General features: G+C 41.9%; 1 protein-coding gene and 1 non-coding gene across 2 annotated transcripts; one reads left to right on the top strand and one right to left on the bottom strand.

Moving 5' to 3' along the window:
• Positions 1–11951: 11951 nt before the first annotated feature.
• On the bottom strand, positions 11952–12024 carry TRNAR-UCG (transfer RNA arginine (anticodon UCG)). Its single transcript has one exon. It is a non-coding gene; the product is annotated as a tRNA-Arg (tRNA).
• A 30842-nt stretch (positions 12025–42866) lies between these two features.
• LOC144718848 (uncharacterized) lies at positions 42867–131686 on the top strand. Its single transcript, XM_078594419.1, has 5 exons — positions 42867–43306; positions 117075–117183; positions 120843–121792; positions 122965–123139; positions 130626–131686. Exons 1-5 carry the CDS (start codon positions 43220–43222, stop codon positions 130787–130789), a joined length of 1485 nt encoding a protein of 494 aa, XP_078450545.1. The 5' UTR covers positions 42867–43219; the 3' UTR covers positions 130790–131686.
• The last annotated feature ends 12493 nt before the right edge of the window (positions 131687–144179 follow it).

Below are 144179 nucleotides of genomic sequence, written 5' to 3'. Positions count from 1 at the left end.
TGTTTACTGTACTGAGTCGGCGTGCTGTCAGGTAATGCAATGTGGGTGTCAGTAAACCAATACAACCCAAAGCAGTGACAATTACTTAATTACATAACCATATATGGGCTCACAATGCTATATTAATACGGTACAATACTGCCATGGCCATTTTGTTTGAGAGTGCAATATTATATGGACAAGTGTTGATTACCTGCTTCTCTTAATTAAAACGCATCACATATTAAATTACAGTAGGGTTTTTCATGACGATGCAAAATCCAAAGACTGGCAAGTCAACACATCAGGCCGCAGTGACTTTTGCACGGTTGGCGTGGGCCTTGGTGCAGGGAATAAAATGTGGCCCTCTGTCCAATTCCCCTCCCCCCCCATTTTCTTGTAGCCGAGACCCACACAACCTTTCCAGCCTGCGATACCAATCGCAGTTGCTTCATCGTCTGCACACCTAATGGCGATGCCGCTGCCAGGACACCGTGTTTGCTGAAGCTTGCAGTTAAAATGTCAGGAACATGCGGGCATTTTCATCTTTCACTGGATTATAAAAAGGATGATGGTCATTAAAGTCGTTCTCAGTCCTGATCTTCAAGCTTGTTTGTGAACAGATATTACAATCCCTCAGAGGTTACGTAATGCGGCGATCAATCTACAGAAGGTCCTGCACACGAGCGAGTCAATCCCATCACTCCATCCCGTTGGTCGACATTCTCTTGAGCGTGTTAACAACATTCGGATAACATTAAGAGGCTTAAAAGGGGTGATTTAACAAAAAAAATAATGGGCTAAATATAAATACACCAGAACGTAATATGATACACAGTTTTTTCATAAGCAATGTGATTCATAATTATTTTTTTGGGGTTAGAATAATCCAACCCAAAAATACTAATTATTAATGACACCAACCTTTCCCTTCAAGGAAATTGAGTGTAAGGATTTCAATGGCACAATAACTAAGTCCATTATCTCATACTTAACCAGTCTCTTGAAGATTGCAGACAGACATTTACACTTTAGCACAGTGACATATGGTCACATAACCCCCACGGTAAAGGGGGGGGGGGGAGTCATCTTGCAGTGGATTGCACATATGTACGAATTTGACGTTGATGTAATTTTGGTTGTGCATCATTGTCCTCTGTCCACCTCATTGGGAGAGGCGATAGAATAATTTTGTGACGCAGTCGACAGGGTGCTGCATATTACGTATTGCTCATTGTGGAACCCTCAAACAAGCCTCTTGTTTTTGAAGTGATGTTGATAAAAAAAACAGAATCCAGAAAGAGACAACTGCAGTACAATACTGACATGAATGGCACTCTTCAGTTCCCCAGAGCTAACAGAAACATACACTGTCTCTGATGATTTATTGATTGATTCATCACGTTTTGTACAGCATGTACTGGCGTGATGTATATTTTTTTATCAATACATTTAAAATCGTACATTTCTAGGAAAACCTGTCAAGAATAGGATTAATAATGCCAATTTTGGATGACGATGCGATGGCAGTGGTGATGACACATTTTTCATAATTCTTTTTCAGACATTACCTAAGATCACTTTCAGCTAAAGCAATTTAAAAACTGCAATGATCATATTTTGCAACAACAATGCCTGCCTCCAGGCATGTAATGATGCATACATTCATCAATTAAAATTGGCTCTTATGCTCACTATACATGCATTGAATTAGGCGGATTTGAGAAACTTCCCAAGGGGAGGGCGGTAATGAAATTTCAAGCTTGTCAAATACTGTAGGGCCCTCATTTAATACAAAACAAATGGCAATATATTTTCTATAAAATTTCAATGACATACGTTACAATTTTTTGGTGTCTCAAGGTGGGGGGTTATTGCTCCCATCGCCCTCATAGATCCATCAATACATTAAATTGAACATGTAAGAATAAATTTTTATCACCTTATTATTGTACATTATTATCGTGCATGTTATGTGTCCTGCAATATTATGTTAAACCACTGCAGCTGCTGGAGGCTCTATGCATGTATGTTGAGCTTTATTTTCACCGTACGTAGCCATGACATACACGACAATGGCAAAGAAAAATAATTAATTTGCTCATCGAATTATGACCCCGAATCGAATGAGGACAGGGAGAATTGGAAGACACACCTTATAGTGTCGACACATTTTCAGATTTCAGGAAATGTGGAATACTGCATACAAGCCATCGGTAATTCCTAATATTTTAACACAATGACATCTAATTTAAAAAAATGTTCATGACATAGTCTTTGTCAAACAATATTGAAATGTGCACCTGTAAAGATAATTTGTTGTGGCAGTATAAATGGTAAAAATGCAATAACACATTCGAATATACAGATAAAAAAAAATCTATTATGAATGTGTAGTTAAATGGGCTCAAAATATTTAAACAGAAGCATCTTCAGAAATCATAAAATGTTAAGTGAAAATACTTAATAACACATCACATATAATGCCAACTACTGACAACTCAATAAGGTACAAAAAAAGCCACATCTCTCTGGGGCTAACATTACTGGAAATCACAATTACAGTCTTAGCTCTTCTTGTATGGCAGACAGCCCAAAATATCTTATAAAATGGAAAACAGTTCAAATCCCTATAATTAAACTGAATTAATTGAATGTAACTGTCGAAATGCATGCTCTATAGTTGACACTTTATGTGATTCCTCTTTATATCATTGTCCATTAATCTTTTAGCAAATGGGAAAACGAGGAATGCATCTGAAGCTCGCTGGTTTAATGCTCCAGTATTTCATGGCAGCACTGCTTGTTGGTACATCTTTGATATTTCAGTGCATCATTATTATCACTATGCTTGTTTATCCGGGAAAATCTGACTTGAGTCTGGGGTTACGCAAAGTTTTCTTAGTAGCGTTGATATGTAATTCTAATTTAGTAAATTTGCGCGTATTTTTTTAGCATTGAGATAGTAGCCCAATACCAGTGACATTTTATGTTTTCTGTATGCAGATGTAAAATAAAATGTAATGCACATTCTCCACACGACAATAATCCTACACTGATTGATGTAAATAGTAGAGGCTGATGAGCGCCAATGGTGGAGACGCTTTTGTCAAAAAGTTCCTTTAGCACCAGCCATATGTCAGGCTGACGGATGCACTCCGGCACAAAACAACCGGCCATTGCCTTCACAAAGCTGAATGTGTTCCAAAGCTCAGTGCCCTCATGCCAAGTCACCGGCAGCACCCTTTGCCTAAGGGACATGTTTGTCAATAACTGTTTAATTAACTTTGAGCTTACCACATAGAGGCCAGTGTAAAAAAAAATGTCCTGAAGCCAAAATTACAGGGTGCCTTAAAGCTGGATTTCATGGTGTTATTCATTATTTTGTTTTCAACAGGTTACAAATTCCTCTTTAATAATTTGTGTGGCTCTTGTCACAAGTGTGAGGACTTATTTGACAATAAGCTCGTTTAAGTATGATACATATCAAAATGATTAAAAGCCAATGTGTCTCCCTACTCAAAGAATTGTGGGGAAGTACTAATTTCCTTGAGCAAATGTTCAGTTGGTTGTAAAAAGTCCACATGAAAATTGCAGGGGCCAGTCTTAAAAAATAAAAGACATTACTGTATTCAAAATTTTAAGAACAGTAAGTATGCTTGGGCAAGACATGCAGCTCTCAGAGATGATGGCCAGTGGTCGAGACTAACGGTGGATTGGAAGCCAACGGAGGAAATTTGAATACTCCACAATTTAACAATGGTAATGTAATACGTTTGTATATTTTAACACATACGTACAAATATAGCAAAGGGAAGGAGTTCACATTTTCTTTTCAATATTTAAGGCCATAGAGTGTAAGGCTTGCCCTGGCTTGTCAGATTAGATTGCGTTACTCTGGGAGATATTATATGATGAATGAATACACGCCTGTTACTCTGTATTTTTTTGTTGTCAAGGTGATGTAATAACCATAACATAGTTCTGTACTTATAGACAAGGAAAACCATAGGATGAGAACATTCCTTCGTGATGAAGTATGCTACAGTACAGCTTTCGTGAATGGACAAAAAAACCACACAGGCACGGTCAAAGGCACTTATATCAAACCAAACACTTGTATTCAAGACATTTACAAAGCCTTCATTGACTGTATAGGGAGAGCATGAACTAGTTAAGCTTATGAAAAAAAATACTACTGTCAAAACAGGCAAGGTCTGGCAATTCACAATGGAATGTCATGATAACAGTCACCACAACATGCATTTAATGTGGGCAAATAATTTTAATTGGAAAGTGGAATGGAGTATTCCAGTCCCGATGGGTATAATAATAATACAAAAAGCAAAAGCCCTTGGTCGCTCGTGCCTGTTTTGATAAAGCCGATAAAGTGTGTTGGAAAAAAAAATCTAGCTTAAATTATTTTAATTTAAGAGTGGCACGATTTCTGGAGGTAGTGTAGTGTCCTCCAAAACAACCAATACAAAGGTGAAGTTGAATAAACATCACACATTTGCGGCAGACATGCATTGATACCAAACCTTAGTGGTAATTATAATACGCTAAGTAGTATGCTTTGGGAAAGTATAACTGGGTGTCCAGTGTGGCTCTTCGTTATTGAAAACAGAGTAGCTGCATGTCTTTTATTTGCAAAAAGCACCAGATGCAGTGCTTAATTAACGATGGCCAGGTGTGGTTTTCATTATGGATCCTATGAAAATTAGCATCCTGCTAATTACAACAATTATTGTAGAGCCTGAAATGCTTCTCGGCTCATCGCCAAGTGATTAATAGCACAGTACACGCAACCCCACGATATGCTGTCAACATTGGCGAGTGACAAGATATTATTGTAATGCTAGCAGACATAATTAAAATGGATAAACATACAAACACCATATTTTCAATTACACTTGTTTTTCAAACAATCCCGACCAATTTCAGGTTTCATGATGGAGGGTACTTACCAATAACTGTCACTCCTAACAGACATGTAGGACATAGCACAGCATAAGCAAATCACAATTTTCCTTCATACATTATGTGCACGTGGAAATCCTGTCCTCACACACACACACACATGCATTTCAAGAGCAGTAGTGAGCCCAGTAATAGAAAATCATACAATTGAAATGTGGGAAAATGACATCTAAGTATCTCCCTGCTCAATTTACATTCCCTCAGTGGGAACAGTTTCTCTATATGACACCCACGAGGCCATGGAGTACGAGACATGGACTGAAAATGTATGGTAAATGTTACGTTGCCATACTGCACCATGTTGGTCTGTGCTAGTTAACGGTGGAGAGCATACACGTTGGTATACAATCCAGTGCAATTAAATTTTGGTTCACTGTCATCTGCTAACATTGCCCTTCAGTAGTCTACCAACACCTTTTTTATGCTTCACAGCCACCCATCCTGGCACTATCTAAGCTGAATGCTGCTTAGCTTCTGAGATCTGATGAGAACAGGCATATTCCAATTTGGTACTAGAGAACCCAATGGTACTGTGATTATAAAAGATGAAATACTGCACCGTGTAACGATCCGAATGAGTGGCAACAACTTTATAAAAAAATGTGTTTGTGCCATGTATATGTAATACATATACTAACCATCATCTATCCTTTATATTAAAATAAAACAATTGCATTCCTAAAAGTAGTTATAGCTGTAGTAGGTGTGTTGGCTGGATAGACTAGTGTGCACGTGACCTTTGGTCACCATGCCAGTTTGCTTGGAATGAACACATTGATTGCTGCCACTGCCAAATGTCTTCAGGAATTAACCAACGTTTTCAAACCGTTGTAGTGGGTAAGTTAAAGACACTGTGAAATCCTTTGACAGTGTAAATCCCTTGTGTGATCGTGTCTTATTTTACACGAGAACATTGACCAAAAGTGAAATAGTAAGTAATGTACTGGAACAGCACGTTGCCTGTTAAATTTGACAAACTACGTCAATACGACACTTCCCGCAGAGTTTAATTTAGGACTGCCTTGTGTGTCAATTAACTTCACACATACGAAGAAACATATAACAGTGTTGTTCTTGTGATCATAGTTGCTATACATCCATTGTTAAATCCAGGGTATGTATGAATACATGTACAATGTACTTTTTTGTTGTTAAAACTTGTTTCCTGCATTTACCACTGTTCCACATACTATATCAACATTTGGGCAATGCATTTGGTGTATATATTTTATTGTCATTTACATGTTTGCAATAAATACGTATATACATGCATTACATGAAATGTGGACACTGTAGTTTTGTACATTTATAATATGTACGGTACTATACATTTAAAAAAAATATTCCCAATCATGTTTGTGTCGACCTTAAAATGTCCCAAACTCTTTTTGACTAGCTTGTTTGTCCGTCTAATTGTATCTTGTGTAAATTTAATGGCAGTGAATCTGGCACAAAAACAAAGACATAAAACACTTCACTGCAGTTCACTGTAGCACTGTATTAATGGCAGTGATTCTTGCACAAAACGAAGTCATAAAACACCTCACTTCATGTCACTATAGCGCTGTACATAACTGACCTTCAATTTGTTCATATTCACTGCTCTGATACTTTATTCTCTTCTGCTTTCGATCGATGGGGTTGAAATAAATTTCAATTTGATACAATATCTGGAAAATCACCGATAAATGTCTATTTTACCATAATGTAGACGCATAAAATAGACTTACCTTTTGTCTCAAGTGCTGAAGAAATAAATAAAGACACCAAATCCACTTTGTTGCTGCGTAGAATTATTTATTAGATTCACTTTCAATTATAAAACGTCAAACTTAAAGTGAATTTGCGAAAAAAAATGTCTTTTCGCTCAACCTTCTGCGTGAGTGTAAAAATCCACCCGCTCATGAATATTAATGATGGGGGGGGGGGGGTATACGGAGTGACGTCACGCACGTTACACACAGACAGATATTCTTGGCTCATTAAAGTAGTCATTATAGTTATAATTTTGCCTCATTACGGTCATTATAATATCCTAGTCAGTTTAATTACATAGCCATATTCAGTTTTAGAGACTTGTAAAATAACCATGTGATAATTAGGACAAGATAATCACTGTACGTCGGAATATACTAATCTGCACACAATCTTAGTAGTGGTATTTTGGACATGTGCAACAGAATGCATAATTTACTGAAGTGATATTATTTATGGTTATTATTTATGGTGTTGACCTAGTTTTATGAGGGTACTTAATGCAAGTGTGTTACAACATAATACTGGAGCTGCAAACATTTTATTTCACCTATTTATGATTAAAACTCAATTATTTATGTCAGTCTATGTTTTGCTGTGTTTTTATGATGAGGTATTCTGCATTCGGCATAGACATGGGGCTGACTCGTTTATTTAATTACCGTGTTGCTATATGGGCATACATGTATGTATGTTGAACTTCTTTCGCACCGTATGTAGCCAACCACGCTAATCAAAGGTTTCGGGGAAGGACAACTCAACACAAAAAGTGGTTCTAAAGCAATTTGTTTTTTTAATATAGATTTAAAAGTGCATAGCTCATAATATTGGAAGGACGAGCGTTCCAGACAGGGGCAGAAGCGCATCTGAAAGTGCACGATGCAGTCACCGTCATTGTTCAATGGCTAACCAAAAGCCACTGCGAAGATGACCGGAATTCACGTGATGATTCAAGCTCCTTGACGAGATCTGCAAGGTATTGTGGTTCACTTTTGGCAAGCACTTTGTGTGTAACGAGTGCTACTTTATAATGTATTCATTCGTCAACCAGAAGCCAATGCAGCTCGGCGAGCACTGGACGCATATGGTCAGGACACCTGCCAAATAATGTTGTACACGCTGCAGCTTGGTAATGTTTTTGTCAGACGTCCCATATATTTATAAGTTGCGATAATTGAGCCTTGACGATACTATGCTATATGCCACCGTGTTGGCGATGTCACGACCCAATAGTGGCCGAATGTGTCGTAAAGCTTTGATATTAAAATTGTAGGACCTGAAAATATTTTACACGTGGTGATCAAATTACATATTCTGGTCAAGTATGGTGTGGAGGCTCTTTAGATGAGTAGAAAACTAAATTATGAAGTCTGCGACCACCACACCCGATCCACCCACAAGTTTATTTGCCTGAGCTCGAGTGCCAACCAGCAGAACCTCCGATTTTTCTGGATTAAGCAGCATTTGGTCTCGTGAAAACCACGTGTGCACCGCTCGCGTGCAATCTTTGAGGTTACCGAGGCTCTCCATATCTAATCCATACAGGGCATTAATATCCAGTGATGTGGCAGACATACATCACGGATCCTATTATCCACAATGTTATATGCAAATTATACCACACTTGTGCCTTTTTTTGAACGAAAATCATAGTTAATAGGATGACTATGCCACATGACTCCTCTTACAAAATAACAATTTATGTTGCTAATTGTGGATGATAGAACAAGGCCACAGAAAATAGGAATGTTTAAATGCAGCTTATGTAAAAAATGAGTCATGGGTAATAAAATCACACAAGAGGAGTTCTACTTTAAATTACACAACGAACGTGTTGCAACAATGACACCTGACTTAATTGAACTATTTTATCCTCATTTTTGAATGGTAACAATTTGTGGTGTTATACATTTCATGGCTTTGCATATTTGGTTTCACATTTTTTCTTTGGGTTCCAGTCTTAATGTGAATTGTACATAGATTTGCGAGCAAGTATTGTATGCCAATGCCGACCCCACTTGAACACCCAATTGTTCTACTATACTTTGGGCATTAAAACACAACATTTCTGGATAATATGTGAACACTATCTCTAGCTTGATAAGTACAATACAGTACTGATATGATAGGATGTACTATCAATGGTACCACATATTTAAGTTCCTTTCAAAAGAGCGTAAATGTAATTGTGGGGAAGAGATATATGCCAGGCCATTATGTTTCCCTTTTGTGCTGCCCTGGGTTAATGATCAAGCAGGCACAAGGGATGGTGTGGTGGTGAGCTCACAACTTCTCTGTTTAGCTTTCATGTTGAACACCAAGTTTCATTGGCCACTTGAGCTTAATTTTTAAATAGATCACCCAAAATGTGGCTGCAAATAAGCCAAATATAGATTCCAATTAAGCTCTTGTGTCCAATCAAAGGCGAAAGACGCAATTTGGACCCCAGAGAACTTGTTAATCGGCTCCCTCTCCATTTTTTATTGCTCTTATTTTTAATTAGACTACCCCATTGGACGCACATCCTCTGCCTAGGGATTACAACATGCATACCCAGATTATTACTGGCAATATACAGTAGAACTCCATTTGACTACAGACCTATGACCCAAGACTTATTCACCAGAGGCTGTAGGGTCCAACAAAACTCCTGCTTTCGATGTATTTATTCCATTATCTACAATTATCCCGCATGTGAAATGGCTTGCTAATAGGCACCATAAATTTGTGGATAGGTGAAGTTAATCGGAAAAGTCATGCTATTATCTGTGATTATCTGCATTTTTTTCGAAGGATAGGTGGAGTCAATTCTTGCATAATCCCGTAGATAACAGGGTCCGTGATGTTTGTGCTCGAGATCACCGGATAAGGGTTCTACTGTATATAAAGCAAAGTGATGTGTTTACATTCATGCATAGATCAAAAGTATATATTGTATTGCATGCAAAGTACTGTGAGGGACAATACAAATCTAAAGTACGTGATACTAAAAGTTATGTTAATTGTCCCCCAGGGTCACATTTAAGCACAACCCGACATGGAGGTCATAGTTGACAGCTCATCTTTTGCCATACACCTCATCCTTACATCGAAATGAATGACAGCATTGTTCATGCCATGAAAACATTGGTATAACTATAATTATCGCACATAAGCAGGTTTGAATACGTTAGTGCAATTTGGAGTGTTTAACATCTCACATTAAATCCCAACATTGAGCCATGGCCAAAAAACAATCAATGTTAAACTACTGTCAATTTCAAGGTGATAAAGTGCTTAAAGGTAAATTTGGTTTCTATAGTTTGTGTAAAGTGTTAAAAGCCACACTGTTATAATGTATATTTACCATTATATTTACAGGGACATGAATCTTCTGATTACATCTGTTTTTCTGTGGTATTCCAAGGCCACAAGATATTTTTTTTTATCAACCAAAGCGAATCATGTCATGTGCAGTACAAAACAGTGTTCTCTTTGTCCACAATCATTTTTAGAATTATAGGCTTGATTAATTGAAGGCCAAGGCATAACAGATCACTTTGTCCATGACATAATTTATCCATGACTAAAGGATCACATTAAGCATAATGTGCATATGCGGTGGGTCTTGTAAACCACGTGCATTATGTAATACTTTATTAATACAATCACCAATTGAAAACATCCCATTTACTTGGCATTTAATAACCTACGGTCCATAAAAATCCATGTAATGCTGTATAACTGCCAACAGGAGGCAGAATAACACGCTTGTCAGGAACTCATCAATTTATGCCACAATTTATATATTGTCAATGTGGAATCGACACACTACAGTATTGATATGTATGGACCCATTGTTTATTTAACATTACCATGCTCATTTACACGGAGTGGTGTTTTCAATTTAACTCTTATGCTTTCTAAAAATTTAAACTCACCAAAGACATATAAAATAACGTTCTGTACCGGAAATTAAACATTTCATTGGTAACCATTTTCCAGTTAGTTGCATTTCATTATTGCACAATTTCAGTGTACCACAGCATGTATTAGAGTACTTACTGTACTCCAATACCTCACATCATAGCTTTTCAGTCTGTGTCGCTGTGTCAGTGATATTGAGACTGACAATGACAGATGGAAGGCAGCGCCATGGAATTAAAGTATCACCAGTGGCTATGATTTTCCTCTAAACTGTTGGACAGAGTGGTGGATGCCACACTAATATGGCTTTCTCGCCTGCCTTAGCCTGCTTTTTATTATTCAGTCCACCAAACTGCAGGGATATCGTTTTCATAATACTGTAGCATTGACTGCCGTAGTATTAGAAACGTACTGTGGTATAGTATAAAATAGTGGATTTGCCAGTACGCTTGCCAGTAAACTGGGCTTACAATTCTATACATACCTATCTCATTTCTTATCTGCAGCAATTCAATAATGTTACATTAAAGCACTTTAAAAACGCCACATTATCACACAGACCAGCTTCACGTTTTCCATAATTTTTGAGTTGTGCTGAATTTTATCAACTCCCTTATTTCATTACAGTACGCCTCTGGTACAATTCATAACGTGTTTCCATTTAACTGTGCTTAATCGGACGGGATATTTAAAGTGTCACAGACTGCCAGATCCAGAAAACAGGGGTTTGTTTGTTGTTTATTTTATTACAAGTGTCTTTCTTTCTAATATACCATACTGAAGGAGAGTCCAGTGCATGCCAAATACAATTACGCACGCCGTTCAATACACTGCATTTAAATTTTCACGTGAAACTACTTAGAATAATTAACTTTTTTATAAATAGGAAGCCACATCGAGTCGTAAATATATATTTTTAGGAGGATCCCGCTACATTGCCTTTTTTTATTTCAAGACATTTTAAAATCTATTTAAATTAGTGCGTTTTATTATACAATTGCGGAAACCGTAGCACCTAGAAAACCCCCACGCGAGCGAGGGGGGCAATATCCGTACAGATGGAAACAGATGGCGATTGGTATACTTGCTGCACTGCCTTCTCCTGGCGAGCCAGCGTATTGCAAACTCCTCGACGCTCTAGGCAAGGGGAGCTTCACCTGTGGGGTGATCTACCAATTCTCACTGCCGCCTCCAGTTGCTGATCACAGTTCGCGTGTTGTAAAAATTTCAAACGAAACAAATATTTATTTATATTTGGTATACTATACAGCGAGCATGTGGGCGAATATTTGCGCATAAATACGACAAAAAAGATTTTAAAAAATAAAAACCGACCACGGCAGGATTCGAACCTGCAATCTTCTGATCCGAAGTCAGACGCCTTATCCATTAGGCCACGCGGCCACTCTCTGCGCAGGCGCGTTTCTCCCTAGATATCATCAACGTGTGTGGGTGTGTGTGGGTGTGTGTGCTCCATCCGTTTACACCACTGCATTTGTGTATTCCCAATTTTGAACAAACACCAGTCGAATGCCAACAAAAGGCACACGACTTCCCCTGTCTTGAATGCAAAGCCACGGCGGCCATGGGGACATGACTCGGCGAGGATACGGACCCCCAAACCCTTGCTCGTAACAGAACAGGAATATTTATATTTTTTATATACTGGAGGGATCCGATGAGCTCTAAAGCTCTTTCACAAAACCATGCAGCAGCAATCGTGGCCCCTGTGATAGAATCCCGCCTCTCTGAGCCATGGCCCATCAACGTCGTCGTCGTCGTCATCGATGATTCAATCACTAAACGGCACTTCGCGTACAAACCCCTCCATCAATCCACTGCTGGTTGGGGTGGTTATCTGACCACACCTCAACCACGTTGGTCAACACGGAGCGTTTGAAGGTGGGGAGCATAGAAAGTACGTACAACTTGTTTCTGGGTTTTTTTTCCTGCCGCACTGCCCTCTGCTGCCCAACCACGTAGCCCCACAGCCACAGGCCACAACTACTCAACAAACTTTTGCCAGCTTCCTCTCCGCTTTAACTTCCCACACCCGACGTTATCAACACTATGTCCATTAAGTTACCGTGGTTGTTAATGGTCACCATTAACATTAACCACGTGGTTGTCGTTAACCACGTGGTTGTCGTTAACCACGTGGTTGTCGTTAACCACGTGGTTGTCGTTAACCACGTGGTTGTCGTTAACCACGTGGTTGTCGTTAACCACGTGGTTGTTAATGGTCACCATTAACAACCACGTGGTCGTTAATGGTTGTTAATGGTCAGCCGAGGCGGCAGTTGAAATAACGGGGGCCACGTTTTTTTTTAATTATCCCCTCCGCTTCCTTTTCCCACACCACACACTAGGCGATCTAATGATCATTTATATGATTATACAATAAACCCCACCCCCTCCCTCTAGCCTGAGCACCCGATATGCTGACAGCGATGAACTGCGATTAACCCATCTGGAAAAATGTACCGCGTTATTTCAGACGAACACCATCCGTCGTGATGTATGTGATGGCATTAAACCGCCCGCCGGTCATTGCATCTGACAAGGTGACAGTGATGGCATCGTCCTGCTCGATTTAAAAAGATTTCCTTGACAATCCTGTGAAATCGCACGACGAAGCTGGTTGCCATCGCCTGCGAAACGTCGTTCTCAATTGCACACGTTGTGGGGTTTACTTGCCATCACGCCGATGTTGCTGAAGTAGCAACTAATTGGCACGTGTTTGTTCAGGTGACAAACCTTACGAATTGGCTGTGTCGGGTGGTGGTGGCTTCACGACACATTGTTTACGCGATCTAACCCAAAACACACTTTCAAAGAGGCCCGATCAACGTCAAAGAGTAGGCCAAAGACCCTCAAGGGGAGAGTTCTGACGAGCCTGTCCGTCCAGTGGAGGCTCTTCTGCCAGCAGTTACTTGAGCGAGGGTTGACAGGGCTGCTCCCAATCCACCTAAGGGGCCGTCCATAAATGACGTCACGCGATTTTGGACGATTTTTGCCCCCCCCACCTCGTCACACGGCGTCACAAAAAGTCAGACCCCCCCCCCTCAAATATGACGTCACAAAGCTCTGCCCCCCCCCCCCCCCAAAACCATATTTCCATTTTGAAAATTAAAGATGCTTCAAATCGCTTTAAACTATTGTCATTGTAGTGCGTATTTAATGTGGCGCTGCACTCTGATGTTGTAGTAGAAAACATTTATAAAAAAAAGTCTATTTAATTAAATAGAACGTGTTGTCTATATTTATTTAAAGTTGCGCATTTTGATGTGACGTCACATTTCTCAAACAACCCCCCCCCCTCGTCACACATCGTCACAAATGTTTGACCCCCCCCCCCCCCAGGTGCGTGACGTCGTTTATGGACGGCCCATAATCCTGAAACATCAGTGTCTCCCTTGCTTTATCGAATGCGGAGCGTCAATATTCCACGTTATCAGGAGCTATGCTCTTCGTGAGTATTCCACGTTATCAGGGGCCGATCTCGTAATGGTTGATTTCCCACAAAGTAGTGCTTATTTATCTACCTTCCTCGGAGTGATGATGGGCTGAGGCGCTCCAAATGGGAGTTCAACCTTCAAATGGAAGTCGATCATCATGCGGCCATATATAAATTTTATCCAAATAGACATTCTTAGGCTTAGTTAAGTATTATTGATTTCATTACATGCCAATTACTGTAGAAATGATTATTCAATACTATAGTTGAAAATATAATTAACAATTAGTAATCATATACAGTTCCTGCTTCATCACTTAGCATTGTCAGACATTTTAATAATCATACATCGGCAACATTAATCAAATCACTAGGGGTAATTAAATATCAATTAAAATAATGCTTTATATCCGTCATGGTAATAGTAACATCAGAATCGCTAATCATCATCATTATCAATGGCATTAACCATCTGGACTATTTAGAGTATGTGGCTGATATCAATGTCCACATGATTAGCCATATAGCTTTACCTGGTCAAATAAAAAAAAAAGTTTATAGTTACGGGATTCATAAATGATCATAATGAACATTTGATTCTTAATCACTTAAGCTACTTATTAACACGGTAATGTAATCGCGAATCGCAAAACATCAAAGATGTGGCATCACGTCCCACAAGTTGAAACACTGCTTGTCTGTTGTCTTATCAGAATCTTTATGCCGGAGGAATCCGATGAGCTATTAAGCTCTTTTTCACCGACGTCTTGTGGGTAACCTCGTGTGGCTAATTAATGTAACCGAAGAACATGAGTTGTGTACGGTTTTCACATGGATTAGATGAACATCGTCTGACAACGGCAATAAAGCATTCTGGACGCACCAGCATCTCGCCACACGGGACGTGTGTGCCCTGCTACGAATCATTATCAGCCATTCTCAATCTCATCATATAAAGCCGTGCTCATTTCCATTTCATTTTCAGCCCCTTTGGCAATCCGCTGCAGGATGAAGGCTTCCCCACACGATGTATCATTGTACATTGAGATTGCTTGACCATACTTCACCAACCTGATCAGGGTGGGTTGGTAAAGGGTCGGGGACGTTTTAGATTTCACTCGCCATCGATATTAGCCGCGACAGGAAATCAAACTCAGTTCGCTCTGTGCATATGACAATGCTGGTACAACTGCTAACCATTGCCGGATACTGTTCCCCATTTTGCCTGCTCTATCTTCAGTCTAAATAGCTATGATTATACCGTATTTAATTGCATCCCTTCCCCTCCACTGTGGTAATCTTCCTATGCATCGTATCTCCTTCGCAGACATGCCAATAAATAACGTTTGCTTGTTGGTGGTGAATATGATGACTGCAAGTCCTGTATTAACCTTCTGAATAATGTGCGTAATCAATTATGTACACGTATTTCAGGAAAATATTATTCAGTAATGTGAACAGTAAATCGGGTGCATGTACAGGATTGTGTATGTGTGTGTGTCAACATATACAATATAATATATCAACTGGACTGCAAATGAAAAGTTTTTTTTTGATTCATAAGTCTTTTGCAGATATTGGGAATATAACAAAAAGTGAATCCACTTTTAAAAAATAGATATATAACGTTTGTGGATATTTTCATAAGCGTATAAGCTAACAGTGCAGCAAAATAGATTACTGTTTATATTGCATTTTCAAAAAAGCAATTTCCACCGAATAGGGAAACGTTTCAGTCAACAGGCCTTTAACATCGCTCTCCTTCAATTACCTCATATATATTCTCTTGCATGGTCGCATAGCAACATATTTGACATGAATTGACGTTTTCATTAAATTATACCGCAGGGATTTCCCCCCCCCCACCCAAACACGTTTTAAAGTGAAACATGTAAAAAAATATCATTAAAAAAAACCCCACAATGCATAATAGTCCACATTCTGAAATTAATATTATGAGATGTAAAATTTGCAAGAGACAATCCACTGCATATAGAAATCTCCAATTAGCACGATTGTCTATGTACGGTGTAAACAAAGGTGAAGAATACATACATCATTGCATATATATTTATATTGGTTGGGTGAAATTTGTTAGCAGCCTAAAGTATCTTACTATATGTATATGCCATGTCATGGTGCTATTTTCTGCATTTCTGGGAATGATAGCAAAGATATAGTTGGCGAACAAAGCCATGTCCTTTTTAAATTGGAAGACATCAATTTTCTGTAGCCTAATGTCGTATTTTGTGCTCTTAGGAAATCAAAAGAAAAGTTTTTTTTTGCGAATCTTTGTAGCCTGGGGAAAACTTAAATCAGGGTGAAATGTTTAAGCAATCTATAGGAGTATCTTTCTGGTAATAGATATTAACTTGACAAGGTCAATAGGTCGGTGAAGATCTCAGCACTCTAATTTAGTTCATTAGCATCATTATCATCGTATGATCTATCTACTGCTAAATGATGGTCTTGTGATGCCATTATCTATCCTGCGCTTACACATGAGCTAATCTCATTATTCTTTGGTTCTTTCGGTTAAGTCACGTCTAAAAATAAAATAATAAATTAAAATAATAGCGACGTTTCGATTGCAACACAAGCAATCATCATCAGGCATAAAAGAAATAGCAATAAAAATCTAACTAGAAAACTATAGACAGACATACAAGCAGACAGAGATCACAAGGACACACAGAGAGAGGACACATATCGGCACAGAGAGAGGGGTCGTTTCTGTGACGGTCCCTTAAATATAGAGAGGGGGGGCGGGGACGGAGAGAGGGAGGGGGCAGAGAAAATTAGCATATCAATGAGTGGACGGCAACGTGTTGCTGCTGCGCAAATAAGATGACGACGTGGCACGGCACACAAGCTTGAAAATTAGGAGAAAGGCACACTAAAATTAAATAACCTCGCAAAATATCGAAATGTGATGTAATGCGACACAGATAGTCGGTCAACACACAATTAACGCATAGCCTGGTTGATTACGTATTTCAAAGATTGCTAAGTTAGAATTTAAGTGTGAAAATTCCAAAAGAGAGGACACAGGCAGAGAGAACAAATAGCCAGAGATATACTAATTTTCTCTGCCCCCTCCCTCTCTCCGTCCCCGCCCCCCTCTCTATATTTAAGGGACCGTCACAGAAACGACCCCTCTCTCTGTGCCGATATGTGTCCTCTCTCTGTGTGTCCTTGTGATGTCTGTCTGCTTGTATGTCTGTCTATAGTTTTCTAGTTAGATTTTTATTGCTATTTCTTTTATGCCTGATGATGATTGCTTGTGTTGCAATCGAAACGTCGCTATTATTTTAATTTATTATTTTATTTTTAGACGTGACTTAACCGAAAGAACCAAAGAATAATTCCTGCAGTCACGAAAGCTCCAAAATTAAGATTGAACCACTTCTACGGGGAAGTTTTAAGCTTATCTTTTTTCTCTCTCTGGCTATTTGTTCTCTCTGCCTGTGTCCTCTCTTTTGGAATTTTCACACTTAAATTCTAACTTAGCAATCTTTGAAATACGTAATCAACCAGGCTATGCGTTAATTGTGTGTTGACCGACTCTCTGTGTTGCATTACATCACATTTCGATATTTTGCGAGGTTATTTAATTTTAGTGTGCCTTTCTCCTAATTTTCAAGCTTGTGTGCCGTGCCACGTCGTCATCTTACTTGCGCAGCAGCAACACGTTGCCGTCCACTCATTGATATGCTAATTTTCTCTGCCCCCTCCCTCTCTCCGTCCCCGCCCCCCCCCCCTCTCTATATTTAAGGGACCGTCACAAAAACGACCCCTCTCTCTGTGCCGATATGTGTCCTCTCTCTGTGTGTCCTTGTGATGTCTGTCTGCTTGTATGTCTGTCTATAGTTTTCTAGTTAGATTGTTATTGCTATTTCTTTTATGCCTGATGATGATTGCTTGTGTTGCAATCGAAACGTCGCTATTATTTTAATTTATTATTTTATTTTTAGACGTGACTTAACCGAAAGAACCAAAGAATAATTCCTGCAGTCACGAAAGCTCCAAAATTAAGATTAATCTCATTATTATAGGTGTGTTTCTTCCCGTGTCTGCCATGCAACCACTCGTCTGGTTCCTCAGTATACCTTTTGGCGATGTAACCTGTCCAAGAATACTTACATTTGTTGCTCTTATAGTAGTTCCCAGCATGCACTTCTCAATGCTTCTTGGTGTGATTTTCAGTTTTTTCTTTGGAAGTATCCATGTTTCCAGTCCGTATGTTACAGCAGGTAATATGCACTGAATGAAACCATTCTTTTTGGGCAATTTGATTGTTGCTCTCCATTATATAATTTCATATTCCAAAAGCACTCTTCCCATAATTACTCTTCTGCCATGCTCAAATCCCTGCACTGACTTTCCTGCAAATGTCCGTATTCAGTACAAGATTGCAATCCAATGCCATCTTGTTCTCATCCACGGCCTTCTGCATTACCTGTCAACACGGACAGAGCTTGGCAATCAACTTGCTTGCAGCCTCCAGAACCAGGACCATCCCAGCTCAGCAGCCTTTCTCCATGGCCACACCTGTCACCTTGCAACTCAATCCCACTGCACATAGGAAGCAACCACTGAAGGCAGTATTATCATTCGCAGATCATTGTTAAAGTGTGCTGACATATTGGCCCACAGTAGTTCAAATTATGCCAACCAGATTGCGACTTAAATAATTTACTTTTGTCTTTGTTAGTGACACATAATATTGTAAATTTTGAAAAGAGATTGTTTTAACTTGTAAAATGCTCTTTTCAAATAAACAATTCCACATTATGAGTTGGTTGAAGCCAAAAACAAATGTATGACCAAGCACTTCAAGATAAATATTTATTTATATTGACCAGATCCTGCAAACTATCCGCACATGTGTTCTGAGCTGGGGGCATTACTGATACGCATGTATTTGGTAGAACATTGCTTCAAGGTAACTCCTATTAGAAGGATGTATCATTGGCATTGCACAGATTAAAACGTTCATGCTGTATGGTATACTGGAGACTACAAGCACATACTGTACATGTAGTCAAGCCACTGCTGGATGAGTGTCTCCCCACGTGTGGTGGGCAGGCTATTTGACCATACTTCACCACGCTTCTCAGCGCAGGTTGGTGAAGGTGAGGACCATCGACGTTTTAACATATAAATGCAATGCAGCAAAGCATTTTTGCTGCAGAGCCCACTGCTGCTCATAATATAACCCCGCAGATGTCTATGGAAACCTATTGTGCAAGGTGGTTGCGTCTATAATCACCATCCATGGCCATCCCTGTTTTGCTTCTGAGATCTGATGAGATCAAGTACATTCACTATATGTGTAATGTAAAAGTACTGAATTATACTTTTTGATGAATCGAGAAAAATAATAAATTATTTGGATTTCATCTACAAATAAAAATATTCTACAGCTAGAGACATATAAATCTAAATGATACTCACAGGTGTTACCACAATATATCACTTGCAATGATTAATTCAGGAGATTATTAATTTATAATCGTAATTTGCTCATTGATTTACAACATAAAAATAATACTTTTCACGTGTGTTCGTGTGTGTGTATTTCTTTTTATAACATCTATTCAACTGTATGTATTTGTTTCCAATAGAAGTAATAATGCCCAGCATTACAATGCACACGTTGTAATACTGAGGTTTGCACATTTGTTATCGTTAAACATTAAAGTGTAAAATTGCTGCTTCAACAAAGCAATGGCTGGTACAAACAAGTACAATAACATCATTGCAACGATACATGCAAATATCAAATACAGCACGTATTTTTGTAAAACAAGAAGTGTACACACTTCAATTAAGTGTAATTGGTGAGGAAATGCAAAATGCAATAAGGCGTGCTTGCAGCATTATTCGAGATTAGAATTTGCATTGTTTAATATGTGCATGGAGCAACATACATTGTAGCAGTCAAGGAGGGAGGCCAGCAAGCAGACGGAAAGCCATCGCCCCATTCGATAACGTGTACATGTTAGTAGGCGGCCGACCATTCATTGATGTTGAATAATCACTAAGTTAAGAGCACCTTCATGTAAAATGTCATATGCAAGTGCAAAAAATAACACCCTGTTTATCTTGTGCACAATATTTGGGTGTTGGTGCTCGCGCGTGTCACCTATCAACCATAAATACCACTCTAATAAGTATTTGTTATGATCACCAGTGGTAACTGGTTATTTTAAGGGCCAATGCTGACATATGACAATTACTGGTCACCCTCTCCCTACCCCTTCCTCCATTATACGAAGAAAGAGATTAAGGCTATATTTTAGCAAAGAAAGGCAACTTTAGAAATTAATTGCCCATCTGAGTCGATCACCAGCATGCTACCATGTCCATACGGCATTCCTCTCAAGCTATGTCTGCAATTTAAATTTGTTTGTTCTCAAAGACAAGTACAAATTGTAAAACACACTTAATGAAAGCCACCTCCATCTCGCAAAGCAATTTGTTCATGCTTAATGCTACATGACGCGCAGAATCCAACACATTTCCTCACGTGATTTTAATTTTCATTGTGTGAAAATGCACCGTGTACTTCGTGCTTATTATATAGCATGCAGTTTTTACTGAGCCTCAATGAGCAGAACATCTACGATACACTTAACGCTAAGGTTCCATTTACATTTAAGGTTGCTACATAGTTAACCGTACTGTATATGCCTGCATCAATTTAACTATCAATACAAATAAGTGCTGCACGAGGCAAATCATTTGGGGGAGTGGTGACATACACTGCAGTATGAAGCTGGTGACCTGAGTTTGACTCCATTGCAGTGTTTAAGTTTGCGTATGTTTCAAGAGTTTTACAAATTTAATTCCAGAAACCCTCAGGGACAGAATAATAAAAGCAATTGGCTCTGGAACCTGCACATTTTCCCAATAACTCTGTCAAGAACGTGTTTTGCATCGACAAAGAGCGAAGTCTTTAGCTGCAGTGACAAGTGTCTACATTATTTTTTTTTCTCTGATGGTTGTGTTTTATAAATCCTCATGGTCGGCACGAGTAATGCAAATAGTGATCTACAGTGAGCGTTTTGGTGCACTAAATGGCTGGGCAAATGCCATCAAACTGCATAGGAATATTTTCTACTATCAAGGTTAAGTCTCGACTTAAAGTTAGCATGAGCCAGGCATGGGGGCATATGCGTGTCATATTTTACTATGGGGGTAAGGTCAGGTGGATCACATCAGTTGTTGAATCACAAACACATTTCTGCGGAGGGAGCTGGTAGGAAGGTTGGGTTGCTCGGTCAATGGCCAGGGTCAACGGCGGCGTGGTGTATTCCGCAAATATGGCCGACTGTGAGGGCGGGCACAAGCCGGCGTGAGTAGGTTAAACGTTGAGTTTTATAAGGGCACCACGGGGGTGACCAGCCCCTCCCCACCCAGCCCCACCCTTCCCACCCTCCACCCAGCCCCACCCTCCCCACCCAGCCCCTCCCCACCCTCCCCTCCCCAAACAGCCCCTCCCCACCCTCTCCTCTCCACCCAGCCCCACCCCTCCCATTTTTGGATGCACGACGGACGGACGAACACAATAATCCCCTGTGGACTGGTGTAACCAGGAGGTTCCTACCAGTAAAACCTGCTAGGTTGTTAGGTGACCAGAAGATGGCAGTACAGCAAATGGGCTTGTGAACTCAGTTGTGAAGACCTTGAGTGGGTTTTCTCTCGATACTCTGGAATCTTCCGACATGCAAACACACCTTAAGAAGGAATTAACCTCAACGTAAAATTATAGGAACCCCCTGAAAAAAGTCATGAGATGCGGGGCTTTTTTTGATAGTCAGTGAGGCGATGTCTCATTATCCTCAGAGCAGTAAGTAACCTTGGTAAGCCATTCTCACACTTCAAAAAAGAAATCTAAATTCATATAAAACATAATTTACCCATAAGTAAATAACTTACACGTGACCAACTATGAATATAATGCACAATAAAAAATCATGCAAATCTTACCATGCAATATTTAGAACAAAGCTAACAAGTTATAAATAGGGAGTATATGATGAATGTTGCCTTCGATCATTGCAATGCAATTAAAATTGTATTCAACGTAATAATCTAGAGTCAATCAAGGCAACACAACACAAAACATTATGGCAGTATAGAAAGTGGATTTAATCAACATATACAGAGCTCTGAATATTACCCCTTTGCATATGTGGGTTTTCTCGAGGTACTCTGGCTTCTTCACCCAACATCCCAGTGCAAGACCCTCCTGATAAAGTCTTCACTCAGTGAGGCTTGCCTGGATAAATATAGGGCATAATAATAATTAGTATTCTTATTACAAACTGCAAATTTCGTATCTTTCCTTCATACAGAACAGCCTTGATTGTCTACCATTCAAAAACCTCAATAGAAAGTGTAGAGAAGAGCACAATTCTAGAGTTTGCGAATTGAGGTGTACCGCAATCAGTTCATATTACTTGCCGTGCCATGTGGACTAAAAACCTGAGCTTTGACAAAAAAGTGAACAAATAATAATCACGGGTTAAAAACCGGCTATGGATTATGCTGAAAAAAAAAGTAACATGGTAAAAAAAGAACGATTGAAAATTCGAGACTTGTTGACTTATGAAAAGTAAGTGTGCATTGTGTGACATTAACACTATGAGTTACAAAACACATACAAAAATAACGTACCTACTTATTGAGCACAGAGCATTTGACAGACTACACCGATATATTTAATTCAATAATTTGTCAAAGTGAACTACAGCCATGCCTTGGGGAAAATGCTCTCATATATTCAGTCATGTTTACATCCTGCTTTTTGGGCACAGCATCAAAAGCTTTCCAATTCCTCAGAGGCAATATTAAGCGCTGTCTCTTTTAGCATTAAAATATAAAATATATCTCATGATTGCCATTCCTTTGTATTTCAAGTTGGTCATATTCAGTGCTCCTCTAGTAAAACGTATCCAGTGCCATTATTCGTCACGAATTGTGATGTAATAAAAAGTACAATCAAGTTAAATCAGTATATGTGAGTGTTTTTTTTTCTTCTGGGAAATAATAGCATTGAACTGTCTCTCATGACACAATTACAGAGCTATAATGCCTCCATTGCGGTACCCACGAGACAACAAATATGCAGCTGTAATGACCCAAGGGCAATTATAATCATGAATGTGGCATTTCATCTGCATGACAATTACAACAAAATTACAACAGTCCTCCAATTTCTGAGTGGCCTATTATACTGCTGGATTTGATGAATGTAGATGTTGGTGTTTTTTAATGATGCTGAAAGTATACCTTCAGATACTGTTGCCTTTACAAGTTAATTTTAGCCAACCTTGAAATATTTGTTAGAGGTTGATTAAAACATGTTTGCTAAGCAATTGGGTGATGACCCATAAACAGGCCATGCAACACTTTTATGTTACATGCATGGCTAGCAATAATTACAGTAATTATGATTTTTTTTATATGGGTTCTGAGTAGGGTTGCCACCTCTTAGATACAAAAAACGGGACATAGTATGAAAATAAGAATATATTACAATATTGGATGCAGGGAGAACTACATATGCATTCAATTCAACGTCTCAAGTGGTGTAATATTGAGTAACTGACAGAAAGGGGGGCTTTTAATGTCTCGGGAACACTTACAGCTTTCTCAGGATAGCGACCTTAAAGAGGGGATAATCTTGGGAAAACCAGAACAGGTGGCCACCGTATTACTGCATTGTGTTAATGAAAGCATACTGAAAAAATCCTCATTCTTATGCAAAGACAAATATCCCTCCCGTATGGCCTTAATATATAACGGACATTAGGTAGTGCACGCACCCAATGCTATCACTCACATGGTCGTAAATGAAGTACACACAGCGGCTTTCTCTGGGCAGGTGTGGTGGCACAATTCTGATCTCCTCGTGGTGGCAGACTCCCGTACTCCTCCAACGCTTTGGAGAAAAGGGTTGGTGGACCACACGCAGATTACACTATGTAACACAATTTTTGTTCCTAATTGCTTATGCTTAAAAAGTATAGAAAATGGCTATTATTCCCCACAAACTTTGCTTTTGTGACCAGGACAGTGATATTTTGAAATTTACTTATTTTCAATGAGAAAATGGGCGAATTTGTGTCTTTTCGTTCACATAAAGTCAGAAAAAACAACATATGAATCAAAATTAACATGTATTTATATTAAAGTAATACAAAAATGACGACAACAAATTTAGAAGTGAGTAGTTTTTCGAGATTTACGATTATACTGTAAATTACTTTCACGAATCAGCCGCCAAATGTCGTCTACCATCATGTTCTCGTTATATTGTCTCACACATCTTACCAGATGCTTCCACATAGTACTTTTTCGCTCTTGTCTTGATAAATTGGCCGCAGACATAGCAAAACGCCTGATGTTTGCAGCCTCTTGATGCCATCTCAGAAAAATGCAGATATGTATCCACTTAGGCAGCTGGAACTAAACTGAACTGGTGGGCTTAAGGCCCCCGTATTTATACTACTATTTATATTACTGGAAAGTTATAGAATGTTCTATAAGTTACTCCAAGTTTACTCAGCACTGAATCTATCTGGAATGTTCTGGAAAATACGTACATTTCTAAATATCACTGTCCTGGTCGTAAAAGCAAAGTTTATGGGGAATAATAGCCATTTTCTGTACTTTTGAGGCATAAGCAATTAAGAAATAACACTTACTACCCAGGAACAAAAAAAAAATACACAGTGTTATTTAGTGAGACTCCTGTACCTGCCGAGTAGATGGCAGTACAGCAAATGAGCGTGTGAGTCCGGTTGTGTGCACCAATGAGTGCAAACCACTCCTTGATATGAAATAGTAACACAATAATAAATAGACATGGAATGTGGCAAATACTGTATGCGAAAATATGATCCTCCTGAAAATAATTTTTTGAGACTCAGGAATGCTTTCCTGGATAAATAATGCCTGAAATACCTACCTCGGTCGTATCCAAACTTATGGTGTCATGTGTTCACAAGGGAATTTAGCATCATAACAACCGCCATTCGTCACTCAGTGGCAGTAACGTCACCACGGCGTTTGTGCCAGGTTATGTGCATGTTAAGGCCATGTGAAGTGTCGAACGCCCGCTGACAGGTCACGGGACAGACCCAGGTGCCATGGGTCGACTGAGATAACTGGCCGATGCACCACCTATGCCCTCTACTGTGCCAACTTGCTATGTTTTAGCCACCCGGCGCTCCGCACGTTGTTGTGAGCGTCGCTCCTTTGCCATTCATTCTTGCTGGAGGGCGACTGCCTCCAACTGCCCAGGAGCATCCTTCACGTCTTCCTCCACAGAGGCCGATCTTGATACCACTGGTACCAGTCATCGGCAAGTCCACTCAGCTCCACAGCCGCGTGTACCACATTACTCTGTCTCTTCTCTCGCCAGTGCCGCACCCATTTAGCCCCCTCTATGGGAATGCAGATACATGACCCAGCCAACGCAGCCTTTGCCTGCTGGAGGAGCTCACCGATGGGATTTTGTCCAGATCTTTCAAGGATTTGTCAGTTTCTTACACAATCCAGCCTGGTTAAACCCAGGATGGATCGCAGGCAGGCTTGCCTAACTGTTTCTAACCGGCAAAGATGTTCCATTAGGGGGGTGGGCACGTTTTGCAAGCATCATATACAGGAACACACATGCACGACTAGTCAAGACACACCTGAATACTGTTGTCGTCAAACCGCCCACTAAGTCCTGCCTAGTTTTGATGTTGAGTTGCTTATGAGTTATTTTGGGCAGCCACAGAGTGGGCGGGCTGTCACGTATGGCTTGCTCTAGCCGTTTTCTTAGTTTCATAATAATATGAACGAATAAGTTCAATTATCCAAAATGTTAATCTTTTTCAGCATTTCATGCAGCTGTGGAATCTTTTTTTTTACACCGACAAAAAAGATGAACAGTAGAGAATTCATCTAAATGGGTTCACACTCCATTATAAATTAGGTTCATATGAATGTTTGTGCAAGAAATCCATTTCACTCTGAAATATATAGTCAGTGAAGCAATTTTATCAAGGCAGCTGATAAGTAATGACTCGGTCTAATCACAAACCCTACCACTTGCATAACATTGCATGGTTAAACGTATGCAAAATATAACCGTTCAGGCCAACATGACAATTTACCTTTTCTTCACTTTATTCGGTATTGTAATTTTTTTATGTTGCATTGAAATAATTGTTCGCTGCATTGTTATATAATACATATCTATATGTGTTGGTATTTTAACCAACCATATACCACATGGCCAAAATGGATTTTTGGATCAGATAAACCCGCGTAGGTTCTGCACTAAAGGACATGTCCCTCATTATGGGTGACAGCTGAAGATAAACACATCTCTTGAGGAGGGAAGCAGAATGGGGAAAAGATAATAGCGTGCCCACAATAATCATGATTCTAAACAGCGCAACATTAACGTGTCATCTCGCCGAACTCGAACTCAGTCAGCAATCAATTTTTTTTTCTGGAAATTAGAGATACTTAGTACCTGCTGCAAGGGAGATCTCACTTCAATCCAAGGTACACGTTGTAAATACATCCGAGTTATAAAAAAAAACGTGGAATGCCCTCTTTGACCAAATCAGATGGAATTAGTCCAATGACATCAGATCTTGGAAACTAAGCAGGGCCGACTGGATATACAGGGTGCTTCAAAACAAATGTTAACACTTCTGAGATTTTGCAACAATACCACAAGAAATGTGCCTCTGGGCTTTGGAGACCACCTGGAGAAGATTCCAGGCATGTGTTGAGAATGATGGCGAACAAGTGGAGACTCTTTGACTTTTTGAAGCTATTAACATACATTTGTTATCATGTTATATTATCCGTTCTTTTTCCATTAAAAACAATAGTCCCATATGAGTGTTAACATTTTTTTAAGCACCCTGTAGTTTGGATGGTTGACCACCATGCTTATACATACAGGTCCATTAGGCGTTGTGGGCAGTAGAGGGCAGAGCAGCAAATCCCTTGTTCTACACTCTTCATCCCACCAAACCCCTCCTTACACACCTCAGCAACCCGCACCAATCCAGCGTTTGTGAAGAATGGTTAAATGTCCGTCACAGCCTGCAAAGCATGGGGATGTCCTCATTTTGCAGTGGACTCACAAAACGGGCAGTAGGCCTCCATGTATGAGTAATGCCATGTACAGTATATTTGACTGGAGTAGTTCTCGTGGAATATTGAACATGCCAACTCCAGTTCGGGATCAACTCAGCCAACACAATGGAAATATGTTTTATGGCAACAAACATATATAGTGCCTGAAATAATGGTAACTTCTTAAATTTAGAAGGTTAGGTAATTTGTAAGATGGACCAGCAGGTGGCGTGAGACTAACTGACGGTGGCGTGAGACCAGTGATGTTGGTGCGGGAAGCACAGACAACGGATGGAACACTTAAGCACCAGGCGTGCTGATGACACCCTGAAGAACGAAACCAACATCAAAACGGTTTGCCTACTGAAAATGTTATTTTAAACACTACTCCGAATGACTCATAGGCCGATTAAGGTGCATCTGTGGCAAGATGTTAACTACCTCGCCTGGTTTCCAGGAGGTCGTGGGTTCAATCCCGACCCTGACGCCTGCTGTGTATTCGGAGTTTGCATGTTCTCCCCGTGGTCGCATGGAGTTTTATCTGTGTCCTCTGGCTTTTCCCTCCAGATTTAGAAACATACGTTTAGAGTATTTGGTTGCTATAAATTTCCACATGATAAGCCATTTTGTTGAGCTATCATTTGTGGCCAGGTCGCTTCTGAAAAAGAGAAATATAGCTCGGTGGGCCTTACCTCGTAAAATAAAAATGGTTAATAATTGTTTTTATAGCAGAACAAATATATTACGTTGTGAGATCGATTGCCTCTGTTCGTTATTTATTAGTTCCCCAGTAAACACGCAAGGTTTGGGTCAACGTCATGTGGCTGGAACTGTTGGACCATATTTGACCCACGTTAGGCCAATTGATTGATTAAACAGTAGTATCGCGATTTACGCCCCCCAGTTTTATGTACCTTCGCTATAACACTACTCAACTTATCGATTACCCAATCCCGTTTTACGCACTGCGGTACCTAGCCATAACGTGCTCGAGATTTACGAACTTTTTGCCACTAAGGTCCAACAACTTTGTTTACGATGCACGGCGACATAGAGGCGCCAAATGGCACCCAAGCGTGAGCGTTCCTGACTAGTCGTCTCTGTCATGTGTACACGTACTTTATTCATATAGTTTCCCCCCCCCCCCCCACCGTGGCCATGACGACTATTTTTGTGTGATATAAATATAAACTAATTTTTTATATGATAAACAACTAATACTAATTCATACAGTATAACAAGACAAGGTTAAAACATCTTAATATAGCAATAATGTGCGACAATCCTTTGCCAATCAGGGGGGGCAGGGTTACGTTCCTGAAAACTGCCGTGGTTGGCAAAACCACGGTCGGCAATATTAAGGCGTTAAGGGAAATATGGCATTAGGGCAAACATGATCGAAATAATTTACCTTTAATAGCGAGGATTGAAGTCCATGGTGATGACGATGAGTTAATGAAAGAGGGGCTTTGTCCACCCTCTTGGTTGGATGCCCTGGGGATCATGATTAAGGACAAAATTAATGCATGTAAATAAGAATTAAAGGTCAAGAAACGCAGAATAATGCATAGCAATACGACAACGTCCACACTATGCGAGAGAGAGAGAGCGTTAGCGGTGGGAATAGAGCGGTGGTGGGACCTGGGAGGTGGCACACAGATGCGGGTGATTTGAAATGACAAGTGCCGGTAGCCGTGCGAAACCACGGTACACAAAACTCCGTACCACGGTTAGCAAACTGGTATGTCTAAGGAAAACCGTGGATACATAAATACTGTGGATGCAAAAAAACGTGGTTTGGTTCAGGATTTATGTACTTGCTTTTCACACCGATTGTTGTGCAGTACAGATGTAGGTTCTGTACCACGTTATGATCCACCATCCCATCTTTTTAGCTTCGATTTACGTACTTTAGATCTGGTTTTCAGGAACACATTCTGGGCGTAAAGACGTGGGTATTCCTGTATATGCGTCCAAATCCGAGCTGATAAATCTATTATTTTGTCTGTATTGGTCCAATTACCATGGGCAAGTAGCAGTGGGAAAGTTAAATCAGTAGGGCTGTTTAACGACAGGAGGCGTTGATAACTCCGCACATATCGATTCTTAAACTCATAAAGTCACAACACACGCATCAAAAATTGTTCGTGTAAGAATCCAATGTGTTATACAAGTTGTATAAGTAGTATGCTTACTCTAACGGGTCCACGTGACCTATACAACCACCAGAGGCCGCTACATTCACCAAAAGTGGAACAACAAATTCTAGAAAGCAAATCACGACCACGACGAATTGTGGCGATTCGTTTAATCAGCCCTAGAAAGTAAAGTATATTGTGGTGGGTTCTGCAACAGAAACCTCTGTTCCGACCACGTTTTCTATGCACAGGCTGCCCGCTCTGGTCCACACTTTAGACAACTCTAAAGTGTTGAGTTTGTTATTGATGTATGGCAATGTGGACGTATTCCATAAAGAGAACTAACTGACGAAAAATATGCCCTTTTTAAGGGCCAGAAACTGATCGATCAGATGAGATCTTCGGGTGTATCAACTAAATATTGCTTCCGAAGCCATATCGTGGTTAGCAGACCTCAACATTGCCATTTAGTGCCTAAACATTTTTACATACGCAAGAATATAATAGTTTAACATGTAGGCTTTCGCGACCAATATCACCCATAATAGAGGGTTTTTGGGTTAGCTTGACGAAGCTAGTTTAAATTATTGGCGAAACGTCGTACTCAGATTGTAAATGTTGTGGCTTGGCTCTCCAACACACCGGTGGTGCTGTACTATTGACGAATTGGCACGTTCTGTTTATGTAACAACCCTTACTAGATGGCTGTGTCGGGTGGTAGCGGGTTTTAACGACACATTTTTATATATTTACGCGATCTAACCCAACAAACTTCTATCATGAAGAATAGAATAATATGAACTCTGGATTAATCCGTCCTACATGAAGGTAAATACCATGTTGTAGAAGTCAATGTACACTCGGTAATGACGTGTATTCCTGGCTAAGTAAGTTAACAAATATCGATAAAATGCCACATTATATTTTCTCATTCGTGCCGCATTTCATTTAGTAAATGTCTTTTTTCCTGGGTCTTCATAGCTTCGACTCTATTTGTTTAAACGTTCAAGACATCGTGTGTCTCGGCGTGTTTATTTAACACGGGGATGTTGTGCAACATGCTGAGAGCGCATCAAAGATTATTATACATTCTATGCTATAAAGAAGGTCTATTGACCGAAATGTCGCCGAATATATCAATATATGTCCTCTTAAGATTACAGTGTTATTGACGAATGTGTTGTGTTTTTTGCGTTATTTGTACCTAAAGTTATTTGTACCTGTGTACAACTTCCCACAGAGTCACATCACCAAATAATTTGCCCTGGAAATCAGCGTGTTCAACTTCAGTGAGGGAGGGTTCACTTATAAAAGCAGTGTCTGTATGTAATTGTTCAAGAAGTAACATGTATTATGCGTTGTATTATGCACTCCTTCCACTCTTGTTTTTCCATTCCATCAAAACAAGTTATGAACATTTATACAATAGGATTGTTCAGACAAATTAATTAAATGCTTACAGTTGCTATTAATCATGTTTGTAGTTTTTGAACATGACCTCTAGTTAACGTGTTTAAGGCGATGCAAAATCCATTTAATTTCAAAATGTGTTCTTAGACCGAACAGATGCCTCGTGCTGAAGTAATATATTTTAAATGATGTATTTTGTGTACAATACAACCCTTTGACGATCCACTGCTGGATAAAGGCCTCCCCACGCTGGGTTGATCATTGAAATGTTACCATACTTCACGATAGTCTGTGTAGTTATCTGAAGGGACGGGTTGGTGGGCAGAACGAGCTTTAACTTTTGCATTTAGCATTTTAATAAAATCTTATATCTGTGAGAGTGGGATTGTTTTAACGGTAGTGTAGCAGATTCCCGCTCACGGCCGACACCGGTGATGATTATCTGAACCGGTCCTGGGCCTCCTTTATATCAACTCAGCCTCAAATGAGTACCTGGTGCGGTGTGTAAACTTTGCCACTTGGGCGACAAAGGCGGCCGGCCGTGGTGCCGGCCTCGTGTGCCATGCCGTGCCGGCCTTCATAGGTGCTCACTAGGAGCACTTGCTCCTACAGTCTGTTACAGGCTACATGGGGGATCTTCGTGTTTATTTTATCATCACAAGCGACCCGGCATACTTTATTTAGATAACAGTTTAATTGGCCGATGGTCAAGCATAGTGACGGAGTGGCAGCCAAGTCATAGAACTCCGCAGATTGGGCGTCCACCGAGGAAATCAACTCACGGGCAGTCGTTAAGTGGATGGCTGTTGCATCGCACAAACGTGGGAGATAGAGACGGATTGAGGAGGATGTATCCAGCAGTGAACTGATGGTTCTAGATTTGAAGTTTTCGTGACTGCAAGGATCCATACTCTTTGGTTCTTTCGGTAAAGTCACGTAGGTGAAAATAATTTAATAATTGCAATTAACCAAAAAGTAGTGGACTGATGGTTGTCTGATGAAACATTGTACTGAATAAAGCCTTTAGACGATTCATCATTTTACCGCCTTTTTTTGTGTGCGTATATGAAAATGTAAGAAAAAACCCACAAGGGGCTGGCCAGGTGATTCATGATCCTTTTATGTAAAATCTGTGAAAAGAGCTTCATAGCTCACCGGATTCCTCCAGAATAACTAAATCTTCTGATTCTGATTTCCGGTGACTTGAGAAGCACAGTTTGTGATGATGAACTGTCGTCTGCCTGTGTGTATTATTACGTGGGTATTGGACTGTGAGTGAAGGTCGTTTAGTATTGCGCCGAGTGCAGAAAAAAATACCTAAATCAAAACAATTAAGTCGGATCATTTACAATTCTCTGAGGCGCATGGTTTTGAAATGTATGAAAATAGTAATTATGCTCTAGTTTTCCATTGCGTTTACATATATAAAGTGTCAAAGCATATTACAGTAGTTTACATGGGAAATATAACATGTTGGCAACGCATTTCCTTTAATTCTTCAGATGTTTAAAACCGACAACCTTCATTAAATATTAGACAGGACATAACAGAACGAAGCTCAAGTCCATGGATGATCTGGTTTTCGCTTCTGTGGCACCTAAATTGTGGAACTCTCTGCTGAAAGCTGTCACTGAGTCCTGTTCGTTTCGGATCTTCAATGTGCCACTGAAATATTTTTTTTCTTCAGAAGGATGTTTCGATATTAACTTATCCATTTCTTACCTCTCCCCCCTCCCCCCATTAATGCCTTAATATTTTACGAAAGGCGCTGTATAATCTGTAATTCATATAATTACAAAACCGATCAAGACGTCAACATAGCCAAAGCTGTTGATGCCACCACACCTCATTGCCAACGTTCTCTACTACCCTCGGCCAATTTCTGCAGCTGCTACACAGTAAACAAACACATACGGCCTCAAAGATCTGCTCGGACAGCCTCCCACCATTTGTTCTTAGGATTTCCGCTTGATCGTCAGACTTGCAAGCCCATTCCAGTGTTTGTCTCAGCAATTGGCACTCTCATCCTATACACGTCCCATTCAGCGGAGCAGTTTTCCTAATCATATCTACACCATTTATCTGTCATGTTCCCTTCCAGACCTCTGCATTGGTTATCCTGTCTTTTCACGAAATTACTTGCATCCCTGTCACGGACACCTGTGTTCAAATGCCAGTCTCTTATTTCCCTGCTGCTTACTTAGGGTCGAGCTCTCTGATCCACACAATAGTAGAGACATCACTCCCTCCTCGAGTACCCTTTCTTTACACTCAAACATATCTGTCTTCTCTTACAAAGTGGTTTCCTTAGACCAAAAGTATTCGAGGCAATCATAGCTGAGATGTGGCGAACACCTGGCACTCTCGATCTTGATACGATGTGTGTTGCCAACGTTGATTTAAAGGGACAATGCTCATAATGATAACATTTTCACGCAACGGATTTTGTACGTGTATCTTTTTATCAACATCGGCAAACATGATCTATCCACTGCTACATGAAGGCCTCACCAAATCATCGCCATTCCACAATATCTCGTGATAGAGCAATCCATCTCGCTCCTGCACATAAGGTCGCACTCATTACGCACACAGTTCTTGCCGAAAATGAAACATAACACCTTGCTGATCTCGTCAAGGAGCATAAACCATCATGCAAACTCCGGTCATCCTCGCAGCAGCTTTTGGCTAGCCATCGAACAAAGATGGTCATTGTATCGCTCGCTTTCAGATGCGATTCTGTGGCCATCTGGAATACCCTTCCTTCTGATATTAGGAAGCCACGGAAGCTACGCACTTTTAAATCTAAATTGAAAACGAATTTCTTTAGAACTGCTTTTTGTGTTTAGTTTGTTAACCTTCTCCTGCACCTCTGATTAGCACGATTGGATACGTACGGTGCGAAAGAAGTTAAACGTACATGCAGGAGCCGATCTCATCAATCGATCTCAGTGGTCCTATAAGGTGTATTCCTTTCTTTGGCTGCCACTCCATTTTCAGTCTCGACCATTGGAAATTACCCCGTCGAACGAACTCATGTATATGTTTTCCTTTTTCAGTCTGATTTTAATCCTAAGAATGAATCTCTCCATTTTACATTTTACTTATTATTCTTCTAACACGTACACAAATATGTACACTGTCAAAGATAACTGTAATAATTATCTCTGGTAATATCACATAAAATGAAAACAAAGGCTGTAAAGAAGGGCAATTGAGATTTTTTTTTATTGCAGATATCATTGTTAGTGTGTATGTGGCCAATAGAAAAAACCTTTCCTAAATCCAGCCTGCTCACCTGCTTGGTTAGCCTCTAAATCTCCTATTCTGTTGCAATGATCTTTGTGAACAATTTATATCCTGTATGTATAATGGGAGGCACATAGGGCCATCATTTGTGTCTCATTATTTGAATAAAATATTTCCGTTTATTTGTTTCAGGCTACTCAGGGTCCAGCTCTATGATTCACACAGTGGTAGAGATGTCACTCCCTCCTCAAATATCCTTTCTTTACACTCGAGCTTATCTGTTTTTACTCATGAAGTGACTTCCAAAGGCCAGAAGCAAAAACATTCAGTACATCACTTCTGCGTTGACAATTATAAAGAATAGCATATAAATATTAAATACACGTAAGGCTGTAAAACGATAGGGAAGAGAATTGGAATTACAAAAAGGCGTCATAGCAAGAATGGGAACATGCAAGCAGCCAAATGGGATATAGGACTTCGGGAAAACAATGAAATCATGGAATGACACAGACAGAATCTTAAACCGACTGGAAGAGAATAATCGCATGCAGATCCCAATAGAAAAAAAAACATGCCAGGAATTTAACATTGTTTCATATGAAGTGGAGAATGTACCAGAGGTCACATTTGATGAAGTTTGAAAAAAGTTAATAGTCCACGTGGAAAAACCGGACATGATCAAATAAATGGAACCAACTGTTAGAACAAAATTATTTCCTACATTTTTACGTAAAAATGAAATCCCTCAATCATTGACTGATACTGTTCAATTGCACATCTTTAATAACGGACGATACCTTTTTTTCGAAACCCTGCACTTCTTTCGGAATTTTGTACTACAACCTGCAGGGGACGACCAAGAGGTGGCTACTGCAGCAGTAACCGGTGGCTCAGCATGATCCTGCCTCTCGTGCCTGGAAATATGCTTATGGAAGTTGCACCCCACACGGTCCATCAGATGTTGCACACAAGCACAATCCGACTCGGCGCGCACCACCTCCCTCCCCACCCATCTCGGCCGTTCAACCTCATCGCAAGTAGCGTTTGATGTCTTCTCTCTCGTGCATAATCATTCATAGGCTCTCAGCAAGCAGTGGACGGCTCCACTTTACCTCTTTGAAGGGAAACGAGAGAACAATATCCCCCGCTGATCAGTTATTCATACTCTCAGACTCGGATATTCGGACTCTGCACACACCTACACAAGCACACGGACTCAACATATAAACACAAACGTCCTTGTTTCATATGAAAAAAAAACATTGTTAGCACGTCAAGCTGCGGGTCTTCCGGACAAATATTAGCGAGCATTATTTCTTTAAGCAAGCTATTCTGAACTGGATTTAACCTGCTGGGCCTCATCAGCAATCATGCTTTTTTTGCAGAAGTTGCTGGTGTTTAAAATCTTATTGGCAAAATCCATCCACCATTACCGATGGTGGATGGCTTTTGTTGGATGGTCCTTCAGTGCATAGAAGCCCCTATATTATATACGTTATGTAAAAATGTATTGTATGGTGCTGTGAAACGTTGTGTAAACCTCTATCTATCCACATACTGGATATGTTAGCCCGGCCCACTTATAGACTAATCTTCGCTCGCGTTACCTGGCGACACCTTGTCCAACATTTACCAGGGCTCTTAAGTGAGGCTTTCATCTTCTGTGCACCCACGCTTACAACAATACTCTTTTGAAAAAGGGCCACACTCGAGAAGACATCACTTTGAAAGCACGGCTTCTGACGCTGCTGATTGTCTCTCTGCCATAATTGCAGACGAGGATTGTCTGAGAAAACCCAAAAACTCTGCTCGTGCGCACACACACACCCTTACCTGCACACTAAACAATGCATACAGAGGATCCATTGTCAGAGAAAAGTCAGCATACTTGAAGATCATGCTGCTCAGAGACAGTGATCCGGAACTTTTGATTTCCTGGGTTCGAATCCCCATTTCAGATACCCGCCATTGAAAAAGGTTACTAAGTGTAGAAGTCAATGGTCTTTATCCAGTTACAATGGCTGCCCAAAAAACAATTACTGTAGGTTACGTTTGGTTATCTTAGCTCTGTGGGACCAACATAAATTTGATTTGATTACCATGATGAAAAATCTGAACAATTTGGCTTCTATTCTGTATATTCTTATAAATATAAATGGATGCTTTACTTTATCAGCCAATTGGCCTTCTCGACTGATTTTAGTTAACCTGCAGCTTTTGTTTAAGTCATTTATGGACTGGTTTTGGCCTTTTGGGTCTCAATAAATCTAGAAGGTCAATAGACTGATAAAATTAAACAGTGCAATTTTTGTGGAGACATAACTGAGGGTGTTTTATGTTATTTAAATGTAAGCTTCGTATTCGACAACATTGCATAATACTACTAATGTTAAGAAAATAAATTAATATATTCACAACTGAAGGTCGCTGCAAGTTGCCGAACAGTCAGCTAGGCCATGTTATGATTCTTGCAATTCAGTATGAATGCCAAAGGCTTCAACAGCCAAACTATCAAAAGATCCTATAATCAGTGGGAGAATTGTCCCAAGCCATACCACGTTGTTGCCTTGTTTTATAGCTATCAGGGTTCCTGGGAAGGTGCACCACCTCATGTGGATAAAAGACAATCGATAGGACCCCAGATGTCATCTTCAACTATGATGCCATTTTGCAAAAGCCATTCTGAAACTTGGGGGTGATGCAATGCTTTCAGCGACATTTCCCAAATGATGTTATGTTCATTGCACAACATGACGCCTTCTCTGTTGTGCGAGAAGGCAGATGCGAGGGTCAAGGGTTGCGGTCGTGGAGTGGACAAACCCGTCTTTGTGTTTGGAGCGCAGGAACAAGGCTCCAGCACATTTCTGTAATGTGTATGTGGTAGCACCTAGCCTGGCACCAAGCGCTGTGGTGATGTCACCATCTCTAAGTAATGCATGGTGGTAGTTATGGGAGGAATGCAACGATTCACCCCAAGGTGATTTGATGAAATGTTACAATTTTGGGTAGCAATTCGAATTCATAATCCGTTATTTTCTTCTCTTAAACCATGTCAGTTGTATTTTATTTTTGTTCACGTTTTGTTTGCACAGTTTTGGTTTTCTGCATGTGCATAAACTTAACAATATATCATTTGCTTACATTGAAAATATTGATCCTTACATAGGTGATTTGATGCATGTGCCTGAGCCTTGGATTCAATATGAAACGATACATCGTCAGAATATATAGCCTGTGTTTGTGTAGTGTGCTAATTCAGAGACACTAGTAGGAGGTACTCTCTCTCATTTATTCCGGCCTTCATAGCCATAGTGGATAACTACAGACTGGGTCAGGACAGCCAACATCCTTCCTGACCCACAGCTCGAAGAGTCGAAGACCATGATGACGGCAGCACGACGAGTTCCACTCCAGATTACAACAGACCCGACTGTGAGTCGGAGCTCGCCTTTTATCCTCACCAGGGGACATGTCCAGGCTCCGCCCTCGGCCACGCTCCCTTCTGGATTCCCCCAGAAGGCTCCGGGCTTCGCACACGTGTCCCACTGGTAGACCGGGCTGCTACCCATAATCCCACTCTCTACCAGTCCCCAGCGCTACGCGTTCCGGTGACTTATTCAACGTCACTACATCTGTATGAGTGTTAATAAAATTGAGGAAAAGCTTAACCCATTTCTGGCAAGTCACATTCTGAAATTTCTAAATAGCCATGTTCTATGCATCCTTGATTATCAAGTAAAATATTAACGAATGAAAATTCCATTTACATACAACTATATAACAAAATAAGCTCTCCCTTGTCTATTCTTGCGGCATATTTGCAACAATATGATTGTCATTGACAAAACCATTCTGCCGCTATAATACAATACGAAAAACCAAAATGCATCCATACATATTACTCCACAATGCAAAGTGTCCTGTACGTGATTATTTTTAAATATATGTATATAAACTTCGATTCAATGGTTATTGACAAAATATGACAAAATACTTCCAAGGCATTGAGTAATTATTTTAGTAGTGTGACTAATTCCTGTTGAATGTGTAGGAGTGAAGAGACAGCCGGGCAGGAAAACTTATTCAAGGGTCGGACGTACCTCTTATCGCTGGAACACAGTGTGCTCACCGGGGAGGAGAAGTGATGGCACTGACACCTTTGCGGTTCACCATTGATTACTCTGATACTGCCACGATAAATCACTTAAGATAAGCGGAGCAATTATACTTGGCCCAAAAAGCAGAGCTCACTTTCCTGTAGGGATTACCCGCTCCGAGCACAACAGTAGTAGTCATTTATCTGCCCTTGGGTCAATTGTCCTGTTATTTATATATTTTTACGACACTCACTCGTTCACCAGTGGGAAAGCCATAATCGCGAATAACTTTAGTTGTTATGGTTCATTATGCTAAATGGCGCATGCCTGACATCTCGCCCTGGAGTCGAGGTTGATGGGTCACTCACAGTAGTTATGTGCGAGACTCTGAGCGTGCATGCCTAAAAGGTGGCCAGTAGATGACAGTGCAGCCAGTGGGTTACACATTTTTCTGGATTTTTATTATATTCTGAAACATTGGTGTTTAATATTATGCCACATGCTGCAAACATCTCAAAGTCAACCCCACTGAAAGTCTGTAGACTCAGATTATAGATAGAGGGGCATTCTTTTTTTTGTAAAGCTGACAACAAATGTAAAGGTGCAGTGATCGAAACATCGTAGTTTTTTGTTATTTTTTGTTATTTTCTTTGAACCTATCTACGTGACTTTACCAAAAGACCCAAGAATATGTAGTTGGATAAGTCGAGCCAGACTTGTGCCCATGTAACTTTAACGCGATCTTGAGAGCAATGATGAAGAAATATCTCATCCGCAGTTCAGTGTTATATGCAGCACTGTACATTTAGGCTGCAGTATGGTGATTATACAAAGTGACCTTATTTAACACAGTAGCTTATTCTCTTGTTGTATAGCTATTCAGTGCTAATGTAGGTGCCTGGTCCATACAGGACCTATTGTTCAGATTCATGTTATCTAAGACAATGTTATGATGCTGCAGTGTTCATTCATTGTATTGATATTGCAAGTACAGGGTGTTTTAAATAGATGGACCAAATTTCAAAGCAGTATATTTCATGATGGCAACATGTTACAATTACACAAAAAGTTACAAACGGTTTAATGAGTTATCAAGTTTTACTAACCATTTTATAAATGCTCTATGTGCCCTCCACCTGCTGTACAGACAACATCGAGACGATAGTAGAATTCGTCCAAATCGCCTCTCTTCTGACGTTTTCCTCTGAGGTGCGTGGTCGCCCTGTGCTCTCCCCCTGACATCAACAGCCTGTTTCCTCAAATTGTCGGTACCAACGACGAATGCTCTTTGACATTGGCGGATCAATGCCAAAACGCCATTGAAACGCACGCTACACCGCAATTACGGATTCAGTCTTGCTGAACTACAGAATGCAAAACGCCTGGTGTTGCGGGGTCACCATCTTGCGAATGACTGAGGCGAGGGGCTGTTTGTGCGCTGGGAGAGGCATCTAGCGGTAATCATTTGAAACTCTGTGCCACGTCCTTTCAAGTGGTAAGAGTTTCATTCATGGGCGGTTCGTGGTTGCAGAGATATAGCGATTTCAAATCGGGTCTATCTTTTTACAACACCCTGTACAGTATTAAGAGATGCTGTATTTTGTGCTGTTTTTTTCCACCAGTTTTACTTAGTTCTGTTAATTAAATACGTTGGAGTCGGATGTTCACCCTGGCTCTGAAAGTTTATTGAATGCGAGGTTAACTACTCGGATAGTGGTGCAATGCAGCGCACAGCAAGGCCGAGACAATAAACATCTTCCCATGCTGATGTGATTGAGAGACCACTTTGACTAACTCTTTAATTCATATCATATGTTGTAAAGTCTGGTGTCATTAGGCAACACCGTATGTTGTTGTGTCTATGCACTTTTATATTAGATCTATGGTAGATTATGTTATAATCAGTGGAGTGAATTGTTATCGTAATGGATGTATTTACTTATTTGGATTTTACTGATTTATCACACATTTGGGAAGTTGTCATGCAGTGGCTAGCACATTGCACTATAAACGTGGATAGATTTAGAAATAAACTAAAAATCTATTTTTTTCCTAGGATATGTTAGATGAACTAGAGATGTTTTCTTTCTTCTGTACGGCAATGTGAGGCTCTTTGTTGGGTCTGCTGCGCCTTATAAAAAGTAAATATGAATTATGTAATAATATCAACTTATTTCCTGCCAAGGCTAAGATCTAAACTGGTCCCCCTCTCAACCCGCACTGAGCAGCATGGTGAAGTATGGGTAAACAACCCCTATGGCAGAGACGACATAAGAGGAATACATCCATCCAACAGGGCTTTGACGAAGAGCTGTAAATGAAACACATTTAACACACGCGGATGAATGAAAACTTTTTTCTTTAGATTGGTGGATAGGCTGAGAGCCGGCTCCTAGCAGTCTGGTGAAACACACTAATCTTGGGGGGATGTCGAGGCAGACGAGGGCCTGTCTTAGCCGACTGGTAAACAGGAAATACCAACACAGGAGGCAACAGTCAAATTAATTGGATTAAACATATGACTGAAAGGTTGATTAAATTAGGAATAAGAGGTGAATGAGGAAAGTATGAATGAGATATGGGGGAAGAGCATGTGTATGGATAAAACGAATACAGCTTAGTGTTGGGGAAAATCATGGAGGGGGAGTCCTGGAAATGCCTCGCATGCTCCGTGTGAGGACACAGAAGTGAGAAGTTGTGGAGCGGTGGCAGTTTTAAAGACGGGTACTATAGGGTAGTGCGAGAAAACTGGGGGAGATCATGTTGTATGCCCTTGGATGGAGGCTGCGATGGGGGTTGAGACCATAATTGTATTATTAATTAAATATGGCTTACCTGAATAAGATACTTTTGGTCTTGTTAGGCACACTCTTGGTTATAAAGGTCATCTACCTAAATAATGTATATTCCATTACCTGTGGCTTTTCATATAATGTACTCTGTTGTGCGCAAAAGCACCCGGGAACAAAAACGTGACTCGATGTCCGATTGTTCACAAAATACCCGATTGAGCTGCTGGATTTGAATCCAATCTGGAAAAATGATTAAAACAGGGTTCCCAAGTTTCCTGAGATGATGGTAACAACCCCATCGCAGGTGACTGCACAAACACATAATATGAAACTTGGAATTAAGCTTATCAGCTTATTCCAGCTCTGAGGACAATTTTTTTTGCATTTATTTCAATTTGCCGAACACTGTTTGCAGGACATGTAAAAGGGAGTGGCATATGCTGTGGATCAGTGGCGGAAAGTGACTTCAGAAGTAGTAATGTGACACGGTCTTTTAAGAGGCGGTTTTTGGCCACAATTCAATGTCACAATGCCCCAAATAGAAATGTATTTGTCTCATGACTTGGTGCAATTAGCATAGAGGACAAGAATGTTTAATGAACAAAAATAAAGTGGTGTTATTCGTGATGCTGTCGTATGTATTTTGAACTTATTTAGTACCATACGTACCCAACCGTGCTAATTGGAGGTTTCATGGTTAGCACACTGAGACGATAAATCTAAATATCACTGGTTTGATCTCCCAGCCCAGCAGTTGAAATGGGCAAGTTACTTAAATCATCCCCCCGCCTCTGTACAAAGACGTATACATGGATCCACCAGTTAGTCGATCGGTAGGTTGCATGTGGTGAGGTAAAGATGTCTGATCAGCGTGGAAAAGTCGGCATAGTGGCTCTGTAGAACCCCCTCTAGTGGAGACCCTTGCACGAGCAGTGGCGTGAGCAAGTATTTGCAGGGCTGCACCTTTATCGTCAATTAGTGACGATTATACAGAAAATGATGGTATTGGTAATGATGGTTATGATGTGTAATGTGGACAACGATGTTGGGGAGGGGGCGGCGGGTGGGGGGTACATTTGTGCAGGCCCAGGACTAATCATCACCACCGCTCACCTCCAACTCTCACCACCTCCCCCTCCCCCCCATTAAATTTGACCACCAGTAGCCTCCACAATGAAGATGAAACCCAAGCTGCACGGCACCTTTTTTTTTGCGGCAACAAAGACGGGGGCCCGGATAACGTTTCGAGCGAGCCATCAAATTTTCATGTCCGCTCGGCCCCATGATCAATCATGACGTCAGTCCATGGGAATGCGAGGGACGCGTCGGGGATGGGGAAGATGGGGAAGGAATCTCCGTTGTGCGCGAGACGCCCCGAGAGAATGCGGGGAAGAGAGGCAAGAAAAAATAATAATAGTATTACAAATATTACATAGAAAACATAGGGGGAACATAGACATGGAGGAGGGAGAGGGTGGTAGAGAGAGGGGGGGTAGAGAGAGGGAAGGGGTGAAAAAAATGTTTGTCAATGGTGCGTTTCTTTATTTGGCTACAGATTACGACAAATAAAGGATGAAAAAAAAGAAAAAAAAGAGGGAAGGGGTAAGGAGGAGAGCAGAGCTTGAAATTTTTGTGAAATCTTTCATTTAAAAAGGAGGGGGGGGGGGGTTAACATAAAGCAAAGCATTAACAAAAAAAACTAAATGATGAACGAAGAAAAGTGCCGACTACACCGAGCATCTTCTTGTTTCCACTGATCGTAAAAAAAAAGAGAGAGGCTGGGAGAGAGAGAGGTAGGGAGGGAGGGAGGAGAGGCGAGAGGGGTTGTGAAGGAAATGAGTCAGGGAGGGAGAGGAGAAGCAAGGAGGGGCAGAGAGAGAGAGCGGCAGGGAGGGAGAGGGGTAGAGGGGAGAGAGGCTGGAGGGCGGGCGAGAGAGAGCACACAGCCATCCTCAGCCCCGACGGCAGACACACACAGCAGACGCGCAGCATTGCAGCACCGCGACTCATCACCACAGCCACAGGACGCTCCCCGCTCAGCAGCAGCAGCACAAATCACATCCTCGGTTCCGGCAGCAGCAGCAGCAGCAGTAGCCAATACCCGTAACGTTTGTGTGGTTTTTTTTTGTTGGTAGGATAATATTTATTTCACCCCATAACAATATATTTCCTTTTGCTTCCTCTTCGTTCGGTGAATTATTCGCGGACGCTGACAACGCATAGAAACTGCTTACTCCTATTTCGAGAGGCAAGAGATTTACCGTACATCGTGCAGAGAGAGAGAGCGAGAGAGTGATGGCAATGAAGAGTCTACCACTGCTGCGGTCGCTGCTGCTGGTCGGACTGTTGACTTGTCTACTGGGGGGAGCGCTGTGCGAGACGGTAAGTCACAATAGCATCGGAACGCAGCCTTGTATAGTCACGAAACCACGCGGCAGCCAACAGCAAACATCCTGACGTCGCTGCGCAGACACGGGCAGCACGCACACTCGACGGCACATCTAAAACATGATGCGCAAGAACAGCGCGCACGAATCCGGTGACATACGATGTGACGCCCCCCTACCCAGGATGATGCGCGTACATCAACGCACGCGCATGCAGAGTTGAAGCCGGCATCGCATTGCGCTCCGGATTGTGCGGCGACTCTTGACCAAGTCTGTTGTGTCGTGTGGTTTGGGAATGTTGGAGCTCGCGCGCGGAGCAATTTCAGATGAATAACATATGCAACTCGAAAGGCGGCATCTGCAATAAGTTACCGTTGTTGAAACGGCTTGGGGGGATAGAGAGAGGGGGAGAACAGGCACACACACACACACAAGTTTGCCGTCGGCTTGTACACTCACCCGTGGTGTAGGCAGCCCTCACCAGCTTGTGTTTGAGAGGCAGCAACTGCGTTAAGAACCGCAAATTGCGTGAATAACGCACTCGTGTAATTACTACCCGTGCATTGATAGACAGGGAAGCACGTGGTTGAGAGAAACGAACGCGCGTAAAATTCATCGTCTTTACTGTTAATAAAAGTAAAGTCGGGTTTTTTAAAATATCAATTATGATGATGGTGGCCGATGGTCCAGCATAATAACGCAGTGGCAGCCAATGGATGGAATGCACACCGAGAGAGAGGAGGGGGGGTACAACCTAGGAGATGGAGCGATGGAACCATCAGCTCGTGGTAGCAGGTGCCCGCGAGGCAGGGTGTGGAGGAGGTGTGGATTATTCATTACATCGCACGATCGTGAGAGATTGTAGCGATTTGGGGATTCAGCGTCGCCGATGATGAAGAGCGAATAATTACCACCCCCCCCACCCCACACACACACCCCGCCCGGTTTTCGTTGGAGTGACGTTCAATTAGCGTGCGCGGCAGTTTTCACGAGTTCACTTTGTTTCTTGCCGTGGCGAATGCGCGTCCCACCCACCCACCCCTCCCCGCCTCTCTTCCTTCCTTCCTCGTCTTCATGACAAGGAGGCAATGACGCCTTCGCGCTCCGTCGCTAGCGCCACACCGCTGCGCGCGCGCTGTGGACGCGGGGCTCGGGATGAGTGGCGGTGCCCGCGGGGGGTCGAGGGGCCGCAGCGGAGGCAGCGGCGCGCATCATCCTCGGCGCGGTTCGCGTCCGTTCGAGAACGTAGGCAGCGCTTTCGATTTAAAGCTTTCGTGACTGCAGGGATTCATCTTCTTGGTTCTTACGGTAAAGTCACGTAGAATGGAAATAATAAAATAATAAAATGTAATTAAATAATATAAAATAAGAAAAATATTTTGCGTTTTATTTTATTTATTTTATTATTTCCATTCTACGTGACTTTACCGAAAGAACCAAGAAGAAAAAGAACGCAGAGCGCGTTCAGTGGCGCCGCGCATTCATCTATTTGCCCAGCCACAACAAGCAGCGACTTCTTCCTTTCCTTTCACGACAGGAGGAGGAGGGCTGGGGGGTGTTGTTCTTCCGATCGCTTCACGTTTATCCGTCTCTTTTGTAAATCCCGTGAGCTTTTGAAGGCTTCAGAGTGAGAGAATTCACGTTGTAAACCCCTCTGCGCTGCTGCTGTGGAGCGGTATGGGAAAACGTAAATGTTCAGCGGAACTTTTGTTCTTTCCCTCCACACGTAGATATATACATTGAGCGTATGTTTTACCCAGCTCGAAACCCGTACACAATTTTGTTTGCTTGCTTATACAATGCTTCTTGCTTATATTACCTTAACACATTCGTCAATAACGCTGCTTTATAGGCACCGTGTTTGACAATGGCCCTGTAGAGCACATTTACAAAGCCGTATTGACAATATTCGTCTGAGTAACATTGGTCTTGGAAAGCCAATATGTTGATGGACTAAAACGCATGTTTTATGTATGTGTGGAGACGGAACGGAGTTCTGCTTGTGTGTGCTTTTAAGATTGAGAGATCTGGGTGTGTGGTGTGGGGGGGGAGGGGTGTTATTGCATGGGGTCGATTGTGAGAGTGGTGTCACATCCCTATCACAGCTGATGGCGTTAGCGAGGCGTTAAGTGACGCCCTAATTCACCAATATGCTCTCTAACACACTCTCCCCCTTTCCATACAATCGAGCTCATTATAAACAACTGCAAGAGTCATTTATCACCTCCACTGCTCGATGGCGTCCTGCCCCCGCGCTGTGGCCGACATGTAATTAAAATACATTTGATGTTTTATGTACATTCATTTCTATATTTGTCACAACATGAATGCGTGGTCACAATAGCGGTTTTTTTGGGGGGGTGAGCTCGCGTAAATATGGATGGAAGTTGGCTGCGAGCCTGCTGCTGCTGTTCTGGGTCTCGGTGACATGTCACGGAGCGCCCGCTGGGTCGATTGCATTTTACGCCGGCTGATTAGAGCCGAAATCCCAATACCATAAGGGAGATCGCGCTAATAGATCTTGCAAAAGCGGATGTTGAAGATGATGGTTCCCAATAAGTATTGTTCTTGCACTCCACTTAGCGCACGCATAACGCACCAATGAAAGCCACAGTTGCCACTGCTGGATGAAAACCTCCCCAAGCGTTGCTGTCTCGCACTAGCGTGCGATGTACGAATTCACCTAGCACCAGCACACGAGCTGAATTCATTGCTCCATCTCGTCAGTGGACGAACCTTCTCGGACGTTGTTTCCCTTCCCTAGCTGCCACTCCGTAATCATTCTTGACCATCGGACATCGTCCCATCCCGGCGGCGTGCCCTGTCAAAGCCCAGTGGCTTTTCTTAACGGTTTGAGCGAAGTCATTTACCTGCGTGTGTTCTCTCATCCATGTGTTCCTCTTTTTTTGTCTCTTAAAGTCGTTCCAAGCATGCATCTCCCCATGATTATGTTATCACTATTCATTTGCAGGCTAGAGAAACCCCACGATGCAGTCCCGTACAGTTTCGGCAGTTACTTTGCCGCTCATGTATTAACGTTATTCACAACGCGCGATTGATAGATTCCATGGGCAACAAAAGTGTTGCGCAATATTTTTGGTTCAAAATAGTTTTAAACACGCGCCCATGTGTATCTTGTATTGTCTTGTAAATATGAGCTTGGGGAAGATATATTATTTGAATATTCTTTATGCTTAAGAGATTCGTAATATGTTTTTTTTTAAATATACTATCATTATATAAAAAACTGAGATTTAAAAATGATCATGGTATTTATAGAATCACCGAAAATAAACTTCCTTTGAACTTCCAGGACAAAACTGCTGTGTTCTCGCTGTAAATGAGATATTTTTCATATGCCTAGGCACTGCATGGCCGTGGGAAAAATAACAATTGGGACAGACTTGTGCAATTATTACCCAGAGCCAAATGCCTTTCTGACACACAAAATAAATATCGAGTTTTTCTTTCCCGGGAAAAAAAAACAACCCATCGAGTGTCGAATTTCCCCCCCCTCCCCCGCCTTCTTAGTAACCATATAAAATACTGACGCAGCAAATTTAAAGCCTCCCCTCTCATTGGCTGCTATTCCCCAGTACGTGGCGTTGGAGTTGCACCGCCGACTTGTGTGTTTGTTTCCATGTGCGGCACACTGCCACCTATAGCTTGCCACGTGTCACGCGCGCTTCCTGGAAAGCGTACAAGTGCAGCCACGCACAGGAGAAATAAATGAATCAGTCACAACACATAGACTCATTGCTTAAAATATGAACGGGCCCGATGTGGTTTTGTGCGGAGGTTCCAGAAGACGTGTTTCATTTCGTAATAACGGAATGCAACCAACACAAACATTTGTGCCGTCTTTAGAGAAATGACTTGCTCTCTCCTTGGTTAGTAAATCATATTTCGGCCTTTAGGAATTACCTGCCAACTTTTCCTGCTGAAGAAGGTCAGTTGAAAGAAATATCAAGGTTTTTTTTTGTTCCACTCGGTTATAGAAACACATTAAACAAACAAATAATACTTATTGTTTTAAAATTAGAATAACGGTTTTAGTCGCAACCAAAAGTTAATGATATGTTGTAGTTGTCTGGCCAATTTTCACTCAATCAAGAGCTTACTTCAGACGGCCACTTGGAATTTCTACAAACAACCAAAGTATGCAATGTTAAATGGAACTTTAAGACCCTTGAGGCATCGTGTAAGAAGGGACCAATTGTGTTTTTGTTGTCGTAACTAAATTTAAAGTTGTCAAATTACCTTCCACATTGGAAGGAAAAATCTGCCCCCTACCTCATGCCCAGCTGAAAAGGGGATTAATTAACCTCTTCTGAGCTCTCACAGCACGATTGTTATTTACACACAACACAGCGTGCATATGTAGAGGGATCTATGTATCTCACAAAAACACGTGCTTTTGTGTGAGTGTGCGCCTGTGACCGTATGCGCGTAGTTGCCAAACGCAAAACTGTGGCACCTGGGATGGGCTTGGGGGAGAATGGCAGCAATTACTGCCACGCGCATGGGATAAAACATGTAACATGGGTGGCGGCAGATAAGTAGGGTCTTTATCCAGATTTTTTCCACACTCATTTTTTTTGTTTGTCGCCCGCTTTCCCCATACGCGGGGGGCTTGCGTGACCCGACTGAGAAACGTCCTTGCATGTTAATGAGGAATGCTGCAGGCGGTCACACTGCATTACAGTGCACTCCTGGGTGCTACCGCCCAGCCCTGTGACAAGACTGAGGAGGTGGGGAGGCGGAGGGGGGCTCTACCTTTTTAATGTCAATGTCAGAGGAAAGGGCTTTTGCGCGTTCGCCAAACAGTTTGCATTTCTCGTCATCACGAATGTCGCCGACATGCAATTGTTATTTGAACGGTTGAGACGTGAAATTGTAAAATGCATAATGACATGATGCCGTTCATTTAAAAATAACAAATGGTGTATTATATTAGGTATGTATGTATGTCGTGAGTATTTGCAATAATTACCATTTCATTTAGTGTAAACTATTACTTTGGTTGAAGATACTATTTGTGCTGCCACACTTCACCAACCCGTGTTGACCAGCATGGTGAAGCATAGTCAAATAAGACCCTCATCCAGCAGTATATTTATTTATGGTTTCTCATGAGCCTTGTTATCATGATGACAATCGCCTAGAACTGTCTTTTTTCTAAACCTGTGTTGTTTAGTTGCTTATTTTACTTCAGTCGGCATTTATACATTTTACTGTGACTCGAATAATTGTTGTGCCTTACACTGGGATCATTGTAAGCTTGTAAAAGTGTCTTGTGATAGTAATTGCCGTGAAAATGCGCGATATAAAATAGAGATGAATTGACTTGGATTGACCAAAGGGCTATAAATGTGCTGTTTCTTAGTGGTAAAGGCATTACCAGCAAGATCCCTTCATCATCCATCAGCTGAAGGCATGGGTGATGGTTATGATGTTAATACGAATGTACCTTCCGTTTATGTCAAAATGCTGAGCATAATCCAAGCAGTACGACCAATGTAACTACTGTATATTGAAAATGAAATATCCCAACATCAGAGAAAGTAGGAAAATAGATAGTGCCACTGCTGAGTAATTTTTCTATTTTCTATAATTTTGGTTTCTACTCAAAGCAAGTTTACATTATTTCCAAAATCTCTATATTGCTCATGTAAACCAAGCTACGTCTGCATTGTGGAGGCCGATCTTAAAATATTAATGGTTATATATGGTGATGTATTGCCCCAATTAGTCTGATTGTAGCAAACCTTTTAAGTCATTTGTTAAAACGTCCTTTGACCTGCCTGCCCACAAAATGAAAAAAATGTTAGAAGGGCCTGCTCAATTTAAATAAATACATTTTACGAATAACAGTTACGTGAATCAATGGAAATGATACATAATTCGTTCGTGCTAATATTGTTCAAATCACAACTTCAGCTATAACCATTTTTTTTGCTTTGCCTTCCAAAGTCAGTTATTACCACCGGCAGCTGGAAGGCCCAGAATAATTCATTGTCATTATATTCAGTCAATTCAGTCATTATATTCAATATGCAGCCACCATGTAAAATATATCACTTTCTTTTTTTCTCAGAGTAACTAGTACTGCTTTTTTGACTACACCAACCTGTCTTAAAAAAAATATAAATACAATTCTTAATGACTTGTGCAAAGTTTCATTACCTTTGCTGTTCCAGATTGTTTTTAAAATAGTGAGCACTTTGTTTTAAGTGGACAGAATTACAATACAATTAGCTTTGGAATAAAGTGTGCTTTCAAAAGGCAATTGGGATGCGAGAGCATAATAGATCAGGCACATGATATATATTTTAAATATCAATTTATCTACTAAATGGAACGTTTTAATAATATGGTAATACATTTATTTTAATAGCAATGATAATAAAATATTCATTTTAAACAAAATCAGCACCTTTCTTGAATTACAACCGCTATTCATTGACTATGTCCGTTCATCTTTTCAGAACCGTCTCCGATTAATTAAATGATGCCCGTGTATTCGTAAGATTTGCACCTCAGTCGTAAATGCTTCGTTAGATTTACAGAGCAGTGAAAAATGCGAGGAATTGCATAATTTATCTGACTCACTTTGTAATTTTATATTCAGCCTTGGTAGTGCATAACGTAAAAATTGCTGACTTTCCACCAAAAAAATTCATGACACCAGCAATACTTACAGCATCCATGTAACGCATTGCAGCATGACCCTTTTTGAGGTCCATTAACCACTGACCAATCTGACAGAGCGCCCCCTAGCCTGATATCTCTCCAGTGGCCTAAAGTGACCCTGGTCACGCTTGCCGTGAAGTTCTTACAAAATAATAACGGCTTTGTCAGGTTAGCCTCGGCCACACTTCGTCATTGCTAAGGAGGACTGGGCAAACCACTAAGAAAAATAACCCCAGCTAATTGAAAATAAATTGATTACCCGTGTCCGAGAGGCTTGTCTGCTGCATTAGTAGATAACAAAAAAGAGGGAACTTCTAAAGAAAGGTTTCCTGCAGGGAAACGCATCCATTTTCGGCTGCAATTAAAATGCAGTTTGCACGGTACTGTGAAGTAAATAATGATCCAAACAGATTAGAGGTTGTCATTGGTTCAATATTGCAGAGGGATATTTGGGCCATGTGGTCACTTGCATGACCTTTAAAAAAACAAATCAAACCAGCAGGAATCAATTATTATTGCCATATGCGAAAAAGCCACCTTCCTTTGCAAATAGGATTGCACGATTTGTTATTGAGCAATCTTCATAAAAAATGATGCGAATATGTTTTTCAACTTCACAGATTATTTTTACTGGTATTTGTCTTCACTTTGCTTTCTATGCTTTGTGGTATTATTTGCAGAACATTGTAGGTGAGAGCATTAAACATGTCACCATATACATACACAAATACAGTAAATCCTAATGTAACATTCCATCAGAGAACAATTACAAATTGAACCAAAAATAAAATGTAAATGATGCTGGCAGAATCGTTGTATTTGGCAGCATGCAGGACCTTCAGAATTACTCTACCGCCATGGTGTTTTTCTATGATTAAGGTATTATGAATAATATATGCAATTTACAAGTATTAAAAAGTGGAATTTTTTAAATCATACGTTTGCTTTAACTATTACATTTGAATGCTGCCTTGGCGTAATAATAATCAGCACACTGGGCCTGCAATACAGAGGCCTGCGGTTCGATCTCATGGCGCAGCAGTTGAAATGATGAAGCAGGTTTCTTGAAATCTCATCGCCTGTGTCCACCTAAAATATAAATGGGTGCAGATGATTGGCAGGTTGTGTGTGGTGGGGTAAAGTGTGAGTACAGGGACATGGAAAATATTTACAAGCTGGACAGCCATTAGCTAAGAGTTGTTAATTGTGGGGACAAAGAAAATACACTGTTATGCTTAGAAATTCAACAAAATCAAACTTCTGCTGATTTTGATCTATGGAATTCAGTAGCACAAATAACAAACAATGTGAAGACTAAACATGTAAAGCAATTGTATGATCATATTTGTACCTCAGATGTGTTGTGCAACCATTGCTAGTTCATAATAATACTGAACTAATTATCCTTTGTCAATCTAATGCTGGATTAAAGCCCCCATCCCACCCCACCCCCTCCCACATTGACCAGCATAGTGACGTAAGGTCAAACAGATCCCACGACCAACATCGTTACGTATATCGTATTCAGGGATGCAACGATTGCCCTCTCCATCTCTTTCGGGATTCATTGAATCGTTGCGGATTTCGGGCTATGATTCAATTCAAGAAACGTTGTTTTGTATCTGTGGTGATTGTAGTCTTTACAGCAAAAAAACAAAGCTACTTAATTGTAGTAATCTAAAGAGCAATTTCATACCTTATTCAACTGCATACAAGGAAATACAAGAACACGATGAGCTTGAAATATTTACCACCGTTGCATAACTTATACAGTACATTATATTATTTTACCTTGTACCGTTTTGTAACGCGACATTTTTTTTTTATTGCCAATGGACATGATTTGTACTCCGGTGAAAAAAGTCACTTACTTTTAACAGAATGTCTAATGTTAGAGGTTTATTGCTGCAGGCAAGATTTAATTGGTATACAGGAGACACAGTAACACGCATCCAATGGACCCCTTTTTATTGAAAACATTTCGACCAAAATTTATGGGGCAATTTATGGTTAATTAAAAAGCATATGGCAAATTGCATTGCAATCTATACGATTAAACAAACAACATGGTTCCATCTGTCAAATCTGTTTACCAAGATGCGCCCTCCATTTGGTTCGATTCCCAACAGTTAAACCAAATAGATTATTTCAAAAGCTTCTGCCATTTCCCCCATGACAATTGTTGAGAATACAAAGGTTTCCACACAAAGATTTTCAGACATTAAAGATTTATCTTTTGGAACTTGTTCTTTACATCTACACACTGCTGAAAAAAAAAACGTTAAGATGCATGAGATTCATCGAACTCTGTTGGGCCTTGGTGCCAACTGTGACCTCCAATTGTGGAACATTTAACGGAAGGGAATGTGTTTTTTCACGATTGCAAATAACTTGAATTACTGTTGTGACTGCTATCAAATATGATCAGCAGCTGCCATATTATATCTACTGCTGGATGAAGGCCATCACTATTACCATTGCCATCCCTCATGATCCTGTGATAGTACAATCAATCTCATTCCATTTTACTTGAAATATTTGTTTATTTTCTCCCACGTCAGTTTACCACGTAAACTTTCACAACCAATATTCTTCTCATAATAAAGGATTTTGGGTTAGATTGCGTAAGTTTATAAATGTGTCGAAACCCTCCACCACCCGACATGGCCAATCAGTAAGGGATTTGTTACGTAAACAAAATGACAAATAGTTTACTACTTCAGCCCACCGGTATGTTGAAGAGTGAATCCACAACATTTACAATCTGTACTCAGATTGTAAATGTTGTGGATTTATGTGACAAATCCCTTACTGAATGGCTGTGTCAGGTGGTGGAGGATTTCGACACATTTATACGGACGCGATCTAACCCAAGATCCTTTATTATTTTTACCACGTGTTTTCGGCCTCAGCTCACAGCATGTGGAGCGTCATTTTGGACATCATCTCCTAACAACACATGGCAAAACCCAAGCACGCATCGGAGAGCAGTGCATTCAACCGCGAAAACCTACGCTGCAGTGTTTTATTTAATTATAATCCATATGTGACATATATTACTAAGCTGGTAGAAATGTGGGTTTTTTGTGAGCTCTTTTTTCCATAAATGGTTGTGTCCAGTTGTCGAAGCTGCTTCCCCATATATCAGGTTCCCTGTTGTACATTCATACATGATTGCAAATGTAATGACAAAAATAAACCAACCCACCAGATGTCTGATATGTCATACGGCTGTTACAATTGCCCTAGTTGTGTAACTAGACTATTGTTGGAATTCAGTAAAAAAAATTGATGACCGATGCCAATGGACATTTAATCAATGAAACTACTGCTACTCTGTGCCGCAGTGTGTGCCGTGTATTTGGGAACGCACAGCAGGATAATGGCTAATGCATTCACACATGTTCACCACCTTGCAGGTAGTCTAGAAATGAAATGTATTTGCTCGCGCACGGCAGTTAATGCACATGCTTAATGCTTGTTTTCCCACTTCTTAACCTAACGCGCCTGAAAACCAATCCTCTACTAGACTCACCAATCAAGCTGGCTCGCTGAACATGTTTCTTTTTCCAAATGCTTTGCAGTCGTAAAATTAACATACAGTAACAGCACTATGTTTATTTTCTTCTATAGATGGTGTTAAATTTTCCTGTTTAATCTGGAATGTAGCGTTTTTAATGATACCGTAAATATTCCGCAAGCAATTTTCTACCAGTAACTATGTGAACTATAAATGAATATTACAGTGTTGGACTCCAGCACATATTACCTGCTAAGAGAAACGGTTAATAACCATCGTCATTAGCACAACGATAGAACCAAATATTACAGTGTGCAAAGACGTATGTAAAGATGCATTCTTGGAATTAAATCGCGATACAGAAAGTGGAACACATTCGAGAAACATACTCAGGTTAAAGACATCATTCAAACTGTTAAGAAAAGTCAATGTGCTTGGGCCAGACACATTACTCTCATGAATAATGGCCAGTGGTCAAGAATAATGACAGTGGCAACCAAGGAATGGAACGCGTTCAAGAGGACGTCCACCAAGGAGATGCCGTGATGAAGATTAGCTCATGCAGATGGCCGCTGGATTGTTACACTGCAGACCCATGTGAGTTGGTGATAGTTTGGGGAGGCCTTAATTCAGTGGTGGATAGAGTATGGTTAATTGTAATGGCAGTATTGTGTTCTGTTCGTGAATGCATTCTGAAGTCAATGTCACAGGTTAGTGTGGAGGTCACGGAGGATTTTTTTGTTTCACATTGCAAGGTGAAGTCTAGAAAATAGGTCACGTCACTCAACTGGGAAAGGCAGAATTGTGGAGCTTAATGTAACCATTAACGGGCCAGAAAAGTCAGTCAATTAACCCAGTAATTTGTTCATCATTGGCCATTATCAATCCTCTGCTGGGTGAAGACCTCCCCTAACCGTCACTATCTCTCCCAGTTTTGTGATGTAACAATCCACCAAGCACCTGTAAAGAATCTTAATTAATTGCTCCATCTCCTTCGTGTTCCATTCCTTACCTGTCACTCCATCATTATTCTTGACTATTGGTCATACTCCCTTCTAGTGATGTCCTACCCAAGCTCACTTACTTTTTATTAACTGTTTAAAATTATATTCTTAGGCTTTTTAGGTAAAGTCACGTAGGTAAAAACATTAAAATTAATAAAAGTAAAATAAAATAAAAATAAAAATCATAAAAATCACCTGCATATGTCATGTAATCCATATTTTCCTATTTTATTGTCTCTCAATGTAATTCAATTACATTTCATGGATAGTGACTTGCATGATGCCTTAACATCATATGTTGAATATTCTAATTGTATGAGCATATTAAAAAGGATCTGGGTGAGTATTTAGCAATATATGATTTTATGCCATGTGATTATCTAATTTACTTCTATGTGAATGCAGTATTGTATGTGCTTGTAAAGGCAATGTTTGATTATGGAGTCATAATGAGTTTTCAGTTCCATAAAAGGTGAAATCTAAATGGTTCAACTTAAGCCATGTTGTGTGCATATTAAATGTATCCTCTATCATCTGCGCTAAATCTGACTTGAACGACCCATGCTGAGTTGAAATTTGCGAATATACTAAGCATCGAGTGAAAATGCCTTAGGCGTAGGAAAGCCAAACGAAGATACCCTAATGAGGCACATTGGCAAGATTTTAATGCGACGCGCCACACTGGAAATGAAATAGGCTGCGAAAACCGAGAGTAGAAAATAACCAGCACGAGAAAAGAAGTGGAAGTCGCACATTTCCTGTGAATGCAAGGAAAGTGTGACATGGTGATGATTTTAGTATTTAACTTATTTGAATTTTTTTTTTCACGTTGGTGGCTAGGGAGCTGCCTTCTACTTAGCAAAAATCATGACATAGCCACATTAAAGCACCACTGGACATTAATTTATTTGCGCACATGAACATGAATGTACATATGCGTTACTTCAAAAGTTGTCCACTTCGCCAATACTTCACGGATGAACCGGTAAGCAATATCTTAACCAGTCCTGGGCCCACTTCCTCCCCACCTTCACCAACCAGCATGGTGAAGTATAGTCAACCATGGCAGGGGAAGGCAAGGTATTCATCAAAACCGACAAAGTGAAAAACCGTAAAAAGAATTTCTTCATAATTATAAACCTGAGGACACCTCAAAACAAGTTTGTATTCGTCTAATGTGTTGGACAGTGACACTTCTTCGGAGCCAACAGAAACGGTTGTGATATTTTAACTTTCAGTAGAAAACCGCATTTTACAATGCATTGCTTTGAAAAACACTGGAAGTAGGTACATTTCCAAACTCAAGTCCTTGCGACCCACCATCACCACCACCACCGCTACTTCTTTCTGCATTAACCAATTTACTCGGCATTCAAATACACTGCACGCGCCCATTGATTGTTAAACAGGCCCCACGTGACGCATTAAACGATTCATGCTGTCTGTGCCACATGGAACACATGCACACTGAGATCTCTTCATTTAATATCGGCTGTATTAACGCAGACAGCGTTAATTGGTTAGCGCGTCACGTGGGATGTATTTGAGATTCATTGGGGGCGTGCAGCTTGGAACGAGTTAATTTGTATTTGGTGAGAAAATTGGCAAATGTAGCAAAATGTCGCGAAATACAGCATGGTTAGTCACGAGGACTGGAGTTTTACGAAACCGTGCATTAAAGTATCCAAGATATGCACGTTTATGCACTGTCACAGCCAAAGAATGCATACACTTTACGTTATATATTTCAACTGAGATGTACCCTCAAAGCAAAAGTGCAAAAGCGAAAGCATCCAAAGTACATGTTAGCTGCCACCACATTCTGCAGTTGAGGAGCCTTGTAGGCATTTGATGAGCATTAGCATAATTTAGTGATCATGCAGCAATGAGCATTCCGTTCCTCTTGGGGCAAATACACAATAGATTTGCCGGCTCATTCTTCTTTGTCGCATTGATTTCATAATTTTAGAATGTATATTTAGCAGTCCAGTATGTCCACATTATATGCAGTTGTTAAGTATCCAACTGCCCTTAAAATAAGCAGCATAAAAAAATGCTCTAAATTTATAAAATGTTCGTAGGCTTGTTTGCCTTGACAGGATGAAATTAGGCAAGCTGAAATTATGGCGGTTTCCATTGTAATTCAAATCTCAGCGGCAGATTTAGTCTGCTACCGTTTAAAGGATGATCTTCAGTTGAAGATTCGTACATTGCAAAGAAGACAAGTGACCACAATGACTGCAGCGAATTATGATTATACAGAAATTAGAATGCATTTAAATCGTTTATGTAAACGTTGAATGCTTACATTATTATCAAAGATAAATTGTCCCAAATAAGTTTGTGTTTGTTTTTATAGCAGATTGCTATTGAAATATTTGAAAACACAATTTTACACTTTTTACAATTGTGTTATTTCAGAGCCAGTTTTATGCACAGGATATTTCTATTATATTATAAAACATGGACAAATAAAACCCACATTATTAAAAATGCATAACCTAAAAAAAGTTATCACTGTGACATTGGCTCTGAATGTGCAGAGGAGTTTTCCTCAACAGTGAAATTGCTTTCACCTCGACTCAGTCAGGTCATCATTTGCATATCGTACATTTAATATAGAATTTAATTGCAAATGGGATGTTAAATCGGTTTAAAATTACAATCATTCTATTTTGTCTTGATTTTCACAGATTTGTCATTCTAATCTTCTCTCTCTCAACCCCTACAATTACGTTCTAATGCAAGCTAATGCTGTTTGCGAAAAGAAAGAGGTGCACGTGCTATGTGTTTGTAAAAAATGTTTTTTCACATTCATAGCTACAGTCCACTGTTTTACAAATCATAAGTACTGTACAACGAATATGTTTATAACATTTCGTATAAATCCCCTACAGAAAATATGAAGCTGAATAAAAAAAACGGGACGCTATACTTGTTATCACTGTTGTCAGCCTCCCCCCGTTGTTCTTGCCAAGTAGCGGCCGTGTCTCCTTTGGCTTCTTTTGCCTTCTTCCAGTCTCCCCAGATTTCTGTCCATTTGTCATCAGTTGCTTTCATAGGACGAGGGACAATTAATGCATCTGCTTCATTTGCTCAGATTGGAGCAGATTGCAGGGCGAGGGTTGCATTGCAGAGGAGACATCGTCGTGTACAAGGGTTAACTTTTCACAAAACCTCCTTACTGTTGAGCATCTGCTGGGATAATCTAAACACGATCTTCACGTGTAAAATTCAGCCTGATTATCTCCCTATTTTGCATAAACGATATCACAGCAAGCACGTCACATTCTTTGTGACCTTCACATGCATGGTAAATGCAATGTTACTCATACAAGCCATTAAGTATGTAGTTAAGTGAATTAAACACAATTAGCTTCAATTGCAGCAGCATTGATATGGCCTCACCTTGTAGTTTCAATGTTGTAGCAGGTAAAGTTGCTCACGGTGAAAGTTCAGCCCTCCGATTGCTTGCCCACTCTGACGGAAGAGCCTTCACTAGAGGGTGCTCCCTCTGGGGGGTATTTGGCCTACTTCTTCACACTGGTCAGAAGAAGATGCAGGAGTACCCACACTTTAACACACCACAGGCGAACCTGCTAATCAACTCATTGTGCCCATTTATGTTTCTGAGCGGAGAGAGGCGGGAGTCTTCAAGCATATTTGTTAACGTACGAAAGTTTGTGACTGTAGCTAATAGCAATGTGGGGTTATTGTTCAATGTCTTTGCAGAAGCGCTCGCTCATGCTCTCACCAAAAGAGATATAATGTAGTTGTCTAGAACTCTAAATGGTCATTTGCGGCCAGTGCCTTGCCAAGGTATAAATTTGACACCATATTTTTGCGTGTGGTCTTGAATGATAAATCACAGACCCAGTTGGGATGTTACAGCCCATTTGTTAAGGTGTCCAGACTCCAGAGTTGAAGAATTTCATTTACAAATGTAATTCGTCACAATTATAGTTGAAGTATATACATTATACAAAAAAAAATCCCACATACACGTCACAGCATAATCTTTACAAGAATGTGTGTGCATGTATAAAAAAATAAACTCGTTAAATATATTGACAATATTTGTGGGGAAGTTGTCCTGCAGTGGTCAGCACAGTGCGTCACAAAGTCGGTGACCTGAGATTGATTCCAGGCTACCAACAACTTCAGTGGCAAGTGATATCTGGTTGACATCGGTATGGGAGGACCTTCATTCAGCAGTAGTTGTGATCATTCCCGCACGTCCGATTAGCACAGTTGGCTACGAACGGTGCAAAAAAAGTTTAACATTCATACATACATTTGGTGTCCAAACTTTACTAGTGGGCTTAAACAACAATAATTGTACAGTTTTTACTTACTTGCTTACTCCTCTTCCCTCCCTGTGGAGCATAAGGCCGCAACAAGCCCAGCTTTCTCTGCTTCACACCAAGACAGGCCCCCCATGGTCTTTAGTTGGTTTTGAAAGGTGCGTCGCCAGGTGGTCTTAGGCCTGCCCTGTGGTCTCTTCCCTTGCGGTGTCCACCGTAGGGCAGTTTTCGCTATGGACTCGGGTTCCATTCTCATTACATATCCCAGCCACCTGAGTCTTCTCTCTGTTATGTCCCACGTCATGCATCTTGAATTGGTATTGATGTACAGGTCCCGGTTTGAAATCGAGTTTGGCCAGAAGATGCGACAGATTTTCTTCAGACAGTTATTGTGGAAGGTTGATATGGAGTTCATGTCTATCTTGGTGGTTCTCCAACTTTCACTATTGTACAGTAACACTGATTTTACATTGCTGTTATATATTCCTAACTTTGTCTTTAAACTGTATTGGCCAGACTTCCAGATGTTTTCCAGTTGGAAGAAGGTGTGTTTTGCCTTGTTTACCCTGGACTTGACATATTTTGAGGTGGAGTTTTCTTTGCTTATTACAGTGCCAAGGTATGTAATATTTTCAACCTGTTCCAGTGGGTTTCCCTTGATTGGTGTATGTGTTGTTGTAGCTGTGTTGATTTTAATTTCTTGGATCTGTTCTACATTTATCTGCAGGCGTAGTTGGTCAGCAAACTGGCTCAAGCGAGTTGTGTTCCCCTGTATATGGGTTTGTTTAAAAGAGAGTAGAGCTATCTCATCTGCGAAATAAAGATCTTCGAGCACTTAGAAGGGGGGCCACTGGATTCCCCTTGGGACGTCTCTTGTGATGCATCTCATAACACAGTCAATGGCACCCAGAAAGATAATTTGTGAAAGGATGTATCCTTGGCGTACCCCTGACATGACGGGGAACCAGTCTGAGAAAGTGTTGTTGACCAGGATGGCACATTCAAATTCTTCATAGAAGCTCTAGTTAAATTATTTAACCAGTGACAATTTCAGTTATTTGGCTGTTTAAGGATGTGCAGTATCTTAACGTCACAGATCTGGCCTAGATAGTTACGTGACCTTATTCAAAATCAAATATGAATCATAATATTGGCTGCAAAAACAGCATGTTATGCATAAACCACATATATCAAAAAGTCCATGGATAGGGCATGATTATGACATCGAACATAAATTGTACTCTACTCGTTAGAAGCTCTTTGGGGATGATGTGGCCATGTGTCCTGAAAAATGTACACCTAGAACAAAGCCGATAGTGAGCTATGCGACCAAAAAACACTCATAGCTTTTTGAGCGGTGATGGTTCATGCCTCCGGCTTGAAAAAGCAACACATTTCCTAGCGAGTCAGTAAGCATGAACATTTGTCATCATAAATGTTCACATTTTACCATGGTACATGCGAGTAAGTAATTGGATTGACATTAAAAATGTGGAGACAACATGTTACGGAGCACCAATGTTGGGCTCTCAAGAGACTAGGAATCCTGGGAAAGATGCACGTCTTTATTCTTTTAATCACAGTTACCAAGAACAGGCCTAAAGTCCCAAAACACCAAGCTTCCAGGAGCAAAGCAGCACGATTGAAGGTAACGTAGATAAGAGTTAATATTCTTAATATGATTAAGGTTATAACTAATAAAAAAAAACTTGGGAAAAGTGACAAAAGCTTGAAAGTCCAAAGTCGAGCTGCATGCGGAAACGAACAGAGAGACCTATATTGTGATGGTTGAATAAAGTAAGTGTGGATGAGATGAAAGTGTGGATGAGATGAAACAGTCTCGTAGATCAAGTCCTCAACAAGGGTGGAGGATTCAACGAGCAAAGTACAAGGACACAATTACCGTGGTAGTAACGATCGAAGAGTTATAAGTCGGTGACTGGCTGCCGGGTGGCGAGTGACTGGAGTGAATCGATCAGTGCTGGGTCATCAATACACAGTTCTAAAGAAAATGGATACACAGCATTGTGTATCTTTCTCTGCTGTCATGCATACACACACATATGCAAAGATGTTGCCATCTCGTGAGTGTGTCTTTAATTAAGCCACTGCAGCCAATGCATTTCAATCGCTTAATCAACTACCTTCTCAAGTAGCCAGACAACAGAAAATGTAGCGGCAAAGTTTGCTCCCTCCTCAAACCGCAGCCCTTGAACCATCGGTGCTTTCTTGGTGGGTCACGGTCACGCCTGCATAATTCATCGTGCATGAGACATTGTTGCGGCAAGACTTTGGGCCCTGTTTGAGGAGGCGAAGCTATCTCCTCGCAGAGTCTCAAATAACAAAGCCAATTTATTTATTTCACCTAGCATGGGATAAATAATAAAACATTGAGTGTACAGCTCTGTCTGCCGAAACTAGACAGAAGTTTGCATTGGGAGGCCTTTATCCAGTAGTGGGTTGACAAAGTGCTATTCATCACTGACGTATGATTATTAATTGGAGTTTATTTTGTTCACAAATAATATTGCCCATTGCAGGTTTAGTATAGTAAACAAAAAAATACTGATACAGTAATGCATTTTTAAATGTTTTAAACACATGCGCAAGTTTTGAGTACAAAATATTTGCCCATATTTCTAATTAATTTTAATGCATTCGGGATGTATGTTTGTTAAACTTCTTTCGCACCGTACATAGCCAACCGTGCTAATCAGAGATGCAGGTGAAGGACAACAAAGCAAAAACAAAAGGCAGTTCTAAAGAAAATGGATACACAGCATTGTGTATCTTTCTCTGCTGTCATGCATACACACACATATGCAAAGATCCCCCTAATTAGCATAGACTGCCATTTAATATTAAATATATTAAGGTTGTCACAGCACACACCAGAATGCATTCAGTGGCAGTTTTGGCTGCTTTTATCTCCTTATTGCAGATGCTGGCACACTGGACATCATACTCCTTTAAGACTGGGCTGGCTTAGGAAAGGCTTAGGCCAGGTTCCGATAGCAATTGCCACTTGTTATGCATGGCAAGGAATTGAACCTGGGTCACCAGGATCATAGCACAGTGTGCTAACCAGCACATCTCTGCTTACTCCACCGACGGAATATACACACACACGCACCCACCTACACACAGTGTGGATCAATAATGTAGCACTTCAATGAAAGTGCATTCTAGGCATATATTCACGATAACATTAATACACAACAGCTGTTTTTCCAATATAATTTGTTGATGTGTAAATATAATAGACGGAGTCAAAGTCACACGTTTTTGTATTTCCTATTTATCATTGTAACTGGCTTTGTTACTTTATTTTTACGTTGTATTACTTTTTTTCTGCAAAATACTGGACATATTTGGGTAAATACCAGGCTAACATTGCTTGGGGCTCTGTTAAACTTGAAGTTTCAAATTCATTCCGTTTAGATATGCAATCCGGTTCGAGTAAGCTGAGGCATAATGAAAGCAGCATATTCTATAATCATGGTGAAAACAATGTTTAGCTTTTAGAATTCATTTCATTTTCGCATTAATTGACAACACATTTCAACCAATACCATTCCCTCGTGCAGAGTTGGCTACATTCACTGCAATAAAAAAAAACATATGCATGTTTATACGACAGCCATAAGATACCTCTCATACAAAAATGTAAGCTCATAAAATGGGCATATAAAAACGTTGAAGTATTTATTTTGGGAAGTCCTTCTCCTCTCTGCTATTGATTTGGTCAGATGCTAAAAATAGTCATGGCCAGGCCTGTGGAACAGCTTATGCTGGGTCCGAGACACATTCGCAGGGCAGCCCTTTGGGCCCCTTTGTCATCTGACCTCTTGTGCACTTTTGGTGTTCTTATCCACTCTCCTCTGAGGCCGCTGAGAGTACTGGGACCTCAGGACAATTGTCAAGACAGTTGCGACCCCCAGCTCTTGGCGGTACCAGACACAGATGTAGTCGCTGTGTTTTATGTTGAGCACATTATACATGCAGTGTGAACTGTGCATGCCCACGGCGGTTAGCTTCGATGCAGACATGCGCCCACATTTCCGTCAACTGGGACGTGGGGGCAGCAGATGCAAACAATGCAAGAACCGAGCCTCGCACATTTTTTCGCCATAAAACGGGTTTCGAATAACACTAAGGCACAAAGGGAGGAACACTGTGAATGGAGGTTAAGGTGCAGCCCTGAAATGCCTTGCTCATGCCTCTGCTGGTGGAACAGCCTCCACTACAGGGAGCTCTAGAGTGCCACTCTATTGGGTATTTAGCCTACTCTTCCAAGTTGTCCGGATGTCTTAGAGGAGGTGGGAGTAGCAATGCTTTACCCTGAGCCAGCTCACTCTTGCACTTGATATTATGCCGGTACCTTGAGTTCTCACCTGCATAAACAACTAAAAGTGGCTTGACTTGATCCTATCATAAGCTACCTGCTGATCAACTAACTGTGGCATGCCTATTTATTTATCCTGCTGGGTGGACAGAGGCAGGAGTTGGGGTGGGGGGAGAATTTAAGACATGTACCTACTGTGCTTGGTGGTGATTTAATCAACTGGTGACCTCTGGGTTATAAGTCCAGTGTGTTAACCTAATACATTGGTAGCATCATTTGAAACACTGTGCGACAGGATTGAAATGCATTGTCATGAGATCTGAAGATATCTAAATGATGCAAGGTCATTGTCCTCTGAGCATTTAGAATGCATTTGGTATGCGTGCGGTGCTGACATAACAGAGTATTTAGCTACACCAACACTCTTGTTAGGCACTTTCAATTTCAACCGAAATCTCATCTTAAAAAATTCAGCCATGGCCGTGTGTTTATATTTATACATAATAGTTAAAACCCTTTGTAATTTCACTGCTAAATGAAGGTCTTCCAACTTTGTCGGTCATGGGGGGTGTTTGACCATGCTTCACCATGCCCATCAATCCTGGTTGGTGAGACGTGGGGTGTGGTCGATGATCGGTTCAGAAATCACTCGCCACTGATATCAGCCAGGACTGTGGATCAAACTCAGGTGACTGAGTACAGAGCACCGCGTGTTAACCCCTTCGCCACTGCTTCGCACTGTTGTCATTTTAGATTAACTTGAATTCGCAAATGTGTTTTCGTAGATAAAATACCTTTCAAGTCAATTTCTGTGCTTCTCAAATGTGAGTCGCATCATTTTTGGTACCTAATGTAGAAAGTACTTTTTCTTTCACCTTACTCTCCTGTGTAAAAATGCATTATTATATAAATGTGGCATCTCACAAAAAGTGTACCTTACGAACTTCATATTGTGGTCATCAGCTGTGAAGTTGAGTGGGTGGTTTTCTCTTTTGCATGTCTGTTAAATCACGCTGCAGATGAGGAAACGGCTAATGTCTGTGAATGTTACTTGACTTATCCGCAGATTTAAAGAAAATGAAAATAATTGTGGATAATTGTAAGAATTTTACACCCAATTTCTCTTACATGCGAAAAACGTGTGGATAATTGGAGTTATGGCATTTTATTGATCAATATCTGCACATATCTTACAGATAATTATAATTTGGAGAATTTGCCACGTTAATTATTTAGCCACGATAAATAAAATTGGAAGTTTTTTCGCAATAAGCTGTAGGAAAATGCACACATGGCAATAATAGGCTTCCACAGAGGAGTTAGGGGTAATTGGATGACGGATAATAGGAGTTTTGTAAAGTGCTGACGTGATATGGGCACTGACTCACGTTAGACACGAAAGAGCCCGAGTGTTATTTTAAGAAATGAAACAGTCTGTGAACCAGGCATCATTAATAAGATGGTGCAGTTGTCTCCGATGGTATCTACCTACTAAATGAAAAATGCACTCCGACTGCCCAACTGTCTCGAATGCAATATATCAAAACAATGTTTGTTTTGATAAATATAACATACACGACCACCCACTGTTACACATGCACAAAATGTTTATCATAGTAGCAGTGGAATTGTTTGTTACTGAGGTGAGTTATGCCTACAGGTGAGTTATGATATTTCAAGCTCTGTTCTTTAATACTTCATGGATTTTTCATGAATGATTACTCATATTTTTTGGAAATTACCAGTAAAAAATTGGATTCCGAAATTTGTATTTTTTTATGTTCTTATACATGTGCCATTGCCAGTCTTTTTTCTCATAACGTTAATTGCATTTTTTGTATTTTAATTACAGCACTTCATATATTAAAACTATATATATATTTCAACCTGCACAACATAAACATGCTATATTTGTAGTTTATGTGCCTGGGGTGTTTTTTTTCAAATATTACTTTTTCACTGCACCCACAATTTCATAGCTCTATGCATTTTGAACGTAATTTCATTTTCATGAACACTTATTTAGTTAACATTGAATGTAATACTGTATTACCATTTGGCTTCCAATTTTTCAAACGTGTCTTTTCAATGAAATGTCACCTCACGATTGCTATCTAAGTTTAAGAATATAATAGGTTAAAAAATACTGATAATTATTTAAATTTACAACTTTAAAATAGATGTGGCCACATATTGCACCCCTGGATAGACCTGGCATTACAACTTACATCGCATTCATTGCTCAACAGTGTCTCATACATTTTGTCCAATACCACATGCATAATAGATGATTATTTTGCTAACTGGTACAAAACTTGACTAGGAATAGTAAATTTGCATTTAAATAGTTAACGCTATTGTAATGCGGGCGTAAGCGACCTTCCGGAGGTGACGTCACGGGGGGTGGAGTCATGTGACGTGGGGGTAAGGTTCGGGGCTTTAAGCGGGTAAACCGGAAGGGGAAGGTAGTCGGGGTGTGAGCGGAAAAGAGTGAGGCCACGCGGGCAAGTGTGGAGAAGGGGGGGGCGCCGACGGCGATCGGGAGCCAACCCCGAAGATAAGAGCAAGCTGCGGAGTGGTGTGCAGCTGGGGAGGAGACAGCCAGGAGGGCTGCGAGTTAGAGGCAGCGGTGTGGCTGCCAGGAGGAGCTGCGGAGAGAGAGAGAGAGGGGGCTGCTTGATAGAGGCAGCGGTGTGGCTGCCAGGAGAAGCTGCGGAGGGAGAGAGAGAGAGCAAGAAGCTGTGAGAGCTGCGGAGGGAGAAGAGCAGCAGAGAGTACAGCCAAGGGGGGCTGTGTGAGAGAAACAGCAGCGGAGCTGCTGTTGGGGATCGGGCCGACATTGGAGTCAGCACCGTGGAGAAGCTACAGAGTAAAGACAGCCGTGTGGGTGTACAGCACGAACCGAATAATAAAGGACACTGAGCCAGACATCGTGGTCCAGTCGTTTATTACACTGGTGTCGGAAGTGCAACGGCATGTCGAAACAAGTGAGGAAGAAAGTTAATCCGGCGCCTGCATCGGCTTCTTCGTCCGACGACGACGAACTCCCTCCAACCACGGATCCTGTTGGGGTGGTGGAGGAGAGCCAGGCTGAGGCGACCACGGGAACGGGAGTGGAGGATGTTGGCGCGGTGGCGGGTCCGTCGACATCATCAGACGCGGATCAACGATGGCAAGCGATGGCGGTACAACTGGAGGCACTTAAGGACGTCCTGGCGCATCTATGCCATCTCGTCGCGCCAGGGACGATGGATGATGCAAGTGGTGCTCCGCGGGCCGCCACGTTGCCTGTCCTGCCGCCGCCATTGCCCACGCGGCAAGAGGCCGCCATTTTGCGCGCTCCGTGGCGCCAAACCGCCATCTTGGCCACGCCGCGGGCCGACGCCATTTTGAATTTGCCATCACAACCACCACCATTGGAAGACGGCGGGAAGAGGAGTCGGAGTCGCCACCTTACAACGGTTAAAGAATTTTCCGTCGGTGGGGACTGGAGCGCGTTCGCCTGCCGCTTCTTGGCGGCGGTACGCACAGCAAGATGGACCGATGCGGAGGCTTTGGAGGTGTTGCCGACTCTCCTGGACGACGAATCTGTCCGATTCTTCCGTTCCATAGCGACCGATAAGAAGGCAACTTTACGTGGTGTTTTTCAAGAAATGGCCGATGCTTATGAGCCACCAGATGATGCGCATCGGCGATTCGCTCAACGACAACGAGCACCAGAGGAGTCGCCCGTGGCGTTCAGGGGTGCGGTGCTGGAGCTGGCCATGGCAGCTTATCCTGAGACGCCACAGGACCTGCTTGAGCCTCTCATATTAGGGAAAATGTTGGAGCTGTCTCGGGATCTAGGGATCCCCATGCCTGTGTGTGGGCATGAGAAGCTAACTTCCCGGATGGCTGCTAAGTGTCTCGATGCGCAATTCAACCTCCGTCGCTGGAAACAAGTGACGGCGTGGACGGGGGGGCCCGTCAAAGATGGGGATGCGCTGGGATGGAACCCTGCGCAGGCCGTCTATGTTCCGGATGACCGGGGCCCTCAACAACTGACGGCCGCCTCCGCTCCATGGACGGGACGCGGCGGGCCGAGACCGCGCGCGGTGCTACCAGAACGGGGCCGTCAGGAGGCGAGGCCTGCGCTTCGGCGCAACGAGGCCGAATGTTTCCGCTGCGGGCGTAGGGGCCACTACGCCAGAGACTGCTGGGCCCGCTTCCCGGCTCCGCCGCAGCAGGAGGCCTCGGCACCGGTCAAGTCGGCTAAAGATCCTCCGAAACAGGCATGTCGGCACGCACCAGACACTCGGCAAGGCTTTCCACCTCACCCACCACCTGTGTTGCGCGATCCTATTGTTGTTGTTAAAGAAAGGCCATCGACGGGGCCTTGTCATTCAGTTACGCAGTGGCGCAAATTGGCACGGAGAGTTGTCGCGGCCGCTACGGGTTCGTCCACTGTACCGGGGTCCATACAAGGTGTGGACGTGCGCATTTTGGTCGACTCGGGGGCGTCTGCGACTATTATATCGGATGTCATTTTCCATCTGTTGGGCATTCCGTCGGGGGCTGTGCGTCCGGTTTATGGGTCGTGCGTCGCTGCGAACGGGGGTAGCATGGGCATCGTGGGTCAGGTGGATGCTAAGATATCTATTGGGGATGTGTCGGCCTCGGGTGTTGTGTTGATATCGAGATCTTTGGCGGTTCCTTGTTTGTTAGGCACCGATTTTTTGGCTAAGATGCCCATTTTGATCAAAATCAATGAGAATTGTATTGAACTGCCGGGGGGCCGTCAAATCTCGTTTCTGCCGTCGCCCTGGGGGCGACCTGCTTCGGCCGTACAAGTGCAGGCGCTGTCCGTCGCATCTGTGGACATCCCACCTGGTACACAGATGCTTATACCCTTGCGGTATCGGAAGCCCCTGCCTGATCGGCTAGGAGCAGTAGGGGTCTTGTTGTCACCGTCCGCCACGATAACAACCGGGTTGGCGTTAGTGGGGGCACAGACCATCGTCCGGCCGGATCAATTACCGTTTTTACAGGTGCTTAATGCGGGGGGAGAAAACGTCCGTGTCCCGGCCGGTACGGTTGTGGCACATGCCACTACGGCGTTTGCGACCCATGATTGTCCACATAGCCGGGGAGTTGTTGCTGGGGTTTCCGAGCCAAGGAGTTCGGATGATCGTTGGGTTGCTCAATTATGTGACGAAAATTCTTCCCTGTCCATGGAGCAACGTGGTGCGCTGCGTAAATTGTTGTTGACATATTCCGATGTGTTCAGCTCCGATGATTTGGATTTGGGCCGCACTTCCTTGCTTTACCATCACATTGAGACGGGCGATGCTGCCCCTATTCGATTAAATTCGCATCGGATGAGTCCTGCGGAGCGAGAACACGTACGGGGGGCAGTGGAAGACATGTTGGCTGCGGACATTATATCGCCATCTAACAGCCCATGGGGCGCTCCAGTCGTCTTGGTTAAGAAGAAGGATGGCAAATTGCGATTTTGTGTTGATTTCCGCAAATTGAATAAGATATCGGTGGCAGATGCGTACCCTCTGCCGCGTATGGATGACTCCCTCGACGCATTGTCGGGGGCTAAGTTCTTTTCCACACTGGACCTCTCTTCGGGATTTTGGCAGCTTCCCCTTGACGAGTCCTCACGGGAGAAAACCGCATTCCGTACGCCTCAGGGGTTATTTCAATTCAACTGTCTCCCGATGGGATTGAATGCGGCCCCTGCTACATTTCAAAGATTGATGGAGCTCGTTTTGACGGGGTTGCAGTGGGAGACATGTCTTATATATTTGGACGATATCATTGTCTTCAGCCGCACATTCGATGAACATTTGACGCGGCTGGAGACAGTGTTTACGAGGATGCGTTCTGCCAAATTGAAATTCAAACCAAAGAAATGTCACCTACTGCAACGGTCCGTCCGCTATTTGGGGCACATTGTGAGCGCTGAGGGAGTGTCCACGGATCCGGAAAAGACGGCGTGCGTCCGGGATTGGCCGACTCCGGCCACCGTGGGGGATGTTCGGCGGTTTTTGGGATTTGCCTCGTATTACCGAAGATTCGTGCCGGGTTTTGCGACGATTGCGAGGCCTTTGCATCTCCTTACGGGTAAAGGACGGAAGTTTGTTTGGGGACAGCCGGAGGAGGCGGCCTTTCGGAGTCTGCGTGATCTATTGGCCACGGCCCCAACATTGGATTATCCCGATTTCGATCACCCATTCATTCTTGATACGGACGCGAGTGACACAGGTATTGGGGCGGTGTTATCACAGTCTAAAGGGGGTGTAGAGCGTGTCGTGGCGTATGGTAGCCGAGTCTTGTCTCCTGCGGAAACCCGCTACTGTGTCACTCGCAGAGAACTATTGGCGGTTGTTTTTTTCCTACGGCAATTTCGACCATACCTCTACGGTCGTTCTTTTATTGTGCGTACGGATCATGCGGCCTTGCAATATGCCCTTAAAATTGACCAGCCATCCGGACAGTTGGCACGTTGGTTGGACACGCTACAGGAATTTTCCTTCCAAATTCAACATCGGAAGGGTGTGCGCCATGCGAACGCTGACGCACTTTCCAGATTACCGCGGCGCGGCCCTTGTAAATGTGAGTCGGGGACGCATAGGTGTTCGCCGATTCCAAACCCCCCTCAGCCGCTCACGCTGGCCGTCGAGAAGTCGGACACTCCGATGGAACCGGGACCGGCTGACGGGGTTTTGAATCTGCCGCGGTCTGTCTGGATCCGGGAACAGATGATGGATGAGTCATTGGTGTCCTTGCGGAAGCGGTCTGCTAAGGACAATGGGAGTCCGAGTACGGCTGTGGGGCCGCAAACCGCTCTCCGAGATGGTCTGCTTATGTGGCGGGAGGGGTTCCAGGAACGTTGGCGCCTGGTGGTACCAACGTCCTTGCGGTTCGAGTTGATTAGAACCCTCCATTGTGACACTCTCTTACATTTAGGGGTGCAGAAGACCTTGTTGACGTTGCAACGTCATTATTTTTGGCACGGCATGGCGACAGATGTCGTAGGGCACGTGCGCGCGTGCCCTGCGTGTGCACAACGTAAGCCGCCGAAACATCCTTACGTGCCGCCTCTCCAGTCGATTCAGGTGTCTCGAGTCAATGAATTGGTGGCACTGGACATATTGGGACCTTTTCCACCATCGGCGAGGGGTAATAAATATTTGCTGGTAGGGGTTGAGTACCTCTCCCGTTGGCCGATGGCCTGGCCGTTGCCCGATCAGTCGGCCGCGGCCATTACCGACGCCTTTTTGTTTGGGTATATTATGGATAAGGGGGCGCCTGAGAGACTCCTCACGGACCAGGGCAGGAATTTCTCTTCTAAATTATTGGCGGAAGTGTGCGCGGGCCTTGGGACTAAGAAAGTACGGACATCCCCATACCATCCGCAGACGGATGGTATGGTTGAACGGCTGAACAGGACATTGTCTGCCATGCTTTGCCATACCGTGAGTGAACAACAATCAGATTGGGATCTGCACATCCCCGGGGTGCTTTCGGCGTACAGGATGACGCCTCATGCGGCTACAGGATATTCGCCGTTTTACCTTATGTATGGTCGGGAAAACGTGCCGCCGGTGGATGTGCAATTGGGAACTGGGGTGAAGGGACCTCGGAAACCACTTCCTGAATACATCCAGGACACGGTTCGCCGAGTCACGGAGGCGCGGGAGAATGCCCGCGTGGCTACGGCCAAAGCCCAGGCCCGGAACGAGCGATATGCGCGACGGTCTGAGGGGGAGTGCCCTTGGAAGGTTGGGGACCTAGCCTGGCTTCATTGTCCACAGGTACGTCCGGGGACCTCGCCGAAATTGCACAAACCCTGGCATGGTCCCGTACGCCTCATTGCGGTTCCCAACCCACAGACAGCACGCGTCCAGATTGGGTCTCGTCGCTGGGTTGTGCATACGTCGCGCTTGAAACCATATGTTGCTCCCTTACATGATGCGTCATCCCCCAATATTGCCTTGCCGGGGTCTGTTGCTGCTGACTCTCCCCTGCCTGCGTCCATTGATCTCGCTAGAGCGCCTGTCGTACCTGTTCCAGACAGGCCGGCCGTGACATTGCGGGGGACGAGGGGCCCTGCTCGGAGGACGCCTGCCAGGTCTGCGGGACCTTCGAGCCCTGCAGCCCTTCCGACCCAGCTGCGGGCACGGTCACAGGACAAGCCCAAGACTAACTCTTTAGAGACACGGGACGGCGGTGGACTTCCAGCTGCGACAGGGGGATTACCCCCTGTCGTTCCTCGACTTTCATCGCGTTCCCGTTCTGCGAGTGGGCCGCCGACCGTCCGGGACGGGCCGGCGACCCGCACACGTTCCAAATCGCTTACGTTTCGTTGATTGTTGCTGTCTTGTTATTTTTTTCTTACAGTTGTATTTATTGCATGCTTTTGTACGATCGTTGATGTTGATTGCGTTGTTGTTGTTCTTGCTGTTACATTATATGCTTAGTGTCCTTTAGGGGGGGAAGCTCGGTTCGCCGCATTACGATTTGCTATTGGTCAGCCGAGGTCGGCTGGGATTTTTCTACGGGGGAGGGTGGTGTAATGCGGGCGTAAGCGACCTTCCGGAGGTGACGTCACGGGGGGTGGAGTCATGTGACGTGGGGGTAAGGTTCGGGGCTTTAAGCGGGTAAACCGGAAGGGGAAGGTAGTCGGGGTGTGAGCGGAAAAGAGTGAGGCCACGCGGGCAAGTGTGGAGAAGGGGGGGGCGCCGACGGCGATCGGGAGCCAACCCCGAAGATAAGAGCAAGCTGCGGAGTGGTGTGCAGCTGGGGAGGAGACAGCCAGGAGGGCTGCGAGTTAGAGGCAGCGGTGTGGCTGCCAGGAGGAGCTGCGGAGAGAGAGAGAGAGGGGGCTGCTTGATAGAGGCAGCGGTGTGGCTGCCAGGAGAAGCTGCGGAGGGAGAGAGAGAGAGCAAGAAGCTGTGAGAGCTGCGGAGGGAGAAGAGCAGCAGAGAGTACAGCCAAGGGGGGCTGTGTGAGAGAAACAGCAGCGGAGCTGCTGTTGGGGATCGGGCCGACATTGGAGTCAGCACCGTGGAGAAGCTACAGAGTAAAGACAGCCGTGTGGGTGTACAGCACGAACCGAATAATAAAGGACACTGAGCCAGACATCGTGGTCCAGTCGTTTATTACACTATGAACATTGATTTCACGGACTGGGATCCCTCTGTGGATTTTAGACCTGAGATTATGGAAATGTTAAACTCCCAAAGGGAATGCCTTCCGATGATCATTGGGTTCTGGGAGCACCTTCTTCAGAAACTTTGAGATAACTGAACACTGAAACATATCTTGTTTGTTAAAAAATATGCGATAAAAATTATTTCTTGAGTTGAAAAAGGTAGGGCAGTGAGGTATGTATATTAGATATCACTCGAATAATGTAATAAAAAATACATGCGGTCTGTCTTTTCTCATCTCTCTAGTCATTAGGCTAAAGTAATTCGATTTTTTTTAAATATATAACAAGTAGGGATGTAGCCCCTATCATTGTTTTTTCTCTGTAATAATAATGGAGGCACCCCCATGTAGAATAAGTAATTTACATTCACTTTATTGAAATGTATAGTTAATTTCAACACAGTAAATCCTGAGTGATGGACCCCTGTTGCGTCGTCTGTTTCCAGTGCACTGTGGCATTTGTGGCCTACCAGAGAGAATCAATCCTTGTTCCGACGCTGACCTAACTAAAAATCTGCGTCTGCTGTAAGTTGTCAGCTCAAAGCTTGCCTACAACAATACGTCTCGATAATTAGTATCTATTCACACTACAATTAGTTTAACATCTCAAACAAGTGCTCGAGTCAACTCTCGCACCATTACTGAAAATACAGAGCTTCGTGCCCTGTTCGTGGCTGTGGCAGTTGTGGTGCATTTGCCGTGGTTTATTGATGTATATTTTTGGGGGACTTTATGCCGACTTGATCGCTGTTTTTTTATGCTTTGGCCTGGGGAAGGGGGTGGGGGGGGCACGTTGTCTTATTGAGTATGATTGGTGCTCTCGATGCTCGAGTGGCAGACTGTGCTTCACACTGCGCCTCCGGCGTGCTGCCACGTTCCAACCTCATGCCGACAGCGTCGAAGTGGCGAGCAACTCACGGCTCACTCGAGCACTGGCCCATTGCTCTGAGCCATTCGCCACGGGTGCTAAGCAACTTGCCTGCGGCCTGGATTGCGTTTTCTCTGCATTAACCGTGCGACGCCTAAGTGCTTGCTGCTGTTTACCCATTGTTTTTCCCTGTCCAAACAAACACCTTTGCATCGTAGCCACCCACCGCCACAGCCCCTTGCACAATAACACCAGTCGCAATGGTGCCTCACTCGCTGCTATTCCCTGGGAAATATAAATACGTCACACCTTCATGTCAGTTCTGAGTGCACGTTTAGTGGCACCTTTGGGGTTCTGTAACGTTTTAAATGGATTTTGTGTCTGGGTCCTTCCTCTCAATAAAGGTTGCTTTTTCCCCAGCCAGCTGCAGGCATCCTCATGCCGTGCCCCCTCCTCATGCCTTCCACCTCGCTACATCACCAACTTGCTTCACGTGCACATTACCCATGTGTCACTCAGGCTTTACCCGATCACACGCCCTCCCGCGTCTCATTGTCCCCCAGCGACGTGCACCACCAATGTTCGTCAATTGAAATTCTTCTCGTTTTTATTTTTACTCGTATTCCACCATTTATAATGACATAAAAAAACTCAACAACAACGCAAAAAATCCAGCATTGGTGTTCACCGTAAGAGATTTGAATACGTTATTGGGGATATGGGCAACCCAGGAAATGATGGCCTATGGTTTCGAACAATCACGGAGTGGCAGCCGAGGAACATAATTCATCGGAAAAGGCATCCACTGAGGAAATGGAGTGATGCACTCAGCACACGTGCAGGTGCGAGGTGTATTATTACATTACGGGATCGTGAGAGTTGGCGACGGCTTGTCGGGAGCCTTCATCCAGCATCGGATTGGTCATGGCTGACGATTATGTTAACATTGTCTTGTGCAGTAAGAGTGGTATTTCTATACATTAATTTGTATTCTGTGTTTTCAATAATTTACCATGGATAAATCATGATGGTCAATTCACGTAAAAAAAAAACTTGGCATTGATGCAGTTGCTTCTCAATTAATTAAGCTTGGACTTATTTTAGTGTTAGATGGTCTGAACAAATGCTCTCACTGGAGTTCCTTCAATATCTATTATCGGCTTGTTATTGCCAAATTGCTACTATTCGTTATATTTAATTGTTACTGTTTTCTCACTGTTATCTGACGGAGATTTATTTTGCCTCCTCCTTACAAACGATTCACACTGACTCTGGCAATTTAGAATTTTCACACACCTGAACAAAAAGGTATTTTTACAGAGACTGTCATCATTGGCATCAGCTGTGATCATTCCACTGCTGGATGAAGGCCTTCCCAAACCGCCACCACCTCTCGCGTTCACGCGACGTAATAATTCACCTAGCATTTGTACCATCAGCTGAATATATACAGATCTAAATTCACGTGGCAAACATGTACCTCTGCACCACCGATTAGCATGGTTGGCCATGTATGGTGCGAACGAAGTTAAACATACATGTATGATCCTCTGACAAAAAAGTTATTTTAATCTCCATGAAAACATAAAGCACTGCCAAAGAAACTGCCAATTGGTGGAGAAAAATACTGAATTTGGTATGTACAGGAAATAGTTTCCAATAATAGGCTTTAGATTTATACTTATTGAAAGTTATTTTCTCTAAGCATCCCTTAAATGTTCTCATGTGATCAATCCTATTGATAAAATTAGTCTCACCAATAACATCAGTCTCACAATACAGTATTTAGTTTTCCATATCTCTCAATTCTGCAGAAGCACTGCTGTCCAATACATTATCCTTCTGGATTGTATGGTTTTTAGTTTCCGTAGCAGTGTTTGTGAATAATTATCGTGGTTATAATTTGCAAATTAATAAGTGATTCTTCTCTGCTGCAAACGCAGTCACTGATGTCTGATTTGAAGTCCATGTGATTGGTTACAGGTCCACACTAACCTTTAATTTAACGGGGTGGTGTTGCATAGTATATTTAAGGGGCACTGCAGATAGGTTATTATGACACGCACGACATTCAGACTTCTATTTTCAATTACTTTCAGAGTTTACGTCGTGAAATGTACATCACGACTGCGGCCCACGTCTCGATTTCGGGGAGCCGACAAAATAGACGTGGGATGTCCTCGTTCCAAGTAACACATGCAGGTGGCTTCACTCATGACTGGAATGTGAAGGCAGTGTCCAGTGATGATGACGCAGGGGCTGGGGGCACCTGTCTGCCAGAGACAGTGCTGCTGATGAAGTCACTGCCAAGTGCATTCCAGTCACTCATTAAATCCAGCTTCACGTATGAACTGAGACTGGAAAATCTGTCGTGGAGTTTGTAGTTTTTCTCATCCTGGAGCCAACATCAGCGAGTAGTATATATCACACTACCTTTAAAATACCCTTACATATTTGATGAACACACGGTAAGTGGGGTTATTGTTAGAGAAATATTATTTGCATTCAGGAAAGCCGTGAGCTGAAATCCTGGTTGGACTCAACCTACCATCTCTTAAGGATATATACATGTATTATTCCTGTGTGGGAATTAGTCCGCAGTCATCCTGTAGAAAGACTGGCACCCTATCAAGTGAATGTGAAATTTCCTCCAATGGGTAAAGGTTAGCAACAGCATCGTGCCGTGCTTGTTTGAGCATTTGAGCACTTCTTGACTTTATTTTTGGTGGTGACAAAAATAAAAGTCAAAATAAAATCTTGAAATTTGTACCGACTTTTTTGCCCTCAAGAATGAAGGAAGGCCAAGAAAACGAATGCGCACCATTCTGTTGTGGTAATTTTTTTTTAAGATGCAACATTTTTTTACATGTATGAGAGTGACACATGTATGTATAAATACAAATATGCAGGGGACAGTCAAGAGTGCTTACAGTATCAACAAACAATAATGACCTTTTTTTATAACAACAACAATAATAATAAAATTAATGATGTACTGCCTATTTGTCAACCCAGTGCTAAATGAAAGTATCCTCATGCCATACAGGTTGTGGTGGCTGTTTGACCATACTTCACTACTCTGTTCGGTGTGAGTCTCTGATGGGAATGGGTGGTGGAGGGGTGGGGACTGATGCATTTATCACTGATCTTAGCCGTAGTCAGAAATCGAATTCGGGTAGTCGGGTTCATAGCGCAGAGGGCTAACACTGTGTCATTGTTCTCCCAGCCTCCCCTTCAAACTAAAACTAAACCATTTTTAGTTTATCGGGTAAGGCCCAATGATCTACGCTGATCTCTTTCAGAAGCGACCTGGCCATACATTGTAGTTCAACAAAATGGCTTATCATGTGGAAATTTATAGCAGCCAAATACTTTAAACGCATGTTTCTAAATTTAGAGGGGAAAACTGGAGTACCCGGAGAAAAATCCACACGACCACGGGGAGAACATGAAAACTGCAAATATACAGGCGTCAGTATCGTGATCGAACCCACGACCTCCTGTATACCAGGCGAGGTAGTTAACATCTCGCCAACATGGAGCCTTTGATCAGAATATGTATCTATTTATACTGAAGGAATCCAGTATAAATAAGTAATATAGTATGAAGATCTAACACGAAGAAGAAAGCCATTCTCGAAAATTAGCGACGAGTGGGTCTGTATGCACAGTTTAATGTTCACTTGTCACAACCAGTGCGCCACCATTGCTACTTACATCAATTAATATGCCGATACAATTCTTTGAAATCCTGGACATTAAAGTCTCTATGACTGATGAATATTACGGTGTTAGTGGAGCACTTACACATTTGTTCAGAAGCTTACCATAATGATGCACTGTTCCCTGCAATAAAAGTCTATTATATATTTTTCATTGCATTTTATGAATGTGTATGCTCTTTAACAGCTGGCGACTATATAGCTCTAAATTATGCACACGCAGTCACGTATCAGTATTTAATGAATGCAACCACATTTCTTGTAATGCCTTCTCACATTCGCACCTCCAAAACAGATCGGTATTTTTGTTGTTGTTGCAAGAACAAAGGAGTTAAATGTCAACCGAAAATTATTAATTACTGTATATATTCTTTCTCATCATATGTTGGAAGTTTTTCATCTTAGACGGTTGTTATTTTTTCCTATAAGCCATTTGACTGGAACGGAAATTCACTGCCGTGTTCAGTTAATGCCTGGAACATTGGAGCGCGTCGTCTCCTGGGAGCGCTAAGGCACAATCTTCCACTTTATCACCCTACAAAGATGTAAATTTTGGTAAATAAGGCGCTTAGCCAACAGATTATGTCGCTGATAAATAGAAACTCCCAGGAGGGGTGGGTAGTTTATCTTTGGGTGTTTGGGTTAAGGATGAGGCAGCCAGCAATTGCCCCCTCCCACACACACGCGCCGCACGCAAAAACAACAGATTGTCGTCATAAAGAGAATTGGCCGGTTAAAACCTGCAATTGTTTTTAGCACTCCTGTGGGGACGGGACAGTATTAGAAATAGGTTTAGTGAGAGCACAGTTGTGTTTTAAAATTCATAGTTAAAATAACGGATGCTGGTGTGGTGTAACCGTGTAATGGTTAGCAGTAGAAACTTGGAAATCCAGCAGAGGTTGTCGGTTTTAATCTCCCGGCGTGGCAGTTAAAACGATGGGCAGGTCTGTTGACCCCCCCCACCCACACACACCACTTTTTTACGCCCAGAGGTATAAAAGGATCCATCATTGTCAATGGCAGATCACGACTGTGGTGGGTAAAGTGTGGGTAACTCCCACCTCTTCCAAGAAATCTGGCCAGTGTGGAAGGGCAGGCCAATATTTCCTTGAGATGGGCTCTCCAGAACTCCCTCTGGTGGTGGTTCTTCTGTCAGCTCTGGTGTGAGCTAGAAATTGCAGGGCTACACTTTAATTATTTTTGTTAAAATGAGCAGCGAACTAGCATCTTGACAAATCAATAAAGTCTACTTTATCTGACAGATAATTGACACATCTCTCCCTCTATGCATGGCCTATGGAGATAGTGCAAAAGACCTACACCTGAGCAGCCATATTAACTGCACCTGTCCTGGGTAATTTGTAAAGTCCCGCAGCAAATTACTGCCTTAAATCAAACTGCTGTCAGAATGTAACTGAAAATTCAATGTGGCCCTCAGACATTCAAATGAATGCTGGGTGGAACTGACAGCTGACAGCTCTAAAACTGCCTGGAATGTTTGCTTGATCTGTGGATTATTTATTTATTTCTATATGTAATTTTTAATTAGCAATGCAGTTCAGTGTATGCTTTGGGGAGGCAGGAAGGGGAAGAAATAATATTTAATGCATTGCATTATTCATAAGAGCAAGGGCAGTGCATGAAGCTTCATCATTAACAGGCGTGCATCAGTAATTGGAGTTTCTCTGGCTTTGTTGCAAAAAATCAGCTCAAAATCTCTCCAGCTCTTTTGGAGCATTAACAAATAGGCATAATATGCATTGTCGAGTGCAGGGTGGAGTTGTGGCTGAAGCTGTTGTGTAACCCAAATTGTTCATCAAAAAGTCTGCGTTAAGGTTTTTGTACCAACTTGAAGTATTTATTGTGAAAACATAAAATGTACGAAATGACCACAATGGAATTAGTTACGCAAATATAATAACCTTTATAATGAATAATTGTGCAAATGGCTACATGAATAAAATGTGAAATTTTCAAACATTGGAGTAAAAAAACTAAAAAAGAAACATCAAACAAAGCCAAATTGGCATACAATTTAGTCAGCACCCTTAGTTCCCTGATAGGATTTCTCTTTGTAGCATTGGCTGGCACATGTAAACATTTTTTTTTTCTTAAAGGTTACAAAAAGTTACGAAAATATAATGACCCATGTTGGCAAAGTTTGAAGCAAAATAGTTATCGTAACACAGTAAATGTATCAGCTGAGTGTTTTATTATGAAAACGCATTACTGTAGCACGCCAAGGACATTTTGTCAGAACATTGGAGGAAGAATTACTTTTTTGTAAAAATGTTATTCCTTGCAGTCCGCACATACACACGCACAAATGTATATTCCACCTATCACTGTGTTAGCGTGAATGCAAGAAGACCTTCACTCAGCAGTGGATTGCCAAATGGTTGTACATTAAAATAACTAAATTAACAAAATAACGGTTTTTAGTCGACTAAGTTAAGCAACCATAATGGTCTCCCCATGCCTTGCGAATTATGGGGGTTATAAGACCATATTACAGGGTGTTTAAAAAGATGGACCAGATTTGAAATCGCTATATCTCTGCAACCACGAACCGCCCATGAATGAAACTCTTACCACTTGAAAGGGCGGGGCATAGAGAGGGCGGGGCATAGAGAGGGCGGGGCATAGAGTTTCAAATGATTACCGCTAGATGCCTCTCCCAGCGCACAAACAGCCCCTAGCCTCAGTCATTCGCAAGACACACTGCCTCAACGTTTGATCGGTTGCACGGGACCCCAAGACTTGGCGCTACACTCTTGGCCCCAAAGATCCCCAGACATCACACCCTGCGACTTTTTCTTGTGGGGATACGTCAAAGACCGTGTTTTTGTGCCACCATTAGCAACTAATCTGGATGACCTCAAAAACAGAATCACGGCAGCGGTGACTTCAGTGGAAGACAGGCGTTTGGGACAAATTCAACTATCGTCTCGATGTTGTCCGTACAGCAGGTGGAGGGCACACAGAGCATTTATAAAATGGTTAGTAAAACTTGAAAACTCATTAAACCGCTTGTAACTTGATAATTGTTTTTTTACCCTTCTATCTGGCAACAAAACTGACACCTTTTTTACAAGGAGTCATGTTTGCATAGACCGCAATACCTGCAGTCATAATACAAACAAAAGACATAACTCTGATAATGTGCACTGTCCTTGAAGTTGATTGGTCCACACCCGAGACAGCTTTCCTTAGAGCCTAGTCTCACATGGGTTGGACCAGATGACGCCAAAAGGCGCACAACTCAAAGACAATGCACCATCAGAGTATGAGAGCTCGGGGCAAGCATCTACACTATGGGAACCTCATTTGCCAGTAAAAATATGATAATTGTTTTTTTTTTACCCTTCTATCTGGCAACAAAACTGACACCTTTTTTACAAGGAGTCATGTTTGCATAGACCGCAATACCTGCAGTCATAATACAAACAAAAGACATAACTCTGATAATGTGCACTGTCCTTGAAGTTGATTGGTCCACACCCGAGACAGCTTTCCTTAGAGCCTAGTCTCACATGGGTTGGACCAGATGACGCCAAAAGGCGCACAACTCAAAGACAATGCACCATCAGAGTATGAGAGCTCGGGGCAAGCATCTACACTATGGGAACCTCATTTGCCAGTAAAAATATGATAATTGTTTTTTTTACCCTTCTATCTGGCAACAAAACTGACACCTTTTTTACAAGGATTCATGTTTGCATAGACCGCAATACCTGCAGTCATAATACAAACAAAAGACATAACTCTGATAATGTACACTGTCCTTGAAGTTGATTGGTCCACACCCGAGACAGCTTTCCTTAGATTCTAGATTTGAAGCTTTCGTGACTGCAATGATTCATATTCTCAGGTTTTTTCGGTAAAGTCACGTAGGTAAAAACATTAAAATTAATGAAAGTAAAATAAAACAAAACAAAATAAAATTCACGACGTTTCGGAGGCAACACAAGTCTCCGTCATCAGGTGGGACCGTCACAGCCGAATTAGCTGCATCAAGTGAAGCAATGATTCAAGATGTAATCCCTTATAAGCAAGTTGAAGGGAGGTGGAGAGGGGGGGAGAGCTTATCAGGCTGTGGTAGCCAATGAATGGAAACGTATCGGGAGGGAGGAGGAGCGGTGATCAAAGACTGCACGCAGTGCTCAACACAATGAATGGAGGCGTGCAGTCTTTGATCGCCGCTCGCCCTCCGTCCCGACACGTCTCCATTCATTGTGTTGAGCACTGCGTGCAGTCTTTGATCACCGCTCCTCCTCCCTCCCGATACGTTTCCATTCATTGGCTACCACAGCCTGATAAGCTCCCCCCTCTCCACCTCCCTTCAACTTGCTTATAAGGGATTACATCTTGAATCATTGCTTCACTTGATGCAGCTAATTCGGCTGTGACGGTCCCACCTGATGACGGAGACTTGTGTTGCCTCCGAAACGTCGTGAATTTTATTTTGTTTTGTTTTATTTTACTTTCATTAATTTTAATGTTTTTACCTACGTGACTTTACCGAAAAAACCTGAGAATAGCTTTCCTTAGAGCCTAGTCTCACATGGGTTGGACCAGATGACGCCAAAAGGCGCACAACTGCAGGTATTGCGGTCTATGCAAACATGACTCCTTGTAAAAAAGGTGTCAGTTTTGTTGCCAGATAGAAGGGTAAAAAAAACAATTATCATATTTTTACTGGCAAATGAGGTTCCCATAGTGTAGATGCTTGCCCCGAGCTCTCATACTCTGATGGTGCATTGTCTTTGAGTTGTGCGCCTTTTGGCGTCATCTGGTCCAACCCATGTGAGACTAGGCTCTAAGGAAAGCTGTCTCGGGTGTGGACCAATCAACTTCAAGGACAGTGCACATTATCAGAGTTATGTCTTTTGTTTGTATTATGACTGCAGGTATTGCGGTCTTTGCAAACATGACTCCTTGTAAAAAAAAGGTGTCAGTTTTGTTGCCAGATAGAAGGGTAAAAAAACAATTATCATATTTTTACTGGCAAATGAGGTTCCCATAGTGTAGATGCTTGCCCCGTGCTCTCATACTCTGATGGTGCATTGTCTTTGAGTTGTGCGCCTTTTGGCGTCATCTGGTCCAACCCATGTGAGACTAGGCTCTAAGGAAAGCTGTCTCGGGTGTGGACCAATCAACTTCAAGGACAGTGCACATTATCAGAGTTATGTCTTTTGTTTGTATTATGACTGCAGGTATTGCGGTCTATGCAAACATGACTCCTTGTAAAAAAGGTGTCAGTTTTGTTGCCAGATAGAAGGGTAAAAAAACAATTATCATATTTTTACTGGCAAATGAGGTTCCCATAGCGCTTGTAACTTTTTGTGTAATTGTAATCGTGCTTTGAAATTGGGTCCATCATTTTCAAACACCCTGTTATTTAGAGTATTTGGCTGCTATTTATTTCCACGTGATAAGCCACTTTGTTGAGCTATTATTGGTGGCCAGGTCACCTATGGGTGATTTGGTCATAGATCATTATGACTCATAGGTCAATAAAACGAGTAGTGCCAAGTCGTGGGAAGTCAAGAAGTCAATAGTGGTTATCCTTTGTGTACACTAGCCCCCACAATAGGAATGTGGAATTTCCTCCCTACTGGGTTATCAGCTCAGGGTTGTCAGATTTCAGATAAGTACCATTCCAATGCTTGGTTCCAATAACAAAGACACGCATCAACACAACCACCATAAATAGGAAAAACTATTATAATAGACAAAATTTCTCATCATCAAACACAAAAAAATAAAACTCAGCACATTTAGCCAGGAAGAAAGGCAGGTGACATGAATGTGGAAGACTTTGGATATGCAGATGGTGTAAGTTTGTTGACAAGGACTAGATCCGTATAATTGTTATCAGTTTTCGGCACTGAGTCTGAACACTGAGATCACAAGATAAGCCTTGCTAAGACAAAGTCAACGGCGGTAGCGAGAAACGTGGCTCCTGCAGGAGGATCGCAAGTCACGGTCGTAGGAGAAAAGGTTGTGGTGGCTTAGGCAGTAATGTCCATAATGCAGGGGGCTGAGAGAAGGAGTTCAAAAGGCGCATAGCTCTTTGCAGGTCAGGTTTTTGATTGGCTATTGGAAACCACTTTGTAAGGGAAAAGATACGTGTGAGTGTAATTAAATTGGTATTTGAGGCTGGAGTGCTATCTGTTTTATTGTTTGGATCACAGAGCTGCACTCTAATTAAGCAGCTCAAAAAGCAGTTGCTGGCATTGGAGCACGGATGTCTGATTATGATGCTAGGAATTTCGTGGCAAGACAGGAAAAGACAGAGCATGTGATTGTTGCAAATATTAAAAATCAAACACAATTTAGCTGGGTAGTACACGTGAGTAGGATGGTGGTGGGCCAGTTGTAGATATGCAAAGCTTCGGTAACCTTTAAGATTTTGCTGGTTGTTACTCAGGCTCAGGTAAAAATATGTGGGAGGATCAGGTATGGCGGTCAGAAACTCCAGGATTCAGTGTTCTACTCATCTAAAGAGCCTCGGCACCATATTCAACCTGAATGTTGTTTGATTACCACATCCAAAATATAGTCAGGACCTATCAGGGCTTTGCGACACATTCGACCACTATTGAGCCAACATGGTGGCGTGTAGCATAGTATGGACAAGATTCGATGATTGCAACTCACTCCTCTATGGGACATCTGGCAACAACATTACAAAGCTGCAGCATGAATATAATTCGTTGGCATGTGTCGTGACGGGTACTCTAAGATCCGATCATGTCCGTCCAGTGCTTGCCGAGCTGCATTTGGCTTCTGGTTGTCAAATGAATACATTATAAGGTTACACGCTTTACACACGAAGTTATTTCCACAAATGAACCAGAAGACCTGGCTGATCTCGTCAAGGAGCATAAACCATCACGCGAACTCCGGTCATTCTCCCAGCGGCTTTTGGCTAGCCATCAAACAAAGATGGTCACTGCATCACGTGCTTTTAGATGTGCTTCTCTGGCCATCTGCAATGCTCTTCCTTAAAATATTAGGAAGCCACTGGAGCTATGGACTTTTAAATCTAGATTGAAAACTAATTTCATTAGAAATGTTTTTGGTGTTAAGTTTGTTGTCCTTTCCCCGTACCTCCGATTAGAATGGTTGACTACGTACGGTGCGAAAGAAGTTCATCATACAGACATACATATGTGTGAAATAATAGTATTAAAGTCTAAAATGATTGTAGGGGAGTTTTGGGCATGAGGAGGATGTGTTTGTTTACTGTAAATGTGAATGACACAAATTTACAGTCATTTATGAAAGTCTGAAGGCAATTCGAAAGGGATGTTTTCCAAATTAAGTTATAATGTATCCTAAGAAGTTGAGATTTTGTTTTGATAAAGATTTGCCATGCCCATTATTCAATTATTCTGGTGCAGTCATTGCCTCCCCATGATGTGTAGAGTACTTGGTAGAATACTGATATCCTTACCTTTCACAACACACAATGAGGATGGCAAGTTGATGCAAGATATACTGTATATACCGCACCTTGAAATTAATCTCATTTCAACTTCATATGCATTCTCTTAATGAATGATTACAACACTTGGCTATATTATCTTTTAAATAATGTGCATAATATCCTGTGTAGATGGAGATTGTGACTGGCAAGTGGTCGTACAGATTTGTAGGACAATAGAAAACGTATTTTGCATGGTGAATTGCTCTTGTAAATTGTAAAGATTGAAAATGCACCTGGGTTCAAACATAAACGTGGTATTGTCTCTTCTCAGAAACGTCCAAACAATAATTCGAAACGAACCCATGAATCAGTTACCATTCATCATTGCTATGTGTTCCTTTGAGAAAGTTGATTATGTTTGGCATACCTCCCAATAGTGACATCTAGCGATGTGCAGTAATTACAAAATATTTTAAATATGTTTTCCATCTGCATTCGAGAATACTGCAGTTTTTATTTATTTAGATAAGATTCATAGCTTTACATTGCTGACAGTATACAATACATTTACATGGATGCCCCGAGCCAAGCGTGATGGGTGTGTGATGAATGTGTGCACAGGAGGGAATAAAAATTAAAAATTTCTAGCTGGTTCTAAATGTTCTGTTATCTCCTTGTACAAGCACTTCGTGCACTGTTGTATTAGGGTTTACGGGCGTATCCTGTGCAAATACAACTTTTTTTGCGCAGATTGAAAGGAAATATTTGCTCTGAGAGAATCACAGAGACCAGGAAATCCAAGATCTTCATAGAAGAGGAATATATACTCCCGATTGTTACTTCTTTGACAAACAAAACAACCAATCGGAGTGTTTTTGTGTAATAAATATATCAATTATTTCTGATAAATGTAAGAAAACATATCAGTTTTGTTATTTCTGTTTTATTCTGCCCGTATATATGTGGGCGTGCAGAGTGAAGCTTGCGAGATTGTGTGAGGTGTAGGCAGTCTCCGAACAAAATGTCAGCATTGACTGACAGTTTCCATTAATAGAACCTTTGACTTAACAAAGGCTTCAATTACTTCAAATATATTAACGTTTATGTTTTTTTTTTATCAAAAATGCAGACCGTCTGAGTAAGTATGTATGTGTGTATGATTCGAAAGCACGGTCATTAATGCAACATATATATAGAGAAACAAACTGAAAACTGTGCAAGGAACCAACAGAGAGATAGATGCACGCTTGGAATTACATTTAGAGACTAAAGGAGGAAAATCATGGGTTGGAGAGCATATGCAGGTTGATGACGTCATTCAAGACGTTATGAAAATAAAATTTTCTTGGGCAGGACACTTCGCGAGAAGAGATGAAGGACAACGTTCAAGAATAATAATAATAAAGTGGCAACCAATGAACATCTGAAAGGACTTCCACTGAGGAGATGGAGTAATTAAACTAGTTCATTTGCAAGTGCCTGGTGGATTGTTGCATCGCAGGATCGTGAGAGGTGGCGGCTAGGGGAGGCCTCCATCTAGCGGTGGATGGAGCATGACTGATGATGATGATTATTTATTTGATGGGCATGTAATTGTCATGGGGTTGTGTGGCCATACTTTAAACAGGTTGGTGCTGGTTGATGAAGGGGGAAGCCAGGAGCCAAAACGTCACATTAGTATGTAATTTGAATACATTATAAATACTGGTAATCTATTCTGAAAAGGAAATAAAATTCATATATTGTCAGTAAAACAATCATGTTTCAATGCATGGTTACCTGCCGAGTATTTACATAATATGGTGTTATAGGAAGCAGTATTGCTGTTATATCAGCATTTGACTCGTAATTGAAAGGTTGTGAGTTCTGGATTTACCAATGCTATCATCATCAACCATGATCAATCCAATGCTGGATGAAGGCCTCCCATGCCACCACCGTTTCTTATGATTTTAGGATGAAATGATCCACCTAGCACATGCTCACACGCTTTATTTCATCACTCCTTCTCAGTGGATGTCTTCTCGCATGCGTTCAATCCCTAGTCTTGATGGGATGTAACAGTGTGTATCTTATTGGAGACACGAATCCCCGTCATAGGAATGTGGATTATCTGCACTGGCTCAAGACCACGAACAAATATGAGCATTTCCCAACGCTCATTTGACTCTCGATTACATTGTGAACGCGTTAATCGTGTGAACTTGTTTAGTGTTAACATTCGTAATAGAACATATTTAAAGTTAATTTTAGACTTGTAAATACTGATACATTCTCATGCACATTTACACATGACCATTACCGCACTGTAAGTGCAGAAATTATAAAATAATATATACCATTGAGAGCAGGGTGTTAACATTAAGTACACCTACTGATCATATTCATGACAATAAAAGCACGACAATTCTGGCCAGTCTACATGGGGTGGTGGTTCTTTATCATTACCATTTGTGATTTAAATGCCCCTGAGCTTATCCCTGTACGATGCTATCTTGAATAGTTTTGCCTTGGGCTTGACATCCTACACACCATGACTTTGCTCCTGTGCACTCCTCCCGTTGCACATGGAGTTATTTTAATTATTACCCGAAACAATGTTGTAAATGGGTGAAAGCGATTAATTATCACGAAACTAGAGTGCTAACGTCGGGAGCTGTTTGCCCTTTAACGTAAATAAATGTTGCCTTCTGTTTTGTATTTGTTAAATTAGTTGCCCAGAATTTGTTGAGAAACATAAAAGAACGGCACACTTCAAAACTAGCGTTGTATTTTGTGTGGTTGGCTAATTATGTTTACTTTCGACCGCCATGCAAACAAACAGCATTTGTGCTCATAGATATTAAAGAGAGAAAGTTCTATGATGCGTGCTTTTTCTTTTCATGCATTTTCTTAACGGAAATGAGAAAATGCTGTTTCATAAATCTGCAAGACAAAACAACATCACCGGCTTTGCTGATGCGGCTAAAGTTGCTAGTTACCTGTCTCCTCAGTTATGCAGGCCAGGCCATGATTCCATCTACACAGTAATGCTTTAGAAAATGTTAAAGTCTGTTCGAATCATAATCTACTTTCATCGTGCAATATTTAACAACACGTCCATTTTCGTTCAATTGCATCGAATCTTAACCTCAGCGTTGTGAAAAGTTAATGCCAAGGGGTCAGGTCGAGATCATGGATATCCCAGGAGTAACTTGGTTTTAAATTCATAAATACATTCTCATCACTTGTGCTGAATTATACATTTACTAGCATAAGTACCCGGCGTTGCCCGGGTGAAAAATAAATTTCTTAATAACCTTACATATATACACACCCTCACCACTCACCACTCACCCTCACCATTCACCCTCACCACTCTCCCTCACCACTCTCCCTCACCACTCATCCTCACCAATCACACCCTCACCAATCACCACTCACCACTCACCCTCAACACTCACCCTCACCACTCACCACTCACCCTCACCATTCACCCTCACCACTCTCCCTCACCACTCTCCCTCACCACTCATCCTCACCAATCACACCCTCTCCAATCACCACTCACCACTCACCCTCAACACTCACCCTCACCACTCACCCTCACCACTCACCCTCACCACTCAACCTCCCCTCACCACTCACTAATCACCACTCACAATCGCCACTCACAACCGCCCTCACCATTATATTTTTGCCCCAGTCAACGCCGGATATTTCCCATTCGTAGCAGTTTATATGAACTCTATAAGCAACTTATCTTAAACAGGAAGCGCGATCCTAAAGTAATTTACAACCTTCGATTAGTCCTTTGTGTGATTCAAAGAATCGATTCCTGGCATGTTGGGGGTTTACATTTTGAATGATAGAGTTTCATTTTCATTGTTATTTTATTTTTTCAGGAGTTTTTAATTACATTTTTGCCCCGGTCAACGCCAGATATTTCCCGTTCGTAGCAGTTTATATCGACTTTAACCAACTTATAGTAAACGGGAATCGTCCGAATCTAAAGGAATCTACAACCTTCGATTCCTTTGCGCGATTCAGAGAATCGATTCTTGGCGCGTCGGGTTTAAAAGTAATTGCACAGTTGTTTTTTCATTGGTATGTAATGTTTGAAAGTTTTCATAAGATTTTAAATGTATTTTCCCCCCGGGCAACGCTGGGTATATCGAGTTTATACCACAAAGTCGTCGCTTGACACGGGTGGGGTGTCGAGGTCTAGTACCGTGCAGAGCCTCCGGCCTCGCTTAGATTGCCCACCTGGCTGAGGCTGGGTACCGTGGCCGTTACCCCCCCCCTCCCCGCGCTACAATAATACTGTGTAATCGCTATTATTTTATTATCTACCAACCCTATAATAGTAATTGCACACATTGTGGTGGGGGGGGGGAGTGAAGAGGACGTGAAACTTTGATGAATTTACCTCAGAGTCGCGTGGTGGGTGTCGAGGCCTAGTACCGTGCAGAGCCTCCGGCCTCGCCTAAATTGCCCACCCGGCTGAGGCTGGGTACGGGTGGCGTTCCCCCCCCCCCCCCCCGCGCTACAATAATAGTGTGTAATCGCTATTATTTTATTATCTACCGACCCCATAATAGTAATTGCACACATTGGGGTGGGAGGGGAGTGAAGAGGACGTGAAACTTTGATGAATTTACCTCAGAGTCGCGTGTTAATGCGTGCGCATATTTTTAACGGGAATTAAAAATGGCGTCCACCCGGCAGCGAATGCGTCGCTACCCGTTGCCAGGGGCAACCGGCGTTCAATGAAACTGCGTATGGTCCGGCGACACACACACACACAGACAGACAGATTTGCGATTTTATATATATAGACTAGCAGTAGTACCCGGCGTTGCCCGGGTGAAAAATATATTTCTTAATAACCTTACATATATACACACCCTCACCACTCACCACACACCCTCACCATTCACCCTCACCACTCTCCCTCACCACTCTCCCTCACCACTCATCCTCACCAATCACACCCTCACCAATCACCACTCACCACTCACCCTCAACACTCACCCTCACCACTCACCACTCACCCTCACCACTCACCATTCACCCTCACCACTCTCCCTCACCACTCATCCTCACCAATCACACCCTCACCACTCTCCCTCACCACTCTCCCTCACCACTCATCCTCACCAATGACACGCTCACCAATCACCACTCACCACTCACCCTCAACACTCACCCTCACCACTCACCACTCATCCTCACCAATCACACCCTCACCAATCACCACTCACCACTCACCCTCACCACTCACCCTCACCACTCACCCTCACCACTCAACCTCCCCTCACCACTCACTAATCACCACTCACAATCGCCACTCACAACCGCCCTCACCATTATATTTTTGCCCCAGTCAACGCCGGACATTTCCAATTCGTAGCAGTTTATATCAACTCTATAACCAACTTATATTAAACAGTAATTTACAACCTTCGATTAGTCCTTTGTGCGATTCAAAGAATCGATTCCTGGCATGTTGGGGGTTTACACTTTGAATGATAGAGTTTCATTTTCATTGTTATTTTATTTTTTAATTTTTTCAGGAGTTTTTAATTACATTTTTGCCCCGGTCAACGCCGGATATTTCCCGTTCGTAGCAGTTTATATCGACTTTAACCAACTTATAGTAAACGGGAATCGTCCGAATCTAAAGGAATCTACAACCTTCGATTCATTTGCGCGATTCAAAGAATCGATTCTTGGCGCGTCGGGTTTAAAAGTAATTACACAGTTGTTTTTTCATTGGTATGTAATGTTTGAAAGTTTTCATAAGATTTTAAATGTATTTTCCCCCCGGGCAACGCTGGGTATATCGAGTTTATACCACAAATGCGTGCGCATATTTTTAACGGGAATTAAAAATGGCGTCCACCCGGCAGCGAATGCGTCGCTACCCGTTGCCAGGGGCAACCGCCGTCCAATGAAACTGCGTATGGTCCGGCGACACACAGACACACACACAGACAGACAGACAGATTTGCGATTTTATATATATAGATAGGCTGCGCGCTCACCTCACAGTGTTGCCAAAACTGCTATGCATCAAAATAAACACCACATCTAGACATCTGCAATGATAACAGGGTAGCGGTAACAGGGTGGTTATCGCATTGTGCTCAGAATCCAGCATTCCCAAATTCGATTCCTCGATACAGCTAATATAAGTGGTGATATCTGAACCATTCCTGAGCCCCCATCCACCCCAACAACTCTTTTGCCAACCCATACTGACCAGCATGAAGTATTGTAAAAATGAGCCATGTTTCATGTGCCATAGGTAGGTCTTAATCCAGCAGTGGATTGGCAAAGTGGCTGATTTGTTAAAGTATATAAAAAAAGATATGAATTCAATTATCATTGCCCGCAAACATAAGTGATATATATGGAAAATATAGGTTCAGTACTTTGTTTTAAGAGAGATATATTTCGGTTGGCCAATGCACAGGCTGCACCGTTGCGATGCAAGGCATATTGCATGTCACACCATTAATTAACAGTGAACAGGCTCAACGGGGTCAATTTGAGAGGGCAGCTCTCTTGCCAGGGGGATAAACGTGGGGAAGGTTGGTAGGGGCTGCATATCCCTGGCTTGTAGGCGGTGCATGCCCCTCCCATCACCATTCTCACCACCACCACCACCTTCACGGCAACGCGTGTGCGCCGTCCTCTTGCATATTTCATGATAGTTTCAATTGACATTGCATGTTTTATTGAATGATTGTCTCTTGGCTTCGTTACATTTACACAAGATCAAAATCCCTCCACGGGGCTGTGTTTGCTACGGACACAACCTCCTCGTCCCGTGTTGTGGAAAAGCAAAGAATCTCACATTGAGACAATTTTGATGAAGGTGTCCCAGGCAGGTCGATTGGTGTCATATGTACGCATGTGTTGCACCGTTTTATGTCAGTTGTTCCCTCTAACACTCACTTAAATTTAAGTTGATTTGCCATCAGTTGATTTGGCAAAGCCCCCAATTTCCCAGCACTTAACCGACTGTGCAATATTAATGATGCTCACCTGATCTTTGTTTCTGAGAGTGTCACACACGTGCCACGTTAGAGGGTGTGCATGGAGTATATGGCAGCGATGTCTCGTTATGTAGCTGCTTGGATGCAGTCTCAAAGACGTTGAAACACAGCTCTCACTGGTGAGCACCAGGATGAAAGTCCCTTTGCAGATGAAACTTGAAGGAGTGTTGATAGAGCGGTGGTGTTATCAATGGCGCCTCGAATGCCCGAACCTGTCCCATGATGATTGATGGTGCAAGCCTGAAGGACACACACAGGGTGACTGAGGCAAGTGTCGTTACTGCAATCTTGCAAAAATAGCTATGCACGAACACGGGAGAAAAATATCAATATTTCTAACCAAGACACATAAATTGTTGACCCATTGTTTGCTTATAAGTCTGACATATCAGTCTTATTTTGACTCCCTCTCACCGTAAAGTAGAGAAGATCTTCAGTCACATAATACTTGAGAGAGCTGGAGGAAAACTGTTATATTAGTAAAGCACATTTCCATTTTACACTCATTTTTATATCATTATATGGGCACTGCCATGTCCATACCAATCCTTTGTGCTCAAGTCATGCAGATAGCCTCTCCTCCAGGACATTCTGTTTTTAAGGGCTCTGGAATTTTTAGCACCAATCAAGCTGATGTATTTTATTGCAGTACTATTCCTCGTAGTAATAATTCTAAACTTGGTCGAATTATAGATGTCAGAGGTAAGCAAACTCTTTCCCCAGTGGGAGCCATCTCGGCAGTTATTTAAGAACCATGTCAGGATCCTAACCACATCCTCTGGGAAGCACTTGACTCACTGACAGATAAAAGGTGTTTCAGTTACCTGGCTGCGCTAAAGCAACGGACATTGCTTGCTGTGCGCAAAGTTTCCCATAATTGCAGTTCACAGCTGTTCTGCTGCAAATGGGGCACATGGAGATATTTGTGAAGTCGCGTGTCAAGCACTGATACAACAGTGATTGCGGGCAATAAGAAGATGCGTTAGTCCACGAGATTTTTTTCTGTGGAAATTGCATATGAAATCTATTTTTAAGTGCCTCTTATATTATAAAAAAAATATGAACCAGTGAAGTGATGACAAAAGACAGTGTATCCATAAATGTATCATCCATAAAAAAAGACTGGCCATGAGTTTGTACTACATGGTCGGAATGTTGGGAACATATTTGGCATGCGTAGGCACTCTCCTGGGGTCTTGCAGTTGCTGCTGCTGTATAGCAGCGTGGGGTTTCTCTCCTAGAGCTTTGCCACAACTATGGTGGCTCTCGACCCGTTTGATATCGAGGCCCCTCCAACCTGGACCGCTGGTCCCAATGCCCCACCTCCCCCTCCCCCCCCTCCAGGTCACTATGGTCACAATAAAGAGAGACCACATGGTCAAAATATTTGACACACGCAGGAGAAGGTGCAGCCATGCAACTGCTTGCTCATGGCACTGCTGGCAGAAAGGCCTCTATTAGAGGGAGCTTCCCAGAGAGCTCTAGAGACAGTCCCCTCTACAGAGTATTTGGCCTCCTCTTCCACGCTAGCCAGACATCTTGGAAAATGCGTGAGTACCCACACTTTACCCCACCACACGCGATCTGCCAATTTATGCTGCTCGGTGGGCAGAGGCAGGGACATTTCAGAAACGTTCCCCATTGGTTCATTTGCCTTGCTGGGATATCAAACTGGACGTCCTCTCAATTGCAAGTGCAGTGTATTAACCATTATACAGTGGCAGCATCTCCTTGGGGGTTAAAATACATTATATAACAAGAGGAGGTTCCTGGGTGGCTCAGTGGGATAATACCCGTGTTAAAGCACCGAACCATTTCAGCTTAATTTCTGGGTTAAATTCCCATGCTCCCGACTGAGATAAATCCAAGTTTTCAAGTAGAGCACATGTAATTGTTTCAACGCAGTCACTCATGACAGTACAAGAAGTCATTGTTAAAATGTGTTTTTTTTTAGCTCAATTCAGTCCAGCATGGATATGAGCTCCTTGCTTGGCAGATGTGTCATATTTTCAAGACTGAACCCTCCTTGTCATCTTCAAGTCAATGTTGGGTGGATCTGATATTTCCAGAAGATAGACTGTTGAAGGATGCCAAGCCTGAGAGTATAACAAAACGTTCAGGTCATTACACAGCATGATGTGTGGCTGGACTGCTATAGAGGGACCGTGGATTACATGCAGAGTGATGCGTGCTCAGTTCTTCACCATAGGTCCTGTGGGAAAATTGAGATACGATCGGTGATTAAATGCGCTCGCCCAGAACATAGATCAGTCTCATAATTTGTAAAAGCAATGGATGTCCATGTGGAGTTTTGAAATACATTACGTTTGTGGCATATGTGGTGATGTAATTTAGCAGGCACTTGTCTGTTTATGCTGCAGGGTCCTCGGTGTGAGATTAGATATATTTTTTTAATGTTTTGTCTTTATTAGCGTGGCTGGTTAGAGCCCCTTGTTCACGTGTACGCAAGACAGCTTGTGTTTACCACCCGTTAGAAGCCTTTGGGAGACTGGGCTTGCTGTTACCCAGGCAGATCTCCACTGATTCCCAGCCAAGTTTGGCACTGGCAGCACTATTAATAAAAGCAATGTAAAGGCACAGCATGCTCTGTTATTCTTCTTCAATGGAGGGGAAAGCAATTGTAAGTATTTAAACACATATTTTTTTTTATTAACCTAAGGAAATGTAGACACAAATATATTCAAGTTGTTACTTAAAAGCATTGGGTATTTTTCCTTAATAAAAGAAATATATCCAAAATAGCTGGCATGTGTAATGATTGTCATGTGTCACACGTTTTCAAGGTGAGATGCACTTAGTTTTCTGATAATACTGTGTCTTGTGATTATAAGTACCCTGTCTTCCACAGCCACATCAATGCTGAATGCATCCTTGGTCCTAACATCGCATGGCTTCGAATCCATAAACAGTCTTGCAATATTTATATGGCAATTTTTCAACTTGTCTCCACCTCTTTAATCAAGCTTCTTTCCCGAAAAGTGCTTCATTCTTTTTTTTCTTCTTCTGGCGACGCATCTTCCAGATTTTCTTTCCACTTATGTTGCACAATTTTACGTAAGTTGTCACTGCGGTCCAGTGAAAGACAAAATTACGATTCGTATAACCATCTCTCTTGATTTGTTATGTTGTTGCATTACTTGTTTAGCAGATTAACCTCTGAGAAAGGTCATACATGCCATACAAGCGATGCGTGTTCAAGTGAAAGAGGATTTTTTTGTATCTTCAAACCATTTGCCAATGTCAACATATTCAGTGTGCCACCTTCAACACGAGTTCAAATATCAGCCAGTTAAGTTTTGCAAAATGCACACAAAATGGACATCTGCATCGTCAACCAATATTTTTGTCGTGATATCACTCCGAGATGAGAAAAACGCGGTGGATGCCCTTGTGCCTGTACACTCACAGGCACAAGCGGGGGTTGACTCAGCACCTCATCCCTTTATCTCTCCAGGGTCGATACGATTTGGGGAAGTCATAAGTGGTTGTCCAGTAGTAAGACTTGCCCCCCCACTAAAGAAATGTGGAATTACCATCACTGGCTAAGGGCTGTAAACAGTAGCTGAGCAACACTGCAATGCTTATTTTAGCAGGAAATCACAATGGATTTTTATTTCAGCTTTCAGTGCATTTTGAGTCACATCCTGAAATTTTGATGTGATTGGATTCATTAACTGCAACCATAATGAAATAAATAAACTCACAACATTAACTTAATTCTTCTCTCTCAGCCATACCTCTGCCCTTTAATTATTTATGGCTCTTAATCACCTTCCAATCATGCTCGTTTCAAGTGCTTTATTAATTTTAACTCTGTTCAAAGTGAATGTTACATCCTTGAATTGAAAATCACGGATCGTACTGCTCACGTAATTATAGTTTTTGTTTAAAGTATTCAAATGATGATGAACACTTCCATTTTGGCTGGAGTGTGGGTAACGTTTAATTGCTCATGAGGTATAAAACAAGTTGAACTGCAAATAAAAAAATAAATGAGCCGATGAAACCAACTTTGTTTCATGTCACCACAAAACAGCGTAAATGTCACCACAAAACAGCGTAAATAAACTTTGACACCTCAGCCAGGAACTGGGAATTATTACCGTATTCATTGCCGTTCTCTGCATGCCTAAAGATTATAGCAGGGAGGTTATGAAAAAGACATCTTTCAGCTCAGAACTAATCCTCCAGATGCAGCTTCAGGCGACTAGCAAATACCGCGTTCCTCGACGAACAGCAAATAGTTTTAATTATTCCAGAATAATAAAAAGAAATACATTTTCCAGGGGTTATTGTGCACTGTGGGACATAAGCCAGATTAGCTCAGCCGTCAAAAAAATCATAACATGAATAAAATCTTTATATAAATAATGAGGCAGTATGCGCAAATGTTTTTAGAAAAGCTTAAAAAAAATGTGCGTTATCCAGCCAGTTTGAGACAGGTTTCTATACCTCAAAGCTTGCAATTCTTCAACAAAATGAAATGTTAAACGAAAACAGCATGATGGTATTTTGCTGCTCTTTAAAAGGTCTTACATATTATTACCGGGTAATGGTTATGCATGCGCGCATTATGAGAAAGAAAAACTTTATTGAGAATGTGGGAGAGAAAAACATGTCTTATGCAACTGTGAACATTGTGTATGCAGTGTGACACCCAAGCCCCCGATCTTTGTGTTTTCATGCAAGACAGAAAGTGTGTGTACGCGTGTACGTACATGCATGTATTAATGTGTGCAGTTGCATCAGCCAGTCTGCTAGCTCTCACGTGATCGTTTTTGTATGAACGGCATGGTAACTCAACTGAGAGGGCTTTAGAAGTTCCAAGCTTTATTTGAAGTGGAATCGCTTTTAATTTCACCAACATGTCAGAAAAAAAAACAATATAAAAATGTTTTCTGGTTCAGGTGGAAAACAAATGTAATCAGTGCTGAAACAATTTAGAGATGTTTCTCTTCCCAAAAACTTTGACAGTGAAGCATTAAAGTGGTGAAATTTTAGAAGAACAGCAGATGCAATTTTCATGAAATTGGACGCAGCCATTTGTGTGAATTGGTGTTAAATCAGATGGACGTGCACCCCCTTGGCTAAATTGTTACATCTCCGCCGTTAGGCCACTTTCTTGGAAATTATGCACCCCAAGATGCTTGTGTATTTCATCACAATAATATATGAATATAGCAATTTACTTCGGAGAATGTGTTTGGGTAATTCCATTTCCTATTCATGGTAATCTTCCTTGTTACAGAACGTACAAGTGTCACTGGGATCTGAAATTTTGTTTTTGCCCAAAACAGCCTTGTCAGGAAGGTCATGTTGACATACAGGATGCAACCTATAACCAAGTCATCTGCCGGTAACACAGGCCTAACCCTTGTTCTAAATTCCAGCAGTTAATTTTACGCTCAACACTTGTTGGATTGTCTCAAATGCAATGATTGGTGTGTGATTGTTCTGCTAAATAAAACATTACACATTTTAATTACATATTAAAACATTAACAAACCTTTAGAATGAATATTGAGCAGAATATATAAATATAAAACAACCCGAATGAAACTGCAGGGATCGTATTCACGGCATTAATAATGCATGGCCTTGTATGACAGACCTGTGAAATTATTTATTGAATGCATTTTTTTAAATATAGAATGAGTGGGACCAAATAATTTTTAAATTAATGTAATTTGTCTAACTTGTCGAAAACAACGGATAGCCAAAGCGTTTTGAGGACAGCATTTAAATTCTGCATAATGAAGGGTTTTGGATTAGATCGCTTAAGACACAATGTGTCTTAAACCATCACCACCACACACCGCCTGTACAGGATTGTCACGTAAACAACACGCAAATTAGTTACTACTTTAGCCCACCGGTGTGTTGGAGAGTAAATCCACAACATTTACAATTTGAGTAAATGTTGTGGATTTACTCTGCAACACATACCGGTGGGCTGAAGTAGTAACTAATTGGAACGTTGTTTACGTGACAAACCTTATTGGCTGTGTCGGGTGGTGGAGGGTTACGACACATTTATACCTACGCGATCTAACCCAAAAACCTGTATTATAAATAATAATGTTGGTCGCGAAAGCCTACGTATTTAAAGTATGCATTTTAATTAAGCACATATTTGCGTGTATTACTTTGGTCTTCAATTATGTTGTGAGGTTCGTCTGTGACGTTTCATCAGTACAGTGTGTGACACATGCAAAATGTTGGTAATATATAATAAACATTACAGCATAGGTTGATACTTTTTAATCTTAAACTCTGTCACTGCCATTCACAGAAGTGCAGCACAGCACTAAGTACAACTCACAATTGACTCATTACAGCCGATTTAAAGGAACCACACGCAGCCATGAGCTAGACCTGAGCAGAAGAATATTCCACATCGTAGACAATTGTCACATCGGCGGCTCTACTCGCCACGTTTGCCTGGGCTGGACAAAACAAGCGTGCTGCGGCATCAGCATGCGTGTCTCATGGTCCGAGAGTCATTGGGTGGCTTTGTAACGTAATGAAAATGCGCAATTTGCGGCATTGCGTGGGGGGGAAACGAGTCTCCCGTCCCCCGTTGTTGCTTTGACCGCCACGTTTACACGAGGGCCGCGCACGTGCCAGCGATTCTGGAAGTAGACGGCAACCGCTAAATTGAAATTCGCGACCTGGGGTAACAAGCTTGTGAATATTTAATGAACGCATTGTGCGATTACTTTTGTCGGGATGGCTGACGGACAGATTGTCATCGCGGCTCGCAACAATGCTGGCGAGTGAATGCTTAATGAGCATGTGACTGACCCCACGAGCACCGTGACTTCGCTAGTGCACACGATGTTTGCACTTGAACGCCGTTGTGCGTTTGAATTAATTGCCACGTTTCGGCTGTATGCGTGATGCGCGTCTGAATTAATTATTTGTGAAGTGGCGGCTTCAGCGTTAATTCTGGTATTTGTTTACGATATGACGGCTGGTATTTAAATGTTGAGTCGATGCTAGCACGAAAGCACGCCATTGTGTTTAGCACATTTATTTTGAAATCTTTCAAATAAAAAATGTATTAATACAAAGCCAGATTTATGATACATTCATCTTAATAAATGTTCATCCGTAGATTGTCAAATAATTTACCCAGAGCAGTCATGAATAAATCTGGTTATTTTGTGGCACCGTATTGTATTTTTTTCATCTCTTTGCTATATAAATACTCTTTAGAAGATTTTTGGTTGATGAAGCTACAAACAAATCTTAATAACTGAACTACTGCCAAGAACGCAAACGAATGATGATCAACATCGCTTGTGGCTTTGCTGAGAACCGTATTTATGAACCTTGTATTATTGGAAAATGTTGAATTTGTATATGGCATCATCTCAATTAATGTTTACTGCTTAACCACTGCGGATGTTTGTGTTGTGCTGATTGCTCAGCTGTTCTGGGATACACGTAGTCAGTGACATGCATTGTTAATCACACGGACGTAAAGTGTGCCATTACACTGATAATTATATGAGCAGCAGGGAGCAACTAAATTCGTCATTTTTATTCTGACTGTAATGTTTATTCTAGTTGTGAGGAAATGCTAGGTCAAGGACCTGTTCGCTTTAGCTGGGAGCCTGCAACTACACCAGCGCTAAGAAGTGTTAACTTTAGGTCGAAGAAATAAGTGACGACATTTTTTGCTAAACAGCCATTATTATTTGTTTTATTTAAGTCAACGATGACCATGTTGACAAAAATCTAGCACAGTGATGACTACGATTGCCCAACCAAAGACCAAAAGCGTGACTAACGATGACGAGACGAACTTAGCTAGAATCGTCTGAATGAAGATCGCAGACTTAGATAATAATGCTATTGGAGACTGCAGCGCACTTATGGCGACCAAAAATGACAGTTGGCTTTACAGTATACGTACAGCATATACAAAGATATACAGTTACTCTACTGAGTTCACTGATTTATACTCTTAGGTTTTTTCGGTAAAGTCACGTAGGTATAAAATAAATAAATGATAAAAATACATATTTAAAATAGAAATAAAATAATAAATCACGACGTTTCCGAGGCAACACAAGCTTCCTTCATCAGGTGTAAAAAGGTACAGCAAAATAGCCTGATGAAGGAAGCTTGTGTTGCCTCCGAAACGTCGTGATTTATTATTTTATTTCTATAATTTTTATCATTTATTATTATTATTATTATTTTATTTACTTTTTACCTACGTGACTTTACCGAAACAACCTAAGAGCATGAATCCTTGCAGTCACGAAAGCTTCAAATCTAGAATTCACTGATTTAGCTAAGAATGTGATTTTATAAATGAAAGCCACAAGCTAAGGCTGGACTAAAACTCCACAGGCTATTGTCAAATCGACTCAGATTCTACAATATTTTTTCTTAAAAAATAATTTTACATTGAGGTAGTTGAGCCAGTTAATTGTACCAGGAGTATTGGAGTGTATCACTGTGGTGATACCTCCCTCGTTTTTATAAATTGCGCAATGAGCCGTTATATGTGTAGTGCATTTAATTACTCACACTGACACGAAGTAATAGGTCACCTGCTTACACTTTATTTATCCTGCCCTCCGCACCAGTTGTAGGCACACCTATGACTGCCTCTCACGGTCATCACACATGCCGCTTCCCCCTCCTGCCTGCTCTCACTTAACCCGCACCGCACCTACCCTTTCTTATCCCACCACTGCCCCCAGCTATTCCCCACGCTGCCTCGTGCCCACCAACCCGTCTGTCCCGGGCGGGGGGTTCAGCCAACACCCGCCCGGTGACGGCGTGAGGGATGAGGTCCTGTTGACGGGCCGAGCGGCAGCGGCGAGATGTCTTCTCTCATGGTCCCCAAACAACTCTCCGCTACTCACGCACACTCCTCTTTATATACCCCTCCCTCTTCCGAGTCCTCACGTGCCCCCACTTAAGCTGTCGTCTCCACGGCGCCTCTCGCACTCACTAATCCTTAATCATCGCCCCCATCTCCCGCCTCTCCGGCGCCAACCTCGTGCCCCAACGCGCACACCTGCTCGCCCCCAACTGCACCCTCTCGACTGCGCTCACTGCGTACATCCCTACTCTACATATGTGCCATGGTCTGTTCTGGGTGTCCACAGTCTCACACTGACCCGAGAGCTTTACATTTCACATTTCTGCATCAAGTATCCGCACCTGCCACGGCCTGTGTGGACGCACCTCCAATAAAAACTGCCGACTAACTGAACGCTGGTGCTGTCTACAAACCAGAGCTCTTGCTTCCATGGCCACTTTGCATTCACCAAATGGTTTCGGCTGTAGCTTCAGTGGATGGCACCTTATTTATTAATACTCGTATCCATCAAGGCCTATTTACAAGGAAAATAACATGCCAGCCTTCCACGGATGATTCTCTCTGCCTTTAAAGTTGTGTGAATAATGAAACATAGCAATGCTCATAGCCACATTCAACACTTATGTCAACGTCATATGGCGGTTTTCTTGTTTACGTTATTTCGCTGTGTGGTTTGTGATAACATTACGTAACATTACAATACATTTGGCAAAACAACTAACCCTCCGATATGAATTAGAATCTCGACAGCAAATAGTATGGGGGAGTGGCTGCCACTACTGTGAGCTTGTGCACTGTGCTATGGGTCATGAATTTGACTCTTGGCCACAGGTGATATCTGAAATGGCCATGCCACCCACCCCCCCGCTCCGTGACCCCCACCCTCCCGGCACGCCCCCTCCCTTTCCCATGCTGCACTCACCAGCGTGCATGGTCAAATATCCTCCATGACTGACTCAGCATGGGGAGGCCTTCATCAAGCAGTGGATTATTAAATCATGGCAAATCATCTCAGTAACCGTGTGTACTTATAAGGTTCACCATAAGGACCCTCTGCTGTCCATGTTGTAACAGTGAAACATAACGAGACAAAATAAATAACTATTGGAGCAGATGTTACAAAAGACAGTCAAGGCAATCTCCTAGGGCAGGGGTCGGCAACCAAAATAACAAGAAGAGCCATTTCTTTCCAATTCGGTACAAAATTCAGTATTTCAAGAGCCGCAATGCATCTATGTACATACGTACATATCGTCAAGAAGCAGCCCGTAAAGAGCCGCATGCGGCTCCGGAGTCGTAGGTTGCCGACCCCTGTCCTAGGGCATACTTTTTTAATAACCCATCTTTGGTTATAGTAAAACCTCGGTAAGAGTAAATGAAAAACATGCCAAAATTATGCCAAAGACACTCTTTCCTCGAACTAAAAGTAATGATAGCAGCTGATAAAAAGCTTTTTGCTATGCATGTTCGTGAAAAACAGTATACAATAAAATAAATACTGTGCTCTCCTGTTGGATAATGGATTTGAGTTGTACATTCAGGTTGTTTTTTCTTCTCCCAAACTCAATTCAACTATACGTATTCATACTTACGACACATTTTAAAGTGAATACATACAGAAGTAAATACCAGAGAGCGTACACAAACAGTTTTAAAATGTTCTGCCTTAAACGCTCACAATCAATGCCATTGCCACAGTCGATGAGTCAAAGTGATTTCCTGCTCGAATGAGCATTGAGGTGGTGTGCAAGCGGTGGAAATTCCCCATTTCTATGGTGAGGGCGAGTCATCCGAAATGACGGCCCATTGTTTCCATCGCCGTAGCACAACACATTTATACTCCTTGATGCTCTCATTGATTTTTTGGTGCTCGTTTAGGGAACTAATTCGCTCATTTTGAAAGCAACGCCTTGGCTCGGTCTACCTGCTCCGTCACGGCAGTCAATTTGTTTCAGCAATTACTCATTGTCTTGTGCACAACGCCCACACTGCTTGCGCATCCCTGGCTGCCGGGTTGCGTGCGCGCGATGGCTGTAATAAGTCAGCTGCTAAAAAAGCGCAAACATCTGCAAGAAGCAGCTTTACGTTACATTTTCCAAGAAACACAAAACAATCTCAGTGAAGGAGAAAATTCAAAGTTGTGGCTGGGCCCTTTTTAAAGCAACGTGCTCTTCATGAGCACGGTGCATCTATTTAAGGGCTTTGATGGATTAAGATGCAAATGTTAATATTTTACAGCACATTGTAGTTGATGAGGAGGATATGGTTGATTGTTTAACATTTACTTCCAACATTAGTCGGTCTGATTTGCCAAACTGATTCAAAATTTTGCCGAAAAAAATTCGAGTCCATCAAATCTGAATCAAACCAAAGGTACTCCTCGACAAAACAAATTTTATTTTCACTCCTTAAATGTATTAATCAGAGGGTGAATTCTAATTTTCCTGACCAGCAAAGTGCCCTGAATTGGAATCCTGGTCCACGTTTATTTGTATTTCACTGGCATGAATGTGACCCACTTGTATTGTAAGTATGCACAAGCAGGAGTTTTAAACGAATACACTTTGGTGTGCAAGTGAACACGAGCGAGTATGTATAGTCAGGTCAATATAGAAAAGAGGGTTGCTGCTTGTATGTTATAGGGTCAGGTGAAGGTAGTTTGAAAAGAGGGCATTTTGCAACTGCAAGCGTACACAATAATTAACTGATATTCTTTGGTTATTTCTCGTAAAGTCATACCGAAAGAACCAACGAATATGAATTCCTGCAGTCACAAAAGTTTTAAGTCAAAATTTAATCATTAACTGAATTTTAATTATGTTCAAGACATTTTTTCTTACATTTCTGAAAAAAGATGATGCATGTAACATTTAAAGAGCAAGGCGACCACAGCATAAGTCAGAATGCAGATCAAGTACAGCTGCATGTTAAGTACAAATGCAGTCGATAAAGCACTCGGCATCAAACATGTAGCAATTACTCCTTTTGATACTGCTAAACTTTGTATGTTGTGTAAAACGTAACGAGGTAAAGGTGCACCCCTGGAATTTCTTGCACCAATGTTGGGGGAAGGATCTTCACAAGAGGCAGTTTTAGAGATGCCCTGTATCGGGGATATTTTGGAAGTATTCAAACTCTGTCTCGTGACACGTGATCTGCTGCTGATCCACTTACTGTGGTGTACCCATTTATTTTGCTGGTTGTACAGAGCCAAGGGAGGGGGGTATTTTAAGAAACCTCCCCCCTCTCTCAACTATCACACTGAAAAACTGAACCAGTGACTTATAGATGACAAGTCCAGTTTGACAATCATGGCAGCATCCCGGATATTGTGTATGCAATTGTAATTACTTACGTTCATTTATAAGACGACTCTTAAGTTGGCAGGAAAAGGCTCAATGCTATTCAAGAACCCCTGATTGAATTGGTTTAATAGTTAATATATACGTGAAACATTTTCTAAATCTAACATCTTGGGCATATATACACTGTGACTATACAATGATTACGAGCATACATGGTAAGAGCGACGATCTATACAAATTGATATTTATATAACATGAAGTGACTGACGTGACTTCATTGGGTACACGAAACACATGCAAACTAAATTCTTGATTGTGGGATTACATTTCCACGAGTTTTGAAACCCTGAACACATTTTTGTAAAGAAACAAAACTTCCAAGTAAATTCGGTGACACGGACACGATAGGAGACAAACATTTCAACCTTGCACCGTCATTGAAGTAAAATATTCTTGCAATAAGTAATGTTCCTCTTCTTGGTTCTTTCGGTAAAGTCACGTAGAAGGGAAGTAATAAAATAATAAAAATAAAAAATAATAAAATAATTCTCACGACGTTTCGGCCACAACGCAAGCAGCCGTCCTCAGGTGAAGAACATGTCTGTCGATAAGACAGAGTCTGAATGACACGTCCTAGGCTTGGAGCAAATTATTTTGTCAAGGCGCTCTTCCTCCTCTCTCCCAGCTTAAATAGACGCTCCAAGCCTAGGACGTGTCATTCAGACTCTGTCTTATCGACAGACATGTTCTTCACCTGAGGACGGCTGCTTGCGTTGTGGCCGAAACGTCGTGAGAATTATTTTATTATGTTATATTTTTATTATTTAATTACTTCCCTTCTACGTGACTTTACCGAAAGAACCAAGAAGATGAATCCCTGCAGTCACGAAAGCTTTAAATCGAAAAGTAATGTTCCGTTACATCATAACGGCACTGTGTGCTCCATTACAAGTTGCACAACGGTTGCAAAATACATACAGGGCATAACACAGTCAGCGTCTGTATGCCCAGTCGCGAATTCAAACCTACATAAAAACAAGTTGGAAGTCCCAAACCCGGTAAACATCGAACGGTTGGGACCGTTGGACCAACGTTGGCCATGTTTACTGAGTGACTGCTTAACACTCGTGTGGCCTCAGTAGTTTGTGAAAGGCGATTCATTGTGGGCGATTTGTCAGTTTCGATCTAGAATTACTGTAATGTCGTTTGCGACAGGGGGATCACGTGACTTCTACTGGCAATAGGGATTCATCTATTCCCAAGCCGTATTTCTTCAATGTGTTGTTAGTTTTTGAATTCGGTTTCTGAATAAGCTCCCAGAGCGTGGAGCGAAACATCAGACACCATGCGAAACAGCATACGGTACAAACTGACCGCGAAATCCCACAAAGTAGTATTCCCAAACCACTTTCCCAGTGTCTGGGCTGCACTGTGAGCACTTAACTGATTAGGATTAAGTTGTTACCATTTAGCCAACCAGCAAACGGACTTATTCACAGCTTCATAATAGAGGGTGCAGAAAATTAGTTACTTGATTTCTCTCCACATTACAATACAATAACATAACAGTTTAATTTATGTATCACTTCAAGATGGTGTACAGCAACAGCGGGCATTTTTTTTTATCTTATACACATAAGCAGTCGGTCAAAGGTGGTAGAAGAAAGGAAAGTACTGTCATTAAGCCTGGACTTGAACAGGGGCAGGGAATCAACAGCACGGATGTTCGGGGGAATGGAATTCCATACTATGGCAGAAGAGAATGGAAACATCTTACTTTAGTATGTACTTTCCTAGAGATATCTATACACTGCTATTTTAGTTTATGTTATTTGTTCTTATGGGTGTGTGTGTGTGTGTTCAATATAACAAAACAAATCTACTCCGAGCTTAAATGCAAAGCGTGTCTTGTCTGCACAGCACAAATTAGGGACCCAGGGAGCTCAATGCAGCTCTTCGACTGAGGCACTTTGGTGCCACCTTAATCCAACAGGCCTCATCCCTCATTTGTGGGGCTGTCAGGAAATGGTGGAGCAAGCTGCCCTGCACGGGAGAGAAGTGCTAATCATCACCAGCTATGCTCGATCCACCACTGGATAAAGCCCTTCCGAAGCTGTCGCCATCTGTCACGATACTCTTATGCAACAATACATCTAGCTCCTACGAGTCGATTCATAGCTCCATCTCCACAACGGATTTCACCTCTCAGTTTTTAAAAAAAATGAGCTTTGACTACCACATTGCGGTTAGTCTCGGACACCAGCAATCAAGCGTAGAGAGATGCATTCTGGGAATTGCACCGAGAGACAGAAATAGGAGTACATGATCAGGCAACGTATCCGGGTTCGGGACATCATATTGGGAAACTTGTCACCCTCCTATATATCCACCCACTCATGACTTTACGTTGTTTCACACGTATTCTTCCAGAAAGAGGTGCAGTCCCCAATCACGGATATGCCGGAGCACACAAATGCTACCAAAAATGGAATGCTTTGGGCATGCCAGTGTGCGTAAACATACAAGCACAATGAAAAGTTGAAACACTCACTCTGGTTCGAGGCAATTCAACAGCAAGAAAGAGAATGGATGCAGCTGCCGTCGCAAGATGTGCGGTATATGATTAATGGTGATGTCATCTTGATATGCAAAGCATGCTGAGATCGCTGAAATATTTTGCTGATAAATGTCTAAATATCTGTGTGTATGTTAACAATAGAAAAAGGTTGGCAAAAATAGACGCAATAATTTCTTCCAAACATGATTTGGCAAATAAAAAATCTGCCATTTGAGTCACTTTAACGAACAGTTTTGAGTGTGTACTTAAAATGTTTGTAAAGGTAAAGATGGTCCAGATGTTTAACAAAATTTAATTTGCATGTAACATCCACATTGGACATTGTGCTGAAGCCCTCTCATGGCTAGCAGACATTAGCATTTAGCTTCTGAACATATTTCCAAAGGCAAGAATAGAATAGAATTGTGCTTGAAAACTGTAGATTATGTTAATAAATTCAACAGACGGACAGAATACCCAACATCCGTACCCGTGGCCTGGTGTGCTTTTCTTGGTAGCTTGCATTTTATGTAGTTGGAGAATATGGAGCCACTTACTCAGTGAGATTATTTCTGTAGAACTTTTTTCCCACAAATAATGAAAAGAGAATAGTTTTCTGTCATATTGCCTTCAGAGTGAGCCAGAATCACTTAAACATTTTCCCATTGTGCCTTTGGAACGTCACAGCAAGACATTCCTCTCAACTTAAATGTCAATAAATGGAAAGTTCAGTTCCCAATGTATGGTTTACAAATCAAGCCGGAGTGGTTAATCAATTCGTAATGTAAACCTACTTGGCAAAAATGACGTAATAAAAACGCGCGGTAATTTTTTTTATGTCATTATAATGCTGCAACTGTGAAGAGCAGCCGTGAGGTCTATACATTTAGAATAAATTATCCGAAAGTAAACATTAAAACGTAAACTATCGCCGAATATAATGAGGGTGCAGAATGAGAGTGGTAAATATTAATGATTTACAGTCACTTGTATATATATTTGACAAGTTAGTCCATAAAATAAATTTGTTTTACATTGCGTGTAAGTTAAAGACATCCTATTCTCTGCATTCTTGGTTCTTTCGGTAAAGCCACGTAGAAGGGAAATAATAAAATAATAAAAATATAAAACAATAAAATTCTCACGACGTTTCGACTGCAACACAAGCAATCATCATCAGGTGTGAAATCCACAGCAAGAAAATTTGAAAAAGTGTTGCAGTCGAAACGTCGTGAGAATTTTATTGTTTTATATTTTTATTATTTTATTACTTCCCTTCTACTGTACGTGACTTTACCGAAAGAACCAAGAATATGAATCCCTGCAGTCGCGAAAGCTTTAAATCAAAATCATATTCTCTGTTAAGAAAAGTGGGCTTGGGTAGGACGTGTCGCTCCAAGGAGACATGACTGGCGGTCGAGACAAACGACCGAGCAGCAGCCAAAGGAGGGAACACTGCCCAAGAACCCGACCATCGCGGAGACGGACCGATAACATCAGCTCGTGTGTGGGCACAATATGGATTGTTGCATCACGGGACCACGAGGGATGGCGACAGATTTGGAAAGCCCTCATCCAGCAGTGTATAGATCATTACTGCTTTTGATTTTATGATGTTGACATGTTCAGCACTTTGCTTAGTTCACATGCACATATTTTCTCATTGAAATTACAGTAGTTATTCCTGGATAAGTATGCCGCGAGCGATCTTAAGGTGTAGAAATCTCTTCTAGTGGCAATGGAATTGAAGTCTGAGGATTCTTGTGAGCCTTTGCAAGTAGATCAGCTAAGTCGTAGCAAAGGGGTTGAGTGACAATATTGGCTTTCTGTCAGTTTGGCAACCTCTGACTTTCGCACGGCTACAGGTGCCTCCTGCACAGCTCGATCATGAGCACGTACGCAACACCTCTACATCGTTTCCCAAATCCCAGCACATGCTGTTACCTTTGAAGGACACATAGCCTCAGTTTCACCTATATAAAACATTGTTTTTTGTCCACTATGTACCGTTAGTTTCAATATAAGGTCATATGTTAACCATGACGGGGCACAACCTCAAATGCTAAGCAATCTGAGTATACAATTCAGTTGGCTCTCAATATTTAAAGACCTGGCTGTCAGAAATGTGCCAGACAGTGATCCAGTGCACGTTTATTTGCGTGTAATTTTCAACACCCAGCAGGTAAACCTTTACTTTGCAATACTCTGCTTTGATGTTCCTTGTCCTACAGTATGAGGTATTACAAACTTAATTCAGGTATGCTTTTTTGTTTGTTGTTAAAACGAACTGTACATTAAATGAAACATAAAGTTGGACACAAAATTGCAATGTATATAATGCTTTAATTCGACATTAACTAGAGTGACATGTATTTAATTAATGCATTCAGAAAATATATAATGCAAAACAATAATTCGCGTCATTGTGGAGAACGTAATTACATTTTTTTAAATAAACAGGCAGTACGTTTCCTCCCCTCATCGGCCTCCACATAAAATATGAAAGTATGTTTTCTTACATATGCCAGAGCCTTATGAAAATTGTATTTTATTTTTGTACATGAAGAGACAGGTATGGGGAGAAGGGATATTGTCTGCTTCGTTATTTTATTCATAAAATATGCACATTTATCTAAATAAAAATGGCGTCATACATTTTTGTAATTTAAGGTGGTATATTAAAAAAATTAAATATCATTAATAACCATTATCAACCACGATTCATTCACTGTTTGCATGAATGCCTCCTGAAGCCTTCGCCATCCCTTGTGGTCTCGCGGTGTGACGGTCCATCGAGATCAGTGGCTCTCCAAGTGTGGCTCCCCGCACCACCGGGTGGTCTGCAAGGCTCCTCCAGGTGGTCCGCAGGGCTGTGATGTAAATGCAGGTTGATCCGGAAGTAATGACCTTTTGTTTCGTACATTAATACATAGTTTACTTATGATATTTAATGTTAAAAAGAAGTCAGGTAAACTACCCTTATTAAACTACCCAAACCCTAATATCTAAATGCCCTCCTCCCCCTACCCCCCCCCCTAAAAAAACCGTATAGCTGCGTTTAAAAAAATAAAATGTTTCCATGTTCCGGTAATGTGAATAATTTTGTATGACGACTGGTATTTAAAGAGATAAGTGAATGCTTTTGCCACCAGGAATGGGGGGGGGGGTCCACGGAAATGTTTGCATCGGCTAAGTGGTGCATGGGTCAAATAAGTTTGAGAAACGCTGCTCTTTCTCCTGCAAGCGATCTGCTTTCATCGCTACACTCCTGCAGTGGGCATTCTCATCTCACACATGTTCTCTCCTCTGGCTGTCATTGCTGTTAGTCCTGACCACCGGCCATCACCCATTCTATAACGATGTGTCCTGCGCAAGCCTACTTATTTTTTAAAAAATTCCGTAACAGTCAATATTGTGTCTCTAACGTGCATGTGTGCTCTGATTCGTGTTTTCATTGTAATTGGAACCATGCGCCTCTCCGATGTTCTTCGTGCACTTTTCATCTTTTGTTCCATTCTCTCTGTCAATATGCCATCGCGCAATCAGGGAGTGCAAACTCGTCACTCTGTCAAAATAAAAAAAACCTTTGAGACATGATGCACACTGGCTAACATTCAATATACAAACATCTTGTAAAGACACAAACACACACTATAACAAGGCGACATTTACATATGCTAATTGTTTAACCTCTCAAAATTATATAACTCGGTGATTTTGCATGTGGACTTCTGTGCCAAAAATTAGCATGGCAACTTCAAACAAATGTCAGTACAGCTGTAAAATGATAATATCCAAGTCAGTTGACTCCAAATAGCATGTTTAAAATAATGTTAAATATGTTTACATGCGTCAGGTCATAAAATAAACTTTCCATTTGGGAAATACTTTGACTTCTCTGTTATGTTCCAGCTGTTTCCAAAGCTAAACAGAAGTGCATCCCACCTTGATACCAGATGTTTATGTACATAACGTGAAGCCAGTTACCGCTAATCCAGAATCCTATGTAAGGGACACACACACCTCGTCAACATATTCATAGTTTGTGGGTTCAAACAAATCCTACAGCACAAAAAAAGTCACACTAGAAAACCATACTCATATATATGCTGTACATTAAAACACGTGTTGCCAACATTACTTTTGCTGTGATCCCTTAACGACGCAGTTTTTTTTTAGGTTTTGTAAGTGACTGCTGCAAAGGTTAACTGTGCTCGGAGCATAACGTTCTTATTTACAGCAAAAGCATCGCTTTGATATAGAAATAAATTAGTTGCTGTGAACAACACTGGAGCCGCGGTTTACGGCGAGCAAATGCATGCCGACTCGCTGTGGTAACGGCTCGGCTGGAACATTACAGAAAAGGGTTTCTTGTGAGACATGAAATGGACTCCATTGTTTGTCTCTTGTGGCTTCTGACGATGGGATTTTTTTGGACTGAAACACCATCTCTGCTGCGACGGCTGTATACCGCCATTCGTCACACTGCTTCTGCTGCGGTCACAGAGCAAAAACTAGATTCTTGTGTCCAACTCTTTTTTTTCTTTTAAGGTCCGCGCAAAAGTAATAAACAGTTTTCACTCCTATTTGACATTGTGTACCCATGGTGTTGGTAGCCAATTGCATGCCTCGATTGGGGATTTATTTGAAGTTGTCCTCCAACAAATGTACAGCCCATTTTGTCATTCTACTGCTAGACGAGGGCATCCTCACACTGTGAAAGCCAAAACGGATATTTAACCAATATGGGCCATCCACACGCTGAATTATGTTATCTTATGTTCGATTTTTTGAGTGCCTTAGTTCAAGGCGCTGAACATATTTTAAAAGCAGTAGCAAAAAAGAGCAATTTAGATAGCAGAGGCGTGTGAGGGCCGAGGAGTGAGTGACCGCAACAGAGGGCACATAGGGGTCATGAAAGGGCAGGAGAGGGATGAGACGTAGTGGAGGGGCGAGGGGCGGGAAGAGGAAGGGAATGGGCAATGGAGAAGAGGTGAGGCTTTGAGAGGGGTATGAAAGGAGGTTAAGGAGGGGGCTGCTTAATGTACAGGGGAAGTTGATTCCAGTGGAGGGGTGCAAGGAGGGAGATGGATCAAAATGGGATTTGGCACAGGCAGAAGGAGGGACAGAGAGGTCCAGAGAAGATTGGGAATGAAGAGGACGAGAGGGGGCATAGAGGGAGATAAGAGAGGCAAGATACGGTGGGACAAGGGCATGGAGAGATTTATAGACTAGCGTCAGGTATTTTAAAAGACAGCGGTGTGGTGTAGTGGAAGCAAGTGTAGCTGAAAGGAGGAGAGGCGAAGTGTGAGGATTAAATGGGTGATTGAAAATAGTCCATACGGAAGCATTTGAAATCTGTTGGAGGGGAGTGAGAGCATAGGCAGAGAGACCAGGAATATGTTTTCTGGGAAATCACCAAGTAAATTATATGTGTGGCACACGTGCACTTTATTACGTGAATCACGATTGGAAACTTTCACTCAATTTGTATGCCGAACCGCTCGACAATGCTAGTTTAGAAACCGTGGTTATTTATTAAAATTCAGATCACAAATGTGTAATCAAAAGTGGGTCTAGATTCGTGCATGTTTTCTCCTCATTAAGCCGTGCAAATGCTCGTAAAAATGTCAACACTAAAAGTCCATAATAGCCGTTGTGTTTACACAAACTTTCCTCCTTATTCAGTGCTGCCTGTGGATATGTGCACACAGACTGGCCTTTCAAAAGTCTTAACGACAGCGTGTTGGAGGGCCAATGAGAGCTTAGCAAATTATCACATGTTTCCAAAGTAACCGATAGCATAAAAAAATCCGACGCATTCCTGCCAAAAATCCATACAGTTGGTGAGTACAGTAAGCGAAGGATGGAAAATCACAACGGGTTTTTTTTGTTCCTTGTGGAAAGGCGGTTCAGAAAATGGCTGTTTTGTGACGAGAAACGGTCATCTCGGAATACACTTTAGCTCCATCCATTTGATGGCTGGGTGTTTAACAAATTCGCTTGGGGCTCATGTGCAAGACGTACTTAGTAAAACACACGATACTGTAAACATGAATAGTCCAGTTGTTTATGTAAAAACTGAATGTAGTGACTTTATTTTTGCCCAGTTCTTTACTTGTGGATATTCTAAATCTCCGTTCATGAAATTTGACAGAACTCTTTAACAAGAGTAGATCCATGGCAGTCACCATATTGAAATCTCAGCAAATGTCTTTATAAACACAAGGGTTATTTTTATTTTTATAATCTTCCAAGCACCATTATAATTATATTCAAATACATTGATAGCATGCATGAATTATGCCAATCAAGTTGGTTCAAATTATTCTAAAGAGTATTCTACAGCTGTTCGATTCAACCTAATTTACTATAGATACATTGTAATATTTTAATTCACAGCGGCGCTGAGCACATTACACATTACATGCCTCGCGACCTGCGATCAATTCCCGTCCATGGCCAATTTCAGTGACTTGTGATTTCCTGGCTTTGCACCTTCAGCAATCAAAAAAGCAAGCGACGTATGCTAATTAGGTGGTTATGTCATGACTGGGCAGCTGATATTCTGACGATTCTAGGGAATTAGAACAATCTGGTTTCATGGCGCATCAACCGCCCTAGCGCTTCAATTGTTAGCGTTGCAATGGTCACACCACTTTGAAAATATTGCTGGAAAATGTCCTTACGGTCACAAAATGTTGATATGTTCAGCAAACATAAATTAGGTGGTAGGGCCACATTTATGATTTAATTTTGCAAATGTGGGTGGGTTAGGATGTTGCCAAACTGCTGGTACGTAATGGCCTGGACTTGTGAAAGGTGAATGACGTTATTGATCTTGAAAAATGAATTTTAGAACAGATGGTCTATTTATGTAATGCTCCACAAAAAATACCGGACTACTGAAGCAAATGTACCTGGCTCAGTGGCGCTCAATGGCACAAAATACCACTCCAGTTCCATCTCTTCACTTAACGCTAAAAACGTTTTCTTCTGAAGAAAGGCGCAATTGCAAAATACATCCTGTATATTGTTGACAATTCATGCTGAGCTAGCATTGTAGAAAAAAAATGTAATTTAACTCTGCAGATGGTGTGAAATATCATTGTCATCCGCTATGATTCTTCCACTGCTGGATGAAAGTTTCACCCACGCCGTCGCCAACCCTGATGGCCAATGGAGCACACGAGCTGATCTCGTTGCTAAAATCTCCACAGTGCATTTGCTCCCTCCTTGCCTTCATGAAATATTTGAAGCATAAATAAATATTGTACCGTATTTATTTACTCTCTTGGTATTTCTGAGTATATCATTCATTGCCATTATTTGTTGACGGTGACTGGTAAGTTTGTAGATATGTGTAATACTGTGAAATCCAACCAGCCTAAATCCGCAACAGAAATAAACAGAAACGTAATTAATAAACACATTTCAAAATACTCTTGGGCACAATATTGTTTTCTTACATTAAAAAAATGCCTTTTGCCTGCCCACATGTTTTAAATTACAGTCTGTAAATTCAGTGGGAGATGCAGATACACATGGCTAGCAAATATATTTATCATCACTACCAGCTGTTTTCATTGCTCATAATGAACGTGGATTCCCACATTTATATAATCCGGTGCATAATGGTAACTATAGTTGTTACGTGATATACTTTTTCCAAGATATGATAAGATATACATTTTCACGATATGACGATTAACACGATATCACATTTCCATAACTTCGTAAATGTATTTCACATTTGTATTGTACCATGAACTGAAGCTCATACAACTGAAGCTTGGCATAAGTCTTCTAAACATTTAAAGCGCTTATAAAGCACATGCTGTTATTTACACAACAAATAATGAATTGAACTATGGAAATAATTATGTCATCGCCATGCTATTAATTAGTTCAGAAAACATATAAGAAAGCATTCCAAGGTTTTAATAGATCATAGCAATTAATTTAACACTTGCATTGTTGAGTTTTTTCATTTATAAATCTTTTGTGAGGGAATAAAATATAGTTTTTCAGTCAAAATTATATGAGCAACCACAAACATTACATGATGATATTTTGTAAGACGAATGATACGATCATCTTGGAATTAATATTGCGTGATGTATCTTAGTTTCGCCATGTCGCGACCACCCTACTGACCTTGCAGGCAGAGTTCGAGGACCATGCAGAGATCATCGCGTGGGAGACATGCAGAGCTAGATGGTAATCTGTATTAGTGTTATCCGCACTATTGCCTGTGACCAAAACTCCCAGAATGCTTCCGATCGCGTCAGATCTTGGAAGCTCAGCTGGTTTTGAGCCTGGATAGCGTTTGGGTGGTTGACCGACATGCATAAGAGAGGTTGTTATAAACTGCAGGGCTACATGGTGGACAAGATCGGGAAGTGTGGTCATTGTATTATGTTTCTATGTCCCTGCGTCCATGCTCTCCACCTTAAACAACCCGCACAGATGAGTGTGGTGAAGTACGGTCAGAAAACCTTCACAACGTGCATGGATGTGGGGATGCCCTCATCCAGCAGTGGATTAATAAGGGGCTGTATGTGTACATGCTCATCCGTGGGTGTGTTTTATCACGGTGCATGGCCGAATAATTGGGATTTGGAGCAATGTCTCAAAGAGGATCCTTTTGAAAGTGGCCTTGCAGCTCAGCCAAGCTTTTCTGAATGCATAAACCAACTGTTGTTGTGACACTTAAGATATCACGTCATGTGTAATGAGTGGGACCTCATAATGTATGCGTTCGGCAACCAGAAGCCAATGCGGCTCAGCGAGCACTGGACGGACATGTGTCGGATCTTGCAGTAACCTACAATGCCACTCTTTCACCAGGTTTGTCCATTAGCAGTCATATTTTCTGCCATTGAGTTCTATCCATGGTTATTTAAATATCGAAGAGACTGAAATTTAAGGCTCAAGATCCCGAATGAAGGCTGCTTAGATACTGTGGATGAAACCCATCGAAGAGCCGCATAAATAAATCCCTGTTTGTGGCTTCATCTCAGTTAAAAGCATTTGCATGGTTCCTCATCGAGATTTTAATCGTGATACACACAATGTCAAAGGTAAAGGTGCAACCCTGTAATTACACCACTGCTGATATGGAAGGTTATCCCAGAGAGCCCCTCTAGAGAGTAGTTTGGCCTAAACTGCCATGATGGCAGTATAGTACCTACACTTTAAAAAAACACATGACTTTCCAATCAACTAACTTTGGTGTGTAACCATTTGTGCTGCTGGGTGGATGAAGGTGGGAGTGGGGGGGTATTTAAGGAACGTACTAATTGTTTAAAATGCCACGTGGGAAGATCGAACCAGCGACCTCGAGAAGACCAGTGTGCTAACCGTTACGCTACAGCAGCGTCCCACGTAATGTTTTACTTTGGAAAAAAACATCCTTATTATTTCACGCGTGGAGGTAGGTTAGTGAACATTCATGTTGGCAGTTTATGTACTGAGAATGTTCTTTATGTTTAGAAAGTCAACATCAAGCTCTATAAAAAGAGCCAACATAACATAAGAAAGGTCACGAAATACCAAAGTGGGAATCTACTGCCTTGGCAAGCTTCATTTGTTTTATATACGACGCTATGCAGGACATATAGAGGATACTCTTGCATTTTTAGGGGCTGGTTTAGGCTGGGTATCTCTAAATTCTCAAGGGAATAAAGATGTAAATTCTACTTTGCATAGTTTTTGTCTATAAATAACACAATGTTCTTTCTTCTACCCAAGGTGACAACATTATGCAAAGCTGAGAAAAATGAAAATGACAACTTTAATTTGATATAAACTCAACCATTGCCACCAAATGAACCATACAATTCTATGCCTTTCACAGAATACAAATAAACCACCACATGCATCATGTGCTCTGTGTATCAGTAATGGATATTCTTAATGGAAATCTTTCAAATACCGATTCAGGTTCGCAAGAGTTACCCAGCGCATATTTTTCAAGAAAATTCTTACTTGCCTTCACGCTGGATAAAAACTGGAAAATATTTAACTTCTCTGTGATGCCTTTTAAAATTTTAAAGCATTTTTCATCTTTATTTCAACTCCTGTTTTCCCCAAAAGGACCACCCTTTCTGCAACATTAATGCCACATTTCCAGCCTTTTTATTTCATAGTTTAGCTTGCATGGAAAATATATGACACCCTCTTTCTGAAGGTGTATATACAGTATACTAATACTGGCGATACAACACGAGACATTGTATCATGTTAATGTTTTATTTCTGGTTAGACTGTTACGATTTAGCATGCGTTCATTTGTATTATGCTGTTAAATTTGAAACGCAACCATTTTTTCTCTTCATACAAAGTTTGCCACATGCTCTCCAGGTACAAATACAGATAACTTAATTGGCAAGTGATATGTGTACCAGTTCTGACCCCCCCCCCCTTCCTTTACCAACCCACATGGTGAAGTATGGTCAAAGAGCCCCATGCCTCACACAGTGTCTGGAGGCAATCATCCAGCAAAGTGCTGCAATTTAGTAAATTCATTTTATTTTCAAAAATATCCTGCTTTCCAAAGCACCAACAAAATGCTGCACATGTATCCTTTCATGGATATTGACCGTGTGAAATACACAAAGCAGAGTGGTTGCCAACATACACATGCTTGTCATTCCATCCTTTGTGCACTTAGATGCTTTTTCCTACTTGGGTAGGGTTTTCGCGGTTGTGCTGTAGGAGCTCCAATGTGTTTTCGGTTCGTACAAACGCAGTCCAACCCGAAAAAACATAGCTGAGCAATGCGTTGGGGCTGGTTAGCGATAAAAAGCCTCATTGCGAAACCGTTCCCGCAGTGCATGTGCATCACACGTGTGAATGTGACCGCAATGTCTTCTTGCGTGGGTTTGAATTGCAGCCGACAGAGGCGCAGGATGCAGAGGAGGTGATCGACATTGACATGGAGGCGTCTGCAGACGGGCCAGACGACGAGGATGGAGAAATTCCCAACTCCGGCTGGGGCTCTGGTATGTGTTTGCACCAGCAGAGTGCTAAAATGTACTTGGGCCGGATGTACTTTAGCATTGTTGATTTTAAGAATTTTTTTCATGAAATCTATATTCACAGGATACATTTGTCCTGTCACCAAATCATCCGGGGATGTGCCGAATCTCAGAATCTCGGCCGGGTTGAGCATGGACTAGTACTGTGCAGAAAAGACAGGCGTAATCGCAGAGAGGAGCACAGCAAAATCCATTGCTGTTCTGCACTCACATTGACTAGTGGGGTGAAAGTATGATCGAATGGACTACAAGGCACGAGGAGGCCCTCACCCAGCAGTGGATTGACAAAAATGGACTGTACATGTGCAAGCACATACAGGCCAAAACTACTTTGCTGCCATCACCATTTCCACTAACAGATTTAAAAAAATAACAAGATATATTTTTGGAAATGGCATTTATTCCCAGCAGTGGTTAAAGTGATTCCATGTTTTTGGTGGTCTCTGTTTGTGACATCACTGCCAAAGTGGTGACTGAAATGTTATTTGCAGTTTAACTTCACATTCGGATTTTTCGGTACCGGTTGCAAATAAAACAATCTTAACTGATGCACTGTTGACATTCTGTTCACAAGTTTAATTACCCACATATTTAATTCGCTAATGCCAATATTGTAGCCGTTAACACATTGTCAAACGGTTGCTCAAGCTTGGTCATGTGCAATAATAAATATATCTTTTTGGTAATGGTGGACTTGAAATGACACGTTAGGAATGCTAGATAAATCAAGTGTTGTTACTGAAATTCCTGTGATTTAAGTTATTGAACGGAAGGCACCATAATCAGACAGGCACCTGGCCAGTAGAACGATGTCTAGTTGGCATTAATGTGCCGGCCACGATGAATCGACAGAGTTTATTTGCTCCATTCCGCAACTGCAAAACTCATAAATCATCAAATGCAACTTCTCATGAGCTCTTGAGATAATGCACTTTTTTTAGCTCAGGTGATTTAGGAAAAACTTGAGACTTAACCCCTTGTACATATTTCTTTGGCTTCTTATCTACAAATTGAAGGACGACTTATATCAACACCAGCACCAATAGCATCATAAGCAGTAGTAGCATTTTCACTGAGTTATATTTTAGGAGTGTAATAATGCATCCATTGTTGGATTCATGTTGATTATTCAGCTCATGATACACGCATCACATCACATTTGTAATAATCATTGTTGTTTTATTTGTACATATTGTATGCAATTGAGTTTACCCCTGCAGTCGCTAGAGGCTGCTACATTCACCACATTGTAAAAAATAAATTCTAGAAGATTCATCTTGAAGCGCAAGAGTACATCCAATTGTTAGAATCCTACTATCCACTGGAAATACAGTACACCTTCCCATTTCACAACTATCATCATCAGCCTCCCTGCAACTTGCCACTAGTTAGCGCAATTCTGTAATATGATTATGATAATAATAAGTCTGTCAATTACATTTAAAACCATGCTTTTTAATATGCATATACATAAGATGCGAAATCTGAATATTATGGCTGGGTAAGAGATGTAACAAAGTGATAATTTTTACCTTTATTCTTAAATGGCATGCCAGAAGTTTCTAATCTAGTGAGTTGTAGGAAGCAATAAATAAATTGGTCTAAGAGACAGAAACAAGACAAACTACATAAAGGAGATGCTGTTGTGCTGTCCTGGTTCGTGTGCTGCAATTGCAATCCAGAGGTCACCGGTTCGATTGGCGAGGCAGTTAAACCAATGGGAAAATGTATTTATTACCTCCCTGCTTTTATTAACCCATTAGTATAAGGGGTACTCCACAGTGTCGATTGGCAAGTCGCGTATAGTGGGGTAAAGTGTGGGCATTCCCACCTCTTCTAAGACGAGCAGCCAGCGTGGAGGTGTAAACCAAACATCCTCTAGTCTCAAGTAGAGGCCCTTCTGTCGGCAGTGGCACAGGCATGCAGTGCTGGACTTTTACCTTAACCTTTTTACAAAGACAAATATCTCCCCATATAGCCTTACCAGACTGTTGGGGCAAGTGCTGTTAGCGAGCACCTATGAAGGCCGGCAGGGCACGGGAGGGGGTGGGTGGCCAGCGCCACGCTCCGCCGCCTTTGTCTCCCTAGTGGTGACATTTACACTATTTTTGTTTTACTATTTTTATTTTACCAGGTAAGGCCCACTGAGCTATATATCTCTAGCCACACAAATGATAGCTCAATGAAATGGCTTATCACGTGGAAATTAATAGCAGCCAAATACTTTAAACGCATGTTTCTAAATGTGGAGGGAAAAACTGGAGGACCCGGAGAGAAATCCACGTGGCTACGGGGACAACATGCAGACTCCAAATATACAGGCATCAGGGTCTGGATCAAACCCACGACCTCCTGTATGCCAGGCGAGGGAGTTAACATCTCGCCACTGTGGCGCCCACCGCACCAGGTATTCATTTGAGGCTGAGTCGACCTAGGGGAGGCCCAGGACCGGTTCAGATAATTATTACTGGTGTTGACCATGAGCCGGGTTCGTAGCGCAGCACACTAACCACTACACTACCGTTCCCCACCTTGTCACACACACACAAATATTTTCAAATAACAACTAATGACCAATAATGCTGCTCTTTATTTTTTCCAACTGTGACCACAGCTGGAGCCCCATTTCCACTGAGATGTGAAGTTGATGACTCGTAGTAAATGCCAGCACAGGCGTTTAAACTAGAGCTGACTTTGCCACGGAAAATGCCACCGTGCTGAGACCACGAAGGCAAGACCTTGGGTGCACACAGCCAGCTGTGACCATGTTGAAAACTGCTTATAACATTAACCACTGCAGTGCTGGAGAAAATTTGCTTGCATATAATCCATGGGGTAATTATTGACAATATACTTGTATTTTATACATAAATCAGCATTAATTTGTATGGTAAACATGTATTATTTCCAGTCTGTCCATGCATATATGACCAAGTCAGCCTGAATGTGCCTGATGTCGCCGGATGTCAGAAGCTAAGCAGGAAGGAGTCTGGTTGGAAACTGTACAGGAGACTGCCTGCCAATACCAGGTGTTCTAGGCTTTGACTGCAGGAAATTTCAGTGCAGAAATTGATTATTGACTCTATCTGTATGGAGCTTTGAGTGTTGCCTCCATGTGTGTGTGCATGGGTTTTGTTACAGTACTCCAATTTACTCCCAGATGAAGCCATACTCAAATTAATGGATTGACCAAACATTCCAATGCAATACCCTGTTTTTATAATGATACTCAGTGTGGCCTGCCTTAATGAGTAAAGGGACATCATTATTGTACAGGTATTCAAGATACTGCTACGGTGCAATCATAAGCATATGGTCATGTAATCCAGAGGTTGCTGGCAGTTGGAACAGGGAGCAAGCTTCTTAAATCTCTCCACCTCTGTTCACCCAGGAGCTTAAATGGGTCCTCCACAGTTAATCGATTGGTAGGTTCAATGTGATTGGTGCGTTTACTCCCGACTCTTCCGAGACGTCTGGCCAGCATGGATCAGTGAGCCAAATACCCTCCAGAAGGGCTCTTTAGAGACCTCTCGAGTGGGGGGCCCTCCTGCCAGCATCGGTATGTGCAAGCAATTGCAGGCTTACACTTTTATCTTTTACGGTTGTTTCTGCTCTTGTTTCAGGTGGAGGGCTTTCTGAACAAGGAGATGTCACCTTAGCAGCAGCTCCGACCAGCGCGCCCTCCTCCACCCAGAGCAGCACTGTTCCCATGGTGGAGGAGGCCGTATTGGAGCCGGGCGAAGGCTCATCCCTCGGCTTCCTGGAAACTACAGTGTCATCGATAACCCCATCCTCTGCCACCTTCAGCGAAACCACAGAAGAGGCAATAGTGCCCGTTGTAGGCATTGAGGCGTCTGCGGAGGAATCTACGGATTCGCTCGTTCAGGAGGCTTCTGCAACCACGCAGTCGTCTGCCGAGGTTCCAGCAACCACCGAATGGAAGGAGGTGGCTGCGGTAATCGAGGAAGCGTCCACATTCGCACAGACCACAGTCATGACGCCGGCACATACCCCAGAGGAGCAGCCCTTAGTGGAGGTGTCAGCGGAGGATGTAATGCTCACAACTGTCACTACAGCGACAAAAACAACACAAAGCAGCGAAGAAACAATTTTGAAAGATGTGGTGGGTGTAGTCTCGGAAGACAGTGACTCAACCTCGACAGAAGGCTCAGCCCCTGAGGCTCAAACCGTAGACAGATTCCTAACAGCCGATCTAGCAACGACGGCTCCGGCAACAACAACTGCTGCTGCTGCTGTTGCAACATCGGAAATGACGACAACTACAGCCGAAGTTTCAACCGAGCCGGAACCAACGACGCCAGATTTGTTTAGAGGAGCCCAGCGGTCTGGAGATGATCTATTTGAATTTTCAGTGTCAGAAGCCACGTCTACAATAAATGACAAGGCCACGAGTGAAACCGTCACTGCACAGTATCCAGAAATTACATCAGCAACCACGTATACGGACAGTGAGACATCAGCCATCAGCGTAGCTAGCGCCACTGTGAGAGCGATACTGCATGGCGTGCCCAGGATCTTTGAATCAGATTCGGTGGATGATACTACAAGTCAGGTGAATTTCAGATAGGGTTTGGTCTCACCACCATATCAAATGCCATCAATTTCTGTAGGGAGTTACAGTCGATTAAGAATAAAAGGGGTTTCCTTGATGATGTTTAATTGCTGCTTTAACTGTCCCCTGTATAATTTGTCAAAGGTGATTATTTTCTTCAAATTATTTGTTACAGAAGATATGAATTTGTAAGTGGGTGATGTCAGAAATCAACAAAAAGTGATACTAAACACACACACAGCCCCAACATGAACATTAATTTCCCATTAACATTTGAGTTAGATTTTTTACATTAATTTCCATGAATTGCTATAGGAATGTTAATATTTTACTGCAATAAAGATATATTTTTGTAAATACTTACTCTCATACTGATACTGGATTCGAGATCCAGTATCAGTATAAGTCTTTATGTACAATTGCTAACGTCTTTGTAAATGTTTGCAGTCTGTTAATGGTTTACAAACATTGAACACATTTAGAACATTGCCTGTGCAAGATTACAAGAAAGTTACATCACAGACCATGTATCACATTATTCCTGCAATCAGCACCTAGCATGGGAATGTGGAATATTCACCACTGGATCAGGGTTGTCACTAGATATAAGCTCCATCCAATATTTGCTTAAGCGTAGATGTACTGTATCTTGACTTTCACGTTACCAGACATTGTTTTTTTTCTTAACAAAAACTAAAATCCATGTCATTTTTTTTACTTGCTCATGTGTCAGTTGATAAAATATGTTTTACATGGAGGTGACTTGATGAGTCAAAGTTCAGAGCACTGAGCTGGCATCACTGAGATCCTGGGTTCGATTTCAGGCAGCCACCGAAAATTACATTATGTTCTCAAGTGTAGAGAATGGATCCTCTCAGCCCATTCATCAGTGACTGCACACAAAATCCATCACGTAAAATTTTGTTTTGCACTCTACGTGGCAAAAGTCCAGCTTTCGGAGTTAAATTTATCAGTTTGACTGCCATGCGATGAACATTACCCTCAGTTGCAGAATGAATAGTAGAGCACTGTCCCTTACTGTGTGGAACAAGGAACGCACGCTTGATCTCGAGACGTGACACCGATAGTACAATCGGAATAAAATTACGGAAATTTTTAACAATATGTATATTTTTATTTTTTTGTATGTGTGTGTTTAATGTGTCTACCAGATGCATGAAAGCACACCGATGCAGGAGGTGCCGGCAGTACGGGACGTGGTGCTGGGTGTTGGAGACGAGGACGTGGTCAACTTTGGGACGACCGCTCTTCCACCACTCTCCACAGGCTCCCCGGCCGTCCACCGTCAGCACGAGGAACCCCTGGAGAAGACCGAGGTCCTCGCTGGTGGGTACCGCGCAGGCACCAAAAATGTGATATCTTATCAATCTACCGCTGGATGAAGGCCTCCTCGTGCCTTGTCGCTGATGAGGGTTGCTGAAGATACTTCAGCAGGCTGGTCAGTGTGGACTGGTGAAGGGATTGGAAGCCAGAGCTGGCTCACCTATGACATATTCTCACCCCCTTCACCTACTAGTGGTTTGATAAATGGACTCGATTCGGAGTTGCAATTTGATGCAAGAATCGGTTAATTTTGATTCAAACTTAATTTGGAGCTTTCGTGACTGCAGGAATTACTCTTTGGTTCTTTCGGTAAAGTCACGTATAAAGAGAAAATAACAAATTAAATACTAGCATACGACGTTTCGATTGCAACACAAGCAATCATCATCAGGTATTGCATTATATGTCTAAGTATACTAGGTTTGTTTTCTCTTTCATTTATACCTGATGATGATGATTGCATGTGTTGCAATCGAAACGTCGTATGCTAGTATTTTATTTGTTATTTTCTCTTTTTACTTGACTTTACCGAAAGAACCAAAGAGTAATTTTGATTAGTTTTTTCCATCCCATTTGTATTGTTTCTCTTTTATTCTGCCTTATTTGTGCAGTTTTGTCCAACTCATTAGTCTATATCTATATTACATTTGCATATAATTGGTATATGGTTTGCGTAAATCATGCATGCATAGTTCTCACACGTACAATCTAATGCATATATTGTAGGGGTGGAGTGGCAGTGCAGTGGTTCGCGCACTATGATGTGAGCTCTGTCACCTGAGTTCGATTTCCATTCACGACTAACATCAGTGGTGAGCGCTATCTTACCAGACCCTTGGTTCCACCTTCACCAACCCACACTGACCTATGTGGTGAAGTATGGTCAACAAACCCCATGACTAATATGGCGTTCGGGGGGGGGGGACAGAGAGCTGTGCGAATATTGTGATCACGAGATGTGTACATATCAAAGGATTGACTCTTGCCATAGGAATGTGGAATTTCCACAACTGGTGCAGGGCCACTTATGCAGAAGACCACCCCCAATTCTCACATGAGCAGAGGGGCAATTTGAGTCTCCACTGTTCATCTCATATATCTTTGCATGTCCTCTTTTTTTTCATGAAAAATGTTAACGAATGTTCTGCCAGCGTCGTTAAGAGAATGAAGCTCGTGTTCATCTCCGGAAAGCTCCTCCTGACAGCAGATAAAACACCACCTGACATGTCACTCCCAATCCACACACACCGCACCTCACACACATGCTGTGCTGTCTAACCAATGCGGGTCTCTTTTATATGGGTTTAACAATTCATTGCCAGCCCCTCCACCACTTTAGAAATGTTACCGATTGTGTCGAAATTTCGATCAGCGACGTGTTATATTTTGTTTTCTCGTTTTTGCCTTCCAGTTGTATTTTTCCTCATTTGGTCAACCTCTTTTGTACAGTTTGTAGTTTAAACACAGCAGCTGCATATAATTAGCGTATGCAGTAAAACTGATAAACCACGCTTCCATTTGGCAATAAATCGTAAAATTTGCTGAACCCTGTGGTCCGCGAGAAATGAAATCGCCAAAAATGTTAGAATTTTTGTACTGTGCTGCAACATGTTGTCTACAAAGTTTTTTTCCCCCCAGAGCGATGCTTTTATCCTGGTGTATGACAAATGAGAGAATTTGTGAATACAGGGCCCCCACATCAATGCGATTAGAATCACATCGATTTCTTTGATACCTATAAGCTCTATGTGAGCAAAAAAGTTTACATATCTGACAATGATATTTAAAAAAACCCTACAAGTGTGTATTCACATTCTTAGGTTTTTTCGGTAAAGTCACGTAGGTAAAACATCAAAATTAATTAAAATAAAATAAAATAAAACAAAAATCACGACGTTTCGGAGGCAACACAAGTCTCCGTCATCAGGTGGGACCGTCACAGCCAGATTAGCTGCATCAAGTGAGGCAATGATTCAAGATGTAATCCCTTATAAGCAAATTTGGAGGGGGGAGGAGAGGGGGGGGGGAGCTCATCAGAATGTGGTAGCCAATGAATGGAACGTATCGGGAGGGAGGGGGGCGGGAGTGGGAGGGCCAAAAAAATGGGCGACGGCTTGGACGCGGTTGCTGCACACGCCAACACAATGGACATTTTCGTCCCTTTGTTCTATCATGTGTATCAGACCTCCCCTCCCCCTCTCTGTCCATTGTGTTGGCGTGTGCAGCAACCGCGTCCAAGCCGTCGCCCATTTTTTTGGCCCTCCCACTCCCGCCCCCCTCCCTCCCGATACGTTCCATTCATTGGCTACCACATTCTGATGAGCTCCCCCCCCCTCTCCTCCCCCCTCCAAACTTGCTTATAAGGGATTACATCTTGAATCATTGCCTCATTTGATGCAGCTAATCTGGCTGTGACGGTCCCACCTGATGACGGAGACTTGTGTTGCCTCCGAAACGTCGTGATTTTTGTTTTATTTTATTTTCATTAATTTTGATGTTTTACCTACGTGACTTTACCGAAAAAAACCTAAGAATATGTGTATTCACAGTGAATTGAGCACAAACAGCAATTCGTTGTTTATTATGGATCTAGTGTTTTTTTACAATGACTGCATCAAGCTCATGAAACTCACGGCACAAGAGAAGCATGTTTTTGCTATGTCAGATATTAGGCTGGGATTTTAACCCAAAATCCTAGAATCACTGGATAAATACCCCCATGTGTGCATTAGTCCACGATCTGCCAGCAGCCTCCCATTACTCCCTGATCTATTTTGTAATCCATCAAGCTGCGCTGGAAGTTAGTAATTTACATACAAGAATACATTATCCACAAGCCTTTGCCAGTTCTTGCTTCTATGCTGATGAAACCCACAGTGCGTTTCCTTTTGAAGACTTTTTCTTACGTATTTCACGCACACACACACATGAACCTCAATGACGATTGGACAACACTCCAAGTATACGGTGATGATTTATCGCGAGATTTATTGCAAGTGAAAATATGACAGCCAAGCTGTCACAAAACAAACATGGGCAGGATCCGTTTACAAGTGCTGCGTCTTCACCGTGCGCCCCTTGTGCACAAACCTGCGCATTGATGAGGGGATTTGGGGGGCTTCTTGAGTTACAAGAGCAGCCTTCTGATCAGCAGACTCTTTCGGAGCCCACCAAGGTTAGACCCAAGTTTAATTAGGAGCACGCTGCACCTGTGGCGACCACAGTACACCACCTCCCAGTCCCACGAGTACGCTCCGCATTCTAAAATTATCCCGCTTGCGTCTGCTCGCCAACGCTGTCCATTTTTGGTCTTTATTGTGCTTCCTTTCTCGATTATGGGAAGTTGAGAACAAATATTTTTCTTACGTCCGTCAATGCTACCTAACAACTCAATAGATGTGTGATAATTTCGACATGTCTCCAAATGCTATTGGACTCCAGTGAAATGTCGTCGGAAAGTGTAAACAAGTGCTTACTTTTAAACATTCCGGTTTACTGAACAAACAATTAATTGGCATATTTGCCCACGTGACAACTCGATTTGCTTGGCTCTGTCAGGTGGTGGAGTCAAAGAGTTAACATTTGATGTTATACCTACACTAGCTAACCCAACAATGAACAAATTATGAATCAAAGTAAGTACATTTCTTCAATGTGTCAGCTGAAATGGTAGCGATTGCTGTTTTTTTCCTGTTTGAATGTCACACGAGTGTATAACTAAATGGGCTTGGATAACAATCACCGTAAAACATAATATTTATCGTAGAAAATGTAAAATAACATGCATAAGTAACATAGGTAACATTATCCTGTATGTCGGAGAATGTGCTGATGGTGTTGTTTGATGTTACATCATCATCATCAGCAGCCAAGATCAATCCACTGCTGGATGAAGGTTTCCCCAAGCAGTCGCCATCTCTCACAGTGCTGCCATGTAAATGGTCACATATTTTTGATGATGGACCATGATAAATAAAACTCCAGCATGCGAAGCATATATGGTTTTACTGTTAAATGTTTATAATCAAGAACGTTTAATTTCCAAAACAAAACACTTATATTACAAGAACCTTACAAAGATTTTGAAGCTGTGTCATATAATTGTACTCTCAAAGCTCGTTAAAAGCAGTTTGTTTTAAGTCTGTCATTCACCACACTGATCCTTAAATGACCGAAAAGCTGCAAACTTTACACGGAACAGTTAAAGTGCATGGTTTAACGCTGTCAGAAGTCTGAACTTGCCATTGGGGTGTGGGATTTTTCACGAGGACAGACCTTAACCTTTTCCAGAGAGAATGACTCATCACACAGATTGACACTTTTGCCCACGCCAAAGTAATATCCAATTATTTTTTACTTGAGCTCAAGTATCTAAATCAACTCATGGTCAACATATATATTCAATCGTATACTGTACGTACACATTTTGATTTAAAGCTTTCGTGACTGCAGGGATTCATATTCTTGGTTCTTTCGGTAAAGTCACGTAGAAGGGAAACAATAAAATAATAAACATATTAAACAATGACTTTACAGAAAGAACAAACAATATGTACGTACACAGTTCGTGTTGTTGCAATAATTCTATATCAAAGTTGGGTTAACTTGGGTTTGTTACATCACATTTTAACTTTTCAATTTCCAGTAACCTATCCAACTGTGCAATGAATACTATTTAGCTTCAGGTACATTGGGTTGAAAAAGGTAGTGAATTTTTTTCCGCCAGTGCATGTTGCCAGCTGTGACGCATACGTCAAAAGCATCGGTTACTAAGAAACATGATAGAACAAAAGCTCAAATGTGTGCAAATGGGCATGGGGGAAATGCACGCTTGGAATTATATCGAGAAAGAGGAAGATGAACTCACGAATCAGGGAACAAATGTAAGTTAGAGACATCATCTTGACTAGTAAGTGGGCTTGGGCAGGACACATCATTATAAAGATCGTAGCTGATGAACGAGACTGGTGACAGGATTTTAGCCATAAGGAGATAACTTATCTGAGAGGAAGACCACTGCAGAGATTGAGCAATGAGATCAGTGTATGTGCAAGAGTGAAATGATTGTTGCATCGCAGAACTGTAACAACCTTCTTCTATACGGGCCTTCTTCCAGCAGAGGATAGACCATGGCTGATGATGAAGATGCTATGTAGTTTACCTTCAAGTCAATGCCAACTAAGATTACAACTCTATTAGGCTAAATGTTTTATTTTCTTCAGTGTAATTTAAATAAAGGTTAAACAATGATCAGATTAAATAATGCTTATGAAGGTTAGTTCTCCGTTTTTTGAACTACATTTGCTCAACTGGAGAGCATTTTCCACAATCACCAGATTTTACAAGCCATAATTACAAATCTGGTTGCATAATGAGACAGATTAAACTTCAATAACAATGTAATCGTTGCTTGTCCCATTAGCGCTGACTTCCATGCATTTGATTTCTTAGTGATGCATGAGACATCAGCTCTCCAAATACAGAAATTACAACATTAATTGGCAGACTGTGTGAAGAATATTTATCGCCCAATAAATGCTTGTTTTTATGTTGTAAGCATTTGTATTATATGGAAAGCGTACTAGATGTTCCATTTTAAGCAAATTCATGGCACTATGCAGGTAAATGATACACACCAACTAAATGATGTAATGGAAACAATATTAACCCTTGAAGTTGACACAGACGCAAACGATTTACGAAATTACAGCAAAACAAAGCGTGTGGCCACCACGTTTCAATCCTCCTTACAAATAGTTTAACTGACAAGTGGCATTTTAAGGGTTACGCTATGCAGAAACCAAACACCGCAACCTCATACCGACCAAGAAAACACGAAATCCAACACGCGCGCAACAAGACATTTTTTAACAGAGCCTCATAAAAAGAGAAAAGGAAAACGGAAGCACCGAGTCGTAAAGTGGCAGGGAGAGATGAGAAATGTGCACTTTAATCCCAGAGGGTGTTGTGTGCCGGCTGACTGTGGTGTTTCGGACTAAGCGATGCGGTGAGGGTGGGGAAAGGGTGAGTGGTGAGGAGGGAAGGTGGGGAGGTGGGCCCTCAGCCACAGCAGGGGCAGTCCTTTTGGTGAAGGCAATGGAATGACAGCAGCTGGGTCTCATTTGGCAAAAGAATTGAAGCAGCCGGTGCTGGACCACAACAATCCCTAGACAGTTTTTTTTTAATATCCCTCTTTGCAATTAACATTAACGGCAAAAAGGTCCATGCAAATCTGCAAATACTTGTTCACACTTGTGCTGTTCCACAAAAGGGAGTTTTGTATTACCCCTCTATTTTTGCCTATTCTTCATAGTAGGCCAGATATCTTTAAAGAGGTGGACGTTACCCACACTATACCCCACCGCGTGCGATCTGCCGATGGACTGGTGTACCAATTTCTACTGATGTGTGAAGAGAGGCAGGTGGCTTCAAGAAACTTGCCCCATTGTTTCAACTGCCTTTGTCAGGAGATCAAACTGGCGAACTGGATTGGAAGTCTAACCATGTGCTAACCATTACAGACTTTGGACACTACCTTGTATCATTTATCCTCGCACACAAGAGCACGTAAGCAACCACAAAATTACGCAGTTGTAAACAAATAATGCAAAAAAACGGAGCTCAAATTACATTTAGAAAACAATAGCACGTATCATTATGCAAAATTATATTTGGTTCAAAAACATTTTTTTTCGGTAAAGTCACGTAGGTTAAAAAAGAAAACAAATAAATTAAATCACGACGTTTTGGAGGCAACACAAGCTTCCGTCTTCAGGTGGAACCGTCACAGTAAAATTACTGCATCAAGTGAAGAGAGCTCTAAGAGACACGACCTTAAATACTGGTTATGGGGAGTGGGGGGGATGAGCATACCATGCCATTCTTGCAAGGTGGTTTTAGATAGTTTTTGTTGCGGCACACTTTGAAAATGTCCACCAGTAAAGTTTGAATTCAACAACCTTGCTGTCAGATGTGTTGTTCTGGTGAACGGCGTGTTGCTTGGCATGATGCACGAAAGTTTTGCTCGCCGTGCTGGGAGATTTTGCAGGAATATTCCTCAATATTTAGGAACTGAATATTCTCAAGAATTACTTGTAAAATTGCTAAGTAGGCACATTGAAATTCACTGTGTTTAGGCAACATATCAATTAACTGGTTTAACCATAAAAATGTGATTTTTTAAAATGTATCTGTGATGATGTTAATAGATTTTTTTTGGAAACACACATTAGTGAATTATTTGCACCTGTAGCTGTATACCATGCCCTATTAATCAAATGAATGTAATTAAGACAACAGCTGTTTAGTCAAAGCATCAAAGTGACAACTCCCCTTTAATTAATCCAAATACATGGAGCGAAACGTCGGACATCATGCTGAACAACACACGGTATAACCCGGAAAAGATCGGAGCGCTGTGCAACACAGCCACAAACATCTACGCTGTAGTTAATCGTGTTGTGTGTTTTTGTTATTATTGTCATTTCAGCGGTGATCGCAGGTGGTGTTGTGGGCCTGTTTCTGGCCGCCTTCCTGGTGGCCGTGCTGATTCACCGCATGCGCAAGAAGGACGAGGGCAGTTACACCCTGAACGAGCCCAAGCTGGCCAGCGGAAGCTACCAGAAGGCGCCCACCCAAGAGATCTACGCGTGAACGCCGCACTCCGTTGAAAAAAAAAGAGAGCGAGCGGTGTTGTAAAGTTCACACTCTTCACGCTCAATTTTGAATTAATGTATTTTATTTTATTACCTCTTCTTTTATTCTTTATTTTTTTACCTTGAGAAGCATTTCCATATTTTATGAGTGCCCTAACTTTTGGGTTTCATTGGGCACAAGTGCTTGCGCTTGATAAACAACAAGTGATTTAATGAGATGCAGAATTTGAAAAACACCACAGGAGACAAAGCGAATTTGTGATGCTGCGTGTTATAATGAACACGCATCATGTGGGAAATAAAATGTAAACTCCTTCCGAGAGTATTACTTGTAAAACTGCCATGTGCATAGGCAACATGAATTAACTGCTTTGGCCATTATAATTTCATATTCTTAACTGTGATGTTAATTTAACTGTTTTGAACATGGGTGTTGGCATCTGTAGCTTTATACCATGCCATTATTAAATGAATGCATTTAAGACTACAGCAATGTAATAATTGCATCAAAGCTACACGATAGCCTTAATTCATACAAATATACCAACAGTCAATAGAAAAATGGTTGTTAACATCTGATCCCCATTATTCTTGACCAAACACACATGCATTGTTAAAAAAAATGTTTGGCTTTTGTCAAGAGGCAGTGTAGAAGTTTTAATGAGTAACTCTATAGCCCGTCCTGCTGATTTCAACAGGGCACATTTTCAAGTGAATCATTGTAGAGTCACACGTTAATGAAGCACCTAACTGTTGTAATATCAGCAATGCATGATGGTTAAAATTATGACGATTTTCATCAATGATTTACTTTGTATACAATTCAAAAACAGGTATCTAGTACGTTAAAGTTATCAATGTATTGACTTAACATTGCTAGAAAGGTAAAAAAAAAGAATATCGTTCTGGATAATTGCCGTAGCTTTGTACTTTGTTACATGTATAATCAAACAGGGTTCATCAATCTCTTGTATGTATTTACATGGTCCCCATTCCCCTGCGCCCACCCCATCATGTTACAAATCAAGCTGTTCAGGTTAAATGTAATGTCGTATTGCAAAGCTATTGGTTTATGCTTGTATAATTATTTTAGTTACAATTATGGGCCTCTTATTAAAGAGCGTTGTTTTTTTTCTTGTTATTTCCTAATTTGTTTTAAAGGCTGCATATCTAGTGATGCTTCGGTGTTTGATTATGGTACGGTAGTAATACGAATTGTTAAATGGATTTGTAAATTGTTAAAAAAAATTGCTCACCAACTGATAACCCCTTAATGTTTGTCAACAGCACAATGCAGCAAATGACACGGCCTCTGTAGAAAGGTTCAGCATAATTCACACACATATTTAACATTTAGTATTTGACATAAAAAAAAATTGTCATTAAACTATGCTATAAACATTTAGTGTCTGTGCATAAATATGCCAAGCACTTTTGAAATTCCGAAACATAAATATCGAAAGGTAAAATAAAACAATGCATACAAAAAACACCAACCAAAACAATACATTTAGATACCATCAATAAACCTTGAGCTTTAAAACATTTAGCTCTGTCGACATTGAGATGTAAAACTGTAAATATTTCTGTGAACTGTCCAAGCTAATTTTAAACAGAACATTTATGTTCAGGTTATTTGGAGCACAATTGATTTAAATTGGTCCTTTTGACCATTTCTTTATTTTAGGTTTTCTTGAATTTCCCATAGCATTATTCACGTCACGTAAAATTGTTGGCTATTACATGAACACACACACGCACACTAATATACACACACGGAATCTAATTAATCCTGTTGGTGAAACCCGGAGCAAACCTTATTGCCACAGCAGCCACAGTTGTCGAGCAAACATTTCAAGGAGTCAGCATACTTTTCCCACTGTTGGTGATTAACACTTCCTCGATCTCTGCTTTATTTCTGCGTACGAAGCATTGCTGGCTGAGGGCCTACGAAGCACCTTATGAAATGTCAGAGGGATCAGGGGAAGCAGCACCGCCTCGCTTATTTATTATGGATGCTCCGTATTACCCTTCCCCCCGCCCGCCCCGGCAGCATAATAAAGTAAATAAATACAATTCATATTTTTCTCCCTGCGAACAATATTTACGCTGGATGAACTCTTGTTTCCAGCGATTTCTATGTGCTTTGTTTTTGTCTTTAGTCATAAAGGTTTGTTTGTCATGAAATATTGCTAATGTTTACCTTGACGTTGCTGTTGTTCGTATTATTTCAAAGGTGCATCTACATGTGGTACCAATTAATGAAGCTAATTACGATGAATGTAAGCGTTGTTAATTCTTTAAGCATTGTGAGGCTGTGTGTACAGTATTTTCCATGAAGTCCCATTTATAATAATGTTGGACAATTAAACAGTGATTTCTTTCATCTATGACTAGTTTTCTTTTCAAGCAGAATTATTGCAGTAATTTTATATGTCTGATATGTTTAGGCATGTGGTTAAAAAAAAGACGTATAGAATGTCCTTGCTTGCTGTCAATGGTATTTCAATTGCAAAGGTTAAATAGTCATCCTGTTGAGAACATTTCCCCAGTCCTGGCTGTGTATTGAATGCTTCCTCTTAGTCTGCAACAGACGTAATGCTTGCTGTCTTAATTTCGCAAACCGATTTTTAAGTCTGGTTCATACGTATAAATAAATTACCTGATGACAAATAACGTCTGATGAAACACATTTGTGTGAGTCACGACCACCGTGTACAAAAGCTAATGAATTCATATTTTCACCAGGCAAATCCATCCTGATTTTTTTTAAAGAAGATCTGACATACTTTACTGAAATTGTGAATGACATGACATTTTCCTAACCCTCACAATACACTGGGGACAGGCAGAAGGAATTCATATGAAATGAGTTCTTAACCCTTTCACTCCCAAATCTCAATATTCAGCCACTGAGGTAGCACATGATGTGATCAAGCATAGATGAGCAATGATCGCCAACGTTTAATAGCAGCAAGTCTGTAAAACTGGCAAGTGTAACTTTGATCACAAGAATCAAGTCCCCTTGCAGACAAACTGTAATTATCTCATGAATGCAGCATTCCTGAGTTCCCATAAATGTGGGAGTGCATTGTAAGCAGTACATATGGAACAATTTTCAACAGGTGAATATTTCTCGACACGGTAATAACATGTTATGAAATATCCTGGCTGCGTTTCCACTGGCAAATAGTACATTGTCTCTGTCATTACAATTTATACATTTCAGCAATTTTTGTTTCATCCACCTTCCACACAGCCCTTTGCAAATCAGCATATGTGGATTTCTTCAACTGGGTCGCCTTGACTTTGGTGTCTTATATGTTTGAAAACAATTCCTCTTGAACTTCTGAATAAAATAGATCCGCAAGGTTAAAAAAAAACTAAAGCTTGAGCAACAAAATAAACAAACCTGGATAAAGTTATATCCTCTTTGTCCTTTTCATATCTGGAATACATTTGACTGGAAATGGAATAAAATGAAAAGTATTTTTTTTCCTCTTTAAAATAACTAAAACGTTTCAAGAACACAATTCTAACTAAATAAATTAGAGTTTATGTCAAAAGGCAAGGGCAATAATAATGTTTGCATAATTACATCACTGAACCGTTATTTGTTAATAAGCATTCTTACAGTACCCAACGTGACCCAACTATATCACCGAAGCTGTCCAAGTCACCCTGACTTGACGAACGTGCCAGGGCTAGCTGTGTTTTGATTGGATGGAAACTCTCTCAATGCATGCAAAGGAAACATCCATTCATTTGGTGGTGGCAGATCACCGGGACCCTGTCAATCAGCAAGCAGCCACAACATTATAGTGGCCTTGCCAGCCTGCTAATGCAGGCAAGTGATCACACATTTGCATTCTGGCCTCTGGGCCTGGTTCCAAAGCTCAGATGGCTGCTTGTGAGATTCTCAATTGCATTTCTGCTCTTTGAACTCTCTCCCCTTGATGCTGTCCTTGCGTGACTCTTGCTTAACTTGCAGATCCTCGCGATGGTCCGCTTCATGTGGATATGCACAATAGTGCAAGGGGTTTTAACGGTTCACACAGGCACCATACATGGCAATGAAGAACCGGTTTCTGCAGGCAGACAGACGCATACATTCATTCGGCCGTCTCGTGACGATACCGCTTCTCATTAAATGTTAACTCGTTTTTATATTAAACCGTATAGCATTAATGTTATTATTTTCTCCTGGCCGGTTTTACATAACGAAGGCAACCCGTCTGGGTGCTTTTTTTTATTGTGAAACCTTTGATCAGTGTGCAGATTTCACTCCGCTGATGAATGTATGCACTGGCTTAAAACAGCGACCCTCGTGTTTGTTAGTTAAGCTCACACACAGAAAGAACAATTCACCAAAAAAATCAGGTTTTCATCAATTTGGATTCAACCTGTCCCCGAGAATAGAAGGAAAAAGGTTGCTGTACCAGTAATTAACAAGCCCCCAAGGCTACAGGAAATGCTTATATAGCCTTCTTACGAACCCTAACATATACCAACGTCAGTAATTGTCAAACATGTTGCTTTAAATCCCTGCACTGTTGCTCAGACCTGGCCTCTTGATAAGTATTATAATACGCAGCACAGACACGGGTCGCCTAGACGATACAAGCGGTGTCTGGTTTTCGCTTGTCAGACGCGCTCAAGCATCTGGGATTCGAGTAATTTTCCCAAAAGAAACTTGACTTCCCCTCAAAGCATTTCTCGCGACAAAGATTCCGCTTTGGTAACATATGGAAGGAATTGTATCACGAGTTGGAGGTGATTTAATCAAATGTTACGGCACAGACGGTTAACCATCTGCAGAGCAAGCGACGAGTGTGGTCTTCACAGTCTGGTGGCGAGAGAAGGGAGAGAGAGAACAGGGAAGCTATGTTACCGTGCGGAGTTACAGTGCAAATAATGGTGCACTGCAAGAGCAGTCGCACACACGGTGCGAGCAGTTGGGAAACTGACTTGCTTTGGTGAAGGGCTGAACGATTAATCGATTTCAAATCGAAATCGCAATTTTGAAACAATGCGATTTTTTTAGATTTGAAAAGTCCCATTACTTTTTTATTGGAATTGTTTTATTTTTTATTATATCTTTATTTGTTTAACTTAACAATTGTTCTCTGCTTGATTGTTCTATTTTAATGAAAACATTTTAATAAATACATGTTGGAACATGTTTTTTAAGTTATCATCCTTGCATTAGAATATATAGAGCAGTTAATATTTTGATAGTATCATGTGGTAATGCTCCATCACGTGTTTTAAATCTATTACACAGTGAATATTGAATTGAATCTTGACTTATTTTTTTTATCGCAAACCAAATCGCAATATCTGTCAGTAAAATCGCAATTAGATTTTGTCCCCAAATCGTTCAGTCCGACAAGTTTGGTGCCAGCGTTCCTCTCAAAATGTCTGCACGCCGCTTCAGTGACTGCAAGAAACAGCACTCAAGGGTAATTGGTTTTTTACCCTTTTATCTGGCAACAAAACTGGCACCTTTTTTACGAGGAGTCATGTTTGCATAGACCACAATACCTGCAGTCATAATGCAAACAAAAACATAACTCTGATAATGTATGCACTGTCCTTGAAGTTGATTGGTCCACACCAGAGACAGCTTTCCTTAGAGCCTAGGACAGTGTTATGTTTTTTGTTTGCATTATGACTGCAGGTATTGTGGTATATGCAAACATGACTCCTCGTAAAAAAAAGGTGTCAGTTTTGTTGCCAGATAAAAGGGTAAAAAAAACAATTATGTTTTTTACTGGCAAATGAGGTACCAATGGAGGACTCAAGGGCTTTGCATTTTTTTTTCCGTGTTATTTTTCCCAATGACCAGGTCATGCAAATGGCTCCCGTGGAGGATTTTTTTTTGGGGGGGTAATTTATGGAATGATTTACAAATGCTTTGTAGTTTGACAGTTTTCAAGCACACGTGCAGATTGCTTTGCCTCCATTAGCCAATGTAATTCCATCACCCAGAATCGAGGTTCGAAAGTCACGCGATCAAAATAGTTTTAACAAAACATGAATAAAATTAGTCAATTGCTGTTTTTGGGGTTGTATCACTTGCTGTTTGGCATGATATCTAACATTTTTCATCGTGTGCTGGGAGATTCGTCGATTCCTACAGTACCGAACATAACCCAACTTAATCGCCAAAGTCACCCGAACTTGACAAAATCGGCAGGGCTAGAGGGAGTTTTGATTGGATACAAAGTCTCCTTGCACATAAATGCAGCATCCATTCATTCAAATTACACCACCACAACATTACAATGGCCTCACCATCCTGCTAAACCATTCAATTGATTACGCATTTGCATTCTGGTCTCTGGGCCTGGTTCCAAAGCTCAGACTGCTGATTGTGATTTTCTCAATTGTATTTCTTTTCTGTTAACTCTCGCTCTGTGCTGTCCGTGTGTGGATCACGATGTCCGACATTTCATTCCACATGCTGGGAGCTTCAGTGGAGCGAAACGCCGGACATAATGGTAAACAACCCACGGTACAACCAGAACACACATTGGAATTCGACTCTTTATTGTGTACATGTATGGCCCTTTGCCAATATACTATTGGATGAGGGCCTGCTCATACTATGCAATTCCTGGGGCTTGTTTGGCCAAACTCCACCATACTGGCCAGATTGTTGAAGGTGGTGAGTAGACATGCAGGACCATTTAAGTGCAGTATAGCAATCGACAATGTCCTCAAAAAGTTTAAGTCTAATTTCATCATCTATCTTCATAGCATCTGAGCTATGAACACCGCATACACTTAGAGCAATAGGTGATTTAGAATGCTGACTCAGAATAATAAGTGTGCAAATCATCCTTGCAGAGTTTGTAAAATATATACCGCTTTGTGGAAAGTTGCGGAGGCCGACATCCACCCCCTCCACTCCCCCCTCCTCCTCGTCGGCCAGATCTCGCCGATCAGGTGATTGACCCCCCCGCGCCAGCGCCCTCTCTGAGGGACATCGCTACTCGGCTGGCTCACCACCGCCCGCGGTTATCTCACGCGCGCTCAAATTACACCACCACAAAAACGAACGCGGAGGCATGCACGCGCGCGCCCCTGCAGGCGTGTATTTCTCTCACAAAGGTTGGCGCTGAACAGAAGAAACGGCGGCGGTATGAATATGCGGGTACCAGCGCTAAAGAGAAAGAAACAGCGGCAGATATGAATATGCACGCATACCCCCCCCCCCCCCCGTGGTTAAGCCTTAATTCCGCTGTGCAAAAACGCTGTGTAAACGCACGCGACTGCCGACGGGTTGATCGCACCCCGCCCCAATTACTCACGCGGCGCTGCAGGCGCGCGTTTTCCACACACACGCACGCGTAAACAATGGCGGTCGTATATGTTACAATACACGCGCACCCCACACACACACTCAACTTACCAACACCGCGCCGACGCTGCGGCCCCGCGCTCGCTCTCTCGCGCCCACCGTCTCCCCACGCACTCGTGCTATACACCAATCGCAGACACCACGCCGAGGTTCTACCCACACACACAGAAATCACACTGCCCCGATATTCTGAACTAAAGTTTATTAATGGCACCAATACACACTATATGGAGGAGGAATATTTCGCGAGGAGAGCCTGGCCTAACTCTGCCTATGAACCCAGTTACACAAACGTCCTACCACGTACCTCGTAGCTGTACTCACTGCGTCGCACGGATGCTGCGAGAGTCGGAGGGAGAAGGACGGCAGGGAGTGGGTCTTTATTCTAGATTTGGAGTGGGTCTTGTTGGCCCGGAGGTTGGAGACAACTGACTCAAAATCGTCCGGGGCCCCCCTTTTTATTCTCTAAACTTCAAAGGCCCAGGGTGACGTCATACCATGCAGCCAATCGTGCGCTTACCTGCGCCGTCGTCCCCCTCCACCGTCTCTCCCGTGGCCTAATCCCCTCACTTCAAAGGCCCGGGGTGGCATTGTACCATGCAGCCAATCACCTGCTTACCTGCGCCGTCTACATGGAGTGCCACAGAGTGTGCTGCTGCTCCGCTCGCCCATTGTTCTTCCGTGCTCATTAATTCTAACCTACTGGTCTGCCCTTCTTGCCTAATATCCCACCCTCCGCCTCTTCCAATTTCGTGAATAACTTATTGCAGTTGGCCCAGTGAACCTTTTCTTCTGCGCCCATACAATTTTAAGCCAATTTAGGGGAACGCAATATAACCTGTCCTGTGAGGGTCAGCCAATCACCTGGCACTGGGAAACTGTGGGACTCTCCCTCTAGAAGCCCTTCGGATTAAAACCCGATGTGCCAGGCAATTCCCCACTAGGACACTACGTGGGTGCAAGTGCTGCGTGTGTGCATGTGCTCAGGATGGGGGCCGGGAGGGGATCGCGGCGTTTGCAGAGTTGCTCCGTGGTCATGGCACCACAAAAGTCAACGGATTGTTGTTTTAGGGATAATTTGGCCTCCACGTAAGAAAAGTAGAAATCCCACCACTTCCTCAGTGCAGTCAACAAAGCTGAGCACTGACCCGTGATCAGTTGAACAGGAAACAACTTGCGCTTTGAGAGCATGTCCAGCATTTTGAGGATATGTTCAGTAGAGTTGCTTCGATATACAATATGAAATCTCATTATATTATATTCGCGATATCTGTTTCCCTTCACTTTGTAGTTATATTTTTACAAACATATCAATTGGTTATTGTGATGTTCTTTACTTTAAATATGAATAAGGATTGCTTAAAAGTTATTCAACTGCAGTTCACTTTAAACATATGTCTGCCATAAGTATTTTCATCATTAAAACTTTACAATCTGTAAAACACACGGTAAGTTACACAAAAATAATTACCGCAATTAAATGGCCGATGGAAATAATGATGTCATATAACCGCCATGCAGTAAATTACTGTGCTTCAACGTTGCTGGTCACCCTGGCATATGGAAAAAAATCAATTACTCCCAATCACGTTTTATAAAGCTCTCATTTAATAGCAATAGCTATATTTAAAATTATTATTATTGTGATATTTAATTATCGTTAATTAATTATATTTTGTCAAGGGAATAGATGATTAAGACACGCTAAGTCATCAACGATAGTGATGAGATGGCAATATATATATTTTTTAAAACTCAAACTAAACGTTGACATCGTACAATAACATATCGTAGCAGCGAGTGCTATATCTCGATAACCCTAATGTGCAGCATGTTGAGAATATGCCCCACGCGTCTCCAGAATGAATGGTGCAAACACGGAGAACGAAGCTTGTCACAATTGCACCTTCCAGATGGTGGACGGGACACGTGTGAAAACAGAACTCGACAGAAACACTTCATTATAGTCGCTGCTGATGTTAATTGTGTGCTCACTCACTGCGACAACTGCACAGCGCCAGCTGTGTGCCATATAGAAGAAGGCTTTCATATCTCACTTGATATTTTCCGAAACGATTACTGCTAGGCTGGCTTGGAATAGTAATTATTGGCATAAGGCACTGCCACTAGAATACAGGTTAATGTAGAAGGTAAAGCCGATTCAAGATCATCCACATTCCTTTAATATTATTGTTATCCTATGCATTTGTTCATAGTAAGTTATGAGGAAAAAAGAAGGTGAGATGGATGTGGCATGCCAAAATATTTCCTGGAGCATGGTTCTGGTCTGATCCAGCTAATATGAAACAACACAAAGACAAAGATCCTCCGTCTAACCTATAACAGACTGTTAGGGCAAGTGCTGTTAGTGAGCACCGATGAAGGCTCGCTCAGCATACGAGGGGGTAAGTGGCCAGCACCACGCCCGGCCACCTTTTGCTCCCGAGTGACGATGTTTACACACCGCACCAGGTGACCCTTTGCACCACGTGCAAAGTAACCCAAACACAATCGACGCAACAATATCATTGATCAGCGTAGAGGGAAGTATGGTCAAAGAATCCCCATAGTCAACACAGTGTGGGTGCGGGAGGCCTTCATCCATCAGTGGATTGTGAAAATGCGTCACGTGATTACCATATCATAAAATCTTGACTTAAAGCTTTCGTGACTACAGGAATTCATAATATTTGGGTCTTTTGGTAAAGTCATGTAGATTGGTTCAGGGCCGGTACATCAGCATTCAGTCCTTGTTGGACCAAATCTTCAATGATTGTGTAGTGACATTGGGGATGTAACTGTATGGTGCCGGCCCTAGAGGGTCATGGCGTGCAATGTACTTACATCGCGGACAGCATTGTGTGTGTTACAGAGTGATGCTGGCTCTAGCAGAGCACGGCGTGCGATGCACTGTCATCGCGTACACCCCGTAGGTGGGTGTAATACCAGCCCTAGCGGAGCTTGGTGAGCACTGGGATAGCGCGGGCACCACGCATAGCGCGTAGTGCGGGCTCCCACTAGAGGGAGCGGGAGAGTGTCAGCCCAGGGACAGAGTTGCCCCGGGCAATGGCAGTCTGGTTGACCCCGTAAGCACGTGATCCGGAGTGTCCATAGGGAGGCCCCCAGGTGGGGGGGGGGGGCTAGGGGGTTATCACGTGTCCAGGGAGAGCTCTCAAGAGGGATCGAGAGAAAGCTGGAATGCTCTCGAAGGTGGGCGGGGCCAAGGGCGGAGCCGGTCCCGACCCGGGAGGATATAAGGTGGGGTTGCTTCGTTCTGCAAGCTGGAAGCTCCACGTTCTACATCTGAAGAGGCACCAACACGTGGCCCAGGACCCGAGTACGAGTCTGGTCCGTCGTAGCCATAACTCCTGTAGGGTAGTGTAGTTAGCTGGGTGGTCACCACCCTAGGCTGTATCTGGTAAAGGGGCAGCTACCCCTTTTGTATATACGTGTTGTGTAATTAATGTGTTGCTTCTGAAGAAGAATGTCTGCGACTCAGTTGGACCCACTACAATTGCAAAGGTGTCAGGCACAGGAACTTTGGCAAAAAAGAGACTACATCAAAACTAATGAGCAAATCACCTGGATATAGTGAGATGTCCTTAATTAATGATACCAAGTGAGCTGAATTAAGTAAAGCTGAAGTGGTCTTACCAATGAATAGTTGTAAGGTCTCAGACAGAAATCGGCCCAGTTTGTAGGTGGGTTAGTTAATGGTAGAGATGATAGGATGAAGGGGTGTACCTTCGTTATGGATTTTTTTGGTGGTCTAGCAGCAGAAGGGTTTAAGGAAAACTGCTTGGTTGGTTCGATTAAAGATGTCGAATCAGTGATGATATTGTTGGTTTTCGTAACAAGGCTGTTAGTGGGATCTCTTTTAATTTTTATATAGCTATCATTAATAAGTAGATCCTGAATTTTGTTATTGTATGTGGTTTTGTCCATGATGACTGTGCCATTGCCCTTGTCGGCTGAGAGGACAATGATGTCATCTCTCTTTTTTAATTGAGAAAGCTCAAAGCTCTCATCCTTACTGATGTTGCTGATAGGTGTCTTAGCGTTTTTGAGGATTGCAGCGATTTCCAATCTTGCCACATCTGCAATAATGTGTCCCAAACCCTTAAGGGCTACATCGACCTGGGCAATGATATCATCCACTAGGATGTGTTTAGGGGTGACTGCGAAATTCAACCCTTTAGCTAGAACCGATTTTAGGCTGTCAGAAATTAGACTGTTACTCTGATAACAATCTTGTCAACATCTAACTTTTTAATTTGTGGATCTGGCTTCTTCTTGGAAAGGAGGTTGAACTAGGAAATCAAGTTATCTTTGCATTTAGCTGACATTGAGACGGCTAAAGTGGCTGTCATGTTATCTACATGATCCCAATCAGATGTAGACATTTCTTCCGTCAATTTTTAGTGTGATTTCAGGAGAGTCTTGTCCAAAATATTTAGTTAAAATCGGAGCAATCTTATTCTCTCTGAGATCAGGGCTAGGCCGGCCCTGAACAAAATCCGTTTAGCATTCGGAGATGTGACAGCAGCAGATGTCAATGTAAAGGCGATCGGTATTACCTTAGTGTCGCGGCATCTCTTCAGAAATGTGAGCGACTGGATCAGATGAGCCTTCTTGTCTCGAAGTTTATTAAAATATCTAATAGTTGTGTGAAAACCTTCCCCGTAGAGGTGGTTAAATCTTGACTTAAAGCTTTCGTGACTGCAAGAATTCATATTCTTTGGGTCTTTCGGTAAAGTCACGCAGATAGGTTCAAAAAAAATAACACAAAATTGATTTCTCTAAGACGAAGGTACTTTGCAAACCCACTGGCTATCAACAAAGATTCGTTCATGAAGTCATCCATATATACAGACATAGACACAATTTCAACCGATAAGATGGGTACAAACTCAGCAATCACTGGAAGGACGTTATCAACCAATTTAAGTCATAACTGGCTGTAATGTTTCCATTTTAGACCTGGTAGCCCTTTAATTGGTGGAAGCCCACCACCGGGACCATCACTGTCCACTACTACCATCACCACTAGCAGTAGCCCTTTATTGGTGGAAGCCCACCACCAGTGCTGTCGTGGCCCTCTACGAGTACCATCACCTCTAGCAGCAACCTCCACCCGTCAACAGTGTGAGTGTGTAAAGTGAGGTGCAATGATTACTTCGCAGCCCTTTAATTGGTGGAAACCCACCACCAGCGCTGTCGTTGCCCTCTTCGAGCACCATCACTTACATTAACATCAGCTGCCCCGCCCATGCTGCTGACACTTGGGCTACGCCCATTTCAAACCTTTATAAACAGTTTGTCTTTAGAGGCTAACCCCCTTTTCCTGATGACGACCGCTTGTGTTGCGATCGAAACGTCGTAGTTTTTTGTTATTTTCTTTGAACCTATCTACGTGACTTTACGGAAAAACCCAAGAATATAGCCCTTTTGTCAATCCACTGCTAGATGAGGCTCTTCCCACGCAACAAATAGAGTTTAATAAAAAACATTCGTAAATATTTAGTTTAATTAACATTTTAACCTCATGGCGGTACCCCGGGGTACCATAGTACCCCGGCTCTCGCATAATGTCCGTGATGCAGTCATTTTAGTCTGTTGATGGTCAGCGATACGGCAATTTACTCATCTCGACGAGCTGTACACGATGCACTATTCAAAGTTGAATTTTTCGATAACGGATTCTTTATGCTAATGTTTGGCGTTTCGAAATCACAGAGTAGCACTGATTTCGGATTGATTGGTACCCCAGTCGCGGAGTTAAATACACCCCTGAAAAAATAGTGTCCCAGAAATTAAATATTTCATTGACTCGGCCATTTAATATTATTTGGTACCCTGGAGTACCGCCATAAGGATCATTTATCAAATACAGTTATAATTCAGCTGGTATGATTCGTTAATAGTCTAGAGTGCTTTGACATAATTCTTCTGGGTTTTTCAGGATTTTAATCTAACAAAATTAATGCGGCTGGTGGGTTGTGTAAGAAATACTTTCGTGTTT

The sequence above is a fragment of the Lampetra planeri genome, chromosome 5 (assembly GCF_965212315.1).
Source record: "Lampetra planeri chromosome 5, kcLamPlan1.2.h2, whole genome shotgun sequence".
Taxonomy (NCBI): domain Eukaryota; kingdom Metazoa; phylum Chordata; class Hyperoartia; order Petromyzontiformes; family Petromyzontidae; genus Lampetra; species Lampetra planeri.
Note: the sequence above shows the minus strand (reverse complement) of the source record. Positions and strands in the feature narration are given on the sequence as shown.

Bases quoted from the DNA above. Each gene is read 5' to 3' on its own strand.
- LOC144718848 (XM_078594419.1), top strand. From the start codon at position 43,220: ATGGCAATGAAGAGTCTACCACTGCTGCGGTCGCTGCTGCTGGTCGGA. The intron at 43,307-117,074 runs GTAAGTCACAAT...TTTGAATTGCAG, and splicing joins GGGGAGCGCTGTGCGAGACG to CCGACAGAGGCGCAGGATGC. The intron at 121,793-122,964 runs GTGAATTTCAGA...TGTGTCTACCAG, and splicing joins TGGATGATACTACAAGTCAG to ATGCATGAAAGCACACCGAT.